Raw genomic sequence first — 125854 nt, forward strand, 5'->3', positions numbered from 1 at the left:
TCCTCTTGCACACAACCCTCAAGTTTTCATGGAGACCTAGAAGAATTAACAGGTAACCCCTTGGAAGGAAAGTTATGACCAACCTAGACAGCATATTAAAAAGCAGAGACATTACTTTGTTAACAAAGGTCCATCTAGTTAAGGCTATGGTTTTTCCAGTGGTCATGTATGGATATGAGAGTTGGACCATAAAGAAAGCTGAGTGCAGAAGAATTGATGCTTTTGAACTGTGGTGTTGGAGAAGACTCTTGAGAGTCCCTTGGACTGCAAGGAGATCCAACCAGTCCATTCTAAAGGAGATCAGTCCCGGGTGTTCATTGGAAGGACTGATGTTGAAGCTGAAACTCCAATACTTTGGCCACCTGATGTGAAGAGCTGACTCATTTGAAAAGATTCTGATCCTGGGAAAGATTGAGGGCAAGAGGAGAAGGGGAAAACAAAGGATGAGATGGTTGGCTGGCATCACTGACACAATGGACATGGGTTTGGGTGGACTCGAGTTGGTGATGGACGGGGAGGCCTGGCATGCTGCAGTTCATGAGGTCACAAAGAGTCGGACACAACTGAGGGACTGAACTGAACACTAATCTTGATATAATGTCAGCAAGATTCAATCAACACATTTTGAAGTAAGAAGGCAATGTCTATTGGTTTTTAGCTTTGTTGTTTTGTCGCTGAGTGGTGTCCAACTCTTTTGCGACCTCATGGACTATAGCCCACCAGGCTTGTCTGTTCATGGGAATTCTCAGGCAAGAATGCTGGAGTGGGTTGCCATATCCTTCTCCAGGGGAATCTTCCCAACTTAGGTTTAAATTAATTCATTCCAACATGATCAAAAGCTTGGAAGTGTGTCAGTAACGGGTGATACATAGTAGTCTTGAAGCATATGGGTTAGTTGGGGGTAGAGTGATTGGAAAGGATGTCATGCAGAGGAAATAAACATGCTAAGTCGATCTAGTTGTATCTGACTCTGCCCTATGGAATGTAGCCTGCCAGTCTCCTCCATGGGATTCTCCAGGCAAGATTACTGGGTTGTCATGCCCTCCTCCAGGGTCGGGGAGGGGGAGCGGGGGCGGGGTTATCTTCCTGACCCACAGATCAAACACAGGACTCTTGCATCTCATGTGTGCAGGCAAATTCTTTACCATTGTACCATCTGGGAAGCCACTACTGTCTTAGAACAACTCAGATTAGTGTCTTCTGCCTTTGTAAACTCCTTAGCACTTAACATTTGTGCCATTCTTCTTGTTTTGTCATAGTTACATTTTTATCATTAAACTTTCCTTTAAATTTGTCTCTTTCCCTTAAACAATGATTTCTTAGGTGTTCTCAGGGTTCTTCCTTTCCAAGCTCTGTAGAATGATTAGGTGCTTTGCACTGAATAGTCACTAATAACTATTGATTGTTTGACCAAAAAAGTGCCATGTATTTTAAAACATTTTATTAAAAACAGTAAGACTGTATCTGCAAGATTAAAGTGAGACTATTTTAATTGAGGATAACACATCTGTTTATTCACTATTCTATTTTTATTAACTGTTTCCAGGGGGAAAAAAACATTGCATACTGTCAATGTTTATGCTGCCAGTCTGGACAAGTAGGCTTGATAGCAATTACTCCAGTACAACAAATACAAAGACATATTTTAGAAAAAGGAATAAGATCTTATTACAATTACTGAGAATTGTGTGGAAACAACAGAGGACTTGAACTCTGAAATTTTGGATGTGAAAGCGCTGGTGAAACTTGGCAAATTACTTTTTGTCTTTTTCCTTACCTATAAAATTAAGAATCTCAACTTCTAGATGCAAACTATTTCATTTAGAATGGATAAACAGCATAGTCTATTGTATAACACAGGGAACTATATTCAGTCTCATGGGATGAACCATATGGAAAATATTGTTAAAAAAGAATGTATATGTGTGCAAAACTGAATCACTTTGCTGTACAGCAGAGATTGGCATAACATTGTAAATCAACTATGCTTCAATAAAAAAAAAGAATCCCAACTTCATGAGATCATAAGGAATAAATTTAAAATATACATGCACTCACTCTGGCATACAGTAGACAATAATATATTTGCTCACTTTTTGCCCATTCATTCAAATGCATCCACAAGGCAACACAATAGATACAGTAAATCAGAGAAGCCATCTTTTGCAAAGTTTGTTATAAAACCAGTTTTTTCATCAAATGATTAAATCATTAGGACAAACATGTTCACTTCTGGGGTGGTGGCAATCACTTGCTATTTTTTTGCTGTAATAAGTACACAATTAGGTGAAATACATGTGTCTTGCAATCATGGGAAACACAGACATTTGTACATTGTAAATTTGTCTAATTGCAGGAGGGCGTGCATGAATTCTCCTCCTAGATCCAGCATTATCTTACCACACATTGTAGATAATTACTTGCATAAAATCTCTGGTTCAATAATAAAATCTCCAATTCTGTATGCTAGAAGAACAAGATAAGGTAGAGAGTGTATCTTAGGGTGTTGCAGTCAAAAATATCAGGTTCCATTTTTGGTTATCCCTATTTCTTCCAGACTTCTAATGAGGCATACAACCTCAATTTCTCTAAGCTGCCTTATATTATTTACCATATAGAACTGGTATGATAAGATCTACCTCTCAACAATGGTGTAACATTTAATTGTTGCTTGTAATAAAATACAAAGTACACAGATGGTTTTAAAGAAATGCGAAGTATTCAATTAGCTTATTAGAATCTCTTTGCACTTTTGTTAAAGTTGAATTTTAAATTAAATTTATATTAAAATTTCATTTTTTTACCTCCTGCCTGGTAAAACACAGAAACAATTAAAACATAAAAAAAAAAAAGCAAAAAGTGGTGCATGATAATTTGCTATTTCCATTTAGTTTTGGAAACAGTGTTTTGATTAAATCATGTAAGAATTTTGGGGGAGGTGACCACGTCCCAATTTGTGTGAGATTTCCCAGTTTTAGCACTGAAAATTCCACATCCCAGGAAACTCCCATGTGTGCCAACAGGGACAGTTGGTCACTCTAGTGCCCTGCCATTGCTAGACGTTTTTCCATAGCTTACAGCTCTACTATCTGCCCTTTGAAAAAGTCCAGTGCTGTTTTAATTTCTATTTATCTGAAAAGCACTTGCATATTTTTCCTGCTGGAATTTAGTTCATAACTATTTTGTATGCATATAAATATTTATGGAGTTTTACACCATGAGTAGGTATTTAATAAATATATACTAAAAAAAAAGGACATGGGGACAATGTGAATACCTAATTATAAAACAATTATTCTTTTGGCACCAAGGAAATATTAACTTGCCTATTTTTTTTTCAAGGAACTTGTTTTAACCTCTTGTTTACAGACTCTTGTACTTCTACCCAGTAATCACCATACCTGAGAAATAAATGACCCAGGCAATACCTTTAAGATCAAGTCACTTAAAAAAACATTGTATGTGGGTCATCCCTTGGCCAATTTGGGGCCAGAGAGAAGTTGTTATACTGGTTTCCTTTAATATCCCTATACAATTACCTGATTCTAAGATATTTTTTAAAATGTCTATGGAATATTGATGAAAATCTCATTATACCCATGAATAGGAGACCCCAAAATTCAGAAGCACTATGATTTTGACCAAAAAGGAGTCATCAAACTGTGGAAACAGTTTCTGAGAAAAAAGCATGCCAATTTTCTTCCTTGGAAAACAAGGATGACATAGGCCATACACATTTATGTAAAATCAAAATAAAATCAACTACAAGGTTATAAATCCAATTTATAGTTTTTTTCCCCCAAAGATGCAAGGTGACTTACAACACTTTTAAAAGTTCTAATTTTGTAAACATATAACTATGTGCCAGGCACTGTGTCAAGTGTTTTAAATACATTATTCCATTTGATACTCACAAATAATTCTATAAGAATAGGGAATTATCCTCCAAAGTGAAGCTTGGGCTTCCCTGGAGGCTCAGATGGTAAAGACTCTGCTTACAATGTAGAAGACGTGAGTTCAATCCCTGGGTCGGGAATAAATGAAATGGCAACCCACTCCAGTATTCTCGCCTGGAGAATTCCACGGACAGAGGAGCTTGGCAGGCTACAGACCTTGGGATCGCGGAGTAGGACAGGGCTGAGCGACTAACTTCACTTCAAAGTGAAGCTTAGAGAGGTTCAGTAATTTGTTCAAAGTTACAGACAGCAACTGGAGGGGCAGAGGTAAATTCTGCTCTATTCCTTCCTAGGCTGCTTCTCAACATTGTTGACATAAACACTGGTGAAATTCTATCTAGCCCTACCTTCTCTTGACCTTCAGTCTTGTATATTTGTATGTGAAACTGCCTTCTCAGTATCTCTACGTCAATGTCTAACAAGCCAATCATTTTTAACTCGTTTCAGTAAACACCACCATTCACCCAGTTGCTCAAACCCCAAATTTAGGAGGCATCCTCATCCTTTATCAACCTCACAGTCAGGCCATCAGCAAATCTGTTGGCTCCACTTTCAAATCAGCCCCACTGTCACAACTCTAGCCTAAGCTGTTAGCATTATTCACCTCGACTTCTGAGATGACCTCCTAATTGGTCTCTGCTTTCATAGTCTATTCTCCAAAAAGCACTGTTATTTTTTTTAAAAAGAGAGCATATTATTTAATACTTGTTTAAAATCCTTTAATGATTTCCATTGTAATAATGTAAACTTCTTAAGATGCCCTACGAGGTCCTGCTGGCCCTCTACCTTGATTTGTCCTCTCTGACTTCATCCTTTAACATTCGATTTTTGCTCAGTATGCTTCAGTCACAGAGGTCCTTATGATTTCAAATTTCTGTGATGTAGTCATGTACTTTGAGCAGATTTGGAAGGGCAGGGTTGGGGATTTGAAAAAAACTGGTGAAGATTTCAAAGAGTTGCCTAGAGTGGCAGAACAATTTAGAAAAATTTAACAGGGCTGCTGGGTGTTGAGGCATCAGGTGTGGTAGGTGATTGGAATTTAGTAACAGAATGCATGTGATCATGGAAATTTCTCCAGTAGTGGTCAGCTGCTCCGTATCAAAGGGGAGGCTATGGATGGTAGGGTTCAGTCAATATAGGAGTGGATGAAAAAAAGATGGGGTAAAGGAGTTTAGGGTACTGTCAAGCCTTGCTGAATTTTCTCTAGCTGTGTAAGAACAGGGATGGGGTGGAGAGAAGGGTTGCTAGTATTCTTAGGTTGCTCCAGGTGTGGCAACTACCTAGAACTGCTAAAATACAAGAAAGGACCAAGACACAAAATGTAAGTTTTAATTTGCAAATCCTTGGAGTATTTTAGGAAATCTTATTATTAAAAACTTTACGAAATGTACAAATTAATAAGACTTATTTCCATTATAAAGTTATTTTTCACTTTTCAAAATCAGATTCCAATGGGAAACTGTATGTTGAAAGGTAAGATTTATCAGTAAATTAGGGATTCAGACTTTAAAAATTTTCCAATCTGGGCCAATCCTTCAAGAGGATTGTTATCCCAAGAGTAAGTTTTCTCGTGCCTCTTCTTCCTTCAGAATATTTCTCTGGCTTTTCTGTCCTGTTTACAAAGATTTACGTCTACTAGAATGGCATAAAATGCTCTTCCTCTCTTGTTCACAACTTGCTTGATATTTTGTCATTTACCCTCCTTGCATTTTAAGCTCCCCAAACTAAACTATCTTATGCCTACTGTGCTCTCGCTTTTGTTATTTTCTCAGGCTAGATCATCTTCCCTACTTTCTCTGTTAAACTCCTGGCCATCTATCAACACTCAGCTCACACAACACATTTCCAGATAGGAGACAGGCATTCTCTCTCTGCTTTATTTGGTCCCTGTATGTATTTCTAGTATTGTCTCCATTGTATTATCTTACAACCCATTTTATATATAATGAAGCATATAATACATATTATGCATTTTAAATTATTTTTATGATCGCTATTTAAGGTCACCCAGGTGCTAAAACATAGGACAAATGTTCCGTGGTCTTCCTCAAGTCTCTTTCCCTTTCAGTCTCAGGTATAAAATGGGTACTGTGGCTCCATGAAGATAAGAAATATGTATGTAAAAATCTTACACAGTACTCAATTAAGACAAGCCATGACTTTTATCAGTTTAGTGCCTTGAATAGTGCTTGATAACCTGAGTTCAGGAAACGCTTCTTTTAAATGACGTCACTGTAGGCGACTTAAAAATCACAGCATGTCCGGAGAGTACACAATCTAATTACTTAAAACGGGGTTCACCAGCAACACAGCTTAGAGGTTCTGCATAAAACAGACTCCACTGAGTAGCCCAGGCTACAGGAACAGTAGCTCAACAGCCGAGGTATTCCTGGAATCACTCCCGGGCCGGCGGGAAGGGTCTCTCTGGCCCTGGGGGAAGGCCGCCGTCCCCAAAGGATTGCGCGAGGGGCTGGATCATCATGGCCTGCGGAAAAATCCACCACCTGGGCGGACCAGGCCCCCTCTCGCTCTCGGCGACCAACGGCCCTAGGCTCCTCCAGTACTCTGTTCGCTGCTGAGGGCCCCAACAGCGACCACAGCCGGAACCCAGCATGCGATTCCCGGGGCGCCGCGCTCCCAAGGCAAACCTAGGCCGTGGGGTCTCCCCGCACTCCACGCAGGGGCGGCGGGGCGGGGCGCGATGACGTCAAGAGCAGTGACGCGACGACGCAGCGCGACGCGGTGACGCACGCCCCTTTGTTGGCTCAGTAGCGGTAGCAGCGGCCGTGGAGGTGGCGCTGGGGACTGTTTTCTCTCGGAGGCCTGAGCGGAGCCGCGTCTGACTGAGGCGGGCGGCAAGCGGCCCCCTCGCTCCCTCCCTCCCTCCTCCGCGCCCTCCCCGCCGCCGCTAGCCGCCAACCGCCAACCGCCGCGCCCGGGGAGGAGCCGCGGCCCGCGGGGCCGGAGCCAGGCCTGCGTCCGGACATCAGCCGGAGCCGGAGCGAGAGCCGGGGCCTCGGCGTCCCCGCCCTCTCCCCGCCTCAGGGCCAGCGTCCGCCGGGCCTCCGCGCGTCGCGCCATGGACTCGGACGAGGGCTACAACTACGAGTTCGACGAGGACGAAGAGTGCAGCGAGGAGGACAGCGGCGCCGAGGAGGAGGAGGACGAGGACGACGATGAGCCGGACGATGATAACCTGGATCTGGGCGAGGTGGAGCTGGTGGAGCCGGGGCTGGGCGTTGGCGGGGAGCGGGACGGACTGCTGTGCGGGGAGACGGGCGGCGGCGGCGGCAGCGCTCTGGGGCCCGGAGGTGGCGGCGGCGGTGGCGGCGGCGGCGGCGGGCCGGGGCATGAGCAGGAGGAGGATTACCGCTACGAGGTGCTCACGGCCGAGCAGATTCTGCAACACATGGTGGAATGTATCCGGGAGGTCAACGAGGTCATCCAGGTGAGTGTGGCCCCCGCGCCAGCTTGACCGAGCCGGACCCGGGAGCGGATTCGGGCGGTCGGCGCGGCCCCGAGGGGCAGGCCAGGGCCTGGTGCGCAGCCTAGCCTGATGCCTCCCGGTCCTGTCTTCTCTTCTGCTGGGGATAGAGCAGACATTCGCCGGGTGTGGGGAGGTGCGCTAGGGGCGGTGCTTTCCAGGTCCTGCTATGGCGGAGGCCTCCGGCCGCCTCAGACTTCTCTTGCGGGCAATTGCTGCGGGTCCCTGGGCCCGGTGTCCTTCTTCTGGTCTCAGGAGAGCTTACAGGGGCGGGGCGGAATGGGCGGTGGAGAAGATCTGGGCCCCTAAGACGGCTTCCCCGGCTTTCAGTCGCACTTGAGCACTTTTGGAAGGGGTTAGAGTAGGCCTGAGGGCTTGCTTGGTGTACAGTTGCCCCAAGTGGGCACCAGTTAATAAAGAAGTGGATCTGCTTGGCAGTCTTAAGTGCCTACTTAAAAGTGGGGGAAGGGAACTGTTTCTTGGGGGAGGTGCTGATGGATATTCTTTTCTAATGTTGAGGCTTCTGCTTGTATCTTTTTAAAATGTTTGCTGTTCGTTTGGGTTCTAACTGCTACTCTTCTTAGTTGTAGCATACTTGAAGCTGTTGGCATAGTTGCTGCAACTTGCATACCCAGCCTTTGCAGCTCAAACAACAGCAAAGCGCAGTGTTATTGTGTAATATTGAACAAGACTCTTATTGTGAGTTAGCAAGTTAGAGACTTTCTGCTTCTGGAGTCCTTTCTCTGATAATTTGTATTTCATTGTCGGTAAGTAGGACTCGGTTTAAACTGATAACCGCATCTCATCTAATCTTCTTGTGGGTCATATTTTGCGATTTGATTTAGAAAATCAAAAGTTTCAGTTTATTTGGAGAAAAATGAGGGGGTCAGGGGTACGACTGCAGAATAAAAATGGAGTCTTGATTCAATATAACCCTTAGAAAACACTAGTTTCATGGAAGAAAACTGTATAGGTGAGCAGCAGGTTACGATTGCCTTCTGGTATGTGATTTTTTTTTCCCCCCCTTAAAATTGGTTGACTAATATTCACTGGTAAATAAGCAGTATGTCACTGCGTGCATGATTAATAGATTTTTTTTATTAATAAATTTTTTTACAGTATTTAGTAAAAACTTTCTTTTGAAAATGAAACCATGTATTTAGGCCTGTTTGAAGACAGTGTTTTAAATAATAGTTTTTTAAAAATGTGATACTTAGTGCTATTGCTAAACAGTGGAAATCTCAAACTTTTTCGTATAGATAATGTAGTCTGAAGAGGAAATTGAAGGGTTGTGAAAGGAAGATAAGTTTTGTAGCTCTTTCTGATCTACAGATACAATATTTAAGTTCTTAAGTCACTAAATGGAGAATTTTTTTTTTTTTGAGGAAAGTTTACAGTGAAACCTTGAAGTCCCTTTTCGTTTATTTATTATATAAAGTATACAGTAAATCTGTATTGCATCTGATGCTTTCAGACCCATCACCTGGCTTATTTGCATGTTTAGTTACCTTTTAAAATTCATGGATGTTTATTATTTAGCTTCTTGTAGTGTGTTTTCATGTAAATCTCATTCAGCCTTTTCAGCTCTTAGGTGTGTCCTCAATCACTGAGGCCAGACCCTACAGATTCTTTATGTCACTTCTGGAACAGAGATGTAGCTAATGCATGTGACATCATTTTTTCTTTGTTAGTTTAGAGGAAGAGGAATAAACATGGATAAACTAAACTAAGAACTACAAAATACTAGAGAATTTTTTTAAGTGTCCTACTTTAACCATGTTTTCATGCTGGATTTTGGAAACAACTCTTTTTTCCCTAGTTTACTACTTGTTAAGGGTGCTCTGAAGTAGGACTGCTGAAATGAGTATCTTTTCCTTTGTTAAAAGTTCATATTTAGAAAGATCAGTAGATCAAAGGATAGGATTTACCCCAGATCTTCTTTCTCGAAATGGTATACACTGGGCAAATGATGCACTAAACTAGGGTTTGGTTATGTTATAGATTATTTATGTTAATAGATTTAGACTTAAGTTATACAGGTAACACATTACATTGTAAGAAGAAAACTGATGAGGTGAGGGGAAAAAAAAAGATAATTATTTTGCCTGCTACTGAGAGAGATATACCACAATCTGAACTGTAATAATCGTTCCAGATGTGTGGATGAGCTGTACATGTTTTTAAAAAATGATAATTACAGAATAAAACTAAGTTCTTTTTATGTTTTCAGTAGGAAAAAAGCAGGTTGCAAAAACAGAGGGAAGGTCAACAACTTTCTCCTGTCAATAAGTAACTATTTTTCAAGTGCTTACACAATTACAGATCTAAACTAATTTAGTCAATCTGTTATTATTGGTCTTCCTTTTTATTGTCTAGTTTTCATCTTTTATAAACCTGACTAGGAATATTCTTACAGATAAATGTCTGGATGTTTTATTTTGTTAGGATAAATTGCTAAGCCAAACATTTGCTTATTTTTAACCATTTAATAAATATTAGCACACTGCTTTCAGCAAGGTTGTACTAGTTTTCCCTCCATGGTACTTGATTGGTCATCATTTTTTAAACTTGTTTTATTTTTTTTTTAAACTACTGAGGTTGAATTTTTAAAGAGTTTTTTGGGCAGTGGTATTTCTTTCGTAAATTGCCCTTTGCTTTTGCTCATTTTACACCCTTTAAGGATGTTTATCTTTTTATTGATTTATGAGACCAGTTTATATTCATAAAACCTTGAAACATCAGTCGTACAGGTTTTTCAATTAAATCTAATGTTGGTTTAATATATAGTTTTAAGTAAATTAAAAACCGTTGTTTTATTAACCTAGTTCACATTGGGGAGCTTGCTGTTAATTCTAAAAAATTTAAATTCCCTTCTTTCTGGTATTACTTTTCAATATGAATCACGTATGTTAGTGAATTTGAAAATAAATGTGCAGGATAAAAAGATTGAATGTAAAAAAGTTTGCCAAGTTAATTGAGTCTTCCCTGGGGGAATTTGATTACTTTTTCTGGGCGACAACAGATTAATACTGTTATTTGTAGATATCTGCTGGTTAGTTCTAGTCTTCAATCAAGTTAACACTTTTTCTTTTAGAAAGCTCTTGGTTTTCTGGCTCTCTGTAACTTTTGTTTGTTTAATTTGATTTTCTTTTATTTAAATTCTTTGTGGCTACTTACCTTTTGAACTTTAAGATCAGGGGTTTTCTGTAACATATCTTAAGGGTAGAGTAGTGCTTAAAGTCCTTTATTTACCCAGCTGTATTTAACTCACATTGTTAATATTAAGATGGTTAATAATATTACAATGGTTATCTAATATAGTTGTCTAAATATCTAAGTAATTTATTAAACTAACACTACATAACTGTGGAATTCAAAGATATTTAAATTTGCTGTTTTTTGTTTCCACAGCATTCTTTAGCAAATGTTGATTGTGCCTTGTGTGTGTGCTGGGCACTATAGAGGACATGGTTCTTGCCTAAGAAGCATATAGAGGTGGGGAACATAGAGATTCTTGGGCTCAATTCCCAGAGATTGTTATCCCTTAGTCAAGTCTAAATTGGAGCCTAAGCATCTTATATTTTTAGCCAGTCCAGTGATAGTTCTGAACGGCTGGTATGTTCATAGTTCACCCAGTGTCATGATTTTGACTCACTCAAGGAGAATGAGTAAGAAGGGCAAGTAACCCTTAGGAATACCACATTTAAAGGATATGCTGAGGAAGAGGCACATGGAACTGTTGGATGTGAGTGATCAGAGAGGAAGCAAAAGAGAAGTGGGTGGGCTTCTTGCTGTTAGAAGATTTATTATTCTTAATAACCTGTTTTAAAAGACAACAAGTTTCCTGTTGGCTGTTGATATGAAATCTTTAATATTTTGCCCATTTTTTATTTAAAATATTTGAGGTACTTCTAAACTGAGGTTTCACGCATAAATTAGAGGCAGTATCAATGGCACCCCACTCCATTACTCTTGCTTGGAAAATCCCATGGACGGAGGAACCTGGTAGGCTGCAGTCCATGGGGTCTCGAAGAGTCGGACACGACTGAGCGACTTCACTTTCACTTTTCACTTTCATGCACTGGAGAAGGAAATGGCAACCCACTCCAGTGTTCTTGCCTGGAGAATCCCAGGGACGGGGGAGCCTGGTGGGCTGCCGTCTATGGGGTCGCACAGAGTCAGACACGACTGAAGCGACTTAGCAGTAGCATAGTCCAGTGTATTGTGTAATTTGTTCAGGAATCAGTTCTAGCCACTGCTTTTCCTACCTGGCAAGTTAATTTTTATGTCATAGAACCTTCAGTTTTTGTCTGTTTCTCCCCCTCCCTTTTTTTTTTTTTATCTGGGAACTTAGGACTGTTGAACTACTAGATTGGTCTTTTTTACATTAATGCTTAATTTTTCTAATAGCCTTTTTAAAAAACCTCAGTGAATTCGAGGTCCTCCTTGTTTCAATGAAATTGAACTCAAGTGGGCATATCAAGATAAATTTAGATTGGTTAACTGGGTTGGGTGGGGGGGAGTGTGTGTGTGTGTGTGTGTTCTTTTTGAATCACTTATGGCATTAGTCATGAATCAGGAACTGTGGGGGTGGGATCCAGCAGTCTGTTTTAACAAGCATTCCAGGTGATGCTGATGCTAGCTAAAGTTTGAGAGCTACTGGTCTAGTTGAGATTTAACAGCAGTGTTTCTCCATGTGTAATGACTAGTGATGAATTATTATAGAGTGGGTTAATAATGGAAGGCAAATTGTTTAAGAAACTAATAAAAGGAAAATTTCGAGAGCCTGAACAATTACTAGGAGAGAGAGCTAGCTAGAGAGAGAGAGCCTACAAATAACAATTACTAGGCTACTCATGGAGGGGATTTGTTATCATTACTGTTATTCTTCAGATTAGAGTGGTCTATACTCAGTTATTTGAAACACGCAAGCCAAACCAGTGACACTCTCATATTTTAGGTTGGAACAGTTGGGTTTTCTTCACCCTTTCTCACCCCCTGGCTTTTTTATTTTTATTTTTTAAAAATAAAAATAGTTGAGAGAGTTTCTTTATTTGATACACGGAAAGGGATATAAGGAATTGAATATTGTAAATGCAGTTGCTCAGTACTGTACAGAATGTTGAAGAAAATGTGAGACTTACTCTTAAGGAGCTTATGGTCTCTGAATTTCTACTCTTAAAGCTGTTAGATCAGTGCTAAATGGATTGTAATAGGTATTCATGGAAGAGATCCTGTGCGTTTTATCTGGAAGATGTCTAGGATTTAGGTGCATAGAAGAGATGGATAGGAAGCCATTCTAAGAAATTGAAATAAGAATGAGGAAGCTGTGTCCCCAGTGATGGTGAGGTCACCTCAGGTAAAACAGTTTGTTAATTATAAGTGATAATATTGTAAAAGCTGGGAGGTTTGATACTCTGAACAAAGATAGGCAGAAGTCATCAGATCAGATTACTTTCTTGTGGGTTTGTCCTGTGGCAGCTATATGTATTATTTTTAGCCCTGTATTTTCCTCAAAACGTAGTGGCTTAAAAACAGCAAACATTTATTATCTCACACTTTCTGTGGGTCACGATTCTGACTTCAGCTTAGTTGTGTGCCTCTGTTTCAGGGTCTCTTATAAGGCTGCAACTCAACATACTGGCTAGATTGCAGTTATCAAGGTTTGACTAGAGGAGGATCCCCCTGTGAGCTCACTCATGTAACTCTTGCCAAGCCTCAGGAGTTTTCACTGGCTGTTCTTTGGCCAGTTGCCTGCCATGTGGGCTTCACTGAAAGGTGGCTTATAACACAGTAGCTTCTTTCCTTTGGGGTAGGGGGTTTCTGATAGAGAACCCCCCAGATGGAAGCCATGCTCTTCTGTAACATCATCTCAGAAGTGACATCCTATCACTTTGCCATACTCTACCTGTGTTAAGTGAGGAGCTAAAGAGGAAGGGATTACATAAAAGTGTGAAGATGAGGAGGTAGATCCTGGGGGCCATTTGAGAGCCTGCTTACCATGATACATAGAATCTGGCTCAGTTAAGAGGCGAATGAGAACTGTAGTATAATGCTTATCTATCCAGTCCAACTGTACAATGGCAGTGTATAGTAATTTGGATTTTTTATTTTAGAATAACCATAAATTATTTGTGTTTGGCTTTGCAAAATATTATATCTTTAAATGATAAGTATTCCTAATTACCTTCAGTGGCTGAGATTCAAAGAATAGTTTGCAGCTTCTTGGAATTATTAATAACTGGCAGGAATCTGAGATTCTCCAGTCTGTTGGGGTTTTTTTTTTTTTTTTAAACTCTTAACGACATAGTGGAATCACCTGGGAATTTTTTCATCGCATTTTAAATTTTGAGATACTTGTAGAGTCAAATGCTGTTGCAAGAAACAATGCAGAGAGATCCCCTATACCCTTTACTGATTTTTCTATGATGATGACATCTTGCAGAACTAGTATATAGTATCATAATCAGTATATTGATACTGACGCAGTTTACTCATTCAGACTTCTTTACTTGAGGATTTAAAAAAATATATTGGGACTCATAACCCAAGGCTAAGCAAATGAATTTCTAGGAGTTTGGACCAGGCGTTATCATTAAACAGAAGTTTTCCCTGGTTTATTTTAATGTACAGCCAGGGTTGAAAGCAAAGTTATTGTTGTTGTCCAGTATCTTTAATAATCCTCTCTTTGTAACATTCCAGTCTGCTTGCTGCTGCCAAGTCATTTCAGTCGTGTCCAACTCTGTGCGACCCCACGGACTGCAGCCTACCAGGCTTCTCCGTCCATGGGATTCTCCATGCAAGAACACTGGAGTGGGTTGCCATTTCCTTCTCCAATGCATGAAAGTGGAAAGTGAAAGTGAAGTCACTCAGTCGTGTCTGACTCTTAGGGACCCCATGGACTGCAGCCTACCAGGCTCCTCCGTCCATGGGATTTTCCAGGCAAGAGTACTGGAGTGGGGTGCCATTGCCTTCTCCTCCAGTCTGCTTAATTATGAGTAAATGACAATAAACTAGTTGGTGATATAGCTCATTCTAACTCTTGATTTTTTGGGGAAAAAAATGGAATTAAACTGTTTACACTTTAACTTTGGTCCATTGTTCCTAGGGTGGCCCTTTGATATTTTTAGTTTTTCTTTTTTTTTTTTTAATTTATTTATTGGCTGCACTGGGTCTTCATTGCTGCTCTCAGACTTTCTCTAGTTGCAGTACAGGAGCTTCTCATTGCGGTTGCATCTCTTGTTGCAGAGCTCAGACTCTAGGGTACAAGCACTTAGTTGCCAGGTGGCATATGGAATCTGCCCTGCATTGGCAAGCGATTCTTAAACCACTGGACCACCAGGGAAGTCCTGTTGTTTTCTTAACAGTTTTTGTTTGGAAGCATGAAGGAAAAACTTTTTCTTGACGTTAATCAATCCTCTTTTCTTTGTCTCCTCTATGACAGTGAACCGGTATCTTTGATTATGCATGTTGCCTACTTCTCTAATTTTCAATTATACATTGTCTTTATTAGGTATAATATCACAGGCCCATAACCCTGTTAAGATCTTGGCTATTTATACAGTTCATCTTTTAATATTGATTCTATATCAATATTAGGTTGAAACTGATATCAGTAACCTTTGGTTACTATGTAACCTTACAAATAGATTAATTATTCCCTTTAACTGATGGGATAAATAGAAGAATGAGTGGTTAGACTGACATTTGATGGTCACTTACTAGGTGAGAGAATAATCTGTAATCTGAGGCTGCTTCTAACCTGGGATCACTGAATCTTTTGGGACCCATGAGATGGTAGTGGCAGCCCTTGCCTTATTTTATTTTCAGTGTTTAAAAAAGCCTACTGTGTTTAAAACAAAGTAAATCAAAACTGCCCAAGCTAATTAAAATGTGGGTCAGTTTTGGATCTTCAGTTCCAAAAGAGTGGGCATGTTTTATAGCGTCAGTAGATTTCTACAATCATGTATTTTAAGTTTCTGAAATGGAGCTGGACCCTACTGTGGTCCTTCCCCACCCACATTGTTTTGTCTGGAAAAACTTGAGCCGAAGAATAGGTTTAATCAGATAAGTGAGAAGATACAAAAACAAAGGAAAACAGTCCAACGAAACTGTTGTTCAGTTACTCAGATTCTTTGCAAGCCCATGGACTGCAGCACTGCAGGCTTCCCTGTCCTTCACCATCTCCTGGAGCTTGCTCAAACTCGTGTTCATTGACTCAGAGATGGCATCCAACCATCTTGAATAATACTTCATTTCTTAATCTTGCTCTGTGGTAGATGTCAGTTGGAGTTCGAATTAAATTAGTGGGTAGTTTGGTATCTTAGAAGGCAGTTTTAAAGGGTCTTATTGAGCTAGCATCTGCTCTGGCAGATTAACTTTTCAGAGGCCCTACTTTTTCTCATTTTTAAAAATGAGAATACTAGTATTAAGGTCAAATACTGTATTGGGAGCTTTTTCATGTAATTTTTTTTCCTTAATGTAAACTTGCTGAATAGCATTTTTCCTTTTTTCTTATGTTCCATTTAAAAGAAGTGTCACAAGTGACCTTATACACTTAATACATTTTGGCAAAAAGTACAGAAGATAATGAAGTATTAGGTATGATTTCCTTATTACTAAGACATTTGGTTAGACAATGCTAAGAATAGCTATAATCCCAGACACTTCTTCCCAGACTTGCTTTGCTATCTGCTTTGAAACTGTCATACTTCTAATTCACATATTAACTGATTACAATTATATATTATATCCTTTCTCAGTCACAATTGTATAGTTTTTTAGGGATTAAGTATATGCTAGAGATTGAGAAGTATTTTCTGATTTTCTTAGCAAGTATAAGTAAAAACCTCTTATGTGGACTCATTGAAATTTGTGACATTTTGGACAGGTCTCTGAAACCCATTTAAAAACAAATTTATTGCCTTTTCTCCCTAAGGCTGTTCTTCCTTTGATTGATTTACTAATCAGCCATTCTTGGAATTTGAAAGTCAGTGATTCTCTTTTGCCCCAGCATTTCCTGTATCCAATTAGCCCTGATCAAGTTACTCTGAAATTTGTTATTCCTCTCCTTTTAACTAAATAGGAAACACATTTTCTATTATATGTCTAGCCTAGATGCTTTAATATAGCGTTCGTGGCTTCCTCACCTTGATTTCTGGTAATTTTTTCATTCTTATTTGCTGTTGTTTCTAATTTTCCCATCATTCCCAACTGCACTACTTGTAATTTCTTACTATATAAATGCACATTTGTGTTTTCCTGTTTTTGTTCATGCTGATCCCTCTTTTTGTGGTTGCTCTTTCTCTTTTTTTTTAAAGTTACGTTTTATTTTTGATTGCGCTGGGTTTGGTTGCTCTGGGTCTTCGTTGCTCTCAGTAGTCGCGATGAGTAGGGGCTCCTGTTCGTTGCCATGCATGGGCTTGTCATTGCAGTGGCTTCTCTTGTTTCACAGGCTCTAGGTGCAGGGGCTTCAGTAGTTGCAGCTTGAGGGCTCTAGAGCGATGACTCGGTAGTTTTGGCACAGGGGCTTAGTTGCTCCAAGGCATGAGAAATCTTCCTGGACTGTATATAGAACCCACGTCCCCTGTATTGGCTGCTGTTGCTGTTCAGTTGCTCAGTCGTGTCCAGCTCTTTGTGACTCTGTGGACTGTAGCCCACCAGGCTCTTTGTCCACGGGATTCTTCAGGCAAGAATACTGGGGTGGGTTGCCATTCCCTCCTTCAGGGGATTTTCCCAACCCCGGGGATCGAACCTGGATCTCCTATATTGCACTGGCAGGCAGATTCTTATCCACTATACCACCATGGAAGTCTTCGTTCTCTTTTTAACTGCCTGATATCCTTCTACTTATACCCTGCTCAGATACTACATAACTCTTACCAGGTCCCTCTTCCCTACCATCACTGCTCTTTTACCTGTGTTTGCATAGCCCTTTATATGGATAATACAGGAGCCTGTAATATGGCCATCCCAAAACCTAAGTCACTAGCTGGCTATGAGGGTTTTGAAGGTAAGAGCCGAGTCTTCATCCATAGTGTATGTCACACTAATAGTCTGACGTAGTAGAAACTCAGTGAATACATGTTCTTTGAAGTTGGTCCCTTGTTTCCTTGGTTTCCTTACCTGTAAACCAAAGAGAGCCGGACACAATTTTCTTCTGGCACTAATAAATTATTTTATAATTTCCAGATAATACCTCAGTAGTAGTGTAAGGTGACAAGAAAAAAGTGTTTGAATTCCAAGAATGCAAGCTTTTTAAAATCTCCGAATATACAGCGACTCTTTTAGATTTAACTTTATTTGCATGTAGTTCTCTGGCACTTTATATGAACTGAGAGTTACGTTAAAAATAACTGAGTCACTCTTGATGAAAGTGAAAGTGGAGAGTGAAAAAGTTGGCTTAAAGCTCAACATCCAGAAAACGAAGATCATGGCATCTGGTCCCATCACTTCGTGGGAAATAGATGGGGAAACCGTGGAAACAGTGTCAGACTTTATTTTTTTGGGCTCCAAAATCACTGCAGATGGTGACTGCAGCCATGAAATTAAAAGACGCTTACTCCTTGAAAGGAAAGTTCTGACCAACCTAGATAGCATATTCAAAAGCAGAGACGTTACTTTGCCAACAAAGGTCCGTCTAGTCAAGGCTATGGTTTTTCCTGTGGTCATGTATGGATGTGAGAGTTGGACTGTGAAGAAGGCTGAGCGCTGAAAAATTGATGTTTTTGAACTGTGGTGTTGGAGAAGACTCTTGAGAGTCCCTTGGACTGCAAGGAGATCCAACCAGTCCATTCTGAAGATCAGCCCTGGGATTTGTTTGGAAGGAATGATGCTAAAGCTGAAATTCCAGTACTTTGGCCACCTCATGCAAAGAGTTGACTCATTGGAAAAGACTCTGATGCTGGGAGGGATTGGGGGCAGGAGGAGAAGGGGACGACAGAGGATGAGATGGCTGGATGGCATCACCGACTCGACGGATGTGAGTCTGAGTGAACTCCAGGAGTTGGTGATGGACAGGGAGGCCTGGCGTGCTGCGATTCATGGGGTCGAAAAGAGTCGGACACGACTGAGCGACTGAACTGAACTGAATGCAGTAGCTCTCAAAGTATGGTCCATGAGAGGAATACTTTTTAGGACGTTATTTGTCTGTTAACATGCTGGGATTTGTACTGATAGTGCAGAAGCAATGGATTTGGTTACGTAAAACCGTGGGAACCTTAGCACAGATCAAGTCAGAGGCACTAATTACACTAGTGCTAGTCATTTTATTTTTCACTGCCACACATTCATTAAAAATGTTGATTTCACTTATTGTCCTGGGTGAAGCAGTAAAAATTATTAGTATTACTATATCGTATCCCTTAAGTACACAATTTCTTAAGTACACATGTCTTATATGGCACTTCTGCATACTCAAGTACAGAGGTTGTCTCAAAGAAAAACATTTGTGTGTTTGATTGGTTTCCGAGCTGAACAAGCTGCTTGATGGAACACCAATTTTACTTGGAAAAAATGACAAACTGATTATTCAGACAAATAGCAAATAAACATATGGTAATTATTGCTCCAAATACACCTGTTATTTAAAAAAAAAAAACTGCTTATGGTATTTGTTGCCAGTGATAAATGTTTAAAGTTTTTCAGTGCAAATTAGAATTTTGGAAAACATATCTACCACTGTGAGACTGAGACTGACAATATCCTGGTGATGATATCCTGTTTAATATATCAACATTTGGAAGATCTGCTTTTAATATAATGAACCAGTATTTTTCAAATGACTAATTTTCCAGTGAGCAGTTGTGATATATCACAATCATACATTGGTAAATGATCCATTCAAAGTACAAGATAGACCATTGGATTTTAATATGACAAGAGTAAGAAAAGTTGTTTGATATGATTTCAGATTCTATTTTTCAGCTAGCCTTTAAGAAAACTACCACCTTTTGAGTATTGGTGTAATATAAAAAGATATCCACAGTTATCTGAAAAGGCTATAAAAGTTCTCCTGCTTTTTCCAACTCTATATATCTTTGTGAGACTTTTTTTTTTTTTTTAAACAAAACAACATATTTGAGGATTGAATACAGAAGCAGATATGAAAATCCAACTGTTCTCTATTTACCCAGATGTTAAAGAGACTTAAGCAGTGCAGTTTTTCTCTCTGTTGTTTTAGAACATACAATTTATTTTAATAAAAATGGGCTTTATATTAACATAATGGGTTTTATTACTGTTATTTTTAATGAATTAATAGTTATTTAAAAAATTCTGTTTTGATATCTAATATAAATGCTGATAGTTATGATTCACATGAACAAAACTCTTTGGCGCCTTCAGTAATGTTAAAGTTTAAAAAGGGTTCTGAGGCCAAACAGATTGAGAGTTGCTGCTTTGATATTGTGAAATATTTCTGAATCACTAAGGAAACATAGTATTGGCTTGCAAACAGGAGATACGACTAACCAATATATGACTAACCCCGCTATGTATTTACTTTAAATTAGTAATGGGTATATATGACAGGTTAGGAATTACTGCTGATTAGTCAGAAACATACATAAGCTATGTTAGATGCTGTGCTAATATGTAACAAATATTAGAAACGTGAATCATAAAATATGACTAGTTCCGTAAAGATTTTTGGAAATGGAATGGGATGCTCAATTTTTTCAAGGAATAGCTAGTAGAGATATCACCTGACATATTCCATTAATTTGTTTACGTTCTGACTTCTTACACTGAAATGAAAGCTCTGTGCGAGCAGTGGCTTTGTTTTATTCGTTACTGTAGTCCCGGCGCCCAGAACAGTACCTGACACACTGAGTGCTAAGTTGCTTCAGTCGTGTCCGACTCTGCGACCCAGTGGATTGTAGCTTGCCAGGCTCCTCTGTTCATGGGATTTTCCAGGGAAGAATCCTGGGAGTGGATTGGCATGCCTTTCTCCAGGGGATCCTCCCAACCCAGAGATCGAACTTGCGTTGCTTATATCTCTTGCATTGGCAGGCGGGTTCTTTACCCCTCTGCCACCTGAGAAGCCCACCTGACACATAGTAATCGCTTAGTAAACATTTTTTGTGTAAACATTTTTATTTTACCCCTTGAATATTTTGCTATGTATATAATTGTAGGTTGGTAGTTTTCTTTCAGCACTTTAAAGATTCCATTGTTTTCTGGCTTCAATGGTTTGTGGTGGTAGGAGGAAGCGAAAATGAAAGTGAAGTTGCTCAGTCTTCTCCGACTCTTTGAGACCCCATGGACTGTAGCCTACCAGGCTTCTCCGTCCATGGGATTCTCCAGGCAAGAATACTGGAGTGGGTTACCATTTCCTTTTCCAGGGCATCTTCCTGATCCAGGGATCGAACCCAGGTCTCCCGCGTTGGAGGAAGACGCTTTAACCTCTGAGCCACCAGGGAAGCCCAGGAGGAAGCTAGTTCAGTTCAGTTCAGTCGCTCAGTCGTGTCCGACTCTTTGCGACCCCATGAATCGCAGCACGCCAGGCCTCCCTGTCCATCACCAACTCCTGGAGTTCACTCAGACTCACATCCGTCGAGTCGGTGATGCCATCCAGCCATCTCATCCTCTGTCGTCCCCTTCTCCTCCTGCCCCCAATCCCTCCCAGCATCAGAGTCTTTTCCAATGAGTCAACTCTTTGCATGAGGTGGCCAAAGTACTGGAATTTCAGCTTTAGCATCATTCCTTCCAAACAAATCCCAGGGCTGATCTTCAGAATGGACTGGTTGGATCTCCTTGCAGTCCAAGGGACTCTCAAGAGTCTTCTCCAACACCACAGTTCAAAAGCATCAATTTTTCAGCGCTCAGCCTTCTTCACAGTCCAACTCTCACATCCATACATGACCACAGGAAAAACCATAGCCTTGACTAGACGGACTTTGTTGGCAAAGTAACGTCTCTGCTTTTGAATATGCTATCTAGGTTGGTCAGAACTTTCCTTTCAAGGAGTAAGCGTCTTTTAATTTCATGGCTGCAGTCACCATCTGCAGTGATTTTGGAGCCCCCAAAAATAAAGTCTGACACTGTTTTCCCATCTATTTCCCATGAAGTGAGGGGACCGGATGCCATGATCTTCGTTTTCTGGATGTTGAGCTTTAAGCCAACTCTTTCACTCTCCTCTTTCACCTTCATCAAGAGGCTTTTTAGTTCCTCTTCACTTTCTGTCATAAGGGTGGTGTCATCTGCATATCTGAGGTTATTGATATTTCTCCCAGCAATCTTGATTCCAGCTTGTGTTTCTTCCAGTCCAGCGTTTCTCATGACGTACTCTGCATATAAGTTAAATAAGCAGGGTGACAATATACAGCCTTGACATACTCCATTTCCTATTTGGAACCAGTCTGTTGTTCCATGTCCCGTTCTAACTGTTGCTTCCTGACCTGCGTATAGGTTTCTCAAGAGGCAGGTCAGGTGGTCTGGTATTCCCATCTCTTTCAGAATTTTCCACAGTTTATTGTGATGCACACAGTCAAAGGCTTTGGCATAGTCAATAAAGCAGAAATAGATGTTTTTCTGGAACTCTCTTGCTTTTTCCATGATCCAGTGGATGTTGGCAATTTGATCTCTGGTTCCTCTGCCTTTTCTAAAACCACCTTGAACATCTGGACATTCATGGTTCACATATTGCTGAAGCTTGGCTTGGAGAATTTTGAGCATTACTTTACTAGTGTGTGAGGTGAGTGCAATTGTGCGGTAGTTTGAGCATTCTTTGGCATTGCCTTTCTTTGAGATTGGAATGAAAACTGACCTTTTCCAGTCCTGTGGCCACTGCTGAGTTTTCCAAATGTGTTGGCATATTGAGTGCAGCACTTTCACAGCATCATCTTTCAGGATTTGAAATAGCTCAACTGGAATTCCATCACCTCCACTAGCTTTGTTCGTAGTGATGCTTTCTAAGGCCCACTTGACTTCACATTCCAGGATGTCTGGCTCTAGGTGAGTGATCACACCATCGTGATTATCTGGGTCATGAAGATCTTTTTTGTACGGTTCTTCTGTGTATTCTTGCCACCTCTTCTTAATATCTTCTGCTTCTGTTCGGTCCATACCATTTCTGTCCTTTATCGAGCCCATCTTGGCATGAAATGTTCCCTTGGTATCTGATTTTCTTGAAGAGATCTCTAGTCTTTCCCATTCTGTTGTTTTCCTCTATTTCTTTGCATTGATCGCTGAGGAAGGCTTTCTTATCTCTTCTTGCTATTCTTCGGAGCTCTGCATTCAAATGCTTATATCTTTCCTTTTCTCCTTTGCTTTTCGCTTCTCTTCTTCTCACAGCTATTTGTAAGGCCTCCCTAGACAGCCATTTTGCTTTTTTGCATTTCTTTTCCATGGGGATGGTCTTGATCCCTGTTTCCTGTACAGTGTCACGAACCTCCGCCCACAGTTCATCAGGCACTCTATCAGATCTAGTCCCTTTAATCTATTTCTCACTTCCACTGTATAATCATAAGGGATTTGATTTGGGTCATACCTGAATGGTCTAGTGGTTTTCTCCACTTTCTTCAATTTAAGTCTGAATTTGGCAATAAGGAGTTCATGATCTGAGCCACAGTGAGCTCCCAGTCTTGTTTTTGCTGACTGTATAGAGCTTCTCCATCTTTGGCTGCAAAGAATATAATCAACCTGATTTCGGTGTTGACCATCTGGTGATGTCCATGTGTAGAGTCTTCTCGTGTGTTGTTGGAAGAGGGTGTTTGCTATGACCAGTGCTTTCTCTTGGCAAAACTCTTATTAGCCTTTGCCTTGCTTCATTCCGTATTCCAAGGCCAAATTTGCCTGTTACTCCAGGTGTTTCTTGACTTCCTGCTTTTGCATTCCAGTCCCCTATAATGAAAAGGACATCTTTTTTGGGTGTTAGTTCTAAAAGGTCTTGTCGGTCTTCATAGAACCGTTCAACTTCAGCTTCTTCAGCGTTACTGGTTGGGGCATAGACTTGGATTACTGTGATATTGAATGGTTTGCCTTGGAAATGAAGAGAGATCATTCTGTTGTTTTTGAGATTGCATCCAAGTACTGCATTTCAGACTCTTGACCATGATGGCTACTCCATTTCTTCTAAGGGATTCCTGCCCACAGTAGTAGATATAATGGTCATCTGAGTTAAATTCACCCATTCCAGTCCATTTTAGTTTGCTGATTCCTAGAATGTCGACATTCACTCTTGCCAACTCCTGTTTGACCACTTCCAATTTGCCGTGATTCATGAACCTGACATTCCAGGTTCCTATGTAATATTGCTCTTATAGCATCGGACCTTTCTTCTATCACCAGGCACATCCACAACTGGGTATTGTTTTTGCTTTGGCTCCATCCCTTCATTCTTTCTGGAGTTATTTCTCCACTCATCTCCAGTAGCATATTGGGTACCTACTGACCTGGGGAGTTCCTCTCAGTATCCTATCATTTTGCCTTTTCATACTGTTCATGGGGTTCTTAAGGCAAGAATATTGAAGTGGCTTGCCATTCCCTTCTCCAGTGGACCACATTCTGTCAGACCTCTCCCCCATGACCCACCCATCTTGGGTGGTCCCACAGAGCATGGCTTAGTTTCATTGAGTTAGATAAGGCTGTGGTCCTAGTGTGATTAGATTGGCTAGTTTTCTGTGATTATGGTTTCAGTGTGTCTGCCTTCTGATGCCCTCTTGCAACACCTACCGTCTTCCTTGGGTTTCTCTTACCTTGGACGTGGGGTATCTCTTCACGGCTGCTCCAGCAAAGCGCAGCCCCTGCTCCTTACCTTGGATGAGGGGTATCTCCTCACCACTGCCCCTCCTGACTTTGAACGTGGAGTAGCTCCTCTAGGCCCTCCTGCGCCCGAGCAGCTACCTCTCCTTGGACTTGGGGTTGCTCCTCCCGGCCGCCGCCCCTGGCCTTGGGTGGAGGGTAGCTCCTTCCGGCTGCTGCCCCTGACCTCGCGCGCGGGTTGGGTTGGGGGTAGCTCCTCCCGGCCGCCGCCCCTGACCTCGGACGTGGGGTAGCTCCTCTTGGCCGCCGCCCCTTGGGCATGGGGTCCTCCTGGCTTCTGCCCCTGATCTTGGACATGGGGTAGTTCCTCTCGGCTGCGCTTGTGTGCCATTGCAGCCGCCTGCACTTAATCTGGGTGTTTGTAATATTTGTAATATTTCTGACTTTGTGTCTAGTTGTGGTTTTCTCTATGTTTTGGAGAAGGAAATGGCAACCCACTCCAGTATTCTTGTCTGGAAGACCCCATGGACGGAGAAGCTTGGTAGGCTACAGTCCATGGGGTCGCAAAGAGTTGGACACGACTGAGCGACTTCACTTTCTTTCACTTTGTTTATTTTGCTTTGTATTTTCAGAACCTTTTGAATCTTTGGGGGTGATGTCCTGGGGGTTTTGGAAATTCTGTTTTGCCTTTATCCTGTTTCCTCAAGTTGCACATATATTAGAGCTTTTTATTATGTTCCATATGTGTTCGATGCTCTTTTGTGTATCTTATATCCTTTTTTCTCTGTGCTTCAGTTTGATTGATTTCTATTGATCTGTTGTCTGAGTTTCTACATCTGTCTTCTCCTTTGTCTGATTTGCTATTAAACACCCCTCAATTATTTCAGGTACTATATTCTGGAGTTTCCATTTAATTCTTTTTTACTGATGCTGATTTTCTAGTGATATTTTTCTTTTTCATTTGTGTTACATCTTCTGCATTATATTCTCCAGCATATTAAGAATTGATTACTAAAGGTTTTGTCAGCTAACTCCCAACATCTGAATTATCTGTTAGTCTCTACCATACTATTTTGTTTTCAGTCACGTGTTCTTGTCATTTGACATATTTTGATTACATGCCAGTACCTCTATATAAAGTATTTAGAGATTCTGAATGATGATGGATTCCTCCAGAGAGGATTTTTATTTTTCCTTCTGCTTGACAGTGAGAGTAGTGAGTGGTTGTCTTAATCCAGTAAGGTTGAGTTCTAGCGCTGTTCAGTTCTAGTCTCTCTTAGGTGCCATTGGCTTTTTTTTTTCCTTCAACTAAGAATTGATGTTTTTCATCAGTCCCTCTCCTAAGGGCTCCCAAACTTTATTTCCTTCCCAGACTGCTGGAAGCACCAATCTATGTTTCAGAGGCTCTAGATTTTTAGTCTTGGCCCTGTGTGATCCCAGGATTCAGTAAATGTTCTGGGTGGAAGACCAGCCATTCCTCTACTCATTGAGATACCCCTTCAAGTCTCAGTATTAGTTTCATTTAGTTCTAATAAGTTAACGCAAAGTTAGTGACTCTGAACAACAAAAATTCATTATTTTACAGTTGAGAAAGTCAAAAGTTCAAAGTGAATCTCACTGGGCTAAAATCAAGGAGTTGGCAGGCTGTGTTCCTTCTGGAGGTCCTAGGGGAGAATCTATTCCCTTGACTGTTTCACTATTAGAGGCTGCTTACATTCCTTGACTTACGGCTTCCTAACTCTAACCTTCAAAGTCAGAAAAGGATAGCATCTTCAGTTCTTTTCTCCACTTTTGCCTCCTCCTTCTTTTAAAAAGACCCTTTGATTACATTGGGTTGACCTGGAAAATCTCTAAGGCAGCTAATTAGCAGCTTTAGTTACCTCTGCAACAGTAATTCCTCTCTGCCACGTATTATAAATTCATGGGTTCCAAATATTAGGATATGAACATCTCAGGGTGGGGGAACCACTTTTCTGCCTGTCAGTAGCACCCCTCTGTAGTAGATTATCAGTATTCTGCTTTGCTCCCAGAATTCTCAAGTGCCTCCAGGGAAACCACTGAAGTTGTAAAATTACCACCTTCTCTAGTTTTTGTTGCCTTCACAGCTCTCTGCTGTTTTCAGACATGATTTTGGGACATTATCCAGCTTTTCTGGTTCTGGATGGGGATGGTTGTATACATCTTAACTATATTCTACCTGAAAATGGAATACTAAATACTTTTAAAAATCAGTCAATATCCTTAGTCTATCAGATCTGTCTTGGAGATTTTTGAAGCATGCTTTCCATGGGTGCATACAGCCACATTGTGGGCTTTTGAACTTCAATTCCAGCTAGCAAGTATGACAGTTTAAAGATTGGAGTAAGGGAATGTCTGAGATTTGGGAAAATAACAGGATAGAGGGGAAAAAAGATCTAATTTACTCATTTTTATGTAAGGAAAGATTTGTAAACATAGAAGTGGTAATAATCACTGATATTTATGGACTATGCTAGGTGTTTTCATTCATGTTTATTAGTTTATTACAAAGTCCCAAGAAAGTAGCATTATCTCTATTATATAGATGAGTAAATTGAAGGTAGAGAAGCTGAGAAATTATTTTCTCAGGGAATCTCAGAGTTTCTCTATTACAGACTGGTGGAGGACTGGTGGGTCTTTTTGACTTAAGATAAAAATTCTTTCTGCTATACCAAACTTTTTCAGACCTTAGTTGGACTTTATGACCGAGTCAAATCCTCATACCTTTTTTTTTTTTTTTGCTATGCTGAAAAGTTTATAGTACTAAAAGAATCTTTCATTTTAGCTAATTGACTAATTTTAAATGTCTCTTGTATTAGTTATCTATTGCTGCATAACACATTACCTAGCACTAGGGGTTTAAAACAGCAAACATTTATTATAGTTTTAGGTTGCTTAGCCGGAGAAGGCAATGGCACCCCACTCCAGTACTCTTGCCTGGAAAATCCCATGGATGGAGGAGCCTGGTGGGCTGCAGTCCATGGGGTCGTGAAGAGTCAGACACGACTGAGCGACTTCACTTTCACTTTTCACTTTCATGCACTGGAGAAGAAAATGGCAACCCACTCCAGTGTTCTTGCCTGGAGAATCCCAGGGGTGGGGAAGCCTGGTGGGCTGCCGTCTATGGGGTCGCACAGAGTCAGACACGACTGAAGCGACTTAGCAGCAGCAGCAGGTTGCTTAGCAGGGTGATTCTGGGTCAGGGTCTCTGATTAGGTTGTAGTCGTCCTGTCAGCCTAGGATGCCTTTATCTTAAAGCTTGGTTTGTGTTGAAGAACTGCTTTCAAGAGGACTCACGTAGTTGTTTGGTAGAAGACTAGTTCTTTATCACATGGGCCTCTTCACTGGGCTACTTTAGTGTCCTCGCTACAAGTTAGTTGACTTCCAACTAGACCAAGTGGTCCAAGGAACCTAGACAGATACAGTAAATGTTTTCATGGTTTAGCCTTATTTTGTGATTTCTGCATTGTCCTATTGGTTATACAGGGCTTCCCTGGTGACTCAGTAGTAAAGAATCTGCCTACCAAGCAAGAGACCTGGGTTCAATCCCTGGGTCCAAAAGATCTCCCAGAGAAAGAAATGGCAGCTCACTCCAATGTTTCTGCCTTGGAAATCCCATGGACATAGGAGCCTGGTGGGCTGCAGTCCATGGGGTCACAGAAGTGTTATGACATGCTGCTGCTGCTAAGCCGCTTCAGTCGTGTCCGACTCTGTGCGACCCCAGAAACGGCAGCCCACCAGGCTCCCCTGTCCCTGGGATTCTCCAGGCAAGAACACTGGAGTGGGTTGCCATTTCCTTCTCCAGTCACGACATGACTTAGTGAGTAAACAGCAGCAGTTGGTTACACAGTCAAACCTGTTCACTGTGGGAGGGAACTGCACATATCCCAGAGGGCAAAGATCACTGGGGGCCATCTTGGAGGCTGGCCTACCACACAGACTATGTGAAAAGGAAGGGAAAGATACAGAACTGTGGTTATGACACTTTATTAGTTTCAGGATCATGAGATTAAAAAAATTTTTTTTACATTATGCTTAATAAATAACAAAAAGGGAACTCGAAAGCTCCCCAAACTGGGTGTATATATAAAGCTCTTAAGTACATAATAATTACTTTGTCTATTTAATTCATATTTCTTATCTTACAAAACTCATGCCTTATCTAAGACTAGAGTCTGACCCATCTACATTACTGTGTAACCTTAGACTAACTTGGTTTATAGTTTGAACCTGCCCTTGCAGAAGGAAAGGTTTGGACATGATTTCTAAAGCTCCTTTCTAGGTATAAAATTCAGGTGACAAAAGGTAATTAGTGTGAATGCTTTCAAGATAGGGAGCTGAAAGACCAAAGCCTCCTTTCCATCTGATCTAATGGCCCTGTCTATCTTGAAATTGGTCCTCTTGGATTTTATAACACTGTTCCTAAAAACATTATACATCTTCCTGTCATCATGTTCTGCCAAATCTGTGCTAAACTTTTACGTTCATGTGCTTCCCCTTGGTGTGCTTTGGCAGTAGGTGTACAAAGATGATTGGAGAACACTTTCCTTTCCAGGGCTCCTAGTCTAGGAAGGGCAAACACATAAATCAATCCTTGACTGTAAAGGCAGTAACTAGGACCTATAATGCCTGCTTTTATCCACATGTAGCTTAATCTCAGTTATATCCTGTTTCTTGATTTGCTCTGGTCTGGTTTTTCATAGTTGAGTATCTTGGTTTATTGCCATTACCCAGAAATCCCACCCCTACCAGTTTGTCTTTTGAGATGTTATTTTTACACCAGGTCAACCCTGATGTGTTTTCACTTTTGTTGTAGTTAGACCACTCTTTGCTGTTTGGTTAAGGAAAGCCTTGCCTTCCGAAGACACTAGCTGGTTTTTAGGAAAGAAGGAAAGTAGTCCTTTGGATAAGTCTTGCTAGAAGGTATTAGAAGTTATTAGAAGGTTCTCATTGGCAACATCAGAAAAATTAAAAGAATGAAAAGAGTGATATTGATGGAAAATGGGGCCTTATCAGTGTGGTGTGATTACCACAGATTTTTTTAGGAAATGCTGAATGTCTCCTTTTTTTCTGAGTGGTCATCCTGTTCAATTTTATGACAGTGTCAAAAATGTTCATACTTGGTCTGTTTATGGCCTGAGAAAGTACACCGTATCTTTACCAATCTTGATAGGCAGTAGGAATGGGACAGGAAATGGTGCTTATGAGGAACCTACTAAGCCTAGGGCTTCTTGAGCCTAGAGGGTTCCATTAACTAGGTTACCAGAGGATGCAGATTAGGATAAAAGATTCTTAGCCTGATAGATCAGACTTCTCATAATTTGACCTTTATCTACTTTATCCATCATTTCTTCACACTCATCTTGACACAACAAAATAATAGTCCCTGTGAAATGATAGTCCCTGTGAAATTCTCCTTTGTGACTTTGTCTTTTTTCCTTTCAGATGATTTTCCCCTAATAAACTCATTAATACTTCAAGACTCACCTTAAACATCATTTCATCTTTGAATCTTTCCCTTTGAGTGGGTCTCAGAATTTTGTATATATAATACTATTATTTAAAAAATAATTTGTTATTCTCTTGCTAATGGATTTTGAAAATCCTGATCAGTGTTACCTTTGGTATTCTCATTGACTCCCACATTTCCTGCAACATGGCTAATAAACATGGATTTGAAGAGTCAAAATTAAATGTGAATGAGTTTTATTATTGATAAAAAAATAAGTCTTGGTACTACTCCTGTGTTTTTCCTTTATGAATGGTTCACATTCCTCTTCTGTTGACTTCATCAAATTAAATCTTCTCTCATTCTCTAATATATTTTCCATTTTTTTTGTTTTGAACCAGTTGTTAAGGGAATATTAGTCATCACAACAGTTCTCTGAAGTAGATGGTATTTTTACTATTTTATGGATAAGGAAACTGAGACTTAGAGGAATTAAGTAGCTTGCCCAGGCTTTCATGGGGTCGAAACTCAGTATTTTAGATCATTAAATAGAAATAAAACATATATGACTGCTCTTGTCTTATGTGTTGGGTATTTTCTGTTTGTCTCTCCAGATCTGCTCATTGTCTTTCCACCTCTGTATGCCCCAGGAGACTAACTTGTATAGTCAGTGGACTGTTTTATGACTTTAGTGCTGTTGCTTATGAATCCAAATAAATAATAAACCAGTGTGCGGATAGAGGCAGAAGTCTACTATGTACCCCATTTAAACTTTGCATCTTACATATGTACCATCTTCAAGAAAATTTCAAGCCAAAATTGGTATTTACTACTTTCCATTCCAATTTAAGCATTTAAGCATTAAAAACAAAGTTTTTTTAATGCTTAATGTTAAAACAAAGTTTTAACATTAAAAATTGATGTATGTTGTAGAATGCACACATGTGTAATGTAAAATTTGTGATTTATATATGGAATGACAAACTGAGGCCAGTAGTCCTCAAAGTCTGCCTTCCCCTGACAGACACATTAAAGAGGTTCTAGGTGAATAGCGTGGTGAAATTGTTATCAATGCACTAGATAACAAATGCTTCATATATTTAAAGGGATATTAGCTGATTTGACTTATTTTGTTCAAAAATGAGAAAATGTTTCTTTTGTGAAGTTCTTAGAGGACCGTATTACTGATAACACACCATTTAAAGTTAAATCTATATCTTTCAACCTTCTGTTCTTATAAAACAAAAACTTAGAGTGAGCCTCATTGTTATTTGCTGCTGCTGCTGCTGCTGCTAAGTCGCTTCACTCGTGCCCGACTCTGTGCGACCCCATAGACGGCAGTCCACCAGTCTCCCCGGTCCCTGGGATTCTCCAGACAAGAACACTGGAGTGGGTTGCTATTTCCTTCCCCAATGCATGAAAGTGAAAAGTGAAAGTGAAGTCGCTCAGTTGTATCTGACTCTTAGCGACCCAGTGGACTGCAGCCTACCAGGCTCCTCCGTCCATGGGATTTTCCAGGCAAGAGGACTGGAGTGGGGTGCCATTGCCTTCTCCGCATTGTTATTTAATATGAAAGTAATGCTCCTTTGAAAAGAAAATATGTATGTGTATGTATATATAATTTTACTTACCAGTCTGACTTTTTAAATATCATTACATTTCATTGGCCCTAAACATTTTGTTTGTTTTGTATTAATATAATCATCTCAACTCACATTGCATTAATCCTGGGTCCTCAGAATATATGAGTATCTGTAGCTTGATTTATAATGTGTATTCCACTCAACTATAAAGCCGAAAGGGTGAGAATAGCACTTTAAAATTTATAAAAATCCTGTAGTCATCCTTAGGAATGAAAGTGTAATAAATAAACAGTAGTTAAAGAATGAAGGATGATAATAAACTTGTCAACTATTTGATATCAAAGTCAACACAATTTTTGATTTATGTAGAGTAAGGTTAATAGGAATGAAAAAGATCTTAAAGATCTTATGCTGGCCAGCAACTTACCAAGTGTACTGTCTCCCTGTTAAGTGGTCCCTGAGCCTGTTCTTAAATGTCTACCATGACTTAAACCCCCACAGCTGTTCTAGAAGTAAGCGCATTTCATATTTGAACAGCTCTGATTTTGAATTTTTCCATATGTTAATATCTGTTTATTTGTAGCTTTTTTCTTGAACCTACCTGATTCTAACCCTTCCTCATGATAGCCTTTCTGTAATTTTTAAAGAGTTATTTAACATATTGGAAATTACCAATGCATTAAACTATATCTAGGCTAATATTTGTGTGTGTGTGCAGAATCTAGAATAAAGCTTCTACTTCACTTTTTAAAAAAATTTTATTTATGTTTTAATTGAAGGATAAATGCTTTACAGAATTTTGTTGTTTTCTGTCAAACCTCAGCATGAATCAGCCGTAGGTATACATGTATCCCCTCCCTTTTGAACCCCCTCCCATCTCTCTCCCCATCCCACTTCTCTAGGTTGATACAGAGCCCCTGCTTGAGTTTCCTGAGCCATACAGCAAATTCCTATTGGGTATCTATTTTACAGATGGTAATGTAAGTTTCCATATTACTCTTTGCATATATCTCACCCTCTCCTCTCCTCTCTCCATGTCTGTAAGTCTGTTCTCTGTGTCTGTTTCCCGTTTGCTACCCTGTAAACAGATTGTTCAGTACCATTTTTCTAGATTCCATATATATGCCTTAGAGTATGATATTTATCTTTCTCTTGCTGACTTCACTCTGTATAATAGATTCTAGGTTCATCCACCTCATTAGAACTGATTCAGCTGTGTTCCTTTTTATGACTGAGTAATATTCCATTTCGTATATGTACCACAACTTCTTTATCCATTCATCTGTCAATGGACATCTAGGTTGCTTCCATGTTCTAGCTGTTGTAAAGAGTACTGCAGTGAACAGTGGGATGCATGGGTCTTTTTCAATTTTGGTTTCCTCGGGGTATATGCCTAGGAGAGGGATTGCTGGGTGATATGGTGGTTTTATTCCTCGTTTTTTAAGGAATCTCCATATCATCTTCCATAGTGGCTGTATCAATTTACATTCCCACGAACAATGCAAGAGCATTTCTTTTTCTCCACACCCTCTCCAGCATGTATTGTTTGTAGACTTTTTGATGAGGCCCTTCTGACCGGTGTGAGGTGATATCTCATTGTAGTTTTGATTTGCATTTCTCTGATAATGAGCGATGTTGAGCATCTTTTCATGTGTTTGTTAGCCATCTGTATGTCTTCTTTGGAGAAATGTCTGTTTAGATCTTTTCCCCACTTTTTAATTGGGTTGTTTGTTTTTCTGGTATTGAGTTGTATGAGCTGCTTATATATTTTGGGAATTAATCCTTTGTCAGTTGTTTCATTTGCTATTATTTTCTCCAATTCTGAGGATTGTCTTTTCACCTTGCTTATAGTTTGCTTTGCTGTGCCTCACTTTTTATGGATTGTTAAAGATTGTTATGAACTGGTATTTTGGATTCAGACTTGTCTGTGTCTGCTCAAAGTTACAGAAAGTAGGATACTGATGCAGCACTTACGCATCCTGTTCTGTTAAATAAATGCCAGGCAAAGCAGAAGCAGATGTTTCTTCATACCCTCATTGCAGACATTGGCAAGTTTTGCATAACAAGTGAATAGCTAACTCATCCTGCTGTTATTCTTTTATTGATAGTCACTGTTGATGTTATATATTCTTTTTTTTTTATTCTTGCCTTTAAGGGAAAAGAAGCAAAATCTCATTCAGAAAAATGAAGCAGCCATACTTAGGTTTAGAACAGAGACATCAGTTTGCATTTTGACCTGTTCAGTGACTGTCTTCCAGCAAAGAACAGACAATTCTTCAAAATTATACACATTTTGCTAATTAGAAATCTCTTGGAGAATCTCACTGCCATTCATTTTCAACTAGCATCAGTTATTTTGGGAAAGTGTGTCTGGATATTTCAACTCTTGTTTAAACAGAATGTGGCCTTCCCTCATGGCTCAGTGGTAAAGAATCCTCTTGCCAATGCAGGAGACGTGGATTTGATCCCTGAGTCAGGAAGATCTCCTGGAGAAGGAAATGGCAACCCACTCCAACATTCTTGCTTGGAAAATCCCATGGACAGAGGAGTCTGGTGGGCTGCAGTCCATGGGGTCACAAAAGAGTCAGACATAACTGAGCAACTAAATGACAACTACTATGGTATTTCCTCTGACTCTGCATTTATATAAATAAAAGCAGTTGTTGGACAGTATTAACTGGTTGACTCTGATTAAAATGTTTTCTACTGCCTTTTTTTACGCTTCTGAATCAGTTTAAGTGAAGACTATTACGAAATTGTGATGGAAATTTCTTATCTTTGTTAATCAGGCTTTTCTTCATTCTGTGTAACCAAAGCAAAATACAGAAATAAGTTGCATACTGGGGCCAATATGACTGAACTGTATAGCCTCTGATAAAAAAAAATTTTTTTAAACAGCTTTAGTATTCTAAGACTGTTGATATATTTGTTAAGGATTAGACTGTCATCTTTTTGTTTGTGCATATATTTTCTTGGCTCAAAATTCAAAAAGTACAAAAGATAAAAAAGAAAATATCCTGCCTTAATATCTTAACTACCTGATTCCCTCCCTCAGAGCTAATCACTACTCTTATTATCTTTATTCTTAGTACTTTTCTCTTAGAAATAGAACCCCCACAATTCTCCTAACCTGATTTTTATCCTCCTTTTAAGATCCTAAATATGATTATTTTATGGATTCCAAAAATAATGCTTCGGTTTAATTGAGAACAGTATATAAGTTGAGTACTTGATTGATTTTTACCTAATATTTTCTTAGCTACACTGTTCTGGGGGACTACAGATACTGGACAGTTGTTTAAGGTGGTTTGTATAAATAAATTATAATACAGTGACATGTCCAGCAGTAGAATTACAGGAATCAAAAAGGAATGTTTAGTGCTATTTTCTGGAAAGTACCGACAGGTAGAAGTGGGTCTGAAGCTGGGTTTTGAAAAATGAATAGTAACTTAGTTAGGCAAATGGGATTGGAGATGGAATTCCAGACAGAGGAGCAAGAGCAATAGAATGTACAAAAGGTAGAAGCTGTTAATGGTCTAAATTGTTGAATGAACAATTAGGATTGGGAAGTAGTGTGGTCAGAGCTGGACCTAGACAGGTTATGCATTTTGTGAAAGGTTTTAGCATAGTGCTAAATGAGATGGGGCCAGTTGAAACAACTGTAAACTCTTAATATAGGATTAGTGTTGAGAAGTACCACTTTGTTGGCAGTATAGGGAGTAAATGAGAACAGGGTGACATTAGGAAGCAGGGAGAGTAATGAGAAATGTATTATAATCTGGGCAAGAAATACACGATGAGATTGTGAAAGCAGGAATGGAGAGGTAGGAGAGGTATTCAGGTATTAGGAGGTAGCATCACTGAGAATTGAATTATTTTATTAGGAGACAAAATAGTTTAGTGGTTAAGACTTTGACATTGTATAGAACTTAGTTCCAGCTATTTTTTTTTAACCTTTTATCAGCTGTGTGACTTTATATCAATTATATAATTTTAATCAGTTTCTTTTGCTCATCTATTATTATGTAGTTGAAGCTTTAAGCAGTCTGCATTTCACTTTCTGAATTAATAGTTCCTTTCCATTCTCCCAGTAAAGCAGGCTTATTTGATGTTCATGGCAAGCTCTCAGCTTGTTAATCTTCCTAGATAAGTAAAACTAAATGAGGAAATTAACCAGTTGGATAGGACTCATCATACTATATGATGCCATTTATATGAAGTGTCCAGAATAGGCAAGTCCTTGGAGACAAAAAACAGGCTGGATGGGGAAAGAGGAAAACAGGGAGTGACTGCTAGTGAGTATGGGGTTTGTTTTGGGGGTGATGAAATGTTCTAAAATTGATGGTTAACACATCTATGTGTCACAACTCTGAATGTAATCAAAACCACTGAATCACATACTTTGAATTTTATGGTGTATGGATTCGAGGTAACAGGAAAACTCCACATCGCTTTAAAAAATACTGTTGATAGTTTTGTTTGTAAGTGTTTTACTTTATCTTAGAAATTGGCCTAAATGGCACTAACACATTGTTTTAAGCCACCCAAGTAATCTAGATGTGGTGTGAGCAAACATTTTTACATAGTCACGAAAGTACACAATAATAAAATGCTGAAATATGACTTTCATTCAATGATTCCCACTAATAAACTCGAATCACACAGGCCTTGGCACTACATTAGAAATTGTTGTGTGTAATAATTGCCATTTTAATATTTCATAGAAAGTCTTTGGATGTGATAGCTTCTTGTGTGTTAAAGAGCAACCTCTATTTGAAGAAATTGTGTGGTGTGATTACAGAAATACCTGCTATATTGGTAACTGCTGATGGTATTAAAAATACTGATTATTTTGCCTTTGGCAATGGTACTATTTCTACTTGAAAGGGAATAATATGGAAGTCAAGAATAGTTTATTTAGTATGTGTATGGGAGAGTTGCAGATATGAAGTTTAGGTATTTTACTATAGAATGTAGGTATGTTTTCTGGTTCCTCCCTCTCCTGTATATACTTTGATTTTAATTTTTAATCAAGTCTGTCTATCTGGCCTTTGCCGCTGTGGCCCATTGATCTGTCCATCTGTCTGTTACAGTGCATATTGGGTACTTCCAGACGTATGAATTCAGTGATGCAAAGGACAGGAGGGCTGCAGCAGCAAAGGTAGGACAGAATCATTCCAAAGACAAGTTATTAAAGGATTATTAACATATGTATATGTGAGCACATATTGATAGCAGCATCTAGTTATTTAAGGGCATACAATTTATTCTATAAATCGATATGGAAAGCCTGTTCTGACATGACAAATTTGACATATCTGTTTATAAAGGGCACAGTTTTACTGTTTTTTAAGCCAGAAGTTTACTTGGTATTCAGGCAACAAAGTAAATTGATGTTTGCCACTATCTTTTTAAAAATGATGAATAATAGAAATGATTAAATGGAAGATATTTATGATGCTTGCTTGATTCATGAACCTGGTTGATTTTCAGAATCTATGACAACAGAAAATCCTATTTGTAAAACTGGGAGAAGAAGCAGGAAAAATAGATTGATCTGGCCATGCATATATATTTATGTATTAATGTTATATATCTGATCCTATTTTGATGAAAATAATTAAATCCTGGTGGTTCTTTTAACTTATGTAAGGAACCTTAAGGATTTTTACTTAAATATTGGTACCATTTACTCATATTTGTATCCGTTTACTTGCTAAATGATCACATTTGTAATAGCTCTTCCTGGCTTTTTTTGGGTAAATGTTGGATTAAAATGAGAGAGCAACAGCACTTTTATACTTAATCCTAAGAGGTAAATCACAGCCAAGTTATAAGAACTTAGGCAGTACAGTGCAAACATTTGAAGAAAAAGACGTGAAAGGCTTATATATTGTGTAATATGGTAAAGTGTTGGGTTGCTTATTTATTACTCTAGTATTGGTTGTAAAGTGAGATTTTATAGGGATAACTGAATGATACAGATATTTGCATCATTTTCTTTGCTGTTGTGCTTCCAAAAGACAGGGGTGGTTTTTCTAGCAGGTAATTATAGTGTTTCTCAAGGCTTCCTGAGTGAAAAGGCAGATAAAAGTTGGCATTTGGATTTCAGTGAAGATTACGAGATGTTCAAAATGACTTTAAAATGAAGATCTTAGATATCGGTAGCGTAAATTCTGGCCCCAAAAGTTAATAGTTATAATAAACTCTCTATGCTATATTGAAGAGATCTAGTATACTGTCACTTGAATGTGAAAATGTATTTTGAAGTGCCGTTTCTTGGTGTACTGTAGTAGAGAGAGATCTTTAATCAGTAGTGTTGAGGTGTTTCGGTGTATTTTAAGATCTTCCCCACACACACCAGGATTTTTTGATCTTAGAAACCTTTTTGGTTAACTTTTTAAAATTTTCATACCTTCTTTCAAATGTTTTTTAGGTATTTCGTGGTGTAAAATAAATCACAAATTATTATCTTTTTGTGTGGCATGAATATTAGTCATGAATCTATAGTTTCTTCAGAATTGTCAGACCTAGTAGTCCAACTCAGTATAAAGAAAAATAGTTCTGAATTTCAGAGACCTAAGTATGTTCTAATGTTGACTGCCACTATTGCCATTTCAAAAGTAACTTCTGCTTTTTGGTTTTCACTTTTTAAAAAATGTATGTTGGTAGCACCTTTACAAAATCTAGTTAATCTATGTCTTTATGAAAAGGAATTCTTAGTAAGGGGGTGAGGAGGAAACTGTTGAACTGTATCTAAATCATTGCTAAGATTTGATTTTTTTAAAGTTGTGCTTGTTTGTGCTTTTGTCAATAAACTTTAATCTACAACTGACAACTGTTAAGAATCCTAAAATTTCCATTAGTCTGATAAAATATTATTTGGTTGTTTTAACATTTTTTTTGAATTGCCATTTCATATCCTTTGTGCCTTTTCTTATTGAGTTCTTAATAGGATAGTTTTTGTAGTTCTTTTCTCCCATCTGTAATTTGTGGTTTAAAGTAATACATATGATGACAGATAAGAAAGTAAAGAGCTATTATGTCTTCAAATGATTACATTTATACACCTGTTTCTTTTCATCACTCTTTGACATTATCTTTTTCCTCTTCCTTTTCTCACCTTTGTGGATCACAATTTATGCTAGCTGAATTTTTATGTTATCAAAGTTCTTTTGTCTTGTGATCATAACCAAGTCTTAGTTTGCTCATAGATTGATTTTTAAAGTGACACCACTGAATGTTTGTTTTTATGGTTATATCACTGACAGTCCAAGTAGTTCAATTTATACCTGGGTCATATTTACACTTCTCTGGGAGCTGTCCATTTTGCTCTTCCCAAGATGCCCTTCCCACTAGGCCTCTTGTAATAGCCATCAGCCACGAACTTTTACATTACTATTCTGTCCCTATTTATTGGATCTGTCTTTTTTCCTTAATACAATCTCACTTTATTAGACTGTATCCTTAGTTTAACTCCCGTATACCTTTTCTACACTGACTCTTATAATGTTTTCAGTTTGTCTTTAAACTTGGTTGCTAGATTGGCTAGTCAGAAAACTTCTAGATTGGGATGTTTATGAAAGATACTGCCTTCTCCATTCATGGTTGCTAATCTAATACCAGTCTGCTTCCTATTTCTTGATGACTTTTTAAAAAAGTTTCAGCATTTTCTCTTTATCCTTTTGTTCAGAAGAGACATATAAATGTGAATCTTCTGATTAAGTGTGTTGGGCCCTTATTGGACCCTTTAAACTGAAATGCTTATGTCCTTTTAAAACTTTAAGAAATTTTTAATATCGCTTTGGCAGTTCTCTCCTCTTGGAGTTCCTGTTAGTTCATTGTTAAAAATAGTGAGTAGTGACTTTTCTTAAAAAACTAAGATAAAATTATATAAAAATGATTTCAGAGAGGGTGCCTGTAAGAGTGCTGAATCTTCAGCTTTCACAAGGAATGTGGTAATATCTAAAATGGAAAGATAGTAACTATATGAGCATAAGCATATTATTTAGGATAAATTTAAAAACAAGGAGAAACAGCTAAAAGAATTGTAAATGGTTGCCTCAAAGGATTGGAAATAAATAGCATCTGGGATATGGCCAAGATGGTTGTTAAGCTTTGAGGTTACCATTACCTTCTAAAACTGTGTACATACTCTAAAAAAAACAAGTGATTCAATGCAGTCCCATCATTAAAGGTCCACATTTAGTGATACTTCATTCTTTAAAATCCTCTCTGCAGATATATGTAAAAATGTTCTTAGTCCAAGCCTTCATGAAGGAAGATTCCAGTTGTATGTATCACATGGTTCTTATTTAATTCTTAACCGTTCAGCTGTGTATTTTGAGGATAATTAGCAAGAGAATGTACTGGAGATGTACATGACCTGTTACAGCTTACTTGTAAAACTTCCTTTAAATGATACAAGAGTATATATTATATATTTTTGTCTATTTTAGGATCATTTGCATTTATGATCTTTAAAGACATTTACAATCTCTTTATTTTCAAGTAAAATTTTTCATAAAAAAGCATTTGTAAGATGCTTTAAAAATTTGCTTAAAACTTTCACAACTCAAAGTATAAGCCCTATGATTTTCAAATAATCGCACATCTAAAATATTCTACAAAATTTTGTGTACCATATATACATGTATAGGTTATGAATAAGAAGTAATCAGTCAGTTGCTAATCAAAATCCTATCACTTACCAATAGCTGTTTTGAGTTGCTGTGTTGGGAACAGAAGGATATTGGTTAAAAGAAATGGCTTAAAGCACTAGGTCAGATACTATTTAAAAAAAAACAAAACAGTAGTAGCCGGGAATGTGCATGTGTGTGTTTTTCTAAGTGCCTCCACATGGAGAAATAACTACATACAAGACTGCTTAATGAGCACCTACTGTGTAGCACGGAGAACTCCACCCAGTGCTCTGTAGTGATCTAAATGAGAAGAAAATCCAAAAGAGGACGGATATGTGTATATGTATGGCTGATTCACTTTGCTGTATAGCAGAAATTGACACAGCAGAGTAAAGCCAACTATACAGCAATTTGAAAAACCAAGACTTAACAATATTCAGTTTGCGTTGTAGAACTAATTTTTGTGTGCCATCTTTAGATAGTTTGAAGATGGCTGTTAGTGTGAGAAGTGACAGTGCATTGAAGTCACTCAGATGTTTTGTTTCTGTGTTTGGTGGAACACTTTTAGTATGTGCCACGTAGGTATGTGGAATGCTAATACTTTGGGCTTGACCATTGGAATCCAGAGGAGAGAATATGAGTAGATGACTCAGGGTTGCTAAATAATCTTAATTATTTCTCACAGTTTCAGAGCTATGAAAAAAATATTAAAATAGGATAAGGTGGTTTATATATAATCTTCATTTGTGGTTTAGATTAGCTCCATTATGCCAAGATAGTTTGGAATTGGAGTTACCTGGTTCTTGGCCTTGCCTTTTAGATTTTTTCCCCCTTGTAATGAGAATTTTTAAGATCTGTTCTCCTAGCAGCTTTCAGATATACAATACGAAATTAACTGCAGTCATCATGTTGTACATTATATCCCTGTGATTTATTTCATTTTTTGAAAATTTCATTCTTTTATTTTTGGTGTCGATGGGTCTTCGTAAGTGTGTGCAAGCTTCCTCTAGTTGGGGTGAGCAGGCTCAGAAGTTGTGGCTCCTGGGCTTAGTTGCTCTGCTGCATGTGGAATCTTCCTGGACCAGGGATTGAATTCATGTCCCCTGCACTGCCAGATGGATTCTTATCCACTGTACCACCAGGGAAATCCTAGTTTTTTCCCTGCTCCTAATGGCAGTTAGGAGACTGAGGTCCACCAAAATCTTGTTTGAATGGGGCCTCATGTAGTGGTGAAGATTTAAAAGAGTTAAAAGATCTAAAAAGTTTTAAAAGATTTAAAAGAGTTAAAAGATTTAAAAGATTGTTGTGTAACTTGGCTATTGTTCAGCTACATGTGAAACTAGATAGTGCTATTTAAAGTCATGAATTTGTTTTTCTGTTGTAAAAAAGAAGTTTTACATATTGTTTCTACTGTTCATGTAAATAATATCCCTTCCACCCAACCCGTTTGGTTTGCATTTGGATTTTTACAGAAAAATTTAAGTGATTATACACAGTTTAGTATCCTTCCATTTATAGAAACATTTGTCTTATTCTGACTAAACTCTTGACATTCTCTAGAGGTGAAATCTTTGACTCTTCAAATTTGAGATGACGTAGAAGTAATTCCCTTCATAAAATGCCTATACAAGGGCAAGTGAAGAAGAGCAAATTTCAAATTTGAAATGTTATTGATGGGTGGTTGGCTGGGTGCATTCAGTAACAACTTTTGGTACATCAAGATTAAGTTTATAGTTCAGATGCTTACCTCAGAAAACTTTCAAGTAAAGTATCATGGATCTACAGAATTAAAATAGTTAGTCAAAACTTGTTAGTGTTAAATTTTTTAAAAATAATATCAAAGGGTAGTGAGTAGAGTATGAACTTCTTACTGAAATAATCTCCAGGAAGCACTTCAGTGGAAAAGTATCTCAAGAACATTACCCTCAACATTCCTGTACACCCCCCGCCTCTTTTTTTACCTTCCTTCTCCTGATAGTTGCTTAGAAGTAAATATTCAAAATTGGAAACTTTGAGGATTAGTGTTGTAAATTTTTTTTCTATTTATATAGTGTTTAAGCCATCTGAGAATTCTGTGATGGTCTTCCTCATCCTCCTAATCTCCGTAATTAGGAGGATGGAGTAGAAAGCCAAAAACTTTATTTCTAAGACTGTTTTGCATTTAGGGTTTTTTAGATGTGAAATAGTTGCTGCCAGTTATTTAATAGATACATATTTGAGAGGTGTGAAGGAAGTTCATCTTTCTTCCCTTTTCTGCCCCCCATTCCTCCCTGCTGCTTTTTTCTGGGTTGTGAAAATTTGATATTTTTCTGCAGTAGCAGAAATGCAGCATCGCATTATCCATTCTTCACCTTTCTATGTTATCAAGAGGCATTTGTAGCAGAGGCGGTAGGGAGGCTCTTGTGTGCATCCCCTTGTTTCATGGTTATCTGGAGGCAGTTGTTGTGGTGACTCTTTGATCCCTTGGATCACAGTTAGCTGCCATTCTTGAATTTAGTAGCTCTATTGGTAGCTCAGTCAATAAAGAATCTGCCTGCAATGCTGGAAACCCAGCTTCAATCCCTGGGTTTGGAAGATCCCTTGGAGAAGGACATGGCAAGCCATTCCAGTATCCTTGCTTGGAGAATCTTGTGGACTCAGGAGCCTGGTGGGCTACAGTCTGTAGGGTCCCAAAGAGTCAGACAGCAGTGAAGCAACTGAGCACACACGTGCACGTTGCTGGCTTAAGGGCAGAGAGTCCCTTGTGCTTCAGTTGTCTCGTGTTCTGGTGTCATTCTTGGAGACGGTCATAGCCTTACAGCCCCATTCTTCCAGTCCTTGCAACTATTAAGTACCCAGTTGCTCTTATTAACTCTCCCTTTCCTCAAAATACCTAGTGCTTTCTCTTCTGGCACCTAACCCTGATTGATGAAAGTCAAGAGTGTCTTTTGGTGACAGGATCCTACTCTTTAATTTTGTATATCGTACAGTGTGAGCTTTTGATACCTAGAGAATTTATTGTATGTATTTATTGTATGTCATTAACTGTTAATTGTATTGCAGTCTTTTATTGACTCTTGGTATAAAGTTCTCAGCATTCTTACATACTTTTAAAGGGAAGATGTTTATACCTGAATTATACATGATAATTTCTTAGAAGGAAATCAGGTATTTAATTAAATCTGAGAATTTGGAAATGAAACTTTTTACAGTTAGTGTGACCAGCTCAGAATGTTGCTTCCTTACATAGTTTGTACCAGTGCTTCTCAAATTTTAATGTGCATACAATGTGGATTGGGATTTAGGATTCTGCATTCCTAACTAATTCTTGGGTTGATTATGATTTTGTGGGACGCATTTTTGAAGTACTGGGTTGGCCAAAAAATTTGGATTGGTTCTGTAAATTAAGGGACATTTTATCACCCTATTCCTAAACCAGTCCCTGGGGATATAATTCTTAGGGATAGTTTTCTAAACTTTTAAAATTGCACATTCAGTATGTCATAGAAATTTACTTAAAAAAAAAAAAACCCACAAAAATGGAATATTGTGCATTGCTCAGAAACTTGCTTTTTTCAGTCAGTGGTATCTCAGTAATATCCTTCCATTATAGTGTTCACAGGTCTATTTTGTTTTTTAAATTGCTGCATAATATTTTAAGTATGGATATAGCATAATTTATAGGCAGTCTTTTGGGAGAATGTAGGTTATCTTTGCTTTATTGCTGTTACAAATAACGTGCATGTCTACTTTCTTATTCTTACCCTTTTACACTTGAAGATTTCTTTTGGGTAGGTTCCTAAAAGTAAAATTTCTAGATGCATTTTAAGTTTTGATCAGTTCTGCTAAACTGTTGTTACAGAGGTTTTAAGAGAGTTGTCATCTCACTAACATGTTGTGGGCCGTTTCCCCACATCTTTGTTTCCAAATATTATAATTTTTTTTTTAAGATCTTGGCCATTGTGCTAAATTAAAAACAGCCTGTACCTATATTACGGAGAAGGCGATGGCACCCCACTCCAGTACTCTTGCCTGGAAAATCCCATGGACGGAGGAGCCTGGTGGGCTGCAGTCTATGGGATCGCAGAGTTGGACACGACTGAGCGACTTCACTTTCACTTTCCACTTTCATGCATTGGAGAAGGAAATGGCAACCCACTCCAGTGTTCTTGCCTGGAGAATCCCAGGGACGGGGGTGCCTGGTGGGCTGCCATCTGTGGGGTTGCACAGAGTTGGACACGACTGAAGCGACTTAGCAGCAGCAGCAGCAGCAGCAGTACCTGTATTAAGGAGATCAAATATTTCCTTTTGGGCCAGTTATATTCTTTGAATTCATAAACTGCCTATTTTTGGTGGATTATTTGTCTTTTATGGACATACATGTTTATTTACCTTTTATTGTAGGTGTTGCAAATATTTCTATACAGAAGTTTTTGTACTTTATGGCTTTTGGGTTCCTATATTGCTTTAAAAGGCACATTAATAGCTTGTAAAAATTTAAATTGGCAGTAGCTGTCTTAAGGACATCTGACTCTTTGCTACCTCATGGACTGTAGCCTACCAGGCTCCTCAGTCCATGGGATTTTTCAGTCAAGAGTACTGGAGTGGGTTGCCATTTCTTTCTCCAGGGGATCTTCCCGACCCAGGGATCGAACCCAGGTCTACTGCATCGCAGGCAGACGCTTCACCGTTTGAGCCACCCGGGAAGCCCTCTTAAGGAGGTCAGATTAAGGTGAATAGAAACATAGAAGCATGAGCCCATTCTTGTGTAGGAAAATTGTCAGACTGAGTTTTGAAATGGAATCTACAACCTGTTCTATTTTAGATCAAATTTTGAGAGAAAGCTAGCCTTTGTGGGGTCTTTTCTGTGTATGATAATTGGGTTATTATTTTTTTAAATTTTTTTGTTGTTTCATCTTAGACTGCTGTTTTATATTATAAAACCCTTTCATCTAATATTTAGCTTTCCCCTAAAATAAGGATTATCTATTGAGACTTTTCAAAAATAGTTGCTTCTCCATAGTACTAATCCTAGGAATGTCATTCAATAGCTTGGTTGATCTGCCAGGAGATTCTGTCATACTCTAGAGTGTGGGCATGTCTGCATGTATGCATACATCTAGAACTGTGGTTCTCCACCTTGGCTGCATGTTGGAATGCCAGGAAGCTTTCAGTAAATGGTAATGCCAAGATTTTTCCCTTTTGCACCCAGTCCCCTCCTCCACCTCTCCTCCCTTACTTTGCTTCTGATGTATTTAGCCTTGGATGTGGCTTGCACATCAGTTTTTTAAAGTGCTTCATATTCTAATGGACTACCATAGTTGAGGACCATTTGATCAAAGAATAGAGGATGATAGTGCATAAAGTCAGCTGGGACAGTTGTCATATGAGACCCACTTTTTAAAGATCCAGAAATGGAACTTTGGACATACTTTTAAAGCAAGCGCTACTGCTATAACTGTAGAATGTAATTTTCTTCAAATTACTGAAACACTAAGCCACTGTGTTCATATGGGACACAGTGTTCATAAGTTCATACACTTCAGAGCCCTCATAGTGGGAAATTGTTCAGGGTATTAATCCCTAATTCTGGCTGCATACTACTCTTGTCTGGGGGAACTGCAGGTTATATTATAGTTGGATGAAAAGTACACGTATCCATTTCCCATTCCAGACAGTTGAAACCACATTGCTGGTGCTCAAGTCATGTATTGATATTTTTACATTTCCAGAGGAGATCCTAATATGTAGCCAGAATGGGGAAACCATTGTTTTAGAGCTTGTAACTAGAGATCATGTGAAATTTTGGATTGCCTTATTGTCCTAAAGGTTAAGTATATTGCTGCAAGTATTAATTTTCTAATTATGGTGATTTTGCTCATTAACTGATTTTGTTTGGCTTGTTTGTATCTTCTTCTTCTTTTTTTTTTTTAAGAAACACCAATAAAAATTGGTGCTTTTGAACTGTGGTGTTGGAGAAGACTCTTGAGAGTCCCTTGGACAGCAAGGAGGTCCAACCAGTTCACCCTAAAAGAGATCAGTCCTGAGTATTCATTGGAAGGACTGATGTTGAAGCTGAAACTCTAATACTTTGGCCACCTGATGCGAAGAGCTGACTCATTTGAAAAGACCCTGATGCTGGGAAAGATTGAAGGCAGGAGGAGAGGGGGACGACAGAGGATGAGATGGTTGGGTGGCATCACCGACTCAATGGACATGAGCTTGGGTAAACTCCGGGAGTTGGTGAGGGACAGGGAGGCCTGGTGTGCTGCAGTCCATGGGGTCGCAAAGAGTTGGACACGACTGAGGGAGTGAACTGAACTGAGTGACCACCAAGTCTATCCACGTTGCTGCAAATGTCAAAAATTCATTCCTTTTGTGCCTGAGTAATATTCCATTGCATGTATATACACCACATCTGCATCCATTCTTCTGTTGATGGATGCTTAGGTTGCTTCCATATCTTGCCAGTTTCACACACTGCTACTGTGACCATTGCAGTGCATGTATGTTTTTGAATTAGTGGGTATAAAAATACCCAGGAGTGTGATTGATGGGTTGTAAGGTATCATTGCACTTTTAATAGTCAGAATTCCATTATAGGTACTCTAGTACAAGTTAATTACTTTTATAATTTATTTATATTTTAAATTTATATTTGAATTTGCATACACTAAATTTATACTTTTCAGTTCAGTCTCTCAGTCCTGTCCAACTCTTTGGGACCCCATGGATTGTAGCAGTCCTGGCTTCCCTGTCCATCACCATCAAGTTGGTGATGCCATCCAGCTGTCTCATCCTCTGTCATTCCCTTCTCCTGCCCTCAATCTTTCCCAGCATCAGGGTCTTTTCCAATGAGTCAGTTCTTCACAACAGGTGGCCAAAGTATTGGAGGTTTAGCTTCAGTCCTTCCAATGAATATTCAGGACTGATTTCCTTTAGGATTGACTGATTTGTTCTCCTTGAAGTCCAAAGGACTCTCAAGAGTCTTCTCCAACACCACAGTTCAAAAGCATCAATTCTTAGGCACTCAGCTTTCTTTATGGTCCAACTCTCACATCTGTACATGACTACCAGAAAAACCATAGCTTTGACTAGAGGGACATTTGTTGGTAAAGTAATGTCTCTGCTTTTTAATATGCTGTCCAGGTTGGTCATAGCTTTTCTTCCAAGGAGCAAGCTTCTTTTAATTTCATGGCTGCAGTCACCATCTGCAGTGATTTTGGAGCCCAAGAAAATAAAGTCTCACTGTTTGCATTGTTTCCCATCAATTTGCCAGAAAATGATGGGACCAGATGCCATGGTCTTAGTTTTTTTGAATGTTGAGTTTTAAGCCAGCTTTTTCACTCTCATCTTTCACTTTCAGCAAGAGGCTCTTAGTTTCTCTTAGCTTTCTGCCATAAGGGTGGTATCATCTGGATATCTGAGGTTATTGATATAAGACAATGTACATCCTTGACGTACTCCTTTCTCAGTTTGGAACCAGTCCATTGTCCCATGTCCGGTTCTAATTCTTGCTTCTTGAGCTGCATACAGATTTTTCAAGAGGCAAGTAGAGTGGTCTGGTATTCCCATCTCTTAAAGAAATTTCCAGTTTGTTGTAATCCATGCAGTTAAAGGCTTTGGCATAGTCACTTTTAGATATATAATTCCATGAGTTTTGACAAATGCCTAGAGAATATAAATTCCATCTCAGCCAGCTTATAGAACAGTTCCATTATTACCCTCTAAAAGGCTCCATTCTTATATCCTGTTTGTCCAAATCATACCACCCCCCAACCGCTGGCAACTAGAAGATTTGTATACCATCTCTGTATTTTGCCTTTTCTACCTTGTCATAAAAATGGAATCTTGCAATAATGTGTAGCCATTTGAGTATAGCTCCTTTCACTTAGAATTTGCATTTGAGATTCATCTGTACTGTTGTAACAATAGTTCTTTGTTGATGAGTAGTATTCCATCCAGTGGATGTACCACCATTTGTTTATACATTCCCTAGTTGTAAAACGTTTAGGGTGTTCTCAGTTTTTACCAGGTATGAATAAAGCTGTTATATACGTGTGTGTGTGTGTGTGTGTGTGTTTGTATGTATATATATAAATCTGGAGAGGAAATGGCAACCCACTCCAATACTTCCCTGGAAAATCCCATGGACAGAGGGGCCTCGAAGGCTGTACACTGTGGGTCGCATAGGGTTGGACACGACTGAGCGACTGTCACACACACACACAGACATCTTCATACAGGATTTTGGGTGAACATACGTTTTTGTTTCACTTGGGTAAATTCCCAATAGTCAGATTTTGGGGTTAAATATTATGTTTAGCTTTATAAGAAACTGAAACTTTTCCTGGTGGGCTGTATTTTTGGCTGTGCTGGGTCTTAGTTGCAGCATGCAGGATTTTCTAGTTGCGGCATGTGAATGAACTCGTAGTTGTTGCATGTGGGATCTAGTTCCCTCATCAGGGATTGGACCTGGGTCCCCTGCATTAGGAGTGCAGAGTCTTAGCCACTGGACCAGCAGAGCAGTCCCTTGTTTAGCCCTTGCTTGCATTCCGTTCATGTTTACTACAGCTTTTGGTTTCATTTATTTTCTCTTGTTTTTCTGTCTTCAGTTTTATTGACTTCTTTTTATTAATTCTTCTGCTTGTGTGAGGTGTAGTTTGTGCTTTAAAAAAAAATTTTTATCTTTCTTCATTTCTAATGTAAGCATTTAACACAATGAATTTCTTCCTAAACAGCATTAGCTACATTTCACAAATTTTGATGTTTTGTATTTTCATAGTCCTCAGTTCAAGATGTTTTCTAATTTTCTTCAAGACTTCCTTGTTGACCCTTGGATTACTTAATAGAAGATGGTTTATTTTCTGAATCGTCTGTTCAGTGGATTACTGAGAGAGGAGTTTTGAAATCTCTAAGTATAATTGGGTGGATTTGTCTGTTTTGCTTTCATTTCTGTCAGTTTTTGCCTCATTTATTGTGGGACTTTATTGTTAGGTGCATGTTTTCTTGGTAACTTGACCTTTCCACTGAGATTTCTCTGGTAAACTTTCTTGTTTTGAAGTTTACTTTGTCTGAGAAAAACAGCTGCTGCAGCTTGTGCTTGATTTGTGTTTTGCATAATACATCTTTTAAAAAAATTTTTATTTTTAGTCTCTGTATATCATTATATTGGAAAATGGGTTGTTATATAAACAATATATAGTTTTGCCTTAAAAAAAAATTAAACTTTCTGTCTCTTTTATTTTCATTTAGCAGCACAAAGATTTCTTTTTTTAATTAAAGCATAATTGACATACGACATCAGTTTCAGGTATATAACATAATAATTTGGTATTTGTATAGTTACCTCTGTCTTTTGTGGATAGACGGTAAAGTGTCTGCCTACAATGCAGGAGGCCTGGGTTCAATCCCTGGGTCAGGAAGATTCTCTGGAGAAGGAAATGGCAACCCACTCCAGAACTCTTGCCTGGAGAATCCCATGGACAGAGGAGCATAGTAGACTCCTACAGCCCATGGGGTTGCAAAGAGTTGGACACGACTGAGCGACTTCACTCTCTCTCACTCTCTGTCTTTTAAGTGTTGTTTTTTTGTTTTTGTTTTTTCCCCCATTTTTAACATTTAATGTAATTATTGATGTGGTTGAATTTGGTGGTTTAAATTATTTTTCTCTTTTGTCCTCCTTTTCTGCTTTCTTTTGGATTGAAATTTTAAAAATATTCGACTTTATATATGTATTGGTGCTTTTATCTCTCTCTTTTTAAGTTGTTCCTCTAGGCGTTATATACAAATATTTCACTTCACAGTCTACTTAGAGTTAATATTTTCCCACTTCAAGTGAAACATAGAAACCTTATAGCTATATAGATAATGTTTGTATCTGTCCCTTTGTATTGTAGTTGTCATACATGTTACATCGGTATACATTTAACCTTCCCCCTCACCATAACATGTTATAAATTTTGGTTTCAGCAGTACTGCATATTTTCAGAAACATAAGAGGAGAAAAATAGACTATGATATTTACTCATTTACCATTTCTGTTGCTCTTCCTTCTTTGCTGAAATTCTAGGTTCCCCTCTGCTACCATTCCCTTTCTATTTGGAGAACTTCTTTAGCAGTTCCTTTAGAGCAGGTCTGCTGGCAGTGAGTTCTCTTGGTTTTCTTCTGTCTGAGAATATCCTTTGCTTCAATCCTGAACTATACTTTTCATTGAATATAGAATTTTAGGCTGGTAGCTTTTGATATTATCCCACAGGGCCCCAAGACTTCATACACACCCATACACACACTCACTCACTCACTCACTCTTGTTATTGACATATCTTTGAGTTCACTGACTGCTCTCTCATCTCCTCTGTGCTCTTGAGCCCATCCAGTGATCTTAGAGTTTTTTAGTCCTAAAATTTTCCATTTGGTTCTTCTTCTTTCTTTCTTTTTTTTTTTTAATAATTTGAGCTTCTGTCCTAAGAATTTCTTTCATTCACTTTAAGGTGTTCACCCTTACCTAATGCGTCATATTTTTAACAGCTGCTTCAAAAGTCTTTGATAATTCTAATATCTGGGTCATCTTGGGGTCAGACTCAAGTAATTGTCTTCTCCCTTGATAGTTGATCAGATTTTTGTTATTGTTCTTAATTTGTTTCTGTAGTTCTGTATTCTCTCCTGCATGTGAGATTCTGTGTCTTCTTAAAATCGTTTCAAAAATGCTGCTGCTGCTGCTAAGTCGCTTCAGTTGTATCCAACTCTGTGCGACCCCGTAGACGGAAGCCCACCAGATTCCCCCATTCCTGGGATTCTCCAGGCAAGAACACTGGAGTGGGTTGCCATTTCCTTTTCCAATTCAAAAATGCTAAGGATCTTTTATTTGTTTTAGTAAACAAGTCAACCCAGTTAGGTTCTACCCGGAGTTCTTTCTCACCTTATGTACAGGTTGATTCCATTAGCTGTTCAGTTTTCTAAATCTTTGCTATGTTCACTTTGCCCCTCCCATTCCCACTAGGTTGATCTAGGATTTGGGCAGTGGTTTATATCATAGTTCTGTTCTGAAAACTTCCTATTCTTCTTTGGCTGTTCCACACATGTATTGCTTGCATTTGAGCCTAGGACTTGGTTCATCATAGAAGTTGGTTCATCATAGAATTAGGAATCTGCTTCTGCATCTCTCTCCTTACAGTGATTTCCTCTGTCTCCCAGGGGACCTTTTCTTTATTCCTCTAGCTGAATGTATGGAGTTCTCTCAGTTTCGGTTTTCTGCCTGTCATGCCTTGAGGTGAAGTGGCAAGAGATAAAAAGAAAATAATAAGGATTCTCTCACACTTTTCACAACAGAGTTCTTCCTTGTTCCTCTGTTCAGAGCAGTGGGTTTTCCCTGGTAGTTTTCTGTGGTCTGCAGTAATGTATTTTCATGGCTGGGACTGGTCTCAGGCCAAGGCTGGGAGAAATAAATAAAGGAAAATGAAAAGTATTCTCTCTGACTTCTTCAGGGGCATTTGCCCTAGTACTCTGACCAAGAAGGTGCGCTTGGCTCAGTTTTTACCGAGCATGCCTATTACACAGTTTTGCCTATTTGGCCCACCCTTGTGTCCAAGCCAGGAAATAAAGGAGATAAAACAAACAGGATACTCATTACCATCTTATTTGTTGTTCTTCCCTGTTCTCCCCAATCTACCTGCTATTATTTGTCAGAGGACTCTTGTTGGTTGTATTTTGTGCAGAGTTTTTAGTTGTAATTGGTGGGAGGGAGATGCCAGGACCAAAAGTCAGATTGTTCTGTTTTTAAATAAAAATAAACATGATTAATGTGTAACTTTTATTTGACTAAAGGTACCCATTTTTAAGTGTATAGTTTGAGTTTTGATAAAGATTTTCCCTCATCATTACCAACCATCACATTTTTCAGTCCCTCAAATGCCCTTGTGCCTTATAGCTTTCTGTCACCCCCTCCTCATCCTGCCTTGAATTACCCTGTTTTGGAGGATATAAAAGATATTTAAACATATGTAAGTAATATTTTTAATAGTCCTTTGCATTCTCCCACATAGAATAAATGAAGGAATATTAGATCCAGATTGTCCTAGGCTAGAATTTCCAACTATTGTACTTAATTAGAGGTATGATGGAGAAGGCGATGGCACCCCACTCCAGTACTCTTGCCTGGAAAATCCCATGGACGGAGGAGTCTGGTGGGCTGCAGTCCATGGGGTCGCAAAAAGTCGGGCACGACTGAGCGACTTCCCTTTCACTTTTCCCTTTCATGCATTGGAGAAGGAAATGGCAACCCACTCCAGTGTTCTTGCCTGGAGAATCCCAGGGACGAGGGAGCCTGGTGGGCTGCCGGCTGTGGGGTTGCACAGAGTCGGACACGACTGAAGTGACTCAGCAGCAGCAGAGGTATGATATTGGATAGTTTTTGTATACGCCTGGAGCCTAGTCTTAGTTCTCTCATATTTAAAATGGGAAGTAGGAATGTTTCCCTTACAGAGAGCTTTGAGGATTAAATGGGGCATATAAAGTACTGTGTTGTATATGTGTGCTCAGTCTCTTAAGTCATATCTGACTGTTTTTGACCCTGTGGACTGTAGCCCACCAGGCTTCTCTGTCCCTGAGATTTTCTAGGCAAGAATACTGGAATGGGTTGCCATTTCCTCTCCAGGGGTTCTTCCCTACCCAGGGATCGAACCCACATCTCTTATGTCTCCTGCATTGGCCGGCAGATTCTTTACCACTGGCACCAACTGGGAAGTTCTTACACAGGGTCTGGAATATAGTAGATGTACAATAAACGTTATTTTTCCATCACCTTTCCTTATATTCAATGCACATAAATGACTTGAGCCAGCTGCACTGAGATAGTGATCCAAATATATTTATTTAGTATTGTGAAATATTCTCTTCCCTGAAGTGTAGATCACTGGTAGAATATAGCTATTTTGGCATTATGATGTGGTTTAGCCAAATTTTCCAGTAGTATCCTTCTGGGGAAAATTTTCTGGCATGTACCTCAATAAAGTATTATTATTTTTTTAGGTCTTTATTGAATTTGTTACAGTATTGCTTCTGTTTTGTTTTTTGGCTTTTTGGCCAAGAGGCACGTGGAATCTTAGGATGGAACCTGCATCCACTGCATTGGAAAGCGAAGTCTTAACCATTGTACAGCCAGGGAACTCCCTGTAATTTGGTTTGTTGGCCCTGAGGCCTGTGGTATCTTAGCTCCCCAACCAGGAATTGAACTTGCTTCCCCAGCACTGGAAGGTGAAGTCTTAACCACTGGACTGCCAGGGAGGTCCCTCTGTACACTACTAAACACACACTTAAACCTACACAGAAATTTTTGAACAGCCAAAACCAGAAAGATTGCCATGTTTTCTTCATCCTGGAGGACCACTGGTCTAATGTTCTGAATCCCTTTGGCAACAAGCACATTTGGGGGTGGAACCTAGGAATCTGTTTTTTAACAGAACATTCCATAGTTATTTTTGAAGAATCAATAAAACAGGTTTGGAAACTCTGGATGAGACCAGTTTATGATGTGGGATCTCAAACACAGAAAAGGCACTTAGCAACATTAGGTCAAAGAGGGCATTTCCCCACCTCTCCCATATTTCTGTTTGCAAGTTGAGACTTAACAGTTCCTGAAAAATTTTCCCCAGTGGCAGAGAATGTATAGTGTTTTGGATGTCCCAAAGTTATAGTTGCAAAATCCCAATGAGTACTACTAAATTTTCCCAATTGATGGGATTATTGCTCTTATTTTAAATATGACTGAATTACTATTTCAGTTACAGGCAAGTGAAAGTTGCTCAGTCCTTTCTAATGGAAATCAGAATTGTGATTTCCATTAAGAAAAAGTGAAAGTCACTCGGTTGTGTCCGACTCTTTGTGACGCCATGGTCTATACGGTCCATGGAATTCTCCAGGCTAGAATACTGAAGTGAGTAGCTGTTCCCTTCTCCAAGGGATCTTTCCAACCCAGGGATTGAACCCAGATCCTCCCGCATTGCAGGTGGATTCTTTACCAGCTGAGTCACAAGGGAAGCCCACAATCCTATTGTAAAAGAGCTGGATATGTGATAATATCTGTATTCTGTACAAATATTATAATTTAGGGTGAGCTAATAGGTTTCTTTTCACCTGTTCTTATAGACTGACAGTGTTTTTCTCAAATGGTGTGTTGAAGGAAGATTCTTAAGTCTGAGTCTAAGAAGTAAGGAATACCTAGATGAATTAGCAAAATGTGCTTGGAGCAGAGGGTTGGGACTTACCATATCTGCATCTTTGGCTTTTTTGCCAAAGGTGAGTCGGACACAGCTTAGCAACTAAACAACAGCAGCAATGTGGATGTCTATGAATTTTTGTGACAAATGATATTACTAAGAATAATTGATAGGGATTTCTTTCATGACATTTTTATACAGGATTGCTTTTAAACTAAATCAGTAGATGTGTGTTATTAATTGAGCCATCTCCAACTCTTTGCGACCCCATGGACTGCAGCTCGCCATGCTCCTCTGTTCATGGAATTCTCCAGGCAAGAATACTGAAGTGGGTTGCCATTCCCTTCTCCAGGGCATCTTGCAGATCCAGGGATCAAACCCAGGTCTCCTGCACTGCAGGTGGATTCTTTGCCGTCTGAGCCACCAGGGAAGCCCAAACACTTACTGTGCCCGGGACATTGCTGTCTAACCATGGTTTATATGCAGAGACCATTTTTGAAATGTTACTTGATATAATAAAATCATGCATAAAGTACAGATGAGCAGACTCAGGTTTGAATTTCACTTTTGGCATTGTAACTAGCTTTAGTGTCTTTGAATAAGTTGGGCTTCCTTCATCTCCTGGGCCCCATCATCTTACTGAGGTAAAACTCTGTTCACTAGTTTCATGGCAAGTGGGAGGCTCTTTGACATCACTGCATGATGATGGGGCACTAAACTTTGGACTCTGTGGTTTCCTGTGAGAAATGAAATGGTCGTTACAGATGATGCTCTATAAATTATTTCATAGTACAGGTATTTTGTCTTTTTCATTAAGTATGGGACTTTTGAATTAAAAATGGTTTGGACTGATTAGAGCTATTCAGTACATAAGATATTAGAAACTTTATTGATTTACAATGTGTTGATCTGGCAGTCTGTTAAATCTAATTGTAAAAAAGTTCACTTTATTAGTGCTTGATTTAATACAGTAGTTTTTCATTTAATTTCTTCTTGGCTTATTGTGAATTCTGCTTTAGAATCTCATAGAAGCATGACATTAGTGTGACAAACTATTTGTAAATAGTCTTGATCTTAAAATTTTGTATTTTCTTAGGGGAATAAAGAAATACCTTAGGAAAGGTAATTTGGGTGGGGTGTTATAGAAGAGTAAATTCAACCTAAAAAATTCACTAAATGTCAATAAGTGCTATTACCTTAAAATGACTTTTTTCCCCCCCTTCTTTAGAATCCAGCAACTATCACAAGAATACTCCTTAGCCACTTCAATTGGGATAAAGAGAAGCTAATGGAAAGGTAAGGAACTATATTGTGAGCTTTATACTTAGAAGTAATTATGGAAAGCCTGTTGAACTGAATTTATGAGACACAAGTAAGGGATTGATTTATATACTTACCAAACTCGTGTATGAGTAGTATTTGCTTTGATATATTCCCATGTATGAGTAGTATTTGCTTTGATATATTCCCCGTCTGTAAGTTTTGCAATAAACCTAGTGTTAAGGGAACTCAGGCTTGTTTCTTCTTTTACTTTGGAGGTGAGGTGTGGTGACTCTGCCTCAATATCTTCTATAATACATCCCCTTGAGTACTGAGAACTAAAAGTAGGTGTTTTTTTGTTTGTTTTTTAAGGACTTGATACAGCCTTAGAACACATGAATAAGATCTTCCTTTACTTACTTAAAACTTTCTTCCCCATAAACTTTTAAATCTACTGTAGGCACAATAATGACATTTCTTCAGTAAATATAAAGAAGTCGCTCAGGGTATCCTTACCAGCAAAACAGCTGTTTGGAGTGATTCTCTGGTTTCAGTGCAGGACTAAATCCCATTGGGCATTTTCTCGCTGGAAATGTTTCTGGTTCTAAAGGCAAGAAATTACAAGGACTGGAGAATGATAGTAATACTGCCGTCTTGATCTTTTTGTCTTTCTTAGATTAGAAATTTGAAGCACTTGGTAATAGGATGAGAGCCGTTATTTATTCTATCAGTCTAAAATTAGCAGTTCTAATTTTAAATGATTTTAAAATTGCATACAGTTTTTGTTACAACCTGAGAATCCAAGTATTATGAGAAATAAATGGAAAATACTTCCTGTGTGACTTTAAAATCAAAAACGCTTTGCAAAACAGATGTTAATTAATACCAAGAATATTATGAAGTTTCTCACATCTTGCACCCCAATACAATTTAATAGTAACAACAATAATTGTTAATTATTGAGCCCTCTGTGCCAGGCATTATTTCATTTTATCTTGGTGATAGCTTTATGGAGCTACAAATTATTATCCCCACTTAATAGTTGTAGAACCTAAGACTTAGAGCTTGATATATTTGTATGAGTTTTGTAACACAAGGAGTTAGCACTTAAACTCAGATTTGTTGGACTCCAAAGCTTATGTTCTTAGACACATACTGTAGAACTTTCCCAGGTGCTTGAAGAATAAAATGCTCCTTGACTAGTGTGGTGGTTTTTTTCCTCCCTATTTTTGTATGGATCTGACCTTTTTTGAAAAAAATCAGTGGTACTTTTAATTTTGGTCAAGTCTGTTTTCAAACTTACTTTATGACACCTCTGTTAGGAAAAAGGTAGGTTTCATTGTTTACATCTGATACTCCTCTGCTGAACTAGACTTATTTATAGTTTGTTTCTTATCAGTATATCCTAAAGGCATTCTCAAATTTGCCCTGCAGCATTGCTGACACTGTTGAAAGCATTCTTCAATTAAATACTATACTTAAGTGTGACGAGTATGAATTGAAATAGGTGACTTCTGAAAACTTCTAGTATGTGTGAACATTTCAGTTTCTCCTTGTAATTCCAGTTTTTGTTTTGTATATTCTGGAGATATATTACTGGGTGCTTGTAAATCTTTTGTGTTTTTAAATCAGTGTGCAATACCTTTTGTCTCACATAATGTTTCACATTATATCCTATGTTGTCTGATGGTAGCACTGCTATACTTTATTTTGTAATTACTAATAAGTTTAGATTTAGTTACTGATTTCCTTGATTTGTGCTTTATATTTATTATGTTTTCTGTTGGGTTATTTGGCTTGACCAAGTTTCCTTTCCCTTTGTTCCCCCCTAATAATTTCAGAGTTATATATTTTATTTCAGTTTTTTAAGTGATCACCCTTATAGTTTGTATATGTATACTTAACTATAAGTTTATAACAGTATACTATTTATATTCATGTCCTACATAAGACAAAAACTGTAGCATAATTTTCTTCTCTGTCCTCCTCTCTTCTCTCAGTTGGATAAGTTGATATATTTGAAGTTTTCATTTAATGTTAAGCATTTTTACTATTAGTATATTTAACTTTTTTTGTTTTTTGGCTAAATTTTTTTTTTTTGGCATCCCACTGTTTACTCCATATTTACTTTTTTTTCCTCCCTCGAGAATAATACATTCTTTAGTGCTCTATGAGAAATTTTTTTTTTTAATTTTCATTGGAAGATAATTATTTTACAATATGGTGATGGCCTCTGCCATACATCAACATGAATAGGATGTACGCATACATGTGTCCCCTTCCTCAAGAAAAATTCTTAATAGTTTGAAATTGTGGAGTAAGTTTGGAAAATATAGCTAATTGCACACTTCAAGTCTGAGGACTCATGTTTTTAGTTTGGGAAATTCTTAGCTATTATTTGTTTAATATTACCTTTTCTCCATTCTCTTGTTGCTTTCTAGAATTCCTGTTGGTTATATGTTGAAACTTCTGGATCTCTTTTCCACCTTTTTAAAAAATGCTTCTTCTGTACTTGTCTCTCTACTTTGGTCTGTGAAAGTTCTTCAGGTTTACCTTTAATTCACTAACTTGCTTTTCTTATTGCATCAGCTGTTTAGCCATCTTGAATTGTTTAACAGTATCCAACTTACTCATTTTAATAACTTTATTCTTGTTTTGTGGGTGCTGTCTCTCTAGGCTGGTGTCAATAAATAAACTTAGAGTTTAAAATATGTATTGGTATTTTGTGTATCCTTCAGAGTATATTATTTTCAAATTGGTCACATTCTGGGCTATAATACATTCCAAGAAAAATTGATATGTTGCTTCCATTTTCACACTTGCAAAAAACTCAGAATCCAAAATTGAAATTATTAAAAATTAGAACTAAATAATGGCAGGTCAGATGTGGAATGTGGCTGAAGAGGTACAGTGAAATTTATAGTCAGTATCTATTAAAAAATAAATAGGGAGAAAACAAACTGAACCTTTGAAACAGGAAGTTAGAAAAGTATATAAAATAAACTCAGAGAGTAGAATAGTTATTTAAGATAGAAACAGCATTAGTGAACTAGGGAACAGAAATAACATCTTTGAAATGGGTAAAGGGAAATAAGAGAATGAGAAACAAGACCTAGATACCTATTACCTGAAATACATAAAGAATTCTTGGAACTCAGTAGTAGGATAAAGACCCAATTTTAAAGTGGGCAAAAATCTTAATACTTACCTTATCAGAGAAGATATACAGACGTCAAGTAAGCATATGAAGAGATATTTAACATCACATATCATCATTAGGGTACTGCTCATTAAAATGGGATTGTCAAAATTACCACCACACACCTTGGTTAGCGTGACCAAAATCCAGAAAACACCACCAAGTACTGATGAGGATGTGGAAAAGCAGGAATTCTGATTCATTGCTGTTGGGAATGCAAAATGGTCCAGCCACCTTGCCTCCAGTTTGGAAGTTTCTTATCATATAATCCAGTCACGCATCTTAATAGTTAGCCAAATGAGTTGAAAACTTGTGCCCACCAAAACCTGTACATGGGTATTCATAGCATCTGTATTCATAATTGCTAAAACTTGGAAGCAACCGAGATATTCTGCAGTCGGTGAATGGATGAACAAACTGTGGCACATCCAGGCAATGGAATATATCGTTGCTAAAACGAAGTGAGCTATCAAGCCATGAAAAGACATGAAGGAACCTTAAATGAGTATTGGTAAGTGAAAGAAACCAGTCTGAAAAAGTTGCATACTGTTTGATCCCAAGTGTATGACATTCTGGAAAAAGCAAGATTATGTAAATAATGAAAAGATGTTGCCAGAAGGTAGAGGGATACAAAAAAAATCTTTTGGGCAGTGAAAGTGTTCTTTATGAAACTGTTAGGATAAGTATATGTCAACTATACATTTATCTAAATGCATTGACTGTAGGAACACCAAACCTGACACCTAATGTAAACTGTGGGTGACGGTGATGTGTCAATGTAGGTTCATTGCATCAAATGTACCACTCTTATGTGAGATATTGATGGAAGGGGAGGTTGTGTGTGTGTGTAGTGGCAGGGGTTATACAGGAAACCTCTGTACTTTCAACTTTGAGCTTAAAATTGCTCTTTGAAAGGTAAAGTTTATTTTGAAAAAGAGGGAGATAAATCATTGTAAATCATTGGCAAATGTGATTGGGGTAAGAGGAAGAGGCACAAATAAACAACATTGGAAATAATGTATAATTATGGTTAGGAAAACCTATTTCAAAAGTTTTAATTAATACTGTGTATACCACCACGGGGCTTCCCTGGTCTCAGGTGGTAAAGAATCTGCCTGCAACGCTGGAGACCCATGTTCCATCCCTGTGTCGGGAAGATCCCCTGGAGAAGGGAATGGCAACCCACTCCAGTATTCTTACCTGGAAAATCCAATGGACTGAGGAGCCTGGTGCATTACAGTCCATGTGGTCTCAAAGAGTTGGACACGACTGAGCGACTACACACTTACACCACTTATACCATTACGTTTGAAAGGAAATTAGCCATCTTCCAAAGAAAAAAGTAGGAAGACAACTGCAGGAAAATGTAAATACACTAGAAGATCCCTCTCCTTTCCCAAAAAGCACCAGATGATTTTATGTTCAAGTTCTATCTTAAACCTTTAAGGAGCTACTGGTTCCTAATGAAAATTATTTTAGAATGTAAAAAAAGATAAGGCATCATTATTTATGTTAGCCAAATCAGAATAAATCTGGTTATGATATTTGACAAAGACAGCATAAAAAAACTACCTTTGTTATGAACATAGCTTTTGATTTCATGAATAAAAAATAATTGAAATAATAATGGTCTAGTAGAATTTCTCCTAAGAATGCAAGAATGGTTCACCTTTAGGAAAAAACTTGTCTGTAGCATTTACTACTTTTAACAGGTTGATGAAGAGAAGCCAGAAAGTAATTATAAATGTCAGCAATGTATTAATAATATTGTGTATTTACCCCTGAGTCAGAAAAAAAATAATTTTTTGCAAACTAATAAGGTAATTGCTTAGATTAATAAAGGATATCAACTAATAACCTATAGCAAAGCTATACATAATTTTGAAATATTAGAAATGTGCCAGTTAAAATCAAACAAGGTTATTGACGGTCACCACCATTTAAATGTACTGGGAGTTCTAATACATAAAATAATACATGGAAAATTAAATAAGTGGCATGAAGATTGTTTTGGGGATGGGAGGATTATGGATTTTTAAAAATTCTTTATGCTTTTTTGTATTCTGTGAATTTCCCTTAAAATAGCAGAAAAGTTTATAACAAAATAATTACTTAATTCAGAAAATAAACATTTACTTGTAATGAAAGCACTTTTCTGTAAAAAAAAAAAAAAAAAGACTTCTCTGGTGGTCCGGTGGTTAAGACTCTGTACTTCCAGTGCTAGAGGCGTGAATTTGATCTCTGATCGAGGACCTAAGATCACATGTGCTGCACAGCATGACCCAAAGAAAATAAAACATTAAAAATAATTCTTTTAAAAAAGAAATTCATATAAGAGAAATTCTGTGAAGACAATATAATTGTTACCCAGGAGACTCAAGACAGTTAGTTGGTAAGCTATTAAAGTACATAGAAATTACCTAAGAATTTTTGTAAATGTCAATGCCCGGGCCCTTTTCCATTCTTACCTCTCCTCTCACCCCATTAATATCCTTGAAGAATGAAAAGAAACACGGAATTATAAGGAGGCTTAGCTTCAGTGACACTGTGCGTCTCCCAGTTCTTAAGTATAAAAGTGAAAGTTACTTGTATGATAATTTTATAATATTTAGGATCCCAGGAATTGCAAGCAAAGACAGATAATATGGCCAGCGAATTTTGTTACATAGCATTAAAAAAAAATCTTGTTTTCCAGTTGGTGACACAAAAGGAATTCAAGTATTATTTCTATTCATTTTGACATACTTAAAGATGATTCTTACCTTAGTAAAAATTGTGAAGTTTTAAATTTCTTTCTCTCTCTTTTCCATATACTAAGCATATCAATATTTCTTGTGTTTATTAGTGAGCCATAGTCCCTGTCCTGGAGGAGGGAATCCATAGTCCAGCAATAGCAATATAGGTATAAATAGATTCTTAACAATAATTCTTCTTACTTGCCTCCTGGACTTCTAGTCCATAGCTTAAACAGATCTGTCCTGACCCTAAACATGAGTGATTTATTCTTTTGAAAAATAAATTTTGGTGAAGGTGGGGAGGGGCTGGTAGACAAGGGACTATTTTAACTTTCTGGTCTCTTTTGTCTCTTATAACAGCTTTCCAGACTTTTGCCATTTTCTTTCTTACCCAGCATTCTGCTTTTTAATTCTGCAGATATCTTTATTTTCTGTTTTACAAATTAAATAGAATTTTCTCTATTGACTAGGCTTCTTCCCATGATCCTCCAGGTGAACAAATCAGAGAATCAGAAGTACAGCAATAACAAGTCTGTCTTTCTTTAAGGCCAACCTTTCCATCTGGGCTTTGATTCTATCATAATTTTTGTGGGATGTTGCTTTCATTATTTAATTTGTTATCTTGAACTGTCTCCTTTTCTGGTATATCAATTAGGGTTTTTATTTGTAAGCAAACTGAGAAGTTAAGTGGAAAAGACATTACATATTGAGAATCAGCCGTGAAGTCTGAGTTCAGGAAAATGCCGAACTTTTTTAATGGAAGAGCTGTTCCTGGTGCTATTGGACACAGGCATCACAGCTTGTAGCATCAAATATTGAGCATGTGACACCACGACTAGTAATTCTGCTATTGCAGTCTTTGAAAATTGAGTATCTCCTTACCTCTGATAGAGTAAATTTCTCGTTGAAGAACACTTGTGTCCGACTCTTCACGACCCATGTACTACAGTCCACCAGGCTCCTCTGTCCACGGGATACTGGAGTGGTTTGTCATTTCCTACTTGAGGGTATCTTCCCAACCCATGGATCGAGCTAGAGTTCCTTATGTAGAAAATACCTCACTAGTTTTTCATTCCTAGCACTTAACACAATTCCTGACATATATAGTGTTTAGTAAATACTTTAAATTCAGCCCTTTCTAGCTTTTGTTTTTCTACAGTAGAACTTTTATTTTAATGTATGATATGCATATAAATCAGATTTCAGTTTGTCAGGAGTTTGAGACAAATCCACCTACCACCACCACCCTGTGCCAGATTAAACTCCTTTACAGTTAGTAGCAAGTAACAAGTTGGTATCTTCTTTTCTGCAGCTCAGATTTCTTTTCTTATAGGTATGTTTTGTTAAATTTTAATACTCACGGTAGTCAGTAATATATAAGGTGAATGTTAGTTAATAAGTTAACTGGCCTGTCTGAAGTGAGGAGCAGTACAGGTGGCTGATGACTACTTTTAATGGACAGGTGTGATCAAAGAATCTTAATAAAAATGGATATCAGTCTTTTCCACCCTATGTTGCAAATAGCTTTCCACTTTTCATTCTGAAGCATTAACACCCATTGAGTAATTAAGTATGGGGGTTAGCCCTTGTACGTTATTGTGATAGTATGTAGCTTTCCTTAACCACATTAATAATAGTATATTGCTTCACAGATAACTGCTAGAATGTGAAAGTAAAGTTGGTTTGTCAGATGGCAGACTTTTGTGATAGCATTCATCACTGTTCTACAGTATAGCAGTTTTTCCTCTTCAAACAACTCAGGTGTTAGTGGGGAGCAGTGTATAGAAAGCAGCAAATGTATTATCTTATTATTGCTATTGTGGTTAAGAATTTATTGATGAGATAGCATTTGATTGGACTTAGAAGGTCAGGGGAATGTGAAAACCTGGGTATTACAGGTTCAGAAAATAGTTTTGGTATGGGGGGTGTTTAAGGAACATGTGTTGAATGGTAATTGAGATTTACATGAAGAATAGAGAGGAAATGATTGGATGTGTTTAGTGGAAAGTACATTTTGGAAGACCTTGAATGCTTAGCAAATAAAATTTGACTTTTCCACTGTTTAGTGGAAAGCCCTTAAAAGTTTTATGGAGAAATTTAATATAAGAACATTATTATAGAAAAAAAACTAACAGTATGAGCTGATTGAAGGCAAGAAGACCAAGTGGAAGACTATTTCAATAATACAGATAAAAATTGGCTTGACTTAGGTTGGGTGACAGTTAATTGAAAGCAGAGTATTGATGAAAGAGATGTGAAGGAGTTTAACAGAAAATAAAGGAGACTGGAAAACTTCTGGGACTCATTCCATCCACTAAATATAATAACAAAGAACATCTGATAATTAGTAAAATAAGAAATAGAGGGTTAAAACCCAAGAGAACATGGAAATCTAGACAGATGAGCCAAGTACCCCGGTCTGCTGTGCCCTAGAGGCATATGCTGATCCAGAAGAGGTAGCCAGGAGACTGAGCTGTGGTTTTTGTTCGCCTTTGGTTAGTGAGAAAAAAGTTGGAGTTCTCATCTCACCAAGAATGAGGATTAGGTAAACTAGCTCTCCTAAAGACTGAAGATAGTATTCAGGTCATCTGAGTGGCCCAGAAAACCTCAAGCCTTGAAGTTGAATTAAGATGGTTCCAAACTGTTAATGTACCCAGACACCTGACAGAACCAAGTATAAATTTTTTCTAGGGAAAAGCAGCAAGGCCTCAAACTACTTCCTCAAATTATTTTTTATAATTAAAGTATACTAACTTGAGATTCTAGGTATTAGAATTAGTCACACTAAATTAGTAAACTAAAATAGGTATGCTTTTATCAGGGAATTAGAATGTATGAGCTGTCATACAGATTCAGAAGGAAAAAAAAAGCTTATTAAAATAAGCAAAATTAATTCAGTGAATTAGTTTAACAGCTAAACAGATTTAGTGTACTATTAGATTGGTGCAAAAGTAATTGAAGTTTTGGATCCTGAATTTTAAATCATTGTAACTAGGCTCAAACACATGTTCGTATTAATTAATCAAAATAGGAACTGTTATAATCAACACGTTTTTGCCAATGAGAAATAAGTTTGTTTATTCCTGTAGCATAAAACTCCATGTGTTAGGAGTTGACAAACTCTTGGAAAGCGTTTTCTGCCTCCTGCTGGTTATGGAACATTTTCCCTGCAAAAACTTGTTGAGGTGCTTGAGGAATGGTGGTTGGTTGGTAAGAGGTCACGTAAATACGGCTGAGGCAAAACTTGTGGCGCAGTTCGTTCTGTTTTGAAGCCTTGGCTGTACGGCGTGCAGTCAGGCATTCCCATGGAGAAGAGTTGGGCCCCTTCTGTTGACCAGTGCTGGCTGCAGGCATTGCAGTTTTAAGTGCATCTCATTGATTTGCTGAGCATACATCTCAGATGTAATGGTTTCACCGGGATTCAGAAAGCTGTAGTGGATCAGACTGGCAGCAGACCATTGAGCAGTGACCATGATCTATTTTTGGTTCAAGTTTGGCTTTGGGAAGTGTTTTGCGGCTTCTTCACTGTTCAGCCACTGATCTAGTTGTCACCTGTTGTATAAAATCCACTTTTCATCGCACTTTGCAATCAGATCAAGAAATGGTTTGTTGTTGTGTAGAATAAGAGAAGGCACTGCAAAATGATGATTTATAGTCAGCTTATGAGGCACCCACTTACCATACTTTTTCACCTTTCCAGTTTGCTTCAAATGCCAAATGACCATAAAATGATTGATGATGAGTTCTTTGGCAACTTATCCCGTAGTTTTAAGAGGATCAGCATTGATGATGGCTCTCTCAGTTGGTCATTGTCACCTTCCGATGGCCAGCCACTGTACTCCTTATCTTCAAGGCTTTCGTTTCCTTTGCATAACTGCTTGAACCACCACAGCACTGTACATTCCTTAGCAGTTCCTGGGCCAGATGCGTTGTTGATATTGTGAGTTGTTTCTACTGCTTTATGACCAATTTTGAACTTGAATAAAATCACTCGAAATTTCTTTTTGTCTAACATTATTTCTACAGTGTAAAATACATATAAATAGCAAGCAATAAGTCATTAGCAAAAAACATAAAGCAAGAACTGTGCACTAAAATGGTGTATAACATAACCACATTTATTTAAGAATGTATTCCAGTATCAAATTGCAGATTTCAGCAGTGCAAAATGCAATTACTTTTGCACCAACCTAATAGGAAATCAAAACACTATTCAGAATTATGCACACACACTGATGGATGGAAAATACACAAGAGAAGAAACATAAAACATACAAGAAGGTCTCCATTGAGTTTAGAAAAAGAGGAGAAAATGGGGCAGAGGTGATATTTGAAGCTTTAATGACCAATTTTTATAGATTGGTAAGAGATTTTAACTGTTCCCATGCAAAATAATATTCATTGGAAGGACTGATGTTGAAGCTGAAACTCCAGTACTTTGGCCACCTGATGCAAAGAGCTGACTCATTGGAAAAGACCATGATGCTGGGAAAGGTTCAAGGCGGGAGGAGAAGGGGACAACAGAGGATGAGATGGTTGGATGGCATCACCGACTCAATGGACACGAGTCTGAGTAAACTCTGGAAGTTCGTGATGGACAGGGAGGCATGGCGTGCTGCAGTTCATGGGGCTGCAGAGTCGGACACAACTGAGTGACTTAATTGAACTGACTGATGCATAATACAATGCTGTTTTTATTGATTCTAAGATGTAGTTTTTCACACCTTAGATATTTGTCTGAAATCTAAATGCATCTTTCAGTTGATGGCACCTTACAGTCCAACAAGATTGATAATTTGACTTATGTGAAAAATTTCCCATTTCACTTTCTGGTAAGATCATTAATTTTGGTGCCAAAGCATTTTATTAAATATGGTAAAAAGAAATCTACATTTTAAAACATCGTAGTAAACCTGTAAACATAAACAGACAATCATAAAAGCAATAAGATACAAGAAGGATTATTTACAAAAAGTGAAACTATGTGTGTATATATATAATGTATGTAGAGGGAAAAATAGAAATTGAAAGTATATATTCTTCTAGAGGATAGCTGATTTCCCAGTACTAAAAGTGAAAGTGATGTTAGGATGATCCCTCAGTAGATGAAAGAAAATAAGTGCTAATCTAGAATACTATTTAGAATACTATAATCATGGAAATGTGTTCAGAAACGGTGCTATCCTTTAAAATTAATATTAAAGTGGCTCTGTGTTGTACCTAGCATTTGTATTTTTTAAGCCAACATTTCAGATTCTATCCATGTTTATTAAAGTTTCAAATATTCATAAATGCTATTTAAGCAACTATTAGAATGTTAAGGGAAAATAATTGTAGACAGCTGCCTAATTTGTGCTAAAACATGTATAAATACATGTAAAGTGCATGTATAAGAATAGTAATGAGCTAAGCTTTCATCTTAAGTCTCAAGATGATGAGCTAGATATGTCAAATAGAAAAAGAACAAAATAAATTCAGAGAGAATATGTACAAGAAGAAATACTGGGGGAGACTTTAATGAAATGGAAAAGAAACATACAGTAAAAGGGATCAAGAAGACAAAAGATGAGATTAGTCAAGAAAAGAAAGCACAAATAACCAATATCAGTAATGAATGTCCCTTTGAATCCTAAGATACTTAAAAAAAAGATACTGTTAATAACTAGGTTGAAATTTTACATGAAATGGATAAATTCTTAGGAATTTGCTTTTACAAAAATTTACATAAGAAAGATAAAACTCTTATGGGGTTATAACTGTGAAGTGAAACTTTGAATAAAGTCCAAGTCCAGATTGGATACACTGGGAACTTGGACCAACATTTAATGAGACAGAAATTCTAACCTTATAATACATAACTTTATATTCTTTTAGAAAACAGAAAAAGAGTTTGCTCCCCCTTCTTGAAGCTATCACAACGTTGATACTAAAGCTCAAAGGAAAATTACACGTCAGTTTCTATCATATACATAGATGCCAAGGGAAACAAAAACCCCAAATATTTGCAAATTGAATCCTGCAGTACATAAAAAGAATTAATAATCCAGCATGGCCAAGATTTATCCCAGAAATGCTAGGTTGGTTTAACTTGAAACAGTTAAATATGGTCACTGGAACAAATAAATGAGAATAATATTTCAGTAGATGCAGAGGAGCAGTTGCTGAAAATTACCAATTATTCATGATTTTAAAAAAGAAACACCATTAGCAAAGTAGGCACAAAAGGAAACTTAATCTAAAAATCTATAAAAGCATCTGTAGGAGATATAGTTCATGATGAAATGTTGAAAATATTTCCCTTTTATATGGAGTTCAAGACATGGGTGTCTGTTATCTTTGCTCATATTCAACATATACTGAAGGAGATCCTAGCCAGTAGTATACCAATAATAATAAAGTATAATGGTTGTAAGGCAGATACTAGACAGTTAATCACTGATATGAATGGTATATATTGTAAATCCAAAGGAATCTACAGATAAGTTGTTAAATGATTTTAGAATTATAAAAATTTATTTTTCAATTAGCAGCAATACAATTGCATATCTTTGACCCAATAATTCCACTCCCAGGTATACAGAGAAAAATAAGTATGTCTAAATTGAAGGTTATATATAAGTGTGTTCATAGCATTGTTACCCATACGAGCACAAGCTACAAACAACTCAGGTGTCTATAGGTAGGTAACTGTGGTATATTTATATAATTCAGGAATGAAAAGTAAAATAGTGCAACAACTGACTACATAGATGAATCTTAAAAACATATTTAGTGAAAGGAAAACAAATGCAACAGAATACCTGGCCTCAATATGGTTCTGTTTATATGAAATTCAAAAACAGGCAAAAATAAGTTACATTGTTTGAGGGTGGATATTTAGGTGGTAAAATGGAGTAGTGATTATCTCTTGGGGGGAGAGCTTGTTACTGAAAAAGAGGTGTTTGGAGGGTTTGTAAAGTACTAGCAGTGTTCTAGCTCCTGATCTGGGTTGTATGATTCCCCCACCGCCCCTCACCCCTATCGCCTTATTCCCTGAATTCTTATCAAATTTACTGTGATAAGTGGCTTTTAAGAAAAACTCATAACGACAAAATTATTGACATGGCAAACAATGATGCCAGTCATTTGGAATTCAAGAAGACATACTAGCCAGCTATATATATACTTCTATAACCAGACTTAGTTTTTAAGCTGTAATTGTTCCTGCCTTGAAATTTAATTCATATTACTTGGTATATTTATCATATTCAAGGAAAATGAAAAATTAAGATCTAAATATTTTGGAGAGTTGACTGATTAAGTGCCAGTTTGCTTAACTATATTTCTGAAAACATACTGAATGACTTCCCTGGTGGTCCAGTGGCTAAGAATCCCCGCTTCCAGTGCAAGAGGGCACAGGTTTGATGCCTGGTTGGGGAACTCAGATCCCACACACCACACACATAAATCTCTACTGAAGACCCTCTCATGTTGCTCTTCTAACTTATTTTGCTGCACTGCACAGCTTGCAGAATCCTACTTTCCCAACCAGGAATCTAATGATGCTCCAGCATTGAGAGCATGATGTCCTAACCCCTAGACCATCAGGGAATCCCCAGCCCTTCTAACAATCTTTATCTAGAAAAATCTAGGCCTTGTGAGAGATGGAGTGGGGATACTGTAATCATCATGCCCTTGCCCCACTGAAGAAAATCTGGACTGAAGGAAAAGAGCAATACTGCCATTCTGTTTTTCTTTTCATCAATATGATTTTGTCAAAAGGATAGTTAGATTTTGTAGGAAAGGAAGATAGTATTGTTTTATGATAATCTTTGCACCTGTGTACTGGAGTCAGTGAAGCAGAGAGAAATATGTGTGTTAACTCATTAAGCAAGGTACTTGAACTAAATTGCCTTACATTGAATTAGTCTCTCTTCATCTTGGTCGGTTTTGACTAGCAAGGATGTACGTAAAAGCCAGCAAACTGAAGGAACTTTCAAATATGTAGTGACCCAGGTATACAAAGTCTGAGAAGTTAAGAATCCACATATATTCTTGAGCGTGAAAGTGAAGTTGCTCAGTCATGTCCGACTCTTTGCAACCCCATGAACTGTAGCCTACCAGGCATCTCAGTCCATGGGATTTTCCAGGCAAGAGTACTGGAGTGGGTTGTCATTTCCTCTCCAGGGGATCTTCCCGACCCAGGGATCGAACCCAAGTCTCCTGCATTGTAGGCAGACGCTTTACTCTCTAGTAGTCCTTATAAAACTGTCATAATTAGTAGGTTGAAAAAAAGCTTCTTTGTTCTTTTTAAGAAGATTAAAGTAAGCAATAGACTTTGAGATAAGGGATCAAAGATAAACTGATGAAATAACAGAACAAGATAAAAGGAAGCTGACAGAACTAAGGGGGGAAAAAAAGGGACAAGCAGTAATCTTGGAGAAGTTACCTCGTTATTGATCATAGACATAGTAATATGTCTTTTGTTACCTGAACGTTACTGACGGGAGACCTTTCAGGTATTCACTTGCATAACAACTTGCGGGCCACAGGTGTTTCTGCAAAAATCCCCTGGTCAATAATGTATTGAAAGCATGTTGGCAATAGCCAGAAATAGAGCAGGTACTATGGAAAATGAAGACATGTAAGAGAAGAAAAGGACAAAGAAGGAATTAGTAGATGGTAGGCAAGGAAGACAGATGAACAAAGATTGGGTGTAAATCCAGCAGATCTTAATAGCTAAAAGCTCTTGAAATAATTATTACCTGAATTGGCATTTTGAAAGAGAAAGTTAAATGCTAAGATCAACCCTATAGAACTATACTTCAAGAATGAAGAAACCTTGAATATATGTCAGTTGAAAATGATTTGAATTATAAAATGAGAATTATTTTTACTAAAGACTTCAGTAACAACAGGTACCAGAAGAAATGGAGGTTGTCATGAGTAGTAGTTTGGCTAAAATGAGCATTTGAATACAATTAAACATTTTAGGGACTTCCCTGGTGGTTCAGTGGTTAAGAATCCAGCTTGTAACGCAGGGGACATGGATTTGATCCCTGGTCACATGCCACAGAGAACTAAGCCCTTGAGCTGCAACTACTGACCTCTTGCACCGCGGTGAAAGATCCTGCATGACACAACAAAAGATCCACGTGCCAAAACTAAGGCCTGAGGCAGGCCGATAAATTTTTTAAAACAACATTTTAATTATGTCTAAGTAATTAGGGCTGTCAGGCTTAGGAAATAGAAAGCAGTTTTTACTATTCTTGAAAGAAAAGCTATACAATGTGAAAACAATGTAATTAGTGGAAAAATTATGTAAAATGGTAATCAACTGGGAAGAGTTCCGGGAAGTTCCAACCTAGAGTTAAGTGTAGGGTATTATATAAGGACAATCAATGTATTATATACAATTGGCAAAATTGGTTTAAATACCCATTTTAAGGTATGTTCTATAACAATAAATTAGACTTCAGTATCTTTCCAAATAACCATAGCAAAGTCTTCGGTGGACAGAGCATGTGATGAATAAAAATAAAAACAAATTTTAAAGTGTTACATTTCTGTAAAATGGAACTTAAATGAACAAAATTTCTTGGCCTGCCTGCTATGACCAGCAATATGAGTTGATTTTTCAGTTCTCCATTCTGTTTACCTGGGCTGTATTTGAAGGTTATTTGCCTTCTAGAATGGACTGAAAACTATAAACTAGAATATATTGCTATCTTTAAGAAATATTCCTAAATAAAGAAATTCAGATTTATTATTATCTCTTTGTTCTCTAAAAAGAAATTGAAGTCTTACAGATAATAGGGCTACTACAGTAATAAAATAGTCCTCATGGGGTTTACATTCTAGTAGGAAAAACATAAAATAGTGATTACAGGAATGGCAATCCACTCCAGTATTCTTGCCTGGAGAATTCCATCGACAGAGGAGCCTGGTGAGCTATATAGCTCACAGAGTCACAAAGAGTTGGACACAACTAAGCTACTTTCACTTTATCTTTCACAGGAAAAACATAAACAGTGATTACAGGGTTAGTAATATGATTTGTTACACAGGAGTACAAAATACTGTGAGGATGTAATACAAGGGAGCCTTACCTAATATGAAGAGGAGGAACTGTCAAAGAAGATTTGTTTAAGGAGATGAGGTTTAAATTGATACCTTTAAGGTAGAAGGAAGTATTTCAGTAGTTGAAACACCCTTCAGTAGTGGCTAGCCATTTGGCTTAAAATTAAATGGAACCCCTGCTTTCTTCTTACTGCACGAAAATAATTTCCACGTAAATCAACAGTTTTAATGGAAACAGTTTAAAGGAAAGGCCTAAATCATGAATGAACTTCTATAGTCTTTGCATATAGAGATAATTTTTAAGAAGTTTATGAAATCCATAAATCACAACAGTGTTGCATGGTAAATTCGCCCACAGAAAAATTAAAAGTGGCAGTTAAACACCATTAAACAGTATTTAGAGGCAAGTTGAAAACTGGGAAGAAAGCAGTCCATAAAACAAAGGATTACTCTTCATTTACTCGCTGAACTCATAAACTAATAGCAGTATCTTCACGAAAAATATATTCAGTTTCACTAATAAAGAAATACAAGTCTAGATATATTCCCCCCATCAGATGGGGCAGTATTTTAATCTAGGATTGTCTGTATGTGGAACATCTCTAAATATCTTTCAGTATAAGGTTGGTTAAGTATATTATAGTTTATACCTACAGAGAAATATTATGCAACAGTGAAAATAATGTAACCCCATACTCATGGACAAAGGTGGTGTTACATATTGTTTAGTGAAGAAAGCAGGTAATAAGCCTGGAATATGAGATGATATCAGATGTGCACGTCTCTTTGTATTTGCATAGAATGCTACCTAGACTGTTCACCGAAGTATTAGTTGTTAATTTTCAAGTTTTTGATAACTGGAGTTTGTGTTTTCTTGTGTCCACAAATTTTTTTTTTTAATTAAAAAACAAGGGGTTAATTGGAATACTTATTCATATTTAGTGTTTTCTTCATATGTTTCAACTTTTCAGATAAAACTTATATCTTAGGTGTTTTCAAAGATAACTTGTGAAGAAAAACATTTGATTTTTCTGCTCTATATATTTTGATTAGCTGAATCATCAGAGACAACTTCATATGCGTTCCCCTTTTATATTAATAATATTTGACATTTTGATTGATGACATGACCATTTCATTGAAACATAATTGTAGTCAAAGCATTTATAAAAGGATATTTATTTGTCTTGAGAGAGTGGTGGTGGTTCTCATGAGTGATGTTCTGGAGATGCAGTAAATGCTTTGATACAATGCCTGAACAAGACTTTCATGAAAACTATTGGGAACTCTCTTGAGTATCGATAATTTTTTAACTGGAGAACCTCTTGTTTATATATAAAGAACATTGAAGTTATTTAAGCCTGTACTTAAGTTAAAAAGTAAATTGATCAGATTCCATGTTAACATTTTTGCTGATTAAATTGAAAGTTTTTTCTTTAATCTGTTGCTTTTCCATTTAGAATATTAAGATATTTCAGGAGACCAAAGACCATGTCTTACTGGATTAATGGGAAACATTGTGCTAAGTATTTACCCCTATCTTCTGTCAAGAAGTTTACAGTTTAGTTGTAACTCTCTAGCTAGTACTTGCCATACTATGCTGTTGATATCTTAGTGAACTACTTCTGTAAATATACATACTTTATATGAAAAAATGAATATATAGATTATTTGATATAAAAACTTTTAAAGATATACTTTTTTGTTTCCTCCTTCTTCCCCTACCCTAATAAATTAAAAATTATTTTCAAAGAATATTTAGAAAGCAAGTCTTTTGTAGAAAGAGACACATGTAGTAGTTTAATTTTTAAATGAGTTGTGGGATAAAGTATGCTTTGTAGGTAGTTTACTCACTAATGTATTTAAACTGGTAGAACTAAAATTATTAATAAAATTAATTCATTGGTGTAAAATATAGCCTAGCCTATTAAAACACACTTTTCATAAGGTACCGTTAGAGATAATACAACTTTTATCCATAGATTTTAGTTGTAGTTCTGTTAATATACTAATATCTTAACTTCTCAGGATAAAAACAAAGTAAAAAATGTTAAAATAGCAAAAATTTGATCTGCTTACCTGTACATATACTTCTGTTTGCTACAGTTTGTAGCCATACAACACATTTTCTCTGAGCAAGAAGGAATATGGTCTTGGTTTAATTCACTTCTTTGCTTTTCCCTATAGAAAATCAGGTTTTTGAGAGCTCTAACAGTGTGCTGTTGCAGGGCTCTCATCCTTTCTGTTTAAATAATGCAGGTACTTTGATGGAAACCTGGAGAAGCTCTTTGCTGAGTGTCATGTAATTAATCCAAGTAAAAAGTCTCGAACACGCCAGATGAATACAAGGTCATCAGCACAGGATATGCCTTGTCAGATCTGCTACTTGAACTACCCTAACTCGGTGAGTATCTGGTAGTTTAAGGCCAGCACTGCTGACTCTACTTCAGAGGATAAATTGACATTTCGTTATTTCAATAAAGGCAGTTTTGGGAGTCTGGGATTGTAGCAAAGCAGTAACCTATCCATATATTAAGAATAAAGAAGAGTAAGAGCTTGTCTCTCAGCCCCTCCCCATCCTCATTTGCTTTTTAAAGCTGCAACTTGTCCAAGTTGTCACTATACACCTGAATCTTTTTGCTTTACCTCTATGGGAGAATTGTGTTAATAGGTAGGCAGCAAATAGAATTATTTTTATCCAAATTAAAGTAGATTTAAAACTTAAGTTTTTAGAATATCCAAAACACTTAACAAAATGTCTTTAATGCTATTTCACTAGGGAGCTTTCAGGACTCTTCTTAACAAAAGATTTTCACACATACAGAGCCATTCCAACAGCTATTCTTTAGTACGTGTATCCCTCCTAAAACCTATTGTATTTAGAGGATTTACTTTGACTTATCTAGTGAAGAAATGTTATGCTTAAATAAACACAATCTTCTTGTGAAAGCACTTTATTAGTAACCATAGGAAAATTACATTTATGGCCAAAAAAATGTATTTAATTACTCAGAATTCACCTCTTAAGATGTTTAAAGATATCTAAGGCTAATTTAATTTTACAACAATTATAACCATCTTGTTTATATTCTCTATTGTAATAGTTAAGCAGGTTTTTATAGTAATTAGTATATACCAGAACTTTGTCACCAGTATTATATATTTTAACATATTGAAGGTTTTTTGTTATTAATCTTAGAATTTGACATGTGTACCTTTAAACGTTCTCATTTGAAGGAAATTAATTAGTTTGCACATACAAGCACTTAGAAGAGTATTAAAAGAAAGTTAATTAATATGCTCTTAGAGAACTGGAAAATCAGAGTTAAAATAATTTAGTAGGAGCATTTCCCTGGTGGTCCAGTGCTTAAGACTCCTCATTCCCAGTGCAGGGGGCACAGGTTTGATCCCTGGTCAGGGAACTAAGTTTCTATATGCCACATGGTGTGGCCTAAAAAATAAATCAACTGATTAAAATTTTCAGTCAAAAAAATTTAGTAGCTAAAATACTAAATTGAATTTCCAGATTCTTAAGTCATTCTTATTTTATTTTCGAATTAAAAAATTTTTTTTTGGCCTTGCCATGCGGCGTGCAGGATCTTAGTTTCCCGACCAGGGATCAAATCCTTGTCCCCTACAGTGGAAACATGGTATTTTAACCTCTGGAGTGCCAGGGGAAGTACCCCATATTCTCAGTCACAGCTGTAACACTAGCTTTTTGGCTTTGGGTAATAAATGATTTAATCTGGCTGAGTCTCATTTTTTTTTAACCTTTCAAATAAATTGAATAAGATATTGTTTCAGATCTCTGTCAGCCTGAAACTATATTCATTTCCCTTTACTTAAATCACAGTCCTAACTTAAGTATTTAAAAAGAACAATCAGCACTGCTATTAAAAATACATTAGTTTTGTGTTTTGACCATTTTATTATCTTTCTTTAACAGTTTCTCTTTGCCAGTTGACATTTGTATAGTGTATGTAAATGGTTCTATGAGGTAATACTAAGACTCAAAAAGTTTGTTCCGGATTATGTATGGTTTCTTATTCCTTGGCATTTCCCTTCCTGCTCTCTTACAGCCAGCTCCTCTTTAGTATAAACCTTAAATATAAGTACTGAAGCTAGCTGCTCACAAATAACCGCTATAACTTTCTCAATGCCCTTGAACAAATTAGAATTGAAAATCATAAGTAGATATTTGCAGTGTGGATTGTGCTATACTTAATAACTGATAGTGGAGGAAACAGCCTTCATTTATTCAGCAGACTCGACACTATTCTAAATGTTAGAAACAGTGGAGAATAAAGGCATAATTTACAGGTTAACTGGGCAAATAAGTAAAATGACATAGAAAAAATGGTAAGAGCTTTGGTAGGGCATGGTACTGAGGCATGGTACTGAGGGAACACATTGGAGAGACACCTAACCCAGTTTTGGATCAGGGAGACTTCCCACTGACATTGACATTTGAATTAACCTCTGAAGTTGTGGTAGGTAGGGCAACAGGGGGTATAGCAATACAGAAACCAAAGGAAGAAAATGCAATACCAAGAGTGGTAAACAGTGCTAGAGCTTCAGAGAGAGTAATTGAAAGGTTGAGTTTGGAATTAGCAACAAGAAGTTGACTGATGATCCTGAAAAGTAATTTTAAGTATTATGGTAAGATGGGAAACCAAACTACATGGAGCTAAAGAGTCATGGACTTGAAGGTGGGAAAGGAAGTGGAGGCAATAAACATAAATTACTCTTTCAAAGGAAGTTTGGCTATGTAAGTGACAGGACAAGAAAGTAAACAGCAGCATTGGTTGGAAAGTAAGTAAAAAGTGTTATGGAAACTGTACCAGGTGTTAGGAAAAAGTAAGCACAGTGAAACTAGGACTTCTTTTCTCACAGTTCTTGGGCTAATAAAGGATAATTTTAACCTTTTCAGTTTTGCAAGTGAATGTCACCTGAGATTCTTTATTCAGGCTTTATTAATTGGATGAATGCTTTCTTTACTTACATTATTTACCTGACTCCCATGTATCAATTTCCACTATTCTTCAAACACTGATAACTTGTGTTTTATTGTTGTTTATCTTCAATACCTTTATCCTTCTAGAAAGCAACTTTGCTTTATATAGTGCCACATGAAAACAGGTTTTTAAGTAAATGTTTCTGACAGTTTAGTTTATAAAATTGATACTTTGGGGCTATTTTGGGTGGTCTCTTCTTTAAAAACAATTTCCTGAGATTTTGAAACACTCTTTTTAAGTTCAGAGATTCCTCCTCTGTCCCCCTACCCCCTTGTGTTGTGTCCAGTTCAGGAATTTCTTAGCCTTGGCAACAGTTACTTTATATAATAATATTATTTTCAATCAAAGCTTAAGATTTAGCTCTATTAGAAAATATAGCTTGAGCTATCATCTTTTTTATGAAGTAAATCATTTTATACTTTCTAAGAATAAGGTATAGATAAATGCAAAATTGAAGACTGTGAGAGTTGCCACCCTCTTTTTGCTTTACCTTTGGACATGTATGTGTGATTTATTTTTCTAATTTATGTTGTTTAGTCTTGTTACCTGTTTAATTTAAAAAGTTATTGGAAAGGGAGAAAAAAAAAAAACAACTTTGTTTTTGTCTTTTTATGTTATCTTAAAAGAGCCCTGGTGTAAAAGTCCCCCAAAGTAGACGTGTTACCTATAGAGATCACCGCGTAACCATTGTGACCTTTAACCTATCAGTCTTTGTAAAAAAGTGGAAAGCACATGAGGGTGTGTTTGTGTTTTTAGGTTATGAATAAAACATTTTAGAATTACTGGTACGATTTTATTATATTTGTAGAATGCCCCCTCAAATATCAAAAATCAAATACTCTCCTTTAGTAATCTGACAATAGGTTAGTGCCAGATCTCCTTCACTGTTGTGAGTAGTAGTAAGAATAGATTCTTTTTATTTCTCAGATCTTTTGTTTTTGGATTAGAATATTGATTTCCCAAATATCTATCTTCACTTATTTTGTGACTCAGGTAGAATCATTGTCACTCTCTGAATAGTAACATTTTAACCTTGATATTTTCCATATTATTTGGTCTGTAAAACCAGTATCAGGACTCTGAACTTTTTCTTTCCCAGTTACTTTCCAAGTATATTTTACATAGTTAGTATGCTATAATATTGTATCTTATTTGCATTTATAGCTCATAAGCAACATCAGAAATTTTGTAAGCATATTTCAAATAACAGCTAATTAGAAAATGTTGTAGAATTTAAAATGCCACTTTAATAAGAGCCACAAAATGAATAAAAGAGCTAAGAATAAACTTGGCAAGAAATATGAAAGACCTATATGAAGGAAAGGGGAGATAAATAAATGACAAGTATTTGGAAAGATAGAATATTAATAAAATGAAGCAAAGAGTAGATTGATGAGGGTAGAGAGAAGCTAGTCTTACCAAATTCAGAAATAGGCAGTGCAGTAAAGCAGAATAGAGTTGAGTATTGTTTAGTTGCTCAGTCGTGTCCAACTCTTTGCCACTCCATGGACTGTAGCCTGCCAAGCTCCTCTGTCCATGGGATTTCCCAGGCAAGAACTGGAGTGGTTTACCATTTCTTTCTCCAGGGGATCTTCGTGACCCAGGGATCAAACTTGGATCTCTTGAATCTGCAGGCGGATTCTTTATCAGTGAGCCACCAGAGAAGCCAGAGTCGAGTATATTTGTGGAGAATTTAATACACAACAGAGAGGGTATTTCCTTTAAGGAGGATTATTTAATAAATGGTATTGGAACAACTCTGTAACCATCTGGAAACTTAGATTTCTGCCTTACTCCTTATATCAAAATTAATTTAGGACTCTTCTGATGGTCCAGTAGTTAAGAATCTGCCTGCCAGTTTAGGGGACACGGATTTGATCCCTGGTCTGGTAAGATTCCACATGCCACAGGGAACTGGCATAGGCGGCTAAGCCTATGAACTGTAACTACTGGAGCTCTCGCACCCTAGAACCTGTGTTCCAAACAAGAGAAGCCACTGCGTTGAAAAGTCCGTGTACTGCAACTAAAGAGTAGCCCTGTCTTGCTGCAACTAGAGATGCCTGTGCTCAGTGACAAAGACCCAGTGCAGCTCCCCCCCCAAAAAAACACAACTTTTTTTTTCCAGGTTTAAAAATTTATTTGCACATATTGAAACAAAATAATCTTTTAACTAGTTTTTCCTTTGTATGTCTTGCTTTCGTTTTTAATTTATTTTTTTTATTGAAGGATGATTGTTCTACGGAATTTTGTTGTTTTCTGTCAAACCTCAACGTGAATCAGCCACAGATATACATATATCCCCTTGCATTTGAATCTCCCTCCCATCTCCTGCCCCATCTCCCCCCTCTAGATTGATACAGAGCCCCTGTTTGAGTTTCCTGAGCCTTACAGCAGATTCCTGTTAGCTCTGTTTTACATGTGGTAATATAAGTTTCCATGTTACTCTTGCCATACATCTCTCCCTCTCCTCCCCTCTCCCCATGTCCATAAGTCTGTCACAACTTTTTTCAACTTAAGAAGAAACTAATTTAGAGGCCATGGATTCTAAAGCTGATACATTTTGCTGTATATGAATGAAGAGCTTCTGCACAGCAGCAAAATGTATTGAAACTGGGAGAAAATATTTTCCATACTTATAAACAGTCAATTTTCTAAATAAGTAAAAACAAAAAAAAAACAGTAAAACATTTAGAAAAAATGCCCAGAGGAAAATTTGGCAAAAAAGGTGAAGAAAATACACAGAAAAAGAAATATACAGCCTTAAATCTTGTTTCAAATTTTTAAGCTTCACTCAAAAGGAGAAATTAAAATCAAAACTCTTGGTAGTTAGTTCATTTTCACCTGTTACTGGCAAAAATCAAGGAGTTTTAAGTGTTTGGGCATGGGTGTGAGAAGGTTTTCTTCAGTAGTGTAAATTGCAACAACCTCTTTGCAATAATCAAAATGTATACTGTTAGAATTTCACTTGTACAAATTTTTCCTGATATACATTCATTTGATCGCACAGATAATAAAAAGAAAACCAAGATACAGAAGAAGGTTTGTGGTACTTCTACCATATATTGGAAATAGTAATTACTTCTGGGTAGAGAAGTAGAGGACAAGGTAGAGAAAGATGGAGATAAGACTTTTTTTTTTTTAACATAAACTCATATTGTTAAATAATTGTCTTTAACTATAGCCTATATTACATTAATTTAAAAAGAATTAGGTGGTAAATATAGTAAAATATTTTTAAAGTAAAATATGATAACCATGTTTGTCTTTTGAAGTGTAGTCTTCTGCACTCTTAATATTACTTAAAGTACCTGCTTTTAATATCCCATTATAGAATATAATAAGGTTCATTTAACCAGCCATCAAATTGAAAGTATTTCAAATCATATAAGTAGTATAACATTAGGCCAAAATGTTACTATTATTATTCTTACTATTAAAGTATTACTACTATTCTGAAGAAGTATTTTGGTTTCCATAAGGTTTTATTTTCTAGGTTAGGTATATTCCAGTGCAGCTCCGAGAACTGTGGTATCTGTGTGACATTTTAGAAATAACACCATTGGGAGCTCCCTGGTAGTCCAGTGGTTAAGACTTGGTGCTTTCATTGCTGTGGGGCTGCGTTCACTTCCTGGGAACTAAGATCCTGCAAACCAAGCAAGCAGTATGGCCAAAAAATAATAATAAAGTAGCAGCTTTATTGAGATGTAATTCACATACCATACAACTTGCTTATTTAAAATGGTCTTAAGCATAGTCACAGAGTTGTGTAGCCATCACCACAATTCATTTTCAAACATTTTAATAATCCCCCAAGGACCTTGTGTAGTCACTTCCCATTCCTCTCAAGCTTGTTAGCCTTAGGCAACCACAATCTACAAGTGAAAGCAAACAACATGTGGTATTTGGTGACTGGTTTATTTTACTAGCATGTTTGCAAGGTTTGTCCACATTATAGTGCGTGCTTTACTGCTTTGATGGCTGAGTAATTTTCTGTTACATGGATATTCCACATTTTGCTTATTTATCAGTTGATGGACATTGGATTTGTTTCCAGTTTGGAATTATTGTGGCTAATGCTGCTGTGAACATTTGTGTACAAGTTTTTATGTGGGTATATACCTAGCAGTGGAGTTGCTGAATCATTTGGTAATAACTTTTAATTTCTTGAGAAACTGCCAATGTTTTCCAAAATTCCTGTACGTTCCCACTAGCAGTGTTTGAGGGTTCTGATTTCTCCATATCCTTGTCAGCACTTTTATTGTGTCTTTTTGATTATAACTGTCCTAGTGGGTGTGAAGTGGTGTTTCATTGTGACTTTGATTTACCTTTCCTGATGATTAAGGATATTGAGCATCTTTTCATTTGCTTATTGGTACAAACTTGTGTGCCTTTCCTAAAAATTATAAATATCTAATGTAGAATCATCTCTCGTTGTTTTCTGTTCAGTGAATGTGTGTATAGATTTTGCCCCATAGAAATTCGTTTTAGGAGCCCATTTAGTCCTGTCAAATTGGACATTTTAGCCACTATGAGAAACATGATCTGATTAATTCTTATTGAGTCACTATAGTGATTCTTCTGATAATTTCTTTTGAAAGTCCGTATATTATTTTTGTTGCAGTATTTCACTGGCCTTGAATGTGGACATAAGTTTTGTATGCAGTGCTGGAGTGAATATTTAACTACCAAAATAATGGAAGAAGGCATGGGACAGGTAAAGATGCCAATTTGTTCTTGAGATTTTGTTGAATTTCTTTTAAGTGTTTAGACTGTTACACAAATATAAACAGGTAAAGCATTCTGGGTTGTGAATTACATTTGGCTCTTTTTTCTAGGTTAAAACAACTAAAAGATAATTGAGATTTTTTTTTTTTTCCTATTTACAATGTGATATTCCAGTTAAAAATCCAGTGCAGGTAATGTTTTCTTAGCAGGCATTAACATTTGTATTTATCCAGGCTAAACTTGTTGAGAATTTTTGTTGTGTATCTCTTGCCTTTGCCAGTTAAGTTTAATATTGAAAAACCAGTTGTTTGGGTTAGCAATTTTAGTTGCTTTATAGTGACAGATACTCGCATACAGGTTTCTTTTAAAAGAAAGGAAATGATTAGGGTCCTATAAATGTTAAGGTATCCTCAGAACCTAGCAAATTCCTGGCAGTGGTAAACATTTAGTAAATATTTGTTGAATGAAGACGTAGTTTAAATTTCAATCTTTTCCAGACTATTTCGTGTCCTGCTCATGGTTGTGATATCTTAGTGGATGACAACACAGTTATGTAAGTACTTTTGATAGATTCTGCATGTTGAATATATATTAGTTGATTAAGCCAAATTAATTTTTGCTCAACACCACACTGGAGGTGAACATTTAAAGTCTGGAGAGACATTCTAACGTACATTCCTTTGTAGTACACAAGCCTGTTTGTAGCCTGGTTAAATGCCCAGTCAGTATTTTGTTAAGTTGGCAATGCGTGATAGCTAGATTTCAGCGAACTTTGCAGTTGGAGGATAGGTTATGTCAGTGTATCCGTTGATCTTCTGAGAAGCAGAGCCAGGACATAGTTAGAATGTGCTTTATTACGGATAGCATCTATGTAGGATAAATAGGAATAGGAGGAGTGGACAGACATGATACAGTTCTGACACCTGTTGAGAAAGAAGGAAGAAGAATTCAGTAGGAAGTGACTAAGACTGTGTGCAGCTGTGAGAGTCTCTGTCAGCCCTATCGGGAACCCCAGTGCATAGATTTCCCACACAGGATGCTTCAGGCAGCAGAAATGGCCAGGCCCCGGCACCAGTGTCACGCTTAGTCTCTCACTGGGAGCTAAGCAGGGCGGGTGTGGCCTCATCTGGAACACTGCTACGAATCTCAAAGGCACTGCAGCTGGAGGCTGTTGGCTAACTACTGGCCTTGTGAAAGGTTCCCTTTTGAAGGAGAGAAAGAAACTTGAAGAAAGAGGTATAATTAGCTCCTGTACATGGGATAAAATCCGGAGTCGCTTAATTCCTGAGTCAGTGCTGTTTTTATAACCTCAGGCAGCCTAATTGATTTTAGTCTAGGAAGATAAATAGACCGAGGGCCTGAATGATCCACAGACAAATTTTATAATTAGTCCTGGATAATTGCCCGTATAGAAAGGTATGTCTGCATTTAAGCACTGGGATTTGAGAGTAATAAGAGTGAAAGCAGCCATGGGTTTTAGTGAGCAAATTCTTAACCTAATGAAGCCATAAATTGACTTAACCAGCACAGTTTATAAAGCCACTGATTCCACTTTATTAATCCCAACCTACTTTGGTTTACTAAAATACCTTTACTCTTGTCAGCTTGTCTTTCAGTAAATCTTATTTCCATTAACCATGTATGGTCTTAAAGTACCACCATCCTTCCAGTTGTCTTTATCTTGTCCTCTGATACTTTTAATTCTTTGTATTCTTTCATCAGTACAGGTCACTGTATCTTTTCATTTCTTCCACAAACATTTACTGGGAGCCTGTTTTATTAGCACATAAACACAGGAGAACAAATTAAGATACATTTCCTTTCCCCAAGAGGTTCCTAATAATAAATACATAGTTTACATTTGATGCATGCATGTTTGCCAAATCCTTTCAGTTGTGTCTGACTTTTTATGACCCTATGGACTGTACCCCTCCAGGCTCTTCTGTCCATAGGGTTTCTCAGGCAAGAATACTGGAATAGGTTGCCATCCCCTTCTCCAGGGGATCTTCCCAACCCGGGAATTGAACCCCTGTCTGTTGTGTCTCCTGCATTAGCAGGCAGGTTCTTTACCACCACTGCCACCTGAGAAGCCCATTTTATGTGTAAATGTATGTATAAAGTACAGTTACAGGGAAACACATTACCTAAAGAATTAGGGCATCTTAGGGAGAGATACCAAGGATTAAAAATTTTGTGTGGAGAGTAATAGTCCATGAACTTCTCTTTTATGTATTCTGTCATGGCTAAAGCACAAAGTAGCAGATTACTAGAGATGAGGATGAAAAGAGTTTGACAGTTTGAGTTTTGTCATAAAAGGTTATTAGGACTGATGAGATTTGCATTTTCTCATCAAATGCAAAGGAGGATAGTGTAGAGTGGGGAGGCATTTGGGCAGTGAGATGTGGTTAGAAGATTATTGTTTATCATGCCTGGTTAAATAAATAAATGTAAATCAACATTAGATATTCTGACATTAATCATCTTTCTATGTTTGTTATTTGGCTGCACCTTAGTTGTGGCACGTGGGATCTTGGTTGCTTGATGCGGGATCTTCCGCTGTGGCACTTGGACTCCCTACTTGTGTGTGGCACAGGCTTAGTTGCTCCATGGCATGTGAGATCTTAGTTCCCTTACCAGGGATTGTCCCCTGTGTTGAAGGCTGACTCTTAACCGCTGGACCACCAGGGAAGCCCTTTAATTATTTTTTCATTTTTAAAAAAATATTTATTTAGTTATTTGGCTGTGCTGGGTCTTAGTTGCAGCACGTGGGGTCTAGTTCCCTAACCAGGGATCAAACCTATGTCACCTCCATTGGAAACACGGGGTCTTAGCCACTGGACCACTGGGGACGTCCCATTGGTTTTTAAATGATGTAAACTTCTCATAACATAACATTCACCTTTTTAACTGAAGTACGCAGTTCTGTGGCTTTTTGAATACTTATGTGATGTTGTGTAACCATCACCACTATCTAAATCCAGAACATTTTCATCAGCCCCAAAAGAAATCCCATATCCACTAAACAGTTACTCTTGACTCCCTCCTTTCCCTAGACTCTGACAACTACTCACCTTTGCTGTCTGCATGGATTTGCTTACTCTGGACATTTCATTTAAATGGAGTCATACAGTGTATGACCTTTTGTGAATGGCTTCCTTCACTTAACATAATGTGTTCAAAGTTCATTCATGTTGCAGCATGTATAAGGACATCATTCCTTTTTATGGCTAACTAATGTTCCATTATACGGATATTCCATATTTTATTTCTCCATGAGTTCTTGGACATTTGAGTTATTTTTGCTTTTTGTAGAAATCTTTGTTACTATTTGAATATTTGTGTGCAAGGTTTATATTGAACACCTGTTTTTAATTCTCTTGAATGTATATACCTTGGAGTGGAATTAATTGTTGAGTCATATGGTAATTTTGTGTTTGGCTTTTTGAGGAACAGCCTTGTGCACTAATTACTTTTATCCCTCAGTTTCAACATGTGCAAAATCTGAAGGTTTACTCATTTGAAAAGTACTTACTAAATACTTTCCACAGGCCAGGCAGTGTATTGGACATAAGAGATCCTTTCATGGAGCTTATTGTTTGGTTGAGAATAGGGAATTAGGGAGGCAGATATTAAAGAATGATTATATGATAGCTGGCTGATGAAAATTCTGACACATTCTGTAAAGAAGTGTATAATTTGCCATGAAAACTGAAGGGGAGTGGTCTACATCTAGACTGGTATGAATTGTAGGAAGGGCCTCCTTGAGTGAGTAACAGTACATCTTAACTGAGTGAAATAATAATGATGGTGATGAATTCAGCTTCATCTAATATTTATTGAGTGCTTACTATTTGCCAGGCACTATGCTAGTCTCCCAGCTCTATTTCTGCTATCCATTTTATAGATTAGTAAACTGAAAAATGGGCTTCCCAGGTAGCTCAGGGGTAAGAGTCCACCTGTCAAGCAGGAGATTCGGATTCGATCCCTGGGTTGGGAAGATCCTCTGGAGAAGAAAATGGCAGCCCACTCCAGTATTCTTGCCTGGATAATCCCATGGTCAGAGGAGCCTGGCAGGCTATAGTCCATGGGGTATCAAAGGGTTGGACATGACTTAGTGACTAAAATAACAACAAAATTGAAGAGTGGAAGTCAAAGGACATATCCTCACTTCGTAAGTTGAGAAGCCAGTATTCTAACGTAGGCTGTCCCACTTCAGAGCCCCACTAGGATAATCTTTTGTTTGCTTTCCAAGGGAGGTAGCCCCAAGCAGAAGCCTTTGAGGAAGGGTGTGCTGTGCTTCAGTTCAGTTCAGTTCAGTTTCTCAGTCGTGTCCGACTCTTTGCGACCCTGTGAATCACAGCATGCCAGGCCTCCCTGTCCATCACCAACTCCCAGAGTTCAAACTCATGTCCATCGAGTCGGTGATGCCATCCAGCCATCTCATCCTCTGTCGTCCCCTTCTCCTCCTGCCCCCAATCCCTCCCAGCATCAGAGTCTTTTCCAATGAGTCAACTCTTTGCATGAGGTGGTCAAAGTATTGGAGTTTCAGCTTCAGCATCAGTCCTTCCAATGAACACCCAGGACTGATCTCCTTTAGGATGGACTGGTTGGATCTCCTTGCAGTCCAAGGGACTCTCAAGAGTCTTCTCCAACACCACAGTTCAAAGGCATCAATTCTTTGGCACTCAGCTTTCTTCACAGTCCAACTCTTACATCCATACATGACCACTGGAAAAACCATAGCCTTGATTAGACGGACTTTGTTGGCAAAGTAATGTCTCTGCTTTTGAATATGCTGTCTAGGTTGGTCATAACTTTCCTTCCAAGGAGTAAGCGTCTTTTAATTTCATGGCTGCAGTCACCATATACAGTGATTTTGGAGCCCCAAAAAATAAAGTCTGATACTGTTTCTACTGTTTTCCCATCTATTTGCCATGAAGTGTTGGGACCAGATGCCATGATCTTCGTTTTCTGAATTTTGAGTTTTGAGCCAACTTTTTCACTCTCCTCTTTCACTTTCATCAAGAGGCTTTTTAGTTCCTCTTCACTTTCTGCCATAAGGGTGGTGTCATCTGCATATCTGAGGTTATTGATATTTCTCCCAGCAATCTTGATTCCAGCTTGTGCTTCTTCCAGCCCAGCGTTTCTCATGATGTACTCTGCATATAAGTTAAATAAGCAGGGTGACAATATACAGCCTTGACGTACTCCTTTTCCTATTTGGAACCAGTCTGTGTTCCATGTCCTGTTCTAACTGTTGCTTCCTGACCTGCATACAGATTTCTCAAGAGGCAGATCAGATGGTCTGGTATTCCCATCTCGTGAAGAATTTTCCACAGTTTATTGTAATCCACACAGTCAAAGGGTTTGGCATAGTCAATAAAGCAGAAATAAATGTTTTTCTGGAACTCTCTTGCTTATTCCATGATCCAGCGGATGTTGGCAATTTGATCTCTGGTTCCTCTGCCTTTTCTAAAACCGGCTTGAACATCTGGACGTTCACGGTTCACGTATTGCTGAAGCCTGGCTTGGAGAATTTTGAGCATTACTTTACTAGCGTGTGAGATGAGTGCAATTGTGCGGTAGTTTGAGCATTCTTTGGCATTGCCTGTCTTTGGGATTGGAATGAAAACTGACCTTTTCCAGTCCTGTGGCCACTGCTGAGTTTTCCAAATTTGCTGGCATATGAGTGCAGCACTTTCACAGCATCATCTTTCAGGATTTGACATAGCTCAACTGGAATTCCATCACCTCCACTAGCTTTGTTCGTAGTGATGCTTTCTAAGGCCCACTTGACTTCACATTCCAGGTTGTCTGGCTCTAGGTGAGTGATCATACCATCATGATTATTGGTCGTGAAGATCTTTTTTGTACAGTTCTTCTGTGTATTCTTGCCACCTCTTCTTAATATCTTCTGCTTCTGTTAGGTCCATAGCATTTCTGTCCTTTATCGAGCCCATTTTTGCATGAAATATTCCCTTGGTATCTCTGATTTTCTTGAAGAGATCCCCAGTCTTTCCCATTCTGTTGTTTTCCTCTACTTCTTTGCATTGATCGCTGAGGAAGGCTTTCTTATCTCTCCTTGCTATTCTTTGAAACTCTGCATTCAGATGCTCATATCTTTCCCTTTCTCCTTTGCTTTTTGCTTCTCTTCTTTTAACAGCTATTTGTAAGACCTCCCCAAACAGCCATTTTGCTTTTTTGCATTTCTTTTCCATGGGGATGGTCTTGATCCCTGTCTCCTGTACAATGTCATGAACCTCCGCCCAAAGTTCATCAGGCACTCTATCGGATCTAGTCCCTTAAATCTATTTCTCACTTCCACTGTATAATCATAAGGGATTTGATTTGGGTCATACCTGAATGGTCTAGTGGTTTTCTCCACTTTCTTCAATTTAAGTCTGAATTTGGCAATAAGGAGCTCATGATCTGAGCCACAGTGAGCTCCCAGTCTTGTTTTTGCTGACTGTATAGAGCTTCTCCATCTTTGGCTGCAAAGAATATAATCAACCTGATTTCGGTGTTGACCATCTGGTGATGTCCAGGTGTAGAGTCTTCTCGTGTGTTGTTGGAAGAGGGTGTTTATTATGACCAGTGTGTTCTCTTGGCAAAACTCTATTAGCCTTTGCCTTGCTTCATTCCGTATTCCAATTTGCCTGTTACTCCAGGTGTTTCTTGACTTCCTGCTTTTGCATTCCAGTCCCCTATAATGAAAAGGACATCTTTTTTGGGTGTTAGTTCTAAAAGGTCTTGTCGGTCTTCATAGAACCGTTCAATTTCAGCTTCAGCGTTACTGGTTGGGGCATAGGCTTGGATTACCGTGATATTGAATGGTTTGCCTTGGATACAAAGAGAGATCAATCTTTCGTTTTTGAGACTGTATCCAAGTACTACATTTCGGACTCTTTTGCTGACCATGATGGCTACTCCATTTCTTCTAAGGGATTCCTGCCCACAGTAATAGATATAATGGTCATCTGAGTTAAATTCACCCATTCCAGTCCATTTTAGTTCACCGATTCCTAGAATGTCAACGTTCACTCTTGCCATCTCCTTTTGACCACTTCCCATTTACCTTGATTCGTGGACCTGACATTCCAGGTTCCTATGCAATATTGCTCTTTACAGCATCGGACCTTGCTTCTCTCACCAGTCACATCCACAGCTGTGTATTGTTTTTGCTTTGGCTCCATCCCTTCATTCTTTCTGGAGTTATTTCTCCACTGATCTCCAGTAGCATATTGGGTACCTGCCGACCTGGGGAGTTCCTCTTTCAGTATCCTATCATTTTGCCTTTTCATACTGTTCATGGGGTTCTCAAGGCAAGAATGCTGAAGTGGCTTGCCATTCCCTTCTCCAGTGGACCACATTCTGTCAGACCTCTCCGCCATGACCTGCCCGTCTTGGGTGGCCCTTCACCGCATGGCTTAGTTTCATTGAGTTAGACAAAAAGCTGTGGTCTGTGTGATCAGATTGGCTAGTTTTCTGTGATTATTCTTTCGGTGTGTCTGCCCTCTGATCCCCTCTCGCAACACCTGCTGTCTTACTTGGGTTTCTCTTACCTTGGACGTGGGGTATCTCTTCACAGCTGCTCCAGCAAAGCGCAGCCACTGCTCCTTACCTTGGACGAGGGGTCTCTCCTCACGGCTGCCCCTCCTGACCTTGGACATGGAGTAGCTCCTCTCGGCCCTCCTGTGCCTGCGCAGCCGCCGCTCCTTGGACATGGGGTTGCTCTTCTCTGACGCCTCCCCTGACCTCCGGTGTGCTGTGCTTAGTTGTTGCTATGTCTGTCTCTTTGCAACCCCCTGGACTGTAGCCAGCCAGGCTCCTCTGTCCATGGGGATTCTCCAGACAAGAATACTGAAGTGGGTTGCCATGGCCTTCTCCATGGGATCTTCCCAACCCAGGGATCAAACTGAGGTCTCTTGCATTGCAGGCAGTTTCTTTACTGTCTCAGTCACCAGGGAGGCCCTGAGGAAGGGTGGTGCTTACTATTTTGAAAGAATACAGATGCGAGAGGAGTACACTGAGGAGTGCACAGGACTGGGTGGGGATCTTTTGTAAGGGCAGTGTGATAAGAGAAGTGAGTGGTATAAGAAACTCAAGATGATATTGGACTTTACATTTTTTTGGTACTGTTCTTAATAGCTTCTTTGGTGGTTACTTTCTTTGCTTTAATACCGTTTTCCTATAATACCCACAGGCATGTTTAACTAGTGAAAATTAAACTTGAAGGTTCTTCACTTTCATGAGTTCCTGTGAGTTTAAGAAATTCTTGTGACTTACAGTATTCTAGGTGAATAAGGAATGCCAGATTGCAATTAGTAAGCATTTCTAATAAATTACCAGAAGATTTCAGAAGAAGAAGGCTATCAGAATTATATGTGGCAAAACCTATATCCATCTCTGAACATTCCTGTCAAGATTGTTTTATTTCACACACTGATTTTAGGGGAGGAGATCTTAGGAAAGGTGGCCAAGAATTGCTGTCTTAAGGCAAGATATGAGAGTCAGAAGACTCTGAAAGGGGCCCAAATTTGGCGATAGTTGGTAAGTCATTAGACTACAACACAAATACCAGTTGGGTAAAAATGGAATATTTAGAGTATAAGAACCAGGGGGAAACATCTACCAAAATAAAATTATAGAAACTTTGAGATTATTGTTTTGATTCCTAGAGTTATATATGTTGACAGTTTATATATATATTTTAGTACTTTCAATTTAAGGCAGTTTCATACCAGAGCATTGAAATTTTATTTTATGAATGTGGAAAATACCCTTAGCTGAAAACCTCCTAATAAACTATTTTTATTCTCACTTTCAGGCGCCTGATCACAGACTCAAAAGTTAAATTAAAGTATCAGCATTTAATAACAAATAGCTTTGTAGAGGTAAGTGATTCTCATAAGTTTTCATTCTTTAAATAAAAGAAATTCTGCTTATTAATAGAAGTACTCAGTTTGTCTTACATAAGAAACACCTTTATGATAACTTCAGTTACTATCTTTTTATGAAGCATACCAAAATACCTTTATTCTCAAAAGAATCTGACAAATCAATAAATAGATGTCTTTTCATAGGTCTTAAGCTTTGATAAAATTATTTTTATAGTCTTTATCCTTAGCAGAGAACTGTAGCTGATTCTTAGTGATGTCATGTTTCATCACGTTTGATACATTAGCCCTGCTATATCTCTACTTGTTTTACCTTCCTTGCATTACGAGTAAACTTGGTTAAAAATGAATTGTTTAGTGGTTTTTGTATGTTGTATCAAGTATGGCTTAACAGAAAAGAAATTGTCAAAGCACGGCGAGTCTGCTTTTTGTAAATAAAGGTTTATTTGAACACGCCCATGTGGTCTGTGACTGCTTTTGTGCTGCAGTGGCAGAGTTGAGTAGTTGCTAAAGAATGGCCCATGAAGCCAAATATATCTACTATCGGGCTTCATTTGAAAGAAGTTTGCCAGCCCCTGTGTAAGAGCATGAGTGTAACTTGGTATTTCACTTCTAGAAAGTAATATTAATTTTTATTAGCAGTTAAACTGAAGGTCTTCTAGAAATAGCAGTTGTAAAGAATTACACATTTTTAAAAATGGTCAATAAACTTGAATTCTCATGGAGTGTTCCTTGAGCAATGTTTTGTCCCATAATAAAAATATATCAAAAGTTATATTTCTTTTGAAGAACTAAAATGCAACCATTGCTGTGGCTTAGGAACTGGTTTTTGTTTTTAGAAGAACTTTTTATGGCCAAAGAGAGGAATTCCATGTGTATTCTTTAGCTTGTTTCATATAGCATATGAACTCCTTCCCTAAGTAGAAGCATTACCTTATTTTTTTGCATCTTATAAAATTGCCCTGAAATAGAACCATACACAAATTGATGTGTGTTAATGATCACATAATGGTGATTATTTATTTTAAAGTTTCCCAGTGGGATTTTGAAGATAGAACAAGAGATAGTTTATAATTCCAGGTATTCAAGTGATCTATAATCTTAGAAAAACAGTACATCCAGAAGCATTGCTGTAAAAGACTATTGATAGTAGGGTTTTAAATGCTTGTGAGGTTTTAAATGATAGTGAGGAAGTAGTATACATAATTGCATGGTGTGCTGGGAAACCTTGCATCATGATTTAATTTGCTGTCATTTTTTAATTTTCTAACTTGTATTTCAGTGCAATCGACTGTTAAAGTGGTGTCCTGCCCCAGACTGCCACCACGTTGTTAAAGTTCAGTATCCTGATGCTAAACCTGTTCGCTGCAAATGTGGGCGCCAGTTTTGGTAAGCAGGTGATTTCCTGAATTGGAGTAGTACACATAGCTTTTCTATTTATTTTTGGTAGTGAAATAGAAAATTTTCTTTACCTCAGGTAGGTTGGTAACTGATTTTAAATAGCATATATTTCTTTAAAATAAAACTTAGCTTAAAAAGTCTCATATCTTAAGATAATTTTCCTCTTTCTATGTTGCTGTAAGTTTTGGATTTATTTTCTTATGGGAAAAAAAAGTGCAGTTATAATCACTTTTCCTTGTATCCTCCATTGGCACATATATAGGAGCAAACCTAAAGATCTGGGACAAGAACTTAGTTCTCATTTCTGATTAACAGCTTATTTTGTCACATTGTTTTTTGTTTCCTTATGGCTCATGATTTGTATTCAGATTATCTCTTAGGAAATACAGAGTTAGGAGTTTTTAATTTCCTTTGTTCTGATGAGTTTAATCTTGGTCCTAAAAATATGTAGATAAATTTGGAAAGCTAAAACTTGGTTGATTAGATGTTGATTAAATCTTTTAGTTGTTGATTAAATCTTTTTTAACTAAGAGTTTTCTCTGGGGCTTCTGGCCCCAGCTTTCTTGGTAACCTGGATTCTTGAAGTACCATAGCCTTTGAATTCTAGGTTCAACTTAGCAGGGAATTTCCATTACCACACATTAGAGACCATTCCTTTATGGATCTTTTAGAAATGAGAAGCTGTTAAAGCCAAGGGGCTCTATAGGTAGCAAATACACATTTTATTGGTTTTCCATATCATTCTTTTTTTGTTGTTTGTTTCTGTTTTGGTCATGGGTACGCATTTTGTGGGATCGTAGTTCCCTGACCAGGGTTTGAACCCAGGCCCTTGGCAGTGAGAGGATGGAGTCCTAACCACTAGCCCTCTAGGGAAATTGCTCTGTATCATTCTTTTTTTCCTCCAAACAGCAATAGATTTAGTCTTAGCATCATTAATACTAAATATTTCCCAAAAGAATAGGTAAAACTCACAGAGATTAAGTTTGTGTAAAGTACATGCTATTTTGGTAAAGGTTATACATTATCATTTCAGAATTTACTCTGTAGACATAGTGTGGAGTCTAATTCCTTCCCTGCTTTCAAATATATTTTGTGTATGAAGTATTTCAAATACAGATTTAGTATAGAGAATAACAGCAATACTTAAACACTTATAAAGTTACAACCGACCTTAATGAAAATCAGTTTGTTTTTGTCAAGAAATAAAACATGAAAGATATATTTGAAGCTTCTTGATGTTCCTTTCTCTATTCCATTCCCCGTCTTCTAGAACTAACCATTATCGTGGCTTCATTTAAACTGAGAGCACTTTATTCTTCTAATTTGCAAAGGATTTTGGGCATTCCCAAAGTACTTGATTAATTAATCAGCCATTCCACGCTTATGTTTTTCACAAGCATTTGTTTTTATTCTTAGTAGTAGTGTTAGTCACTCAGTTGTGTCTGATTCTTTGCGACCCCATGTACTTTAGCCTGCCATGCTCCTCTGTCTATGGGATTTTAAGGCAAGAATGCTGGAGGGGGTTGCCATTTCCTTCTCCAGGGGATCTTGCTGATTCAGGGATAGAACCAGGGTCTCCAGCATTGCAGGCAGACTCTTTACCATCTGAGCCACGAGGGAGTGTTTATTCTTAATTTATACTTTTTAAACCATGCTCCTAGAAAGCAGAAAGGAATTAGCAGTTAATGTAGCAGAATATGTAGTCATCATCTTTTGTTTTATACCTTGTTTGGTACACTTTACTAGGCTGAGGTTCATTTGTTTGGATCTTGCAAAAATATGTGACCTGTTTGTTTCCCACATATTGCTTACTGTGCATTAGTACTAAAGTATAGAATTACCATACGAAGTCAGACTAACTCTTCATTTGGAATGTTAAATATTTAATATATACCTATGAAGCATTCTTTATGGGGAACCCCACCAGGGCTTCCCTGGTGGCTTAGAGGTTAAAGCATCTGCCTCCAATGCGGGAGACCCGGGTTCGATCCCTGGGTCGGGAATATCCCTGGAGAAGGAAATGGTAACCCACTCCAGTATTCTTGCCTGGAGAATCCCTGGACGGAGAAGCCTGGTAGGCTACAGTCCACAGGGTCGCAGAGTCGGATGCGACTGAGCGACTTCACTTTCACTTTCTATGAAGCATTGTAAGTTCAGATTATTGAACATGATTTCATTTTAGTTCAGTTAGACAGTGGTTGCAGCAAGGAATTACACATATTAAAAACTATCAGAAAATACAACTCTAAACTGATTGTACTGTCTTAACAGTTTGGTCTGGAGAAGGGCATGGTAACCCGCTCCAGTATTCTAACCTGAAGAATCCCCATGGACAGAGGAGCCTGGTGGGCTACAGTCCACGGGGTCGCAAAGAGTCGGACACGACTAAGTGACTAAGCACACAGCATACAACAGTTTGGTAGCTATTTAGACAGTCATTTATTCTGTAATTGTCATGATAAAATGTCTTCATCCTTCAGGTCATTTCTTCATTTCACACACACACACTCAGTGTGTGCTGGCCCTAGTACTACAGGCTAAGTAAATTACTTCAGAGTAAAATAGACATGGTTCCTTTCCTTGTATTTGCCAGTCACTAGAAACTGGTGAAAGTACTGAGGTTCTGTAAAGCGTGAAGTTGTTTGTTTGTTTACTCACAGTAGGTAGGACTTAATTCTTTTAACTCTTGTGTCACTTAACAGCTTTAACTGTGGAGAAAATTGGCATGACCCTGTTAAATGTAAGGTGAGTTTGCCTGGCATTTTCATTTTTAAATAAGGTAGTAGAGTACTTCTAAGACTTGATGACTTTAAGTCACAGCCCACATTTTGTTATTTATTCATTAGTAGTTGGAACATGGTATTTTGTCCTTTTTATTTCAGGTGATTTTTGCAAATATTCAGGGAACATTGCTTAGGAATAAAGTTATCTCCTGATTATGAGGATAATGAGGGTTAAGGTCCTTCCCTTGGAAAGCTGTATAATTAGCTAAGGGGAAGGACACACCTTGCAGCTGGGCTGCTTGTTGAATTCTAGGTTCCTCACTTCCCTGCAGCTAGAGAAAGTCCTCCTTTGGTTGATTTTTTCTTTTTTTTTTAATGTACCTGGACTGTAAATGAGAATCACAGGATTTCTTGGTTTAAAAAGAAGTAAATCCAGTGACAGTCCTATCCTTTGGCTTTTACATTTAAGCTTGACTATATTATGTTGATGTAATTTGCTATCCTTAAGTCTTCTGTTGTGCTCTAACAGTTCTTGTTTTCAAACAGTGGTTGAAGAAGTGGATTAAAAAGTGTGATGATGACAGTGAAACCTCTAATTGGATTGCAGCCAACACAAAGGTTGGTATCTTCCTTCAGTAAACCCTTGGTATTGAAACTGATAAGAACAGGTGTATCAGCTTCAGAAGCAGTAAGTTTACATACTAAAGGGCCTTGTTTTCCCTTTCATTTGATTAGTTTGCTTTTTGTTTTCAGAATGATTGCCTATTAATAATTTTCCTTTGTTTTACTGTTTGAGTTTGTTTTATTGAGTACTCTACTGTAGTATGTGTAGTACTCTGCTTTAGTTTTCTTCCATCAGAAAAGTAGTGGTTGCTTAATCAGTTTTCTACCCTGGGGTTTGATAATATCTTTTCATGTAAATTCTTGGCTGCCTTCTAGTATACCAATAATAGAGTTTACTGCATCTAGCCTTTTTTTTTTTTTAACTAGGCTATATTTCTGCCCCTTAAAATCTCCAGGGTTTAACTTTTAAGGAGTTATTCTTTAGGGCAGTATTGAGTCAGAGTAAATGAGTAATTTAATTATGTAATTGAACTGGGCTTAACAAATTTAACGTTTTTAACATGTTGAACTTCCAAAATATAATTTACTAAAAGACTTGATTCCTGAGAAATGGAAGCTTAAGGATAACACGAATATCCTTGGTTTTGGGGGGTTTATTTATTGAATTCATTGGTCGTGATACTAGTATCTTTATGACATAAACCACGTCTTAAACCCTAGAGGAATGTCTTAACAAATGCAAATAAACTTGAACACCCTTCTTTTCTATCCTTAAGTGGTAAGCATTTGAATCCAAACTGTGTACCCAGCCAATTTTTTGTAGGAAATTGTATAAACATCCAATCTTATGTCCTGTCTGAATAGGAAGTGGCTTTGAGTGGTGACTAATAGTGTTATTCATGGGCTGTTTATTTTTATTGTTGTCTTTCACATATGATGATGATGCTTTGAAGAATATTGAGTTGTTTGACCAGAGTTAGTTATAACTTTGCGGTCTTCCATCACTCAATTATGGGATAATGATAAGAATAAGGATTGCTTAAATGACAGCCAGCACGTGATTCTATAACACTGATACCTGGCTCTACCCTAAAAGATTAAAACATGTTTACATTTCTGTCTCCCAGAAAGCATTGGCAATAAAACAGTCCTGTTGCATAAAAGAAATACCCACATCTTTGGGGAATGTAGTTTTGAAATTAGCATTTCTATGTCTCTGAAACCAGCATGATAAACATACCTTATGGCACTTAAGAAAACCTTACTATAATATCAGAAAGTGGTTGCTTTTTTATTAAAAACTTTTTTTTCTGTTATTTAAGCATTCTTCTTCAAAAATTGAAGATTTCTCCACCAGAAATGTTCATTAAAGTCCTAGATCCTTAAATATGCTGTCAGATTAGTATTTAGAATAGAGCAGTTGTATTTTCCCTAAGTAGTTTGATTATAAACTACCCTCTCCTGCATCTGGAAAAATCCCTACATACTCTAAATCTCCAAGATATTTAAAATAGGGAGTATAGGTTTGAATATGCTTGACTTTGTTTAGAGGGTAGATTATTAAGTAAGAATGACAATTTGTAATAATAGATTTATCAGTTGGAAGTTTTGAGATGAAACTGAAGGTTTTTCCCTCTGGAGACATTTCAGAAGCTTATTTTTGTTACTAGCACCTTAGATTTGCAGGTTGTTGTTATATTAAGAAATCAATACTGTTTAGTTAATTATAGCCAAGAAATATAGAATGAAACATATTTTAGGCCTGAAATTTGCTTCTTTGGGAAGATGATAGTATTTTTTATGTGAGTAACTTCAAAAATCTGATGGTATTGACCTCTTTTGAAATACTATAGTTTGTGGACAGTAAAATCTGTTCACTTTAGCTGAATTGTACAAATATTATGTTGGGTGATACTTTGCTCCCTTTATGGGAGTAATAGACATCAACACAAAAACATACAGCAAAAATCCAAGCTTTACATCTTATTCATAGTTTTATTAAAAATAATGAGTAAGTTTCATTCTCTAAATTTTTCAAGAGGAAGAACATTAGATGTGCCCACAAGGGTAGTAACTTTGGCTCATTAGCAACCAAGAAAATGATACAGACTTGAGCAAGGGGATGTAATCTCTGCAGCACTGTTGTCAAGGAACCACAATGAAAAGATTTTAACAAGGGTATTTGGCAGAAGAAAGTTGGGAAATTCAGTAGCCACAAAAAGAATGATCAGTTTTACTTGCCTGACTCTTAAGGCCAAATTGCTTGGGTTTGAATCCTAACTATCGTTTGCTACTTGTATAGCCTTGGATTCGTTTCTTTAAAATTTTCTCTTAGTTTATTCATCTGATGAATGGAAATAGGAGTAAGACCACTATAAGGATTATGAGTTAATGCATATAGAACACTGAGAACAATGTATGGGATACAGGAAGTATTCAATAATTATTTCCAGATAGCACTGGAACAGTATGTTTACAGGAACAAAATGTTTAGCCTCTCATAAAACTATTATTACTGTGTGTATGGTTAAAAGTACTTAAAATGTTTTTGTCCCCCAACCCCACTAAAACAAATCCTTAAATTGTCATGCATCTTAAAAACCCGTAATAATAACTCATTTTCAATAGTACTTAAGTGTTTGACACTGTTCTAAGTGCTTTACATGTATCAATCACAATAAATCACAGAATCAATTTAAAAATAAACCAAATCTAGAGCTGGCTTCTCCTCAGTGTAGCATTGACACCAACTTTATAGTTTCTCTTCATAGGAATGTCCCAAATGCCATGTCACAATTGAGAAGGATGGCGGTTGTAATCACATGGTCTGTCGTAACCAGAACTGTAAAGCAGAGTTTTGCTGGGTGTGTCTTGGCCCTTGGGAACCACATGGATCTGCCTGGTAGGTTGGGGAAACGAAGGGAAGAACATGTTCACATAACTGTGTGATGTATCTGCCGCATATTATGAATAAGGTTTCTGCCTCATGAAAATCACCCTCTAACTTGGGACTAGATAAATGAATACAGGGTGTGATCAGTATTAGAAGTGTATGCAAGATATCCAAAGAGAGAGTTTAATAAGATTTATTTCACAGATCAGGTAACAACTGAGTTGAACTTTAAGAAAGACTAAGAGTTCCATTTGTTCAAAAAGTGGTAGGAAAAACATTCAGGGCAAAAGGAGTAGCATGAACAAAGGTAGAAGAATGTGATAGTACATGACTTACTCAGCGTTGTCTAATACGTCTCTCTAGACAATAAAGACACTTGGCAGAACCCAATCCACAGTTGTGTTTTAGTTATCCTGCATGCCATTAGACAAAAAAATCTGTCCAAACTTTAAGAACTGGAAAATTACCCAGTGCAATCCAGAGTTTTAGCATTCATTGAAACATAAGAACAGGCCTGCATTTCTTTTTGGCAAAAATCACCTGGAATTGGTTGGTTGCTTTTTAGATGGAGCCTTTACTGCAGTTTAATGTTTTCCCTAAGACCAAAGCTTATTGGCATTTGCATGTCTTACGATGGCACATTTGGTAGTGATACATACCTTTGTTCCCTGCATGTTTCTTACCATGCATGCAGGGAAAATGCAAGTTAGATTAAAGATATCTTGTTGCATTTTTCTCAAAACAAGAAAAATGGGAGCTAGCGCATCTCCTGGTAAATGTGAAAATATTTCTGGGTGTTACAATAATGCAGATTGCCATTTTGACTAGTTTATGTTATTTGCATTTGTCTCCTGTTGGTGTTTGAGTTTGTGGCCCCTCATAAATTGTTGGGAATAGGAAAAGAGAAAGTAGACTGGGACCTGAAGTAGTTTGGACAATTATCAGAAGTATTTTTACTGAGAGTAACAACGTTATGTCTGTAGTTTAGATGACATGCTCTGTATTAGGTGTTTTCCATACTTTATCTGGACATTGTGGCTGCTTTGTAGAGAGTGGGTGGGAGGGGAAAAATTGCAAGCTCAAGACAAGATGAGGAGAATCTGAACTTAAGACAATGGCAAACATTCCCCTTTAGTTTCTTTGGAATTTTCATTTATTTCACTAATTAGAGGAATAGAGCGATTGTCTTGAATTGATTCTAAACTAGTTTAGGTAAAAACTAATTGGTTAGGTGAAAAAAAAAAAGTGATTTTACTACTGTCAGAGCCAAGGAAAGATATTTGGGGTTTAGGAATGCAAACTGAAGATTAGAGTGTTCCCAGAAACTAAATTCATATGAGTGTATATATACAAGTTTAGTGAAGAAGAGAGAGAATGGGGGGACAAGTATTAAAGAGACTTTTGTGTGTATGTAAAGAAGTCTCTGATCACAACTCAAATTTTAAATGAACTGGATTGAAAAATGAAAGGGGTACAAAACAAATGATGACTACGGAAGAATGAAGAATGGCTGGGTCCGGGGGTTATCAGAAATGTTGCCTGTATCTTGCCTTTTCCCGTGGCTAATATTGCAGATGAATCCTTGCTGTGCTTTCTTGTTTAAATCTGAAAATATCTTAGAATCTTCAAAATAACATTCCAGATAGCACTGTCAGTAATCTCAGTTGGAAATATAGATGAGCCCTCCTTGCTTTCTTGGCCTTAAAATTCTTAATGTTGACAGAGTAAAGCCCAGAGTGAGTTGAGGCTTAAAAATATCTAACAAATATCAAAAGGAAAGTTTTTGAGGATATATCAGTTAGGAAGAAAATGTGTTAATCGTTGACCAGTAGATAGCGAGAAGAGGCATCTTTAGGCTTATTTGTGAGTAGAATAATTATTGGTAAGAGAGGATTATTAATCCATCTGGGGGACTGGTAATGTCTCTTGACTCAGGTGAATTGTGGTCTGGGTTACTTTAAAAACTTTGAGATGAAATCAGTGATCACTGTTGGTTGTTTCTGAGTACTGTGGAAAATAGAAAGGAACCTAAGATTGGGAGCAGACAGTGTAATTCAAATTTTCAGAATTTCTCATTCCACAAATTGCATATGAACCATAGTTTGTTAGTTTGTTTAGTTTTTCTCTTATGTGAAATTCCAGAATCAAATGGTATTGTTAGGATGATGAATTATGGAATGTTTGGTAGATTTCAGCAAGGTATTTCATTGTGGACAGAGGTTTGTAGCCTAGGCTGTGAACTACAGATGGAGATGTTTGGGAGTACAGGTAATAGATTTGTGTCTTCCTAGTGGAATGCTTTAAGGTTTGCTGAAAGGCTTTGTCCACATCTTTTTTATTCACATAAACTATATACTGCTTTTCTGTTCAATTGTATTGATGATTTTCTTGAATTAATATAAAAAATTTTATATACAATATTTTGGGGTTATATCAAAGAGAGATATTGAATATATAAACCATTTTAATCTTAAAGAATTTGACAGGCTGGAATAATAAATTCAGTTTAATGAGATTTATATTAAATTCAAAATTCTTCTAAAAAGGTCATCATTAGAAAGATTCTGAAGATATGTATTCACTAGTTAAGAGCATGGGTCTCAGTTGGCAGAAAGGCATCAGATTAATTTCCACCTCTGAAACTCTTCTTTTGTGATCTTAGTATGTTGCTTATCTTCTCAAAATCGGATTCTTCATATGCTCAGTGAGGATAATGATACATATTTCATAAGGTAATTGAGGGGATTAAATGTGATAGTACAGTTAAAATCCTTAGTAAGTGGATGGAATATAGTGTATGTCAGTTGTTCTCAAAATGTAGGCTCCCATAAAATAAAACAGGTAATCAGGAAGGAGAAGTGCCTGTCTTACACATCTCCACTCTGAGCTGACTTCTCTGGGCAGATTTCCCCTTGCTCCTCATTTTGTATATTGAGTTTTCAGGGATTCTCATAAACTGTTCAGAGCATATAAAGCATATAGCACAGCACTTGTCACATAACAGTCTGTCAACAGTTGGTTCTTTTTGGTGTATACAAGTGAGGATAACAAGGTGAGTAATCTGGAAAAATTGAAAATATTTGGCTAAATAACAGACTGTGTAGGATATGAGATAGTCTCTTTCTTCAAAATATGAATTAGAAGTTCAAACTACAGTTGGTAAATGAAAAAATAACAATGTTTTCCAATGATTATCAGTAAACTTAATGAGTGGACTGCCTCAGGGGGTGGGAAACTGCTTTTTACTAATAGAGAACAGACATACTCTTGGAAAGGATTCAAACACCTAGGGGCTTTTTTTTTTCTTCACCTCATTTTATCTTTGTAAAGGAGAATATTGGCTCTATATAATTGCTAAATCCAGGCTAAAATTCTGTGATTTGTTCCCTTTTCATTGATTTATGGCTTTATGGAATCCTCTTTACTTACTTCAGGTACAACTGTAACCGCTATAATGAGGATGATGCAAAGGCAGCAAGAGACGCACAGGAGGTAAGTACATTTATTTTCAGGTAACGGTTGAACAGGAGTGTGCATTATCTGTTGATTAGGGAATAATTTAGCAAAAGAGTTCAATTCTGAAAGATTTGTTAAAGGATATTCCAATAAATACTGTATATCTGTATACATGTAGAAAGGGAATCTTATGCAAAATACATATTAGGAGTATTCCTATTTATAGATTTGTTTGCATTAAAAAAAAAAAAAAAAACCAGTCTAGTAATATAGCATACCTCTAGGTATCAGTAGTCTTCCATAGCAAGGTGTTCCCTGCCCAGCAAAGAGTCTAAAGGACAGTATTTGTTAAATGGCACTGCTGCTATTTATATCCAGCCTCACTTCTTTTTAATTAATTACTTCATTATTCAAGAAGCTCTAATGATTTTAGGTAACTTGGAATGAACTGTCTCAGGAGGTAGGGATTTCCCTATTACTGAATAAGGAAATAACCCACTTTTATAGAAGAAGAGATTCAAACCCTTGGTGTGGATTAGATTCAGTAACACTTTGAGTTCCTTTCAGGCTAGTAATTCTGCCTTAATAGTAGAATTCTAGAATTTAGTCATCCCTTACATTCATACATTCTGTATTGAAAGTCCCCATTTCTCTTCCCAGAATCTTTTAAAAAGACTTGTCTTGCCAAGATGCAAGCCAGAACACGACCTGTTTGTTATTATTTCACTTTTCAAAGGCTCCTTTAAAATTTATTTAAATTACTGTAAATACAAAAGAATATATTTACATAACCTAGGCTGTCATATTTCAGATGTTTACAATATTTGTGATCGTTTTAAAGGGGGAAAAAAACCCACAGGTTATAATGTTGGTTTACATTATATTCATTATAATATTACTATATTAACTGTGTTTAAAGTAAAACCAGCTGGACTATTTTAAGCAGCTATACAACCAAACGAAAAAACCCACAACCAGTGAAACTCAAAAAAACTAATTATACAAATAAGTTATTTGTTGAAATTGAATTACTGTTGATAGACTAAGACCCAGAATTTTTGAATTTAGTATTATTATACTACTATAAGTACCACGTGATAATTTGTTCTCCCATCAGTTTTCTATATATCAACTATTGCCTTTTCATCCCTACAGTGCATCAAAATTTGATTTGATCAGAATTTATTATTAATGTATTTCCTGTCACTTATTCTCAACTCTGGTGCAGTTAAAGTAGTATGGCTTGATGCCATTTTTAGCCATTTTACAAATGTAAGACCTGAAAGCGTTGTCATAAGTTTATTCAGGTGGTCGAGTGTTTGTGTTTTCTTCAGGTTATTATCAGATTTTTAATATTTAAAAATTTCCATGGTCTGTTTAAACGAGATCATTTGGAACCCCTACTCCAGTTCCCTCTAGTATCCTCAGACTATAGAACCATTACCCATGTAACCTTTGTATAAAAAACTCTGCAATGAGAGTGATGCCTTTCCCACCCTCCATTTTGAATTGAGTCCTCTCTTTCATTTTTATTCAGCTAAGTTTGTCATTGCATCTCCTTCTGTTTCAGGTTTGTTTTTAAATCTTAGCTCCCCCCGCCTCCCTTTCTGGCTTTCTGCTTTTGTCCTAAAGTTTTCTTCTAATTATGATAATATTTTTTTCAATCCATAAAGAAATGCTGTTTTTCTCTTATGTAGCATTATATTTTTCCTAATTACCATGGTGGGCTTTTAGTTTTTGTGTGCTAAGTTGCTTCAGTAGTGTCCAACTCTTTGCTAAACCATGGACTGTAGCCTGCCAGGCTCCTCTGTTCATGGGGTTCCCCAAGCAAGAATACTGGAGTGGATTGCCAATTCCTTCTCCAGGGGATCTTCCCGACCCATAGATCGAATTTGGGTCTCTTATGTCTTCTGCATTGGCAGGCAGGTTCTTTAGTAGTCTGGCTAAATCTAGCCAGAATTTGCTGACAATGGAAAGTGTATGGGTTATCCTTGACCTTAACTGCTAAGTGTTTGGGTGCTGGTAGCATTCCTTTCTGAGATCTGCAGGGAGGGTGGATTATTGGACATAGCTTCTTAGCCCTTTTAATGTATAGATTGTAGACATTAGATTGCATTATTTTTCTAGGTCATATATTGGACTAAACTAGAATCTTCTGATCCTGTGAGTGTACAGGGAAAGGGGTTTGTATGAGTTGACTGTATTTGTTTATTTAGTAGGAGCCATACCTCCCAGAATGGAGCACACCATGGCATACACACCTAGCTTATTCTTTCCTCACTTCCTCTACGTCCATACTCTGGCCTAGTGTTTTCTGGCAATTGTAGTTCTTTTTTTTTAAACAGTGGTTCATAGCAGCTTTATTTGTTATAGTCCCAAACTGGAAACATCTAAAACTTTCCTTAATTGGTGAATGATTAAACAAACCATGGTAATCCATACTGTGAAATATTATTCAGTGATAACAAAAAATGAACTGTTTATCCACATAGCAATTTAGATGTCACAGGCACTGTGCTGAGTGAAAAAGCCAGTGTCTACAGATAGCATTCTGTGATCTCTGTCACATGATTCTATTTATGTTATATTGTTGTTGCTAAGTTGTGTCCGACTCTTTGTGACCCCATGGACTGCAGTTCGCAAGGCTTCCCTGTCCTTCAGTATTCCATTCCCTGTGTTTGCTAAGACTCATGTCTGTTGAGTTGGTGGTACTATGCAACCATCTCACCCTCTCTTGCCCGCTTCTCAGCAGTTGTAGTTCGTTTGTTTGTTTTCCATTTTTAGGCAGTTGTAGTTCTTAAAAAAGTACTATAAGGTTGGCACACAGTCCAGAAAGAACATATATGGTACTTTTTTCTTTTCTTTTTTCTTTTCTGTGACCACACTATGCGGCTTGCGGAATGTTAGTTTTCCAACTAGGGATTGAACCCGGGTCCCTGGCTGTCAGATCAGAGTCCTGACCACCAGATTGCCAGGGAATTCCCTAAATTTTCTTATCTACTAACCCAGAGTCAGTATACTTCTGTGAGTGGTCAGGTAGTAACTGTTTTCAGCTTTGCAGACTATCCAGTCTGTTAGAATTGCTCAGTTCCGTCCTTCTCCTGTGATGCTTGCTGACTCAGCCATAGACTTAAAGGAGTGGATGCGGCAGCATTTCAGATTAACTTTGAAAACAAAAATAGGCAGCAGCTGGATTGCCTATCCGTCTTCTAAGCAGTCATGTTATTGTGTGTTTTTCCAAAGCGTTTTCAGGACATTGCATTTCTCAGTCCAGATTCTGGGATTTGATTTAAAAATGGGTATTATTTGCAGTGGTAGTGTGGGTGGTTTGGTTTTTTTCATATTGAATTTTAAAATTATCTTAATGATGCAAGCTGTTTGAGAACTCTTAGTCATATTAAGTCCTATAACATACATTTTAATTCATGATTTAGGTTTTCCATTTCATCTTGGGAATTCTTGAAAATATTAGTGCTTTGTATGGAGGTAAAATGCCAAGTAGATTATTCTTTGCATATTCTATTTTTAGAAATAATTGGCATAATTTTATTATGTATAATCATATCTAATAACAATACTATTATTTTTATCTAATAATGAATAGATATAATTGTCATAGTATTTTTAGATATGATTGGCATAATTTTCCACTGTGTAAGCATTGATTACCTACCTGACTGCTGAAATAATATGACTTGTGTAGGTTTTTTTAGGTGTTTCCATGTTGTAAGATACTGGATCATGTGATTGGCTAGTTATGTGGTTCAGAATTAGTGTTTCTGAGCAAGAGACCAAGCATAAGGCCTCGTAGTATCTGTACTGTTTGTAAGCCATAGGCATGAGGAGAGGAAGAGAAGAATGGTGTTTAAAGAAAAGAAATCCATGTGTGTGGTAAGAAATCCTTCTATAGTAGTTACATTCAACAATCATTTTTTAGATATTAAGTACTAGAGTTATAACAAGATTGCTTTTTTTAATCTTGTTGTGTCTAGTATTTAATATGAAGAAAATGATATTTTTGGCTGCTTGTGGAATCTTGCTCAAACTCATGTCCATTGAGTTGGTGATGCCATCCAACCATTTCATCCTCTGTCGTCCCCTTCTCCTCCTGCCTTAGATCTTTCCCAGCATCAGGGTCTTTTCCAATGAGTCACTTCACATCAGGTGGCCAAAGTATTGGAGTTTCAGTGAAGCCTGGCATGCTGCAGTCCAAAGGGTTGCAAAGAGTCAGACATGACTGAGCGACTGAACTGAACTGAACTGTGAAATCTTAGTTCCCTGACCAGGGATCAAACCCATTCTCCCCTTCACCGGGAGCTCAAAGTCTTGACCACTGGACAAGTCCCAAGATTACTTTTTTAAAAGTGTATCTCCTTAACATCTACAGTGTAATAAGAGAGACCCATGTGAATTATTTTTGCAGTATGATAAACAATATAAAACAAATTTAGACCTGATATCATATTTTTAAATACTTCATCATATTTTTTAATACTTCATGTACTTTAAAAGATTTTTCATAAAACTGTAGTAGTATTTGTATATTATGTTATTTTATAACTATGCTATATATTTATTATATATTTTTGAAGCAGTATTTTGTTAATATGTGTTCCAGTGTCCCCATTTATCTCATAAACTTTCTTTTATAATTGGTTCAAATGAGGATCCATATAGGTCCACAAGTTGGATGTGATGTTATAATCTGTAGGTCCTTTCATGTTTTGGGGCTTTTTTTTTTTTTCCTTCTTCTTTTGCCATTTATTTGTTGAGGAAACTTAAATCATTATTGTGCTGTAGCATTTTTCTTATTCTGGATTTCCCAACTGCAAATCCCTGGTTAGGTTCTTCTATCCCTAAACTTGCTGAAACTGGTGCTAATTCTAGATACTCGCATTCAGACGATTTGGTGAGGGATGTGGAAAGAACACAGAACACTTAACTGGTGTTAAATGTACTGTGTAGTTTCTGTTGCATTATATTAGGAGTTATATGATGTCTGGTTGCCTCTCTTTTGTTTTTTACTTTATAATATTGATGCACCTTATTGCACACTGCAGAACAGAGCTATCCAGTAGAATATTCATAATGATGGAAATGTTCTTAATACCACCGTCTAATTTGGTAGACACTGACTGCAATACTAAGAAACTGAAATTTTACTTTTAATGGCCATATGTGACTGCTGGCTGCTATATTGGAAAGTACAGCTATAGGACAGTCAAAAAATATTAAGTAACAGAGGTAGCAATAGATGTCTCTCTGTTCTTGATTTTAGCCTAAATTCCTATTCCGTTTCATCAGTAAATATGATATCAGGTTTTGTGTGCCTATAATAAATTTGTTATAATTATGTGACCTTAATTTTTTTTAATGGGACAGAGATCTAGGGCAGCCCTGCAGAGGTACCTGTTCTACTGTAATCGCTATATGAACCACATGCAGAGTCTCCGCTTTGAGCACAAACTATATGCTCAGGTGAAACAGAAAATGGAAGAGATGCAACAGCACAACATGTCCTGGATTGAGGTGCAGTTCCTGAAGAAAGCAGTTGATGTCCTCTGCCAGTGTCGTGCCACACTCATGTACACTTATGTCTTCGCTTTCTACCTCAAAAAGAATAACCAGTCCATTATCTTTGAGGTAGGAATAGTTACTGAGTGGGTAAAAAAACCACCTGTGTGTCATAGGACTACTTATCTTTTATAGATAAGAGTTTTAAAGGTTACTCTTTGCCCCCGAATGTGGATTAAAAGTTTATCGTTTATTAGGAAGGTACAAAAAATTCAGATATCTTGCTGTAAACTACATTCAAATTGATGTGGTTTAGCCAGCTAGTGATTAAGTGTGCAGGCTCTGCAATTAGTCCTGAATTTGAATCTTGACTTCATCACTTTTTAGCTCTGTTGACTTGAAGCAAGTTATTTAACCTCTTCTATATCTCTGTTTTAGAATGGGGATAATACTTTTCTAGAAATGTTAAGATGTTTAAGCGAGACAATCCATGTATAATGCTTATGTAACACCAGGAACATCTTAAGTTCTTTTCAAAAGTCTGTTCAGGTAAAACTCATAACATGGTATTAGAAGTAAATATGGAGCTTGTCTTTTGTGGAGAAGTAGTGACTAAAAGGGGGCTTTCAGCAGTAAAGTTTTTTCAAGTAGAGATGCTCATTTAAAATTTATACATGCAGTATTGATGTGGATAGATGGCTAGATAGTAACAGTGACTAGCAGATGGGAATTTAGATGGGTAAATGTACAGAACTAGCTATACTAGTAACGGTTGGATAACAAAATTTTAATCTTTCATACAGTGTTTTCTGATAAGATTAGGTATCTAGCTAGATATAAAGAATAATGCATTTCTGTTTGTTTCTCAGGCTTTAACATAATAGTTTTCAGAGCTAGATTTCCAAAAACATTTTAAGTACTTTCAAATTATACTTGGTATTCTTCCAGAGGTAATGGATAAATCTTTGGTTCTTTTCATAGTTAACAAGTTCTCCTAAGAGAAAAAAAAGAGAAAACAAGTTGTTAGAGGTGGAAGTAATGAAGGACTTTAGAGGTACAATTGACCACCTGTGAAAATTGGTGTTGAGTACAGTCTATTAAGGAAGTGGCTAAGATAGTTTATCTCTTAGCTTTCTTTTGAAGGCAGAATTTACTATATATTCTCCTTCCTATTGCAGAATAACCAAGCAGATCTAGAGAATGCCACAGAGGTGCTCTCGGGTTACCTCGAACGAGATATTTCCCAAGACTCTCTGCAGGATATAAAGCAGAAAGTACAAGATAAGTACAGGTAAGTTTATTTTTAGTTGTTGAGCAAAAATGTCTGCCACTGGTGGTGTGGTATGCCGTAGTGGTGAAGTTAAATGATGGTGAAACTTGGGTTTAGCATATTCAATAACTGAACTGCTGCCATGTTTCTCACAGATCGCTTCTGTCCTTTGGGCATAGGGAGGAAATCAGCCAGTGCTGGCTGATCCTGCTTCTTCCATGTGGCTTTATCTATGTAGTTATTGCCCTGACAGGAAGAAGGAGCCCGAAAAGGGCAAGTGACTATTAGGATGAGGGGTGAGAATAACATGCTGGCCCTGGCCTAGGGATCCTGGTGGATCGTGGCTCTTGGCAAGTGAGCTACCCAGACTTTTTAAAGATTTTTTTCTAAGATTTGATTTTCCAAGGAGAGATTTACTTTGTCCTAGGGATAGATGATACTTTAAGAGATGTCACCTCTTAAGTAAAAGATGCAAAATGTTTGCTTTCTCACATAGAGCTCTTTCTCCAAAAGTTGTTTGCTGGAAAAAGTTGTTTTCTCTTTAATAGTAGTGGAAATCTCTGGGAATTTGCAAGACTTGAAAATTTAATCCTGAGTAATATGTTCACTTCCCTTAGCCAATTATAGCTACCGCTAGTACTTTAAGATTTTAGTTGTGAATACCCCCTGAAATTACTTCTTCCTAAAACTGTTTACTTACCTGTAGAATGATGAGATTGAATCAGATAATTTCTAAGGCCTGTTTATTGCTCTGGAATTAATTTCCCCAAACTAGAAACTCTGAAAAATACCTTTTGAAAATTAGAAATAGTCATGTCTTTACATCTAGACCTAAAAATATGCCTTTTAAAAACAGGTTCTATGTCTGGATAAACTATAGGGAGCCCTAAAAAACAAGTAAATGCCTCTTAAAAAAAAAATTTACTGGAGGCTGACAACAGGTGTTTGTTCTTTTTTCTCTCTCTTTCTCTTTGATTACAGATACTGTGAGAGTCGACGAAGGGTTTTGTTACAGCATGTGCATGAAGGCTATGAAAAAGATCTGTGGGAGTACATTGAGGACTGAGAATGGCCCTGCATAAAATGAACTCTGAAAACTTTACCATCTAGAGTGCTCATGCAATTAAAACAAACAAAACAAACACAAACAAGGAGGCACTAAGCCTATTCTGACACCGCTGGTCTGTAGTACCAGAATTCTGTTTTGTTAACGGAAAGTTTAAGTAAATTATATTGTAATAAAAAAAAAGGTAGATAAACCATTGTACAACAGTATTCTAGGCCGCCAACAAAAGTGTGACAGACACACTAAAAGCCCTCCAACTTTAACTTGTAACGTAGCTTCATTCTCCAAGCTGACTCCTTTTTTTTTCATTTTCTTTTTCCTGAGTGTAGTACAGTTAAAATTTAAAACTGCTCCTTGACACTGCTTTTCATGTCCAAACCAGCCATTTTGTTGTACTTTGGTAAAGGACCTCTCCCGTTTCTCCCCGACACATACAGATATACCCACACACACAGTCTGTCTCTCTCTCATACCCCAAGGTCATGAGTGAATAATGATTAGTTCCTTGTAAAGAAAATTCTTGGGGCGGGGAAGAGGGTAGGCAGAAAGAGGAATTAAAAAAAAACAAAAAAAACTTTGTATATGACTTTTAAAACAAGAGGACAACACAGTATTTTTCAAAATTGTATATAGTGCATATGCATGGACAAAGCAAGCGTGGCACGTGTTTGCATAATGTTTAATTACAAAAAATATTTATTCTTTAAAAATCTTCAAGATTACGTCTATTTGCTGTGCATTTTCTTTCAGTTTGCTTTATCTTTCCAGGGCTGAGGGTTGGGATAAAAGGTGTGTTGGTTTAGCACCTCTGGAAGACCTAACTAGAGTTCTTTGATTTCCCTTTCCTGAAATTACTTTGCCCTCTCTGGTTTTGATGTATTTGTTGCTGGCCCTGGGTCTCATGCCCAGAATTGCCAGCTCCTGGTCAAGCACAGAGAGGTCAAGCTCTGACTAAATGCCGTGGCCTGATAAGGGCTGCAACAGGGAGCTTTGTTGCTGCCATTGAAGAATGACCCGGTCTCCAACCTCATCCCTCTCAGCAGCCTCATACATCTACGTAAGCCTTTGTGGGCCCGTGTCGTACACACAGCTGAAGGCTTCCTAGGCTTCCTGTCACATCCAGAGGACACATTTCAAAAATTTGTCCCTTTAATTGCTGCTTTGAGCCTTTTAAGATTTTAGTTATGGCTCTTCTCTCACCCCTTCTTTATGTTAGGGTGTCAAATAGGACGTTTTTGCTTTAAATATAAATATAAATAAATAGCCATTCACTTAGATTCAGATTGTGAATTAAAAATGGCAGATACTGAAATTGCTTGTGTGTGTTGCTGTGGGTTCAGTTTGAAGGCAAACATCCTAGAACTTGATATTCCCATCTAGTGCATTTAAATAGAAATCTTTGCTTCTTTTCTATTTGTCAACAGATAGGAGAATTAATAAGGCGTTTTAGCTGTGATGTCCATTTTTATGAAATTTCTACTAAGAGCTATGTTAAAAGTAAAGGATGGTGGTGGTTTTATTAACTATGTATCTGTTTAGGCCATTCTGGCTGTGGTATTTTTCATCCCTAAATCTGTCAGTTTTATACAGGAGTACAGAGTGAACTAGGCAACTAGATGAGGTCTTAATACTAAATACCACTTCTGGCTGAAGGACCTCTTTGTCTTCCTCTAAATGTCTTGCGCCTAGGGAGTGTTTACCTTTTGTGAGGCAGCTCTGTCTGCTCTTGCACCGTACATCTTACTACTCCATTGGGAAGTAGTTTCACTTTCCTCTGGCCTTTTGCCTAAGTTAGGCTTTGCTAAATCAACCCTACTTTTCCTTTTAGAAAAGGTTGTTACATGAGATGTACTTGCAACTGTTCTTTTCCCATCAGAAATCAGTGAATGTTTGCTGAGTATATTATGCTGCTTCCTTAAACCACTTGTCGCTCTAGGATCAACTTTATCTATACCTTTTATCCTCCCCTCCCTTGCCACCTCAGGTGCAAATCTGAACTCAGTGTCTGCTTCTTCCTTATTCTCTTCTCCTTCCTTTTCCCTGTCAAACATTTGATTTTATTTTAAATGACTGCATCAATCTTAAAAGACATTTATCAAAACTAAGGATTTTTTTTTTTAAGAAAGCTTGAATAAGTTCCTTTCCTTGGTAACTTTGAAAAGCAGCCAGAGTTGCTATCTAGATATATGTGGCCCCCTTAAAATGTTTTGTGTATATGTGGTGTTTTAAGAAATATCTTACATGGTTAACTACAGTATCTAGATTTCAGTGTCATAAACCCTTTTTACACGCTCCCCTTACAAGAGGTATCCAGAAACAGTGTGTGCACTTCATAATAACAGCCCCCACCCATGGAAGAACAGTGCTTTTTAGAGCTGTTTTCTAGTTTCAGTGTTGGCATATTACCTGAGGGTATTGCAGTTGTGGGTGCATTCCCTAATATGTATGGATCAAGATGAATTGGCCTTTTCCATTTCAAGCTTTTAACAACTATCTCCATATCTGACAGAATTCCCATCAGTTAATCACTTTCATTGTCAGTAAGTAACTTCAGTGATCTCAGCTGGGATAGGTCTTAAGCCAAATGATATGATGGCTTCCCTGTTTCACCTAAGTCTTTCTGTCAGAGGGCTCTATTCATGGTCAGCACCAGGGTCTCCCTTGTCTTTTTGAGGTCTTCTGAAAACTGCATGCATCATTTGAACAATTCATTGAGCAGTAGATGGACTTAAATAATTTACAATAAAATTGTTGATCCAAAGCGCAGGACTACAAACCACAGTGGTAAAATTGAGTAGCATATATCATCAGACTCTAAATTCTATGTAATCCGCTGCAACCCAGATTGTATGTTTTATGTGTGTTTAAATAAATACATTAAATACACGTGTATACATACACACAAATATAGCAGATCCAAGACTGACTGACTTGATTTGAAATGGTTGAATCTGCAGTGTAAAATGTGGATCAGCCATGATTAGGAACTGAAATTTAGCATAAGAGAGAAAAGGACTTGATGTACAAAAATCCCGGTATAGAGCACTTGGGGGATGGGAGGGGGCGGGTTGGTGAGACAATCAGATCGGTAAATTGATTAAATGCTCCTAACCCTGTAATTTTGTGCGTAGAGCACACTGTGCTGTGGAAATAACTGTTCTTAGATTTTCATTGTAACTGGACTGTTCAGGTTGCCCAGAGGGAAAGAACATTCCTAATTCTAATAAAATAAACTTTTATTTTGTTATTCCATTAGTTACTTATGTTTATTTTTATATTAAGAAAAAGACATTGGTGGCCTAAGAGTCACCTATATTATGTGCCTTATTCACTGTTCCTACTTAACATAAAATGTCAAGATTTGGTTCAGTTTCTTTGCAGGGAACTGTGAATGAGACTCTCCCCAACAATAAACTTGGTTAATGAAGCCTTCAGAGCATTTTCTGGAAGCTTTCCAAGTTCTGTGTCTTGAACATTGAATTTAGGTTGCTATTCGTTTTATAAGAGTGATATTAGATGCCCAGTAGATCTTTGTCAGTTTATAGACATAAATTTAAAAGTCATTCTCAAACTTGAAACTCCGTCACATTACTTCCACTTGGTTCACTTTTAGAAGCTGATATCTCCTGCCAAAATGAGGGGAGAGTTGTCTTAAAGAAGGTCCCAAGTTGAGATCTTTGTCATTAATATTCAAGGCCAGAATTTAGGACAGTTTAATGTGGTCTTATTTGGATTTATAATTACCAGAGTTCATTTATCACTTAATATCTTCAGAACACTTTAACTTGTATCATTATCTAAAAGAAAGATAAGGTTACTCAACAAGATTAAGCAACTAGTCCAAGATCTCACAGTTTCTCCTATCTAACTTAAGCTTTATTCTTTCTGAGCAGCATCATGCTACCTCTTTGTATCATATTTTGTTAATCTGGTTTCAGAATGACATGGCATTTGATACGAAAGGTGGTTCTTATCTAATCTGTAGTGTACTGAACCTATCAAAGACTGTATAAATACCTGTTCCTGTTCCTGTTAGAGGAAGGCTATAAGCTACATCTGATCTTTAATTTGCTCTTGCAGGATTTGCAACTAATGTGGCTCTCTGTTTTGCCTCATCATAAAAATCAGCCATGGATAGAAGAATAACCCTTCCCATCTTGGTGACTGGGACTGGCATCATGAGAAGACTATCACACATAGAGTTGAGAGTTAGAGTGTTCAGCATCATTTGATTTGATAAACAGTGGCCAAGTAATTTGCAGTTGTAGGTCAAGTTATTTGTTAAATGAATTTTCAGTGTGAAACTTTTTGCATTGTCCATTGGAACTTGTTAGAGAATTTGTTTTATAACTGAAAATGCACAGAAAAGCATATTTCTATTTGTTTCTCAGCATTTCTCCTGTGGAACCTGTGAAACTTTTCAGAAAATAAGTAGTGAGAATTAGGGGGAGACCTTGACTCATTTAGAAACAGGAAAAAGTGTGAACCCCTCATATTTTTTCAGAGTTCTTTGGGGATAAAGTTGGTGTGTTTCTGGTTCATTTTAAGGAATTTGTTTCTCCACTTAAATACCCAGGATGAAATAGCTAACTCGGAAATGTTCAACCAGAAATAATGAAATAATGCCTACTGCAGGAGCAGAGGCAACTGTGGTTGATCTTTTAGCAGTAGCTTTTAGAGTAGCGAAAATAATAGATTCTTTTGAAAAACAATTTTTAGACTATGATTAAACTATAGATAATGTTTGTTTAGGGCCATTTTCAGAATGGAAGCCAATTAGAATAAAAATCAGTCACACATTGATAACGTAGCAGCTCTAACAATGCCAAAAGCACAACTTATTACCACAGTAATCCATGGGTCTCAAGTGATACCAACACAAGAGCCAAACTCAGATGTCTACAAGAACCAGGTAAATATTTTAATAGGCTGCCCTGGGCTAAGAGGGCTCTGCGAGGAGCCTCTCAATTTTGAAATGTTGGTTATTAAAATATTCTTAAATGTGGGTCAGAGAAGAGCTGCACATGGGCCTATCGTTTTTCAACTTGTGTTGCAACTGGAAGTCATTGTTCATTTTACACATTGAAATCACAGATGCTTCAACAGGACAAGCCAAAAAAAAAAAAAAACCAAACTACGCTTGAGTCCCACCCCATAGAAATTACGATTTAATTGCTTTGGGTTGTGTCCTGAGCAGTATTAATTTTTAAAGCCACACCCAACTCTGATGCCTGTGCAGTGCCGTCTAAGACTCATAGGCAAGGTTGAGTCCATTGATGTAGATACTTACATAGATGCCAAGAGGAGTATAGCTGAGCACTCTATAGTCAGATGGGACAGTAGGGCTTGTGGCAAATTCACAGGCTCAGAAGAGGGCCATGCTGTATGCCCTAGCTGAGTGGCTTTTGTGGAATGCTGCCTCCTAAGTGTCCAGTGTGAAGTCCCCGATTTGTTATTTTTGTTGTTACTGGTTTTTTGATAAGTGGTACACCTTGGAGAAAATAAATTCACAAAACCAAAAGTACTGTAGAACTGACAACCTGAATAGAATATTCACATCAACTGGCACTACGTTTTCTTAGTAAGAAAAAGAACCCTGTCTGGAAGTAGAGTGAACAAAGGATATTGGTTAAGCTATCTGTTTCAAGTCAATGCACAATTTCATTTAATCAGTTAAATTTAGAGCACTTGAAAGTCACAGGCTTCTTCTTGGCCATTACTTTTTCATTCTTTTGATCAACTTGTATGTTTTAAGACAGTGTATTTTCTCTTATTGTTATTCCGAGTGTGGTTGGTGCAGTAGAAAGAATATCTATTTCTCAGCCACAGTTTTACCTTTGTAAGATGGGGATACTGGTGGCTCAGACAGTAAAGAATCTGCCTGCAATGTAGGAGACCTGAGTTTGATCCCTGGGTGGGGAAGATCTCCTGGAGAAGGGAATGGCAACCCACTCCACTATTCTTGCCTGGAGAATCCCATGGACAGAGGCGCCTGGCAGGCTACAGTCCATGGGGTTGCAGAGTCAGACATGAGCAACTAACACATTCGCTTTCAATAGGAGCTATAATTTGAGTGCTTCTTGCCAGATGTATCTTATAGGCAGCTCTAAAACAAAGTAGGCATTGCTGTCCTATTTTATGAGAAGAAAGGTGTCGAGATTAGTAATTCAAACTTTAAGCATTTATGATGGTGTCGTGCTTGTCTGATTCCATGTGTTCATTCCCTCATAATTTTTTTATAGGAATGTTGTGAGGATCAAAGAAAATCAATGGGAAAACAAAGCCTAGTTACAACTAATGAGCATACTAGTACTAATTGAGGCAAAAAATAAGGATGCAAAGTTGTCTCATAGACTCCCAAAGCAGAATGAGATTGGATCCAGGAACTAGAAAGCCATTTTGGACTCCTAAAACTGGCATTGTCTGTATAGTCTACATCATTCTAAAGGCTTCTGCTTTTCCTCTCCACTACCACCATAGCTCTAGGTTTTACATGTTAACTGTCCCAGACACATGTATAGAAAACCCAACAGACCCTTGGGACATTATGATTGGTACAAATGTGACTTTGGGCAGGGCTTACCCCTGTGGATGAAGAAGCAGATCTTAGAATGTTTTGCTGGCTGTCCATCACAAGTATCCTCAACAACACCAAAATGCCCTGAAAGTTTTCTTTTTAAATAAATGTAAAGAGTTTGTATATGATAGATACTCATGTCTAACTTATTTTGTGTTTACTAAATGCTTCATGTCCGTGTTTTTGAAACTCCAAATCATGAGATAGTTACCATCTCCATTTTATAAATAAGAAGATAGAAGCTCAAAGAAGGTGGGTTCTCTCTCTCAGGCCATCTGTTTGTAAGTGGCCGAATGAAGATTGAAACCTTAGTTCCTTCAGTCAGCACCCGCAGTGTTGGGAACTGTTTTACCACGGTGAACAAAGCAGTCTATCTGAAGCACTTAATCCTGATTCTATGGGTTGCTCAAAGTCACCTAGCCAGTTAATGGCAGGTCTGCAGGCACATTTTGACTACTAAATTCACTTTATCACTAGCTGTTTCCCAAACAACTTTGCCAAAAGTAATTGCTAAATTTATACAGACTAGTTAAGGGACTTCCAACCTCAGGAGACTCAACGACCAATTCTTTCTGACTTCTCTCTATTCAAAACATATCTTTTTGTTGTTAACCTCAGATACTCTAAGAAGGACTCAAAGTATGCCGTTTTCTCTCATTTCAGAGCCACCCTCACATTTTAATGAGAGTTTAAAAGCAAGTCTCTTATTTTTCAGCCCTCTCCAGAAAGCACATCTCTTACCTATTTTGAGCTGATGATGTGGCTTCTTATGCACAAAGTAACATTTCTTGATTTGATGTCTTATTTAGCTCCAGTATATCCCTCCTCAGGATTCCACCTATCTAAAAGTTTGGTATTTACTTTTCAAGCTGCCTGCTTTTGGCCATGGAATATTCAAGTTTCTTTTAGAGTGGGAATTTGGAAGGTGATTATAGAGAATTCTCTATGGTAGATCGTTAATTGTCTGGAAAGCTGTCTAGGCTGAAAACTTGCTTCTATAGATTTTAGATTTCTTTCTGATGGTTAAAATTGTTTTCTGTATGCTTAACACCAAAGCAGTGCCCGAGAAACTACGTCAGTGCATGTCCAATGACAATTTCTTTGAATTGTGAATCAGGATCTGATTCTCTGTAATCAGTTGGCCAAATGGGGTTCCTAAGGAATGAGGAAGAGAACACACAGTCTCAAGTTTTCTGAGGAACCCTATCCGAAAACATCACTACTTCCTGAGTTCCCCAACTTCCTCTTGTAGGGAGACTCCTATGTGTACTCCCACCTGTGTGGGTCATGGCCTTTTCTCAGGGAGTGCCACATAAAATGATTACCAGAATTTAGGAACACCTCTTGTGGATCTACTTGGCAGTAAACATTCTAATAGAATGCTTGAAAATTGTAAGTTCTTGCACCTGCTCTCGAGTCATTTATAACCTAACCAACTGGTCTTCCTGATATGAACAGAGTTGTTTGCTTGTTAATAAATTCCTACCGTATGATCCTGACTTGTGGTTTGTTTGTCCATAACTAGGGCAAATACTAAAGTGTTCTCTAACAAAGGAGGAAGCATCATGTGCATCTCCCCCTGCTTTGAATAGGAAATAAATTTGAATCCCCAAATCATGTGACTGATTTAGAGTATTGTAAAGGTCATGACAGCAAATATCAGAGAGTGGGTTTAATGAGTAATAGTGTTCTATATGCCTTTGAAAGATTTTTATTCCGTTGTTTTAACTACCTTGCAATAGGGTAGGTTATGTGTTACAGCACCTATTCGTGTTAAAATCACCTTACTACACATCAGTGCCTTAAAATAGTCAAATGGTGGTTCACTAACCAATGGCAATACATTGTTGGTTCCACAAAATTGCTTCACAGATTACAAATGCTACTTCTTAGGTGCACTGAATTGTGTGCCCTTTAAGATAAATGCTATAATCAAGGGCCTAGCCCTGAGCAAATTAGAGCCCAAAGGTTGCACTGAGGAGAACAAATCAGATAGGTTGGTAAAGGGTTGGGAACAGATGCTCTTGGAGTAGGTATCCTTAACCCACCTTAGTTTAAGTTGATCTGTAGAAATGACTTTATTATAAAATGTGCACTGTTAAGTGTTCACATTAATGTTTCAACAGTTGTATACATCTGTGAGATAACCCTCCTCAAAGAAGATACAGAATGTTCGCATTAACCCAGAAAGTTCTCTTGTGCATCTTTAAAATTATCCCTGTTCCTCTTTACTCCAGTGATCATTTGCTGATTTTTCTAACTATAGATTTATTTTGCCACTTTTGAACTTTATGTAAGTGAATCATATATACTCTTGCATCTGGCTCTTTCACTTAAAATGCTTTAAAGACTTCTCCATATTGTATGTATTGTTAAATTATTCTTTATTGCTGGGTAGAATTTCATTCTAAAATGTACCAGTTTGTTTATCCATTCTGCTTTTAGGCTGTTTCGTTTGGGGCAATTATGAATAAGGCTGCTATGTATATTCTTAAGTTATATTTTTTTGTGGATACATTTTTATTCTCTTGGATAAATACCTAACCATAGAAAATTGCTGAGTCATATGACAAGTTTTTAAGAAGCTGCCTTCCTGTTTTCCAGAGTGGTTTATCGTTTGGGGCTCTCATCAGTAATGTATGAGTTCCAGTTGCTTCACATGTTTGTCAGCATTTACTGTTGTCTGTTTTTTTTATATTAATTTTCTTGGTGTGAAAGAACTCTGATTTTAATTTACATTGCATTTCCCTGATAATTAGTGACATTGAGCACTTTTCATATGCTTAATTTACATTTGTATATCTTCCATTCTTTAAGGAAATACCTTTCATGTGTTTCCTATTTTAGAATTGAATTGTCTTTTTATTGTGGTTATTCTGTGAAATCTGGATACACGGTCTTTGATGGGTATATGTGCTGTGATTTTTTTATTTTTTGTAGATTATGGTTTGTTCACTTTCTTACTGGCATCTTTTAATGAGCAGAAGTTTTTATTTTCATAAAGTTTACCTTATCAAGTTTTTCTTTTGTGATTTTATGACCCCCCAAGCTCACAGAGAATGTATTTTCTTCTAGAAGTTTTATGGTTTGGGTTACATCTACCTGTAATCCACCTCACTGATTTCAGGTTTTACATTTATGGTATGGAGTTTTACATTTAGGTATATGATGTGTCTCAGTTATTTGTTCAGAACATGTTTATCTCAACATAGATATCCAGTTGTTCCAGCAACATTTGTTAAGAAAGATTTTCCTTCACCCATTAGATTGACTTAGCATCTTGGTTGAAAATCAGTTTACCATATGTGTGTTAGTTATTTCTAGACTCTCTGTTCTGTTCCCCACAGAATACTTTATTCCTCACAATACTTCATTAATACTGCTTTTCATATTTTCCAGCAAGTCTCACGTTCCACCTGGTACTGCTGCTGCTGTCCTGTCACTAAGTCGTGTCTGACTCTCTGCGACCCCCTGGCCTCCAGTGTGCCAGGTTTCCCTGTCTTTACTGTCACCTTGAGTTTGCTCAAACTCATGTCCTTTGAGTCGGTATAAATTCCCTTTAATCTGAAAAACTTCGTTGTAGCATTTGTTCCATTGCAGTTTTTCTAGAGATGAATTCTCTTGGCTTGTATCTGTCAGAGATTATATTTTACATTTATTTTTGAAGGTTATTTTAGTTGAATACAGAATTCTATGTTGACCTTTTATTTCTATTTTCAGTTCTTTAAATTTGTCCTCAGTTCTCATTTGTTTCTGGTGAGAAGTTGTCCATCATTTTTATGTGTTTGCCTGAGTATACTGTGTTTTTTCCCTTTGATGGTTTTATCTGCTCTTTATCTTTGGTTTTCAGCAGGTTGGTTATATGTCTAGGTATGTTTTTCTTTGTATGGGGTTTACTGAACTTGTTGAATCTGTATTGATGTCTTCCATTAATAATGAGTATTTCTTGTGGCTATTAGCTCTTCAGTTATTTCTTTTGTTCCATACTCCCTCAACCTATCCTCTCCTTCTGGGAGTCCAGTTACATGTATATTAGGTTATTTGATTTTATCTTGCAGATCTCAGGTGGTTTCCCCTCATTGTTTTCCCTTTTTGTTTTTAGCTGTCATCAGGTTCCCTGATGCTTTTCTGTTAAACCCATCTGATGAAATCTTTATTTCTGATACAGTACTTTTTACTTTTAGCATTTCATTATATTTGTTTAGTTACCATGTTTCTGCTTTTTCATTTTTCATGTATATTGTCCACATTTTCCGCTAGATTTTTAAAAGCATTTTCATCACAGTTATTTCAAAAATCCTGTCTATGGATTCTGACATGTTGGCCTCCACTAGATTTTTTTTTAGCATTTTGCTTTTAGCCAGAGTTACTTTTAAAGATCCCAACTGATAATTCAACTGGGTCATTTCTGAGTCATTTCTCATTCTGCTGCTCTTAAACCTTTCTCTGTTACCATGGATCTTACTTTCTTGCTTTTGCACATGTCTTAATGTTTGATTGTATGCAAGGCATTTTGTATACAAAACAGGAGAGACTGAAGTATTACTTACCTTCAAAGTGGGGCATGCCCATTTTTCTTTCAGCCACTTGAGTAGTGACTCAGTCAATCTAATGTTTATTTGAACTAGATCTGGGCTCTTTTGCAGCTTTAGCTTGATTCAGCTCACCATTAGCTTCAAATATTTTGAATGCAGAATCAGAACTTTCCCTTCAGTAGGGCCTACTGAAAATAGGTTTTGGGCATGGGCAAGATCCCAGATATCTGACTTTGCTTCATAGCTAAGGTGTCAACTTCTGGAAAAGTGCGTGATCTTTCCTTTCTAGTGGGAATTGTAGATAAACCAGCCGCTAACTTGGTCAATGGGATAAGTGGCTGGGAAGGTATTTCTCTCAGTTCTTTTTTGTTTGTTTGTTTTCTTTTAGTTGATTATTTTTAGCTGCACTGGGTCTTCATTGCTGTATGCAGGCTTTTCTCAAGTTTAGGTAGGCAGGGGCTACTCTCTAGTTGTGGTGTACAGGCTTCTTATTGGGGTTGCTGCTTCTGTTGCAGAGCACGGGCTCTATCTAACTGGGTGGGGTCAGTAGTTTCGGCACACGGGTTTGGTTGCCCCATGGCATTTGGAATCTTCTCAGACCAGGGGTCAAACCCGTGTCCACTGCATTGGTAGGTGGATTCTTAACCACAGGACCACCAGTGAAGTCCCTTAAGTTTTACTGTGTGCCCCACCCTTTGTCTTTTCCAGAGGAGTGCCTGCAATACCTGGGGGTTGGGTCTCCCATCTCTCCTGCCTCCTGTCTCCCTCTTAGCCTTCAAGAGTATCTCTGAGTATCTCTGGTGGATTTCTTAGCATTCCTGTGTTGCCCCCTCATTTTATGAGAATCTTGCACTTGGGAAAGGCTCCACTTACCTCAAGGGCAGGAGTGGTCTCTCTCAACTCTTCTACTATACATACCCTGTCCCACTTCTGGTCTATCACCTCCCTATACTTTTTTTTAAGATCCAAGAGGTAAGATTGGTAGGTTTGTGTAGCTCTCTTTGTGAATTTGAATCCTCTAGATTCTAGTGTCATGCCACCCTCAATGGGACTGTTAGATTTTTTGTTAAATTCAACTGCCGTCTCTTTATTCCCCTATGGTGGATTTATCTTCCTGCATAGGAATATAAGCAACCATGTATCTCCTCTCTCCTGTGAAGGACTTAGCAGGTTGCTTCACTTAGATTTATGTCCTCAGCTCTCCGATGAGTTAAGAATATGTTTGATTTTCAAGATAATCTAGCCTTTGTTTGCTAGGGTGGGAGATATATGGCTCTTGTGGTTTGTACATCCAAATGAATGAAATCCAGGAATGGGAGCTTTAAAAAATGGTTTCATCTACATATTTTTAAAATAGTTTTTAAAATTAAAACTACATGGATAATAAAAAGCTAAATTTTACAGAATGGTGAACAATGAAAAGGGAATTACTTTCCCGTTATAGTCCTCCCTCTCTACACCCTCTACAGACACAAACATCATTACATTTCATGTGATAATTTCTCAAAATTATATTTTCAAAAAGTATGCATATCCCTCCCCTTTTTAAATTTTGGCTTCACCACATGACATGTGGAATCTCACTTCCCTGACCAGGGATAGAACCTGCACCCCCTGCAGTGAATGCTTGGAGTCTTAAACCACTGAACTGCCACGAAAGTTCCCCCTGGCCCCCGCTTTTTAAAACACAAATAGAACCACACTGTATCTTCTACATTTTGCTTTTTTTTCCCCCCAATTTAACTATTTCACCATCTTAAAGTTCTTTACAGGCTGCATAGTATACCTTTTTTGTTTGTTTCCTGCCACTCTGTACTGCATGCTAGATCCTAGTTCCCCAACCAGAGATCAAACCTGTATCTCCTGTGTTGGAAGTGTGGCGTCCTAACCACTGGACTACCAGGGAAATACCAGGAATGGCATGTTTACAACGCTTCAGGAAGCTCCTGGAACTTCAGGTTACTTCAAGGTGTTGCCCGTGCTGAAGTTAGTGGTATGGGTTTGGGGAAGACTGAATACCGCAAAAGAGGTATGGGGTGCTGGAGATTTAGTTGTCTGGCAGGTAGTGTCAGAACAAAGTTGGTTTGTAGACCCCACCAGAGTGGGGATATTGAAGTATGTAAAATGTAGAAACTCAATTGCAACTCTTTTATACATATATTGGGGGTGTTAAAAAGTTACTGATGCCTGATTCTTCTCTTGCCTCATCAACTCTATCATGGGAAAAAAAAGATAAATTCCATTTTGTTTGTAATGCCTTACCCATCTATATGACTTTAATGATCCTGGTAAACAAGATTACATCCAAGGAGGTTTTCTAAGGGAAATGAAGACTTTCATGTTACATAAGAAACATTATCTATGTGATTCTGGGATATTCCTTTGAAAATGTTACATGTTTTGAAATTTTTCTCATCTATCTAATTAGCATATTAGATTTAGTTATTGACATTTGAGAAACCAACATTCTTTCTCATGAAAAAGGCCCTTGCACAGAAAGTGCTCTTCTAATCTCTGGGGTCAAAGGAGAGATTCTTAAACATGTAATAATGACTTCTTAATAACAAAGTCACACAAAAAAGTTATTTACTTTTCATGGGGCCCCTTTCCGGGAGATTTTATATATTGGGAAGTATGCGTATGGGTTTTCCACCAACATCTTCCCTGAGGCTCCCCATGTCAGTAACTGTGCTGTGCACTCCATTGCTTTGAAAGTTAGAAATGCAGTCATCTTTCTGAGACATCTATATCCCTTTCCCTGATTCCCCCATATCCAATTCTACACCACAGGAAATTGTTTACCTCACAAAATTCTTCAAAATACATTTACCTTTTCTCCATTTCTTTTTCCCATCACTCCAGTCTAGGTGAACTGTTTTATTTCTTTTGCAGTGTCCTTTAGTCAGCTCTAGATTATCAATTCTTGTTCTCTCAATTCATTCTCTACTCATTGGCTAATATAAACTCATTAAACGTTAATTCTGGCTATATCACTCATTGCTCAAAACTCTCTAGTGCCTTCCCAATGCCCTTAGAATGAAATCCCTCACATGGCCTCTGTGGATCTGCACCACTAGTCTCTCCTGTTGTTGTTTAGTCACTGAGTAGGTCATGACTAAGTTGTGTCCAGCATGGCACCCCACTCCAGTACTCTTGCCTGGAAAATCCCATGGACAGAGGAGCCTGGTGAGCTGCAGTCCATGGGGTCGCTAAGAGTCAGACACGACTGAGCGACTTCACTTTCACTTTTCACTTTCATGCATTGGGGAAGGAAATGGCAGCCCACTCCAGTGTTCTTGCCTGGAGAATCCCAGGGACGGGGGAGCCATCTATGGGGTCGCACAGAGTCAGACACAACTGAAGCAACTTAGCAGCAGCTCTTTGTGACCCCCATGGACTGCAGCATGGCAGACTCCTCTGTCCTCCACTATTTCCCAGAGTTTGCTTAAATTCATGTCCATTGAGTCGGTGATGCTATCTAACCATCTCATCCTCTGCTGACCCCTTCTTTTTCCTTCAATCTTTCTCAGCATCAGGGTCTTTTCCAATGACTTGGCTCTTTGTATCAGGTGGCCAAAGTATATTGTCACCCTACTTGTTTAACTTATATGCATAATCTCAGTTCAGTGCAGATATATGCATAATACATCAGGTGAAATGCCAGGCTGGATGAATCACAAGCTGGGATCATGGTTGCTGGGAGAACTATCAACAACCTCAGGTATGTAGATGATACCACTCTAATGGCAGAAAGTGAAGAGGATCTAAAAAGCCTCTTGATGCGGGTGTAAGAGGAGAATGAAAAAGCTGGCTTGAAATCAACATTCAAAAAACTAAGAGCATGGCATCCAGTCCTGTTTCTTCATGGCAAATAGAAGGGGAAAAGTGGAAGCAGTGACAGATTTTTTCTTGGGCTCCAAAATCACTGCGGAGGTGACTGCAGCCATGAAATTAGGTCTTTCCTACCTCTCCACCAATTGGAACCAACTCCTCCCCCTTCCTCTTTCCATCTGTGCTGGTCTTCCTGTGCTACAAACTGGCCAAGCTTCTTCCATCCTCAGGGCCTTTGCACAAGCTTTTCCTTTGCCTTAGAATTCTTCCCTGGCCTACCCACTTCCTCATCCCTCTTCCCCAAGTTAATGCCTTATCCTTTAGGCTTCATTTTAAACATATCTTACCCAGGGAAACTTCCCTGTCTAAACAAATCTACAATGGATCTCCCTGTTATTTGCTTTCACTGTTTCTCCTCAGCATTTATCCCAATTCTACAGTTACGTTGCTGTTTTAGGTTTTTTTTTTTTTATCTTTTGGCTGTGCTGCACTGCCACACTATACATGGGATCTCAATTCCTCAACCAGGGATCGAACCTGTGTCCCCTGCATTGGCAGCGCAGTCTTTACTACTGGACCATGATGGAAGTCCCTTATGTTGTTCCTTTAATTTTCTCTATTATTGGAATATCCATTTCATATAAAATTTAAATTGTAACAGGGTATAAAGTCTCTTCCTTCCCTGTCTCTCTGCTACGGATTTCTCCTCCTTACAAGTACTTAGTTTTAGCATTTTGAATATCCTTTCAGAAATATTTTGAGTATATAAGCAATGATGTACATAATATTCCTCTTTATTTTTGCCTTCTCTTTTATTAACACAGATCTTATGTACATTTTTCCACACTTAGTTTTTATCTGTTACTAATATATTGTGGCAGTCTTTTATATCACTGTGTAAATAGTTTATTTTTCATGTACCATATGGTATGGGCACATCATAATTTAACTTCAATTATTAGGCATTTAGGTTGTTTTCATGCTTTGGTTATTACAAAAAATGCTGCATTGAATAACTTTGTATTTAAGGCCATTTCCCACATTTATACTTACAGTATATATTCCTAGAATTAAAGAAATTAAAGGTTATGCGCATTTTTAATTTGGGAAGTAATTCTCAAACTGCTGTCAACGGAGGCTGTAACAATTCACATTCTCTCTAGCTGCAGAGGAAGAATGCATGTTTACTCATAACTCAGTGAAAATTTTGTTCTCTGCCAATGTAAGAGGTAGAAAGTATCTCTTGGAACCTTTAATTTGCATGTTTTCTCTTCCTTGCAAAGTTATATTTTCATATGTTTAAGACGCATTTGTATTTCTTCTTTAGTGAACTGTTTCTTCATAAACTTTGCTTATGTTATTATTTAATGTGTGACTTCCTCACTACACTCTAAGGCAAGGGTCCCCAACCTCTGGGATCTAATGTCTGATAATCTACGGTACAGCTGATGTAATAATTGAAGTACACAATAAATGTAATGCTCTTGAATCATCCCCAAACCATCCCCCCTACACTGGTTGTGTGGAAAAAACTGTCTTCCATGAAACAGATCCTTGGTGCCAAAAAGGCTGGAGACTAGTGCTCTAAGGTCAGGGATCCCCTGTATTTTGCTCATCACATAGGTCTTCGTACTGGAATGAATGAAGCTCAAAGAAATGACTGGCTCATGTTAAGCAGTAGTCAAATTTAGAATTCATGTTTGACTCCACAGCCCACGTATTTTCACAATCACCCCGTGGAAAGACAAAGCATTTAATTCACCACACCAGGGGCTAGAAAGGTAATGTAAAACGGCCCAAGTGTGCTGGGAAGCCAGGACTATGGCAGAAATGGTGAACAAATGCTACCTACGGTAGCAGCCAATTTTCAGACCTGTTTTACCATCAAGCAGGACTGCACACCTATTGTCGGATCTTTATTTACTCCGAGGCCAGATTTCTGGCTTTCTTAAGAAATCTCCTAATTTTTAAGTTTCCGATCAATACAAGACTGCATTCAAATACAGCCCACCGGCAGGATTTGCAACCTCTAGCATAAACAGAAGTGGGAGGCTGATGAGGCGGGTAATACCTTAGCTGGATAAAGACAGCCAAGAAAACTACG

At 37.6% G+C, this 125854-nt stretch overlaps 1 protein-coding gene across 2 annotated transcripts; it reads left to right on the forward strand.

Moving 5' to 3' along the window:
* The first annotated feature begins 6701 nt into the window (after window positions 1-6701).
* On the forward strand, window positions 6702-115512 carry ARIH1 (ariadne RBR E3 ubiquitin protein ligase 1). Of its 2 annotated transcripts, XM_061430285.1 has the most exons (15): window positions 7288-7404; window positions 36288-36355; window positions 55260-55327; window positions 73543-73687; window positions 80920-81012; window positions 81521-81576; window positions 89851-89917; window positions 91203-91309; window positions 94024-94066; window positions 94591-94662; window positions 97380-97510; window positions 100936-100993; window positions 106340-106600; window positions 107650-107762; window positions 108723-115512. In XM_061430285.1, the coding sequence occupies exons 1-15, from the start codon at window positions 7374-7376 to the stop codon at window positions 108805-108807; spliced, it is 1398 nt and encodes a 465-aa protein (XP_061286269.1). In that variant the 5' UTR covers window positions 7288-7373; the 3' UTR covers window positions 108808-115512. The 2 variants fall into 2 exon arrangements, with proteins under 2 accessions (XP_061286268.1, XP_061286269.1); XM_061430284.1 differs by lacking the exon at window positions 36288-36355 and having other exon boundaries at window positions 6702-7404.
* The last annotated feature ends 10342 nt before the right edge of the window (window positions 115513-125854 follow it).

This window comes from Bos javanicus, chromosome 10 (assembly GCF_032452875.1).
Source record: "Bos javanicus breed banteng chromosome 10, ARS-OSU_banteng_1.0, whole genome shotgun sequence".
NCBI classification, from domain to species: domain Eukaryota; kingdom Metazoa; phylum Chordata; class Mammalia; order Artiodactyla; family Bovidae; genus Bos; species Bos javanicus.

What these genes read in the sequence shown, in the direction of transcription:
- ARIH1 (XM_061430284.1), top strand. Translation starts at nt 7,036, where the DNA reads ATGGACTCGGACGAGGGCTACAACTACGAGTTCGACGAGGACGAAGAG. An exon ending in AAAGAGAAGCTAATGGAAAG is followed by an intron (nt 55,328 to 73,542) that starts GTAAGGAACTAT and finishes TAAATAATGCAG; the next exon opens with GTACTTTGATGGAAACCTGG. An exon ending in GTGGATGACAACACAGTTAT is followed by an intron (nt 81,577 to 89,850) that starts GTAAGTACTTTT and finishes TCTCACTTTCAG; the next exon opens with GCGCCTGATCACAGACTCAA.